Raw genomic sequence first — 144,179 nt, forward strand, 5'->3', positions numbered from 1 at the left:
AATCTATCTCGCTTCTAGTCCTTTCTTGGGTCCCGCCGCTTCCCGGAGCTGGCGCGGACCCGTTACGTTCTTTTCAATGCCAAGCCTCTGTCAGGATCCCACCCCTGACAGAGACCCTACTGTCTCTTCCTCCACAACACCCTCTGCCACTAGGTGTTGCTTCGTCCAATCCAGTCAGCTTTCTGATCTAACTTCCTGCCTGACCCCCAGTTTACCCACTATGGTGGGGAGTGGCCTAATGAATAGAACCCTTAGCTCCCCCCGGAGGCCCGGCTGTGAAATGTATTGGTGTCTGTGATACCTGATCAGATGAACTCCTTCAGTGCCATCGGACGCACCATAGCTCCCCATAGTGGCGGAGCCACAGTACTGCAACGACCAGGACTCTGGGGCGCTGCATATGTACCAGGGGACTTCACCAATTATCTAATGTTACCCAATAATTACTTACAGGCTGTATACTCCTGATCATAGACCTGCCTGTTTGAACATAGACATTGTCATTTCTGAAAGGACTCCATACTCAGTCATGTTGCCAGGCTCATTAAAAAATTGGACATTTAGGTATAATGCACGTTCCTCCACTAGATGGCAGTAGCAAGATAAGATGGTTTTCTTTCCTTCCAGCAGAGAGTTAATTTACATGTTTCCCCATAGAGCATTGCCAGTAAAGCTCCATACTCAGCTTGTCTCCTTAGGGAAATAAAGGCTTCTGCCCAAAGCTATAGAATTCATAAAAAATATGTAAACTTACCCTGTACTGGATCTTCGGTTGGTAAATGGCTCAAGGATTCATCTGTCCTTACGACAGCATAAACAACAGCAGCATCTGTGATATAAAATAATAGATAATAGTTATGACAACATAATTATTTTATAATTTGTGGGCTACATAGGATCATGTGGGGTACTATAAGAGAAAACACCATCTTTCCATTAAAGGGGTTCTCAAAGAATGTAAAAAAATGGCCCATGTAATGTAATTCTAATGGTAGCCTGTCCTTGTTACCTATCAGGATGGGCTGTGGTCTGAAGAAACACAGATCCCGAGACCTGTGTCTCAACTGACAGAATATCTATATCACAAGGATACATACCAGAGCTGCTGGAGAAGGGCTGTGATATAAAACGGAATAAATGTTCTTTTTAGCATGAAGGACTAAAGCTGGTAAAAAAAATATTTTGAGCGCAGTCAGCCGAAGAGAATAATTAGTACGTGTGCTTTCGATGCTAGTCTTCTGTCATTGAGACACAGGTCTCAGGAGCTGTGTTTTTTTCAGACTGCTCCATTCTGACACGTGACTAGGATGGGCTGCTGTTTTATTTATGTGACAGGGTCCATTTTATTACATTCTTGAAGAACCCTTTTAAGAAAATGTCCCTATTTTTTACAGAGTGATTTGGCCTTAAGAACTATTATCATACTGTTTGGGATTTGAGAAATATTCTATATCTTGGGTTTAGAAAATTGGGGTTAGCTGCTGTCAGCTGTGTCATTAATCTTTTTTACATTTCTTACATCTCACCAGAATGTAGCTTGGGTGAAGGTCTTGGACTTTTCTGGAAGTATAGTTGGGAATATGTAACCTGCTCCATATTTTTCACAAGTCAAATGTGCACAGTATAGACAGACACTAAGTGAAAGTATGATCTCCTAAAAAGCAAAACAAATAGTATTAATTATAATAAATTATAATGGGAGTAAGCAAATGTGTGAAGCTAGAGAATAGAAACATATCTAAGCATTGATAAACATCTTCATTTCAATCTTTTGTTCTCTTGGTTAACAAGGTTCTGCAGCTTTTGATATATTATGGGGCACATAGGACAGACTTCCGGCCTACTGAAATATGAACTGGAGTATAATATTGCAAATTTACTAAGAGGTACAGGCCTATTAAATTCATTGCATCTTTGCTTGCCTAAAATTTACGACCGTAATGTGCTGTAGTAGACTTGTATAATAAGCCATGCATGTGAATCTGTCCGGCAGCGGGAATCCAATGGTAGTACCTTCAGGTACATATAACTAAATTCCGCAAGATCTGCCATTTCTTTTTTTTTTTTTTGGGGGGGGCGGCGGGGGGTGTTCTTACACTATTTACCAAAATATATATTACTGCCAAAAAGTATATTTCTCTACTTTACTGCTAAATTATAAGTAGGTTTTTAAAAAGGCTTTATACTACCACTGCGGGCTGAAATTCACAGGCAGCTTTGGTTTATATATAGGCTCCAGTTACAGAGGAAAATCAGGAAAAAATGTATTGATCCTTTTAAATGCCCCCATAATACCCCATGGTCTTTTAAGTCCTTATGCGTGACAATGTGCAAAATAAATGAAAATAAATAAATAAATAAAACTGGCAAATAAAAATAGAAAAAAAAAAAAAATTAACCCCTTTCCGACATCGGGCATAATACGCCGATGTCAGACTCCCTCCCTATTAACCTGTTAAATGCCGCTGTCAAACTCTGACAGCGGCATTTAACAAGCGCTTCCGGCAATCGCGCTGGAAATCCGCCCACCGGTGACCCCCGTCACGTGATCGCGGGTCACCGTTGGGTTGGTATGACAACCAAATGTCTCCTGGAGACCTCTATGGTTGTCACTGCTGGCTTCTGTGAGTGCTGCCCAGTGGTCGGTGCTCATAGCAAGTGAGTAATTCAGCTACATATAGGCGATCTGCTCATTGCCTATATCTAGCTGAGCCGATCGGGTTATGGCAGCTTCTATAGTCCGGAGAATATTGAAGCATGCCAAAAGTAAAAAAAAGTTTATAAAAATATAAGAAAAATTAAAAAAAATTAAAGTTTAATTCACCCCCCTTTCGCCCCATTCAAAATAAAACAATAAAAAAACAAACATACACATAAATGGTATCACCGCGTTCAGAATCGCCCGATCTATCAATAAAAAAGGAATAGCGGCATAGCGAGAAAACAAGTAAAAACGCCAGAATTATGTTTTTTTGCACACCACAACATTGCATTAAAATGCAATAATGGGCAATCAAAAGAACGTATCTGCACAAAGATGGTATCATTAAAAATGTCAGCAAGGCACGCAAAAAATAAGCCTTCACCCAACCCAAGATCACGAAAAATGGAGATGCTATGGGTATCGGAATATAGCGCAATTTTTTTATTTTTTTTTAGCAAAGTTTGGAATTTTTTTCACCACTTAGATGAAAAAGAACCTAGATATGTTTAATTTCTATGAACTCGGAATGACCTGGAGAATCATAATGGCAGGTCAGTTGTAGCATTTAGTGAACCTAGTAAAAAAGCCAAACAAAAAACAAGTGTGGGATTGCACTTTTTTTGCAATTTTACTGCACTTGGAATTTTTTCCCGTTTTCTAGTACGCGACATGGTAAAACCAATGATGGCGTTCAAAAGTACAACTCGTCCCGAAAATATCAAGCCCTTACATGGCAATTTTGACCAAAAATAAAAAAGGTTTGGCTCTGAGAAGAAGGGGAGCAAAAAATAAAATTGGAAAACCAAAAATACCTGTGGTCATTAAGGGGTTAAAAAGAAAATGTACTGAAAAGGAGACATTACCAGTTTAAATTACCGTTTCTATCCCTAGTCAAAAAAATATGCCCAATGTATAAAAATATTTCTTATAGAAAAAGGAACACAATTTTAAATGTTAGTTTTTTATGGTCGCAAAAAAAATAAAAGTAAAAAATAAAGGCATATTTATTGTTTTTCTTTACATTTCCACCCAATATCAGCAAAAAAAAGACACATGAAAATAGCATACAAATTCAGCCCCAATTTGTATTTGTATACTATTTTTTTTATATGTCTTTTTTTTGCTGATATTGGGTGGCAAAAATTATTTGTATATCCGTATAAGAAAAATGTATAGAGCCATTAATAGCACATTTACGATAAAACCCCAAAATGTCCTTTGTTAGGAAGCGGGGTAAATGGTCTGGTCATAAATTTGTTAAAAATTCTTTTAGAAAATTGTTGGTGGCACTGTTCAGGACTCACTTCTAATAACCAAAGCGGAGAACAGCTAGAAATGAAAGCTTTAGAAAGCCCAACAGTTATCTGTCATTTTCACCAAAAAGTCGGCAAACTTTAATATGTGAATGTAACTTTTATATAATTCACATATAATGTATTTTGATAATAAAATTTCCTTCTAATACATCATACTGCAAAAAAACACATTTGTTCACATATAAAATGTAGGGCAGACAGGATGACTTTCCACTTACATACACTGCACAGTATTCGTGTGTTATTCCTGTCTAAAGGTCGAGATTACAGGCAGCTTTAATTGTATTTAAATTGTTAAATTCAATAGTCAATGCTTATCAGGAAATCTAAGTAGCACAGAGAAAAGGGGATTCCTTAATTAATGCCCCTAGGGTGCCAACTATTTGCGATAGGAAAAGTTTTGCAGTGTATTATTAAAGCGGTCTGAGGATTGAGGGATTGAAGTCTTCCTTAGAAACAAAAAAAATGTAAAAAGTTCATTAAAGATTATAGAAGATAAAAAAATAAATCAGTTATCAATTGAAGAAAAAAAAACTGAAAAAAAAATCCCATTCAGATTTGTGTATTATAACAAAATTATGTATCATGTAGTTAACACATTAATTAGGACATGCAACAAAACCATATTTACCACCAATATCAAATCCCTGGTTCATCAGATTTCTGGGTATATGGCAGCTGATCTATACAGCTGACATGTGCCCGCAACAGCTGCGGGTGGAATCGCGATTCACCCGCCGCTGTTAACTAGTTAAATGCCATTTTCAATATCTGACAGCGGCATTTAACTCGGGCTTACAAGAAGAACGTCGCTAATTCCACCCATCGGTGAACCCGTCACATCATCGCGGGTCACATGCGTTAACTAAGCGGATCAATGCACTTGAACCAATGTTTTATTAGCTTAACCCCTTAATGACCTGGCCAATTTTCACAATTCTGACCACTGTCACTTTATGAAGTTGTAGCTCTGGAACGCTTCAACGGATCCCACTGATTTTGAGATTGTTTTCTCGTGACATATTGTACTTCCTGACGGTGGTAAAATTTCTTCGATATAACTTGTTTTTATTTATGAAAAAATGGAAATTTGTCAAAAATTTTGAAAATTGTGCAATTTTCAAACTTTTAATTTTTGTACCCTTAAATCAGAGTTAACACAAAATAGTTAATAAACAACATTTCCCACACGTCAACTTTAAATCAGCACAATTTTGGAAACATAATTTTTAAGGGTTAAAAGTTGACCAGCGATTTCTCTTTTTTCCAACAAAATTTACAAAATCTTTTTTTTAGGGACCACCTCACATTTGAAGCAAGTTTGGGGGGTCAATATAACAGAAAATACACAAAAGTGACACCTTTCTAAAACTGCACCCCTCAAGGTGCCAAAACCAAATTCAAGAAGTTTATTAACCCTTCAGGTGCTTCACTAGAACTGAACGTTCTAGTGAAAGGAAAAAAAATAACATTTACTTTTTTCACAAAAAATGTTACTTTGAAACCAAATTTTTTTATTTTCACAAGAGTATCAGGAGAATATGAACCACAAAATTTACGGTGCAATTTCTCCTGAGTACATCAAAAAACCCCACCCGTATGTGGGGGAAAGCCACTGTTTGGGCACATGGCATGCCTCAGAAGGGAGGGAGCACATTTAACTTTTTTAATGTATAATTGGTTGGAATCAATGGTGGGTGTCTTTTCGTGTTTGGAGACCCACTGATGTACCTAACAGTGGAAACCTCCCAATTCTAACTCAAACCGTAACCATAACACACTTCTAACCCTAATCCCAACCCTAACCATAAGCCTAACCACAACCCTAACCCTAACACACCCCTAACCAGAACCATAATCCAACCATAACCACATTCCAACCCTAACCCTAGCTCTAGCTCAACCCTAACCCTAGCCCATCCCTAACCCTAACCCTAGCCCAACCCTAACCCTAATAGAGAAATAGAAATAAATACATTTTTTAAAATTTCATTATTTCACCTATCTAAGGGGGTGATAAAGGGGGGATTGATTTACAATTTTTTTATTTTGATCACTGTGATAGGGTCAAGACCGGGTGACAAGACCAGGTGATACAGGAAGGTTCAGGGATGCCAGAGGCATCAGGGGGGCTCAGGGGACCCCATTTCTCTCTCCCCTGATGTGCTAGATCACATCAGAGGAGAGATAAATTAAATGGGAAATTGGACTTTTTTTTGCGGTCGCTGTTATTCCGTGAATTAAGGTGATCACAACACTGGGGTCTGTAAAATCCTACCCCAATCATGATTTCTGGGGTCTAAGCTACACCTGGTAGCTGAGACACCGGAGAATTTCTGATGCTGGGGGCGCTATGCACTTATTTCTCAGCGACGTTAAAAAGCGATGCTGAGGAATAAGTAGCCTTAACTGCTGCCTTTAAAAGGTGTATCAGCAGTTGTTAAGGGGTTAATAATGACTGCATAGGTCTACAAAACAAAATTCAGGTGCCAAGATTTTTTTAATGGATTTAGAGTATTTTCAGGGTGCTAAATACAAAAATCCCATTACTTTAGCTGAGGTCTAGTTTTTGAGATACTTCATACTTGGAAATAATGCATTCCCCCCAATCCGACTTGTGTGTGTTAACAAATGCAATAGCTTTTGGTCTTCTGACTCTTTCACAGTGTCTTAGGTAATGAAATATCCCATACAATTATTTTGTATTTCAGTTTGTAGTGCTACAATTCTATAAAGCGACATTTTGAAGGCAGAATTCTATCTTAATTAATTAACTATTACATATTTCAGAAACTAGAGCCAAATCTGGCAAAACCAAAGTCATATTTTTAATCAGCACCATAAACTGTATAAAACCGACACAAAGTGATTCCAGCAGTAATAGTAAAAAACTTGATTTTTATTAGTATATCATTAAAAACTAAAATAAGAAACACAGGGTGGGAATAAACCTCCAATTGGGGGATGTGCAAAAATACAAGGCTAGGGCAGCTGAAGGTCACAAAAGAGACTGTCATGTATTGAAAACAGATTGCACATAAAAGTAAAATGGTTATATGACCATATATGATAATTAATGTTATAGACTCTGTCTCAAAGGGGATCAGGCTGTTATGATTTCAACATAAACTGCTCAGTTCTAGGATAAAGAAATCAGTTAGGACAGACACCACTGGTAGATAGAGCTGCGGTGGAGGTACACCGGCAGCATGTGATCCCTCAAAGTGCTACGAACACAGAAAATAGTCCTATATGTAAAGACACAATGCTACAAAATCATAAAGTCACGTGAACCAAAGAGGTGTACATCACTTGAGGAGATCACTAATGTCAAGACCTTAGGGGGACCAAGTCAGCCGCACTTCCCAAACCGTTGGTCCCCTTGAAGGTCCTGACATTAACGAAAGCTTCAGGTGATGTACAATATGTGACATTCCGTCTGTGACCTTCATCTGACCCAGCATTGTATTTTTGCACATCCCCCCATTGGAAGTTTATTCCCACCCTTTGTTTCTTATTGTTGTTTTTTAATGATACACTAATAAAAATCATGGTTTTTACTATTACTGCTGGAATCACGTTGCGTCCTTTGGAAGCAATTTCCAGTTGTCAAGGATAGTGTATTTTTTTATACTTCTATAAATGCTCTCCTGTGTAAGGTGTACAGTTTTAGGATTTCTTAGCTCAGTTTCTTAGCATATTGACATATTTCTATTTTTTTTCTGATATGCCTTGATCTTGCATTAACAAAGCGGATAGTTTTTTGCTATATATGCGTAGAAGTCACTTTTGTGTCACAAAGGCAAAACTTGACTACCACGATTAAGCAAGCCTGCAATCTGTATTTTGGATGCAGAATACTCGGTAAGCGCTATAGCTATTCAGATAAGGAGTTATCCGAAGTTATTTGCTCATCATTAATAATAATGTTTCAAAATACTGAAATGTTTATGCATTAATGATATGTAGAAGTAAAAGCAAAACTATTTGATATCACAGAAACGAGAGAAAACTAGAAATTTTTAATTCTCAGATTTCAATTCATGAGGTCAAATTCATTGAGAAATGGCACATTTCATAACTGAACCTGACAACTTTTGGAAATATGTAGAACACTGTAAATAGTGAAAGCAAGGTCGGAGAAAATTCAGGCAATGATAATCAATTACTATTTTATTGTGCAGTTGGATTTGTATAGTTTTGTACAATTGTGTAAAAATATATAATTTGGGTACTGAATACAAATTTTTCTCAAGTTGTCCACAACAACTTTCACTCAACTCATTCAAAAGCTTTAGAAGCCTCTAAAGAAAATGTGAAGCGTCTTCTTTCTCTCCCACTACCCGCAAATTCACAACCACTCTAAGATTATGCTGATCTCTGGGGAATACAAACCACATCACTTAAAATATTTGAGTTCATGGTTTTTATAGCCTTTAAAAGTCTTTTAGCTATAACCTAAGAGAAGACATTAGTATTTAAAATTTAGAATTTAAATTAGCCAAAAAAAAAGTCATTTTAACTTCTAAAATCTAAATTTTTGGCAGGGAAACTAAAGAAAAATTCAAAGGATTTCAATTAGTTCATTTAAAACTAAATTGTTGACATAGATTTTTCGATTTTTCGCTTTCCCTGTAGGTAATTGTTCATATAGATAATGATGAAGTAACCAGTAAGAGTTCTGTTTTTACCACTGCCTACCCAGAAATATATAAACTTTACACCACAATAAGGGTTTGGAAACAGATTTTCAAAAACATTTAGATTTTGCTATTTGTATACTTCTTATAGTTGCAAGTAATGTTGCCTTACTTTAAATACTTAATTTTTTCTATTTTTCCATTTTTTTAAGTTTTCCATGTTTTATGCCAAAGTACAATAAAAAGTGTAAAATACTATATACAACTAACATAGAATACCTTGATGTGATGATGGTTGCTGAAATGCTTCTTATGACAGAGTATTTATGTCACCAGGTAAAATGTAAATGCTGCCCAAGAGTGTCTGCAGATTAGAAAAAAATAAGTCTATAAGACTAAAACTGTGACATATATACCTGCTTGTGCGCAATTTGTTTTGTCATGATATCACTAGACTACTTCCTATGTGGTTTTTAACATTAGAAATAGAGGTGGACTCATTGTTGCTCTGCTGTTGCAAACAGCCATTAATGTTTCTTTAACCCCTTAGTGACAGAGCCAATTTGGTACTTAATGACCGAGCCAATTTTTACAATTCTGACCACTGTCACTTTATGAGGTTATAACTCTGGAACGCTTTATCGGATCCCGCTGATTCTGAGATTGTTTTTTCGTGACATATTGTACTTCAAGTTAGTGGTAACATTTCTTCGATATTACTTGCGATTATTTATGAAAAAAACGGAAATATGGCGAAAATTTTTAAAATTTTGCAATTTTCAAACTTTGTATTTTTATGCTTTTAAATCAGAGAGATATGTCACGAAAAATAGTTAATAAATAACATTTCCCACATGTCCACTTTACATCAGCACAATTTTTAAAAAAAATTTTTTTTTTTGTTAGGAAGTTATAAGGGTTAAAAGTTGACCAGCAATTTCTCATTTTTACAACACCATGTTTTTTTTAGGGACCACATCACCTTTGAAGTCATTTTGAGGGGTCTATATGATAGAAAATAACCAAGTATGACACCATTCTAAAAACTGCACCCCTCAAGCTGCTCAAAACCACATTCAAGAAGTTTATTAACCCTTTACGTACTTCACAGGAACTGAAACAATGTGGAAGAAAAAAATGAACATTTAACTTTTTTTTGCAAACATTTTACTTCAGAACCATTTTTTTAATTTTCACAAGTGTAAAAACAGAAATTTAACCACAAATTTTGTTGTGCAATTTCTCCTGAGTACGCCGATACCCCATATGTGGAGGTAAACCACTGTTTGGGCACACCGCAGAGCTTGGAAGTGAAGGAGCGCCGTTTGACTGTTTCAATGCAGAATTGGCTGGAATTGAGATCGGACGCCATGTCGCGTTTGGAGAGCCCTTAATGTGCCTAAACAGTGGAAACCCCCACAAGTGACACCATTTTGGAAACTAGACCCCTTAAGGAACTTATCTAGATATGTGGTGAGCACTTTAAACCCCCAGGTGCTTCACAGAAGTTTATAACGTAGAGCCGTGAAAATAAAAAAATCGCATTTTTTCTACAAAAATGATCTTTTAGCCACCAAATTTTTATTTTACCAAGGGTAACAGGAGAAAATGGACCCCAGAAGTTGTTGTACAATTTGTCCTGAGTACGCCGACACCCCATATGTGGGGGTAAACCACTGTTTGGGCGCATGGCTGAGCTCAGAAGCAAAGGAGCGCCATTTGACTTTTCAATGCAAAATTGACTGGAATTGAGATCGGACGCCATGTCGCGTTTGGAGAGCCCCTGATGTGCCTAAACAGTAGAAACCCCCCAAAAGTGACCCCATTTTGGAAACTAGACCCCCCATGGAACTTATCTAGATGTGTAGTGAGAACTTTGAATGCCCAAGTGCATCACAGAAGTTTATAATGCAGAGTCGTGAAAATAAAAAATATTTTTTTTTTAACAAAAAAGATTTTTTAGCCACCAAGTTTTTATTTTCACAAGGGTAACAAGAGAAACTGGACCCCAAACGTTGTTGTCCAATTTGTCCTGAGTATGCTGGTACCCCATATGTGGGGGTAAACCACTGTTTGGGCGCATGGCTGAGCTCGGAAGGGAAGGAGCGCCGTTTTGGAATGCAGACTTTGATAGAATTGTCTGCTGGCGTTATGTTGCGTTTGCAGAGACACTGATGTACCTAAACAGTAGAAACCCCCCACAAGTGACCCCATTTTGGAAACTAGACCCCCCAAGGAACTTTTCTAGATATGTGGTGAGAACTTTGAATGCCCAAGTGCTTCACAGAAGTTTATAATGCAGAGTAGTGAAAATAGAAAATATTTTTTTTTCCACAAAAAAGATATTTAGCCCCCAAGTTTTTATTTTCACAAGGGTAACAAGAGAAATTGGACACCAATATTTGTTCTCCAATTTGTCCTGAGTATGCTGGTACCCCATATGTGGGGGTAAACCACTGTTTGGGCACACGGCAGAGCTCGGAAGAGAAGGAGCGCCATTTTGGAATTCAGACTTTGATAGAATTGTCTGTGGGTGTTATGTTGCGTTTGCAGAGCCCCTGATGTACCTAAACAGTAGAAACTCCCCACAAGTGACCAAATTTTGGAAAATAGACCCCCTAAGGAACTTATCTAGATATGTGGTGAGAACTTTGAATGCTCAAGTGCTTCACAGAAGTTTATAATGCAGAGTAGTGAAAATAAAAAATATTTTTCTTCCCACAAAAAAGATTTTTAGCCCCCAAGTTTTTATTTTCACAAGGGTAACAGGAGAAATTGGACCCCAAAAGTTGTCCAATTTATCCCGAGTACGCTGATGCCCCATATGTGGGGGTAAACCACTGTTTGGGCACACGGCAGAGCTCAGAAGGGAGGGAGCACCATTTGACTTTTTTAACGCAAAATTGTCTGTCGTGTTTGGAGACCCCCTGATGTACCTAAACAGTGGAAACCCCCCAATTCTAACTCCAACCCTAACTCCAACACACCCCTAACCCTAATCTCAATCTGGTCCATAATCCTAATCACAACCCTAACAATAATCACAACCCTAACCCCAAAACAGCCCTAATCTCAACTCTAACCATAACCCTAATCAAAACCCTAAATCCAACACACCCCTAACCCTAATCTCAACCCTAACCTCAAACCTAACCCTAATCCCAATACACCCCTAACCCTAATCCCAACCCTAACCTTAACCCTAATCCCAACCCTAACCCTAATCCCAAGCCTAATCCAAACCCTAACCCTAATCCCAACTCTATCCCTAACTTTAGCCCCAACCCTAACCCTAACCCTAATTTTAGCCCCAACCCTAGCCCTAACCCTAACTTTAGCCCCAATCCTAACCCTAAATTTAACCCTAACCCTAACTTTAGCCCCAACCCTAACCCTAAGGCTACTTTCACACTTGCGTTGTGTGGCATCCGTCACAATCCGTCATTTTGGACAAAAAAGGATCCTGCAAATGTGCCCACAGGATGCCTTTTTTGCCCATAGACTTGTATTACCGACGGATGGCCACACGTCGCGTCCATCGTGCACTGGATCCGTTGTGTTTTGGCGGACCGTCGTCACAAAAAAAGTTCAATGTAACCTTTTTTCGTACGTCGCGTCTGCCATTTCCGCGCATGCGTGGCCGTAACTCTGCCCCCTCCTCCCCAAGACATAGACTGGGCAGCGGATGCGTTGAAAAACTGCATCCACTGCCCACGTTGTGCACAATTTTCACAACATGCGTCGGTACGTCGGGCTGACACATTGCGACCGCCCCGTACCGACGCAAGTGTGAAGGAAGCCTAAGGCTACTTTCACACTAGCGTCGTACTCGGCCCATCGCAGTGTGTCGGGGCGACGTACCGACGCTAGCGTTGTAAGTGCCGCACAACGGGTGCAGAGGATGCTGTTTTTTCAATGCATCCGCTGCCCCATTGTGAGGTGCGGGGAGGCGGGGGCGGAGTTCCGGCCGCGCATGCGCGGTCGGAAATGGCGGACACGTCGCACAAAAAAGTTACATGTAGCGTTTTTTTGAGCCGACGGTCCGCCAAAGCACGAAGCATCCGTCGCACGACGGATGCGACGTGTGGCAATCCATCGCAATGTGTCGCTAATGCAAGTCAATGGAGAAAAAACGCATCCTGCAAGCACTTTTGCAGGATGCGTTTTTTCTCCAACGACGCATTGCGACGGAAGCCAATAAACGCTAGTGTGAAAGTAGCCTAACCCTAACCCTAACCCTAAATTTAGCCCCAACCCTAGCCCTAACCCTAGCCCTAACCCTAACCCTAACCCTAACCCTAACCCTAGCCCTAACCCTAACCCTAACCCTAACCCTAGCCCTAACCCTAGCCCTAACCCTAACCCTAATTTTAGCCCCAACTCGTCTCTCCTGCCGGCCGGTAGATGGCAGCTGATGGCGGGCGCACTGCGCATGCGCCCGCCATTTTCTTTGCAGAGGAAGAAGCCGGCCAGCAAGAGGAGACGCAGGAGGACTCGGGGACACCGGGTGAGTATGATAGGGTCCCTGAATCCCCCTATTTCTCTGTCCTCTGATGTGCGATCACATCAGAGGACAGAGAATTACAGATCGTTTTTTTTTTTTTTTTTTTGCGGTCGCTGGTAAACAGTTAATTACCGGCGATCGCAAAACAGGGGTCTGTAAAAACCGACCCTGATCATGTTCTTTGGGGTCTCGGCTACCCCCGGCAGCCGAGACCCCAAAGATCTTCCGGGTGCCGGGCGGCGGGCGCACTGCGCATGCGCCCGCGATTTTTTCCCGGAAAAAAGATGGCGGCGCCCATCGGGAGCCACGAGGAGCACTGGGGGAGATAGGTGAGTATTGGGGGGCTATTGGGGGCCATCGGGGACCCTATTTCTCTGTCCTCCGATGTGCGATCACATCGGAGGACAGAGAAATTAAATGGCAAATCGCGTTTTGTTTTTTTTTGTTGCGACCGCTGGTAAACGGTTAATTACCGGCGATCGCAACTCGGGGGTCGGTAAAAACCCCCCAAATCATGTTCTCTGGGGTCTCGGCTACCCTCGGCAACCGAGACCCCAGAGAAAATCCGACTCTGGGGGGGGCGCTATTCACTTTTTCCACAGCGCCGTTAATTAACGGCGCTGTGGTTTAAGTACCCTTAGCGGCCGCCGTTAAAAGGCGTATCGGCGGTCGTTAAGGGGTTAAAAAAAAAATTTAAATAATTGCAGTGGAACTATGTAAAGCTTTACCTTTAGAAGTAGGAAAAATAAACCTTAGTGAGAAACCGTCGCTTTAATTTTATAAATCAATAATACGCATGAAAATAAGGAATTTTATAATATATCTTATCAGAGAAATCAATTTTTTCTCCTCCAGGGCTTTACCCATATTTTTTAATTTGTCATTTCACAGGTAAAATCTGTATTCAGTGAAGACAGATTTTTACATTACTGCGGAATGAGATGATGGTTGTTGCTACTGATAAGATCCTATGTAGACGTGAGGGCAAAAGGTGAGAAAGGCTCTGCTATGTAATCCCATCAGCACCAACTATCATCTCCTAACACAGTAATGTAACAATCTATCCTCACTGAATATGAATTTTAGCCATGAATTGAACATTTTGAAAACAAAGGATCAGTCCAGAAAGATAAAGAAGCTTTCTCTCATAAAATATTTTAGTCATGTTCTTATTTTCACGTGTAGTTTTGATTTACAAACTAGAAATTAAAATGACGGTTACTCTTTAAATCCTTGCCGACTTTGGACGTACTCAATGCATTCTAGTTAGGAAGTACTTCCCGACCTTGGACGTACTGAGTACTGAGTAGGTGATTTTGTGCGCACAGAGGCTGTGCGCGTGCCATCGCCGCCGGGTGTCAGCTAATTCTGAAAGCTGACACCCGGCACTCTGCCAAGAGTGGTGCCCGCACCGCTCCCGGCACTTTAACCTCCTAAATGATGTGAACACTAGTGATCTCAGGTTTTATAAGGCAGGCAGAGGGAGGGAGCCCCTTCTGCCTTCTGATCGGTCCCCCGCAATGTCATCGCGGGGGCTTGATCTTTGCCATGGTGGCTCGATGTCGTCACCAGGCTCTAGGCTTTGTGTAGGCTTTGTGTGAGAGCAGACTGTCAGTTCTAATGCACTGCAATTCTGATGCAGTGCAAAGCATTAGAACTGGGATCAGACTGCTGAAAGTGAAAGTCCCATAGTGGTACTAAGTAAAAAAAAGTTAAAAAAAAGAAAATTGTAACAATATATTTTTAAATCAAAAGCAAAAAAAGTATACATATTTGGGATCACCGAGTCCGGAATGATGTCCCGAACTATAACTGTCCCACCAGTTAACCCCTTTAGTGGACACCTAAAAAAAATAAAAAACAAGGCAAAAACCCGAGCTTCTTCATCATACTGCCAAACAAAAAGCGTCAACTTGTCAAGCAAAAAAAAAGCTGCCATAAAGCTCTGTCAGCTGAAATATAAAATAGTTGTAACTTTCAGAATAAAGCAATGCTAAAAATTTTATTTCTGTAAAATAGTTTTTATTTCGTAAAAGCAGCAAAACACCTAAAAACTATATAAATGTGGTATCGGTGTAATCGTACTGACCCGAATAATAAAGCTGCCTTATCAATTTTACCACACGAGGATTGGCATCAAAAATCATAAAAAACAATTCCTGAATTATTGTTTTTTGTTCCTTCTGCCTCCCAAAAATCGGAATAGAAAGAGATCAAACTATGTCATGTGCCCCAAAAAGGTACCAATAAACACGTCATCTAGTCCCATAAAAATCAAGTCCTCACGTGACTGTTTGCAGAAGGATGAAAAAATTATAGTTCTCAAAATATGGAGATGCAAAAACTAGTTTTTGCAAAAAAGCATATTTTAGTGTGTGACCGCAGCCAAACAAAGAACCCGATATAAATCTGGTATTGCTGTAATCGCACCAAGATGAAGGATAAAGTCACTTATGCCGCACGAGGAACGACATAAAAAGTAAATAGAACCAATTCTTCACCTGCTGTTGAATGTTGACTTTTTTATTCTGCCTCCCAAAAATCGCAGTAAGGCTTGGCTCACATTTATCCTGCGCTGAGCACTTACATCGGAGATTTACATGTAAATCTCTGAAACACGTGATTCAGGTTCTGGAAACGAAAAATGGCCTCTCGCTCCCCAAAAGAAATTCAGCAAAGTCTGTGCTCCCAAATTCAAATGTCTCTCTCCCTTCTGCGCCCCAGTATGCCTAAACCACTTTTAGTGTCCACATGTTTGGCATTTCTGCAGAGATGATAGCCCGCCTAATTTATGGATGCTTGTCTCCAGAAGCATGAGCTGGGCACAATGTACGGCCACTACAATGTACTGGTCACTGTAACATACTGGTCACTGTAACATACTGGTCACTACCAGGGCCGTTTCTTCAACAGGGCGGGCAGGGCGGCCACACGGGGCGCCGTGGGGCCGGGGGGCGCAGGAGAGGCCTCGGGCCCCGGTGGTCCCCTGCCCGCTGCTGCTGCTGTTTAAGGGCTGTCAGGGGCGCGGATGCCGCGCTCAGTGCTGAGCGCGGGCGCGCCCTGCCCGAACTCAGCTGCAAATCTGACAGCTGAGCGGTCAGATCATCGCCTCGCGTCGCCGCGCCCCCCCCCCCGCACCGCACATAATGGTTGCGGCCACCTCGGCGCCGCCACTCACCTCCGCTCCGCGCTGGATGAACAGCGAGAATGAACAGCCAGGATGAGGCAGCTCGGCCACTCCCACACTGATAGCAGGGGCGCCGCGCTCTCGGCTGAGCACGGGCGCTCCCTGAGACAGTGATCAAAGAGCTAAGCACACACACTATCACTGTCAGACTAGGCTGCCTGGCTGTTGCCAATTTCAATGCTGGACAGGACAGGCTGCAGTCTAGTCTGACAGTGGTAGCAGTATAGCAAAAATGCCCACCCCCTGCCTATGGATTAGTCCTTCCCTTCCCAGCAGCCCCATTTAGCAGTCTGAGCGCGCTCAGACTCAGAGGGCAGAGGGCACTGACACACTGAACAGGTGAGGGGGTCTGAGGGATGGGATGGGTTGGGCTAGCCTTTTTTTTTGGATGGGGACCCCCACACCTGCCCCCCCCCCAACCACCCTTGGGGCATGCTGATTTGGCATGCCCCACAGCATGAAACCCGGGAGGGGGCCCAGCTGACTTACCTCATCTTTGGCAGTCTGGTGGCATCCTCACCCAGCGCACTCTTTGCACCAGACAAACATTTCAACATTCTGCTTGTATGATTGCATAACATAAAATGATATCTTTTACTGTCAAATTTTTGTCTTTTCTTTTTAAAGACCAGTTATAATGCCACCTCCTAAGCCTTCAGGAGCACAATTTCGAAAAAGAAAGCAAAAAAAGAAGAGTGAAGATGCAAAAGGTGCAAAATTAATGGCAATGTACTTGCAGACAGAAAGTGCAGTACCACACCCAGGATATGTTTCTTCAGAAACGGAACCACAAGGTTCAGGCTCTCAAAGTCTGAGCTACTTTTCACATGAAGAACGTGATCCCAAATCTGGAGATGAACATCACAAATCAAGAATGATGTCTTCAACACTGGAGTCTGAAACATCTTGTTCAATAAATACATCTGAAAATGAGCAGACTGCACCTAAACCTGCAGAGGCTGTTACAGCTGTGTCATCGCATGAGTCTGGAAGTACAAATGATGTTCTTTCTACAGACATTTCCGAAGATAACTCAGAGTGTTCAAATAAGGATGTCTTTACCTATAAAGATATAGCATTGTGGCCAAAACCAATCAAGGGTCAAGTAAAAGACCATATTGTCCTCCAAGGACCACAACCTCTGCCTGCCTCTGATTTCATATACCCCAGGGACAATGAAAAGCGTCATTTTTCCTCATTTTATGGATTCCTTGTGCTGCCAAATCGAGAGAAGGTACCCAGACGATGGCTACAATATTCTGTTTCTGCAGACAGAGTGTACTGCTTCTGCTGTAAGTTGTTTGATCACAATCCAAAATCCAAGCTTGGGACTATAGGCATCAGCAACTGGGCACATATTGGGGAATACCTATCTACACATGAATTGTCTGCTGCACATGTAAATTCACGTCATGCATGGATTGATGCACAGAATAATCTTAAAAAAAATACAGGAATTGATAAAGATTTGCAAACCCAGATTACACAGGAACATAACCGCTGGCGAGAAGTGTTGGAAAGAGTTATGGCAGTAACTGTATACCTGGCAACCAATAATTTAGCTTTTCGAGGATCGTCAAATACATTGTTTACACCAAATAATGGACATTTCCTTGGGCTTATAGAGCTTCTTGGAAAATTTGAACCAGTAATGAGAGATCATTTAAAACGAATTACTTCCCAGGAAATCCATACACATTACTGTGGAAATTTAATTCAAAATGAAATTATCTGCTTGATGGCCTCTCAGGTGAAGAAATGTATTCTAGAAAAAGCCAAAAGATCTAAGTATTTTTCAATAATGTTGGACTGCACACAAGATGCAGGTCACACTGAACAGTTGTCATACACCTTAAGATTTGTTGATATAGATGATGATCACGTAGCAATAAAGGAACATTTTATTGGCTATCGTCCTGCTACTGATACATCTGGGGAAAGTCTCGCCAATCTCCTTTTAGAAGAGATTAGTAAATGTGACCTGGACATGAACAATTGTCGAGGACAAGGATATGACAATGGTGCCAACATGATAGGCATGCAAAAAGGAGTTCAGGCTAGAATCTTAAAAAAATATCCTCGGGCATTTTTTAACCCCTGTGGATGCCATAGTTTAAACTTGGTTATAGGTGACGCTTCCAAATCATCGGTAAAATCTGTAAATCTGTTCGGTGTGTTACAAAGGCTTTATAACCTGTTTGCATCATCTTCTAAACGATGGTGTATAATAAGTGAACATGTGAAGCATCTTACGCTGAAGAAGGTATGTGCTACTCGTTGGGAATGCCGTGTTGAAAGCTTAAAGGCAGTACGCTATCAATATCCGGAAATTCACGAGGCTCTCCTAGATTTGGAGCAAAAGGTTGATGATCCCACTCTTGCTTCTGAAGCAAAGTCACTGTCAGTGATGTTGGAAGACTTTGCCTTTCTAATCACACTGGTAGTATGGTATGACCTTTTATTTCAGGTACAAATCGTAAGTAAATCTATGCAGTCAAAAAATATGGAGATGACTCGATGCAACGATTTGTTGAAGAAGTGTACCATATTTGTAAAAGAATATCGTGATTCTGGCTATGAATCTGCAAAGACCGTGGCCACTGAAATGGCTACAGACTTGGGCATCGAAGCTAAATTTACAATAAATAAAAGGCCCAGTAAAAAAAAAAAATTGTTTGACTATGAAAGTCAGGATGAGTTAATTACAGATGCAGAGCAACATTTTAAGATTTCTGTTTTCTACCCTCTTGTAGATAACATGGTTGCATCACTGGAGAGGCGTTTCTCACAACTGTCTGAGCATAATAAATGTTGGGGCTTTCTATACAACATTAAAGATTTGCCAGAAAAAGAACAACTTAAAAATATGTGCAAATCGTTGGAAAATATGCTAAGCCATACTGCAGAGGTAGACAAACTACAATGTGACATTGACGGCAATGAATTGCTGGAAGAATTAAAACATATTCAGCCAATGATTTCAAATTCTTCTATAACACCACTGGAGGTTTTGAAGCACATAAATTACACGCACTCTCATGACCTGTTTAAAAACATATGGATTGCCATGAGGATATTACTAACTATTCCGATTACAGTTGCAAGCAGTGAGAGAAGCTTTAGCAAACTGAAGCTGATAAAAACATATCTTCGTACCACAATGACAGATGAGAGGTTATCATCTCTTGCTATTTTATCAATAGAAAATGAACTGGCAGAAAAGCTGAATTATTCGGAAGCTATTAATGCTTTTGCAGCGGCTAAATCTAGAAGAGTCAGTTTCTCATAAATCTGCAACCTACAATTTTTAGGATCTGTTTCCAAAATAATTAATAGATATTATTTACCTACAACTTTGTTCTCACCGTTAATAATTAGCATACTTGTCCCTTTTCCCCAAGTTCTATATAAGTTAAAGGCAAATTATAATTTATTAAAAAAAGGGAAGATACAAGCCTGCTCTCTATTTATTACTCAAGCCCACAAAAATAATGTTTATTATTTTCGGTGCCGGGGGGGGGGGGGGGGGGGGGGAGAAATTTCCTACTCTCGCCCTGTGTCATTTTTGGGCTAGAAACTGCCCTGGTCACTACAAAGGCAGTTTGCAATTCTCACTCAGCAACATCCAGGAGCATATCAATAAATTATGGTTTCATATTTGTCACATAGAAAACTGTTTCCAATTTTGGCCATAGCTGGTGGTCCTTTGTTTCCATGTTATACTCACCTGAAACCAGAGTCAGGATATCACCATGAACCTCACCCTGCATGTGGAGCGCCCCCAGATGCAGGGCCGCGGGGCACTCGGTACCGGGCCTCTCAGTCTCAGTCTTGGGGTTGTCACGGTGGCCTGACCCGGTCCGTGACCCTGCTAAGGGGCGTCCAATTAAAGGTGGTGGTGCGTGGTGCGAGGAAATAACGAGGACACAGGGTTGCAGTCTCTTTACCTCTTTACTGTAGGCTTCAGGATCCGCAATCCGGAGCACTGCTAACAGGGCTGGCTGAGACCTGAGGCACATCCAGAGTTCCCTTCACAGGTGGAAATCAGTGCCTCCCTACTAGCGCCTGTGTTTTGTAGTACTTCCCTGCTGAGCACCATGGAATATTCCTCACAACTGTTGTGTCTGCTCTGATGTTCTTTCTCACAACTCTCGTTTCTATTCTGATGTTCTTCTCCGTCCCCCAGATGATATGGCTAGGACGCACCCGTATGACGGGTAGGCCTGGAGTTCTTCCGGGACCCTAGTGTCGCCCCTCTCCCACAATTGCCCCCTATGTTTGCTTAGGTGATTTAGGTGAGACAGCCAACCTATAATTAACTGTCCTGCCTCTGTTTGAAGTAATGCTTGGAGCCCAATACTTCCTCGGCGTTCTGGCCACTGGCGACGCACCTCAGTAGGATGTTGCCGATCTTGGGGCACGACTCCTACTAGTGTTATCTCCTTTCTGCTGCGATCTCGTTTCTCACTTCTCCACAATAAACCTCGCTTCTTGTCCTTTCTTAAGATGCCGCCGCAAATCAGTGCAGGCGCGGTTCCGTAACGTTCTGTTCTGTTCGCTAGGCCTCTGTCAGGATCCCACCCCTGACAGGGACCCCCCCTGAATCTTCTCAAGCAACCCCTTCTCTCACTAGGTGTTGCCTGGGCAAAACCCAGTCAGCTTCTCTCTTACTTTCTATCCAACCCCCAGTTTTACCAGATTGTGAGGAGTGGCCTAATGCATAGTGCCCTTAGCTCCCCCTGGAGGCCAGACGGTGAAGTGTATTGGTGCCTGTGATACCTGGTCAGGTGAACTCCTTTGGTGCCATCAGACATACCATCACTCCCCTTAGTGGCAGAGCGATGTTACTGCAATAACCAGGTCTCTGGGGCGCTGCACATGGATCATTGGCCACACCGAAAAGGTGATTTTTCTTTTCCTTTAGTTATTTTAAATCAGATCAAGCTTTTGGGATATTATATTATGAAAGAAGGCAACCTATTTAACTAGAAGGTTTATGCGTTTTGGAAACATAAGTGTCATAGGAAATGCTCATTTCAGGTCAAGTGGAATCTTTAGGTGACCACAGGAACATTTCTCAAGTTTCCATACCATATCTGTATCAACTGAAAAGAGTCACACATGCTGTAAAATGGCTTTCAGAAAGAGAACCTTTCACTAAACTTTTCATGTTGAGTTGTACTCACTATTTGCTTTTGGTGCATTTTTGAATCTGCATATTTTTGATGAGTCACAAACGCCACATCTTTCAGTTCTAGCAAAGTGGATAGGATTTATAGAAATCTCATGCCCACTGTACTTCTTTTTAACGCTGCATAAACTGGCCTGAGATGCATTTTTCAAATCCACAGCATGTTAATTTTTCTTGCAAAGACGCTGAGTTTTCTGTGCGGGTGTTTCCCGTAGACTTAAATGCAAAAAATCTGCAGCAAAAAAACTGCACATGAGTATTTAGTGCGTTTCTGGGAAAAGAATAGCACTGAAGTTTTGTCAAAGCAAAAAAACAAAAAGTATCAAAAACAAAATAGCTTTACTTAAAGGATAACACACCAGACAAAAAATTCGATAAAAACGCATGTTAAAAAAAAACACACAAAATTGCAATAAGAAATGCAAGTAACCTAATTTTAATAGGTGCAGAAATGGTGCAGAAATTCTGCAACATAAATAACGAGCCAATCGCTCATCGTGGGAATGTAGCCTAAAAGCCATAATGTAACGGCTTTGGCAGCATAGGACACACAAAATCGCCAGGTGAAGACTGCATCGGGGACCAGACCGAAAAAGATAACTGGGCTGGAATGCTGTTGTGTGGCGGGCCTGGTGGGTATAATTTTCTTTTTAGTTTAACCCCTTTTTAGCCTTTAATTACCCAGTAAAATGGCAGATGGTCATTGACGAATTTGCCCAAAGCAAATCCTCGAAAAGTTGGAATCTGGATTTATTTTTTGTAAAATTCAAGACCAATTTGATAGGCCTTGAATTCATTTGCACATCTCTACATTGTAGTAATGTCCAGTGCTCATTTCAGAATTCTGGAATAAATTACTTTGAAAAGTCGCAAAATTTGTGTGTAATGCAACATCGCACAAAATGTTGTGACGTCTGCCGTTTTCACAACAGTTTTTGCCCAGCTTCATCAAACTGGATGGAGTTGGGGTGGGTCGGAGGTACGACGGTGGATTGACGCCACAGCTCAGATAACAAATTGTGGTGTATTTTAATTCAGAAATCTTACTTCCAGTCCCCAACTAAATGGTGCTGTAGTATTCTATGTGTGTGCGATATAATAGCTTAGTATTTTGACCATGTTTTGTTGTCAGTTCATGTTCGGTAGAGTAGTGTTCGATGTACAGAATTGTGTTATTGTCATGTTTAGTAGTCAGTTCATGTTGTTTATTGTGGTCTTCTATGTTATGTATTGGGTATAATAGAGTTCTACCGCAATTAAGTCCAGTAGTTCATATTGGGGATTGTATGCTTTTATACATAGAGTAACTTTATAGAACTGAATTTAGGGTCAAGACCAATGGTTGGTATATTATGGAGCTTCTAGTGTTCTGTTTATGTAGTATAATAGAGTTGTATCATAGTCATGTCCAGTGGTCGTGTCATGTTGGAAGGTAGAGTGTTTGGTTATCGGGTTCAGTTTCAAGTCTTGTTTAAATTTTAGCTTTACTTTCTCTAGAGTAACTGCTATGGTTGGAAAGCCTTGTGGCATACAGGACGTATATATACAAGCATATATTATTCTGACCACATAATACTAAGGAGATAAGCTTCATTTCAAAAAACATAGAGGTAAGAAAACCACTTCAAAAATGTGTGACCTGAAAGTGAGGTAAAAATAGAACATAGGCAAACGAAAATATATTCAAGATAGGTAAGTTTTCCGGAGATGGCAAAAACATTGTTACCTTCTGTGAAAGCTATAAATTATGTTTCAGACTTTGTCCATAATCTTTGGGTTTCATCTACAGTGTAGTCCTCATTAACTCCCTGCTCTAAGGTGACCTGCAGTCTTGATCTTTGTCTTTGACCTGATTGTCCTGTATTATCCTCGGTGCATTCTTTATTTGCTACGTAAGGTTTGTTGTAGGATAGTCCTGATTAAATTGCTGTGGTGGAGAGTAAAATGTTGTCTTTGCATCTAGGTAGCAGAATTGCAAATTCCAAATATAGTGAGGGGCTACAAATTCCCAGTGAGTTGACCCTGCTTATCTCTGTCAGCTTTGTTTAGGTGTTTCTGGTACCAGTAAAGAAATGATGGTTCATCAACCTCTACCTATTTCCCAGGAAAGGTGCCAAGTCATTGACCATCAGTTTTCTCATCTGCCTCAACGTAAACAAGAAGGTTTGTCATCTGTAGTTTCCTTTCCAAGAATGAAGCATCAACGTTTTTCACTGTTGAACCCATGCAAATCATTGGGTCATGTGCACATGTTGAGTATTTGGTAAGCCAAAACCAGGAGCGGAACAATCAGAGGAAAAGTATAATAGAAACATATCACCACTTCTGCATTTTTTCCCCAATCCTGGTTTTGACTTACAAATACTGATGTAAAAATCTCACCAAAATACTGAATGTGTGGAAGTGACATTGTAGCCCAGTCCCCTCTACATCTACTGAGAGACTACAATCCACAATGAGCTTTTGGTGAGTATTTAGGGTATGTGCACACGTTGCGGATTTTGCTGTGGATCCACAGCGGATTGGGCGCTGCGGATTCGCATGCAGTTTTCTCTGAGTTTACAGTACCATGTAAACTTATGGAAAACAAAATCCGCAGTGCACATGCTGCGGAAAAAAACGTGCGGAAACGTAGCGTTGTTTATTCCTCAGCATGTCAACTCTTTGTGCGGATTCTGCAGCGGTTTACACCTGCTCCATAATAGGAATCCGCAGGGGTAAAACAGCAGGTGGAATCCGCACAAGATCCGCAAAAAAATTGTGGTAAATCCGAGGTAATTCCGCAGGAAATCCGCAGTGCAGTTTACCTGCAGATTTACCAAAATCAGTCCGGAAAAATCTGCAGAGTAATCCGCAGCGTGTGCACATACCCTTAATGTTGCAGATTTTCTGCACCATTTCTGCACCCGTTAAGTAAAATAGGTAACTTGCATTTTTTTTTTAAATATGCAGCTTTAAAAACTCACCATAAACTCACAGTAGGAAAGTAGCTGCAAGGTCACGTGCACACGTTAAGTATTTGGTGAGTTTTTATGTATTTGTAAGCCAAAATCAGGAGTGGAACAATGAGAGGAAAAGTATAATAGAAACAGAACACCCACTCCTGGTTTGGATGGTACAACAATAAATAAATTAGGCACGTTTCTTATGCATTTTTTTTGTTGCAAATTTTTCCCCACTCATTAGTATGAGTGAAATGTGCAGCAAAATGCTGAAAGAATTGATGTGCGGCAGATTTAAATCTGCACCAAGTCTGCAAGTCAAAAGTAAGCAAGGTGTGGCTGAGACTTCAGGAATCTCATTCGCTTTGCTGGTGCTTAGTGTTGAGCATTCTGATACCGCAAGTATCGGGTATCGGCCGATACTTGCGGTATCGGAATTCCGATACCGAGATCCGATACTTTTGTGGTATCGGGAATCTGTATCGGGATTAATATCAATGTGTAAAATAAAGAATTAAAATAAAAAATAGGGATATACTCACCTCTCCGGCGGCTCCTGGACTTTACTGCCGTAACCGGGAGCCGTTGTACCTAAGAATGCGCGCTTGAAGGGCCTTAGATGAGGTCACTGCGCTCTGATTGGTCCGTAGCGGTCGCGTGACCGCTACGCGACCAATCACAAAGCAGTGACGTCACCTAAGGTCTTTCAAGCGCTTGAAATACCTTAGAAGACGTCACTGCTTTGTGATTGGTCGCGTAGCGGTCACGCGACCGCTACGCGACCAATCAGAAGCTGCGGACGTCTTCTAAGGTATTTCAAGCGCTTGAAGGACCTTAGGTGACGTCACTGCTTTGTGATTGGTCGCCTAGCGGTCACGCGACCGCTACGGACCAATCAGAGTGCAGTGACCTCATCTAAGGCCCTTCAAGCGCGCATTCTTAGGTACAACGGCTCCCGGTTACGGCGGTAAAGTCCAGGCTGCGTCGGAGGGTGAGTATATCCCTATTTTTTATTTTAATTCTTTCTTTTACACATTGATATGGATCCCAGGGCCTGAAGGAGAGTTTCCTCTCCTTCAGACCCTGGGAACCATACAGGATACCGTCCGATACTTCGTGTCCCATTGACTTGTATTGGTATCGGGTATCGGATTAGATCCGATACTTTGCCGGTATCGGCCGATACTTTCCGATACCGATACTTTCAAGTATCGGACAGTATCGCTCAACACTACTGGTGCTATGAAATCCTTCAGGTTTTCTGACCAATCTGCGCAGAAAAAACATGACAAAAACGCAACAAAATCTGCCACATTTACACAAATCCCAAGAGGTCTAGATCTTTAGTCTTTGAAAACAGTCGCTGCCAGAAAACTCCAGTTCCATGTTCTCACATAGACACACAAACAATTCCCTTTGATTCTTCTAATTTCTTTTCGTTGTTGCGGAATTTTAGACTGTTTAGTCCAAGTTTGAAACATCTAGAAATTAGACTTTATTGGCATATATGTCCCACTGTATAAATTCTAAAAAAATATAGTTACAGTACATTGAAAAATGTGCAACGGATCTAAGACACCAGTATCCAGAAGCAAACTGGTCAAATGTATTTAAAAGGACAATTATCGGCGACATATTAAGAGAATAAAAGTCTATGTGCCCATTAGATGGAAGCCCAGGGATATTTTCTTGGCTTATATGCTGAACAGGAGGTTTGTTTAAAGGGTTGTTATATTTTTCATCATAAATTATGTATTACAATCAGGAAATCATGCAATTTTTGCCACACTTTTATTGAAATGTGATTCACATACCTGTCTTATTGGGTAGCCATCCCGGCTCTGCCCAATGCAATGGTGTGGACCCCTCACATTCAGTTAGTACCAAGGTTAGATGACATAGTACATTAGTCTGTAGGACTAAGGTTAAAATTATTACTATTAGTACAATTGTGATTACAGTAACAAGTACTTTACCATATGTTTCCTCTGTTTTCTTCCATAACCTAGCTCATTGTGTCGATGCGATGGCTGCCTCCCTCTAGGTGATAGCTACAAAATGGCTGCCCGAGTTATGTAAAATGGCTGGTAGTCTTTAGGTAATATCACCTAGATATATATCTATAAAATAGCTGCCCTGCTCTGCATAATGTATAAAATGGCTGCCTATTTCTAAATGATATATAAAATGGCTGCCTGTCTTTAAGTTATATATAAAATGGCTGCCATCTTATCACTATCACGATTATATTTATAAGATAATTTCTTGTCTAGGGGTAAGTTCACACTTGGTGTTTTTTTCAGTGTTTTTGATGCGTTTTTTATACAGATTTTCTGCTGCATTTTACAGTACCAGCTATGTTTAGGAGATTTCAGAATACTCTTGCACACACCTTGGCTTTTTTGTTATCAATATTTTGTACTTTGCATGTTTTTTTTTCACAATAGAGAACTTCACTTCTTTCATGTTTTTTAAGCATTTTTCACCGATTGACATGAATGAGTGGTGAAAAAAAAGATGAAAATCTGCCGAAAAAACACGTGCATCAGGTCTTGCTGAATTTCTTGTGCCAAACCTGATTCTGTAGAATAGGACTTTTTTTTGCACTACACTTTATCAGCTTGCACAAGAGACAAACCTAGCATGCCAAAAGAACAACAAAAAACGCAAAAAAAAGCAAGAAAACCAAGCAAAACCTGCTTTTTTCTGCAGCTTCTTTCCTGCCAAGACACAAGGTTTCGCTGCAGAAAAAAATGCTGAAAAAATATAGTGAACCTATATATATATATATATATATATATATATATATATATTTATATATATATATATATATATATATATATATATATATATATATATATATATACTGTATATATATATACACACAGGGTGGTCCAAAAGTAGGTGGACAGTATGTGTAATAGGGTTATGAAGGGGGAGATTTATCAAACATGGTGTAAAGTGAAACTGACTCAGTTGCCCTCAGCAACCAATCAGATTCTACCTTTCATTTTCCAAAGAGTCTGTGAAGAATGAAAAGTGGAATCTGATTGGTTGCTAAGGACAACTGAGTCAGTTTCACTTTACACCATGTTTGATAAATCTCCCCCTTCATAGCCCTATTACACATACTCTCCTTTGGACCACCCTGTATATATATATATATATATATATATATATATATATATATATATATATATATATATATATATACAGTTAGGTCCATATATATTTGGACAGAGACAACATTTTTCTAGTTTTGGTTATAGACAATACCACAATGAATTTTAAACAAAACAATTCAGATGCAGTTGAAGTTCAGACTTTCAGCTTTCATTTGAGGGTATCCACATTAAAATCGGATGAAGGGTTTAAGAGTTTCAGCTCCTTAACATGTGCCACCCTGTTTTTAAAAGGACCAAAAGTAATTGGACAGATTCAATAATTTTAAATAAAATGTTCATTTTTAGTACTTGGTTGAAAACCCTTGGCTGGCAATGACTGCCTGAAGTCTTGAACTCATGGACATCACCAGACGCTGTGTTTCCTCCTTTTTGATGCTCTGCCAGGCCTTCACTGCGGTGGTTTTCAGTTGCTGTTTGTTTGTGGGCCTTTCTGTCTGAAGTTTAGTCTTTAACAAGTGAAATGCATGCTCAATTGGGTTGAGATCAGGTGACTGACTTGGCTATTCAAGAATATTCCACTTCTTTGATTTAATTAACTCCTGGGTTGCTTTGGCTTCATGTTTTGGGTCATTGTCTATCTGTAGGATGAAACGACGACCAATCAGTTTGGCTGCATTTGGCTGGATCTGAGCACACAGTATGGCTCTGAAGACCTCAGAATTCATTGGGCTGCTTCTGTCCTGTGTCACATCATCAATAAACACTAGTGACCTAGTGCCACTGGCAGCCATGCATGCCCAAGCCATCACACCGCCTCCGCCGTGTTTTACAGATGATGTGGTATGCTTTGGATCATGAGCTGTACCACGCCTTCGCCATACTTTTCTCTTTCCATCATTCTAGTAGAGGTTGATCATGGTTTCATCTGTCCAAAGAATGTTCTTCCAGAACTGTGCTGGCTTTTTTAGATGTTTTATAGCAAAGTCCAGTCTGGCCTTTTTATTCTTGAGGCTTATGAGTGGCTGCACCGTGCAGTGAACCCTCTGTATTTACTTTCATGCAGTCTTCTCTTTATGGTAGATTTGGATATTGATACGCCGACCTCCTGGAGAGTGTTGGTCACTTGGTTGGCTGTTGTGAAGGGGTTTCTCTTCACCATGGAGATTATTCTGCGATCATCCACCACTGTTGTCTTCCGTGGGCGCCCAGGTCTTTTTGCATTGATGAGTTCACCAGTGCTTTCTTTCTTTCTCAGGATGTACCAAACTGTAGATTTTGCCACTCCTAATATTGTAGCAATTTCTCGGCTTGTTTTTTTCTGTTTTCGCAGCTTAAGTATGGCTTGTTTCACTTGCATGGAGAGCTCCTTTGACCGCATGTTTACTTCACAGCAAAACCTTCCAAATGCAAGCACCACATCTCAAATCAACTCCAGGCCTTTTATCTGCTTAATTGAGAATGACATAACGAAGGGATTGCCCACACCTGTTCATGAAATAGCCTTGGAGTCAATTGTCCAATTACTTTTGGTCCCTTTAAAAACAGGGTCACACATGTTAAGGAGCTGAAACTCCTAAACCCTTCATCCAATTTTAATGTGGATACCCTCAAATGAAAGCTGAAAGTCTGAACTTCAACTGCATCTGAATTGTTTTGTTTAAAATTCATTGTGGTAATGTCTATAACCAAAATTAGAAAAATGTTGTCTCTGTCCAAATATATATGGACCTAACTGTATCTGCCTGGCTACCAAAGTCCCATGTGATCTACTGCTTATAATCTCACACTACATGCTGTGTACACTCCACTACAGCTCCCTTCAGTCCGCAAAACCTCTCAGGCCGCCACATAAGGCCCTTGTAGATACTTGCATCAGGCAAGGAGCAGCTGGAGTGTTAGGCTATGTTCTTTTTATGCTTTTTTTATCCAAAATTTTCAGCTGCATTTTACAGTACCAGCGAAGTCTATAAGATGTCAGAAATCTCATGCACACAGCTTGTTTTTTTTTTGTCCTCAGTATTTTGCGCCAAACCTTGGCTTTTGCCAAATGCATCATGTCACTTCTTTTATGTTTTTTTCAGTGTTTTTCAACCATTGAAAACAATGGATGGTGCAAAAAAGCTGAAAAGATGCTGCAAAAACACCGGTATCATTTTTTTCTGCATTTTTGGTGCCAAAACCTGATAAAGCATGCACAAGAGACAAATGTACCTTGACAACAACACCAAAAATGCAGCAAAAAAGCACAACAAAAACTAAGCAAAACCTGCTTTTTGACAGCAAGTTTCTTACTGCTAAGAGATCAGATTTTGCATGCAGAAAAAACGCTGAAAAAACGCAACATGTTAACATATGTAGCCTTACATGATCCATTGCTCCATGTCCATCCATGGGAGATGTTAGAGTGCATTGGCTTAAAGGAAATGACAAGACTGAGCTGATAGTAAATGTGTATACCACGACTGCAGCTCTACTGAGAGAAAAGAAGCCACGGGAAGAGGATGGTGAACAGCCAAATATGTGTGATGGGAGGTGAGAGGGGACAGAGAAACAGAAGAGGGTATAGGGGCAATGTGTGAGGGAAAGGGGGCATGGAGGAAAGTCTGTGAGGAAAAAGCTAATCTTTGAGGTTGAGAAGCATATGGAAGGCAGTCTGGGAGGTAGAGACGGACATATAGGACAGTCTGTGTGAGAGAGAAACACATGGTGGACAGTTTGTGAGGGAGACAAGCGTTTGGACAAAAATCTGTGAAGGAGAGAAGAATATATAGGACAGTCTGTGAGGGAGAGAATAACATGGCGGACAATCTGAGGATAAGAATGACATGGCGGATAGTCTGTGACGGAGAGAATAACATGGAGGACAGTGTGTGAAGGAGAGAATAACATGGAGGACAGTCTGAGAGGGAGAGAATAACATGGAGGACTGTGTGTGAGGGAGATAATAACATGGAGGACAGTCTGTGAGGGAGAGAATAACATGGTGGACAGTTTGTGAGGAAGACAAGTGTGTGGACAAAAATCTGTGAAGGAAAGAAGAATATGTAGGACAGCCTGTGAGGGAGAGAATAACATGGCAGTCTGTGAGGGAGAGAATAACATGAAGGACAGTGTGTGAGGGAGAGAATAACATGGAGGTCAGTCTCTTCATGGAGAGAATAACATGGAGGACAGTCTGTGAGGGAGAGAATAACATGGAGGACAGTGTGTGAGGGAGAGAATAACATGGAGGACAGTCTGTGAGGGAGAGAATAACATGACGGACAGTCTGTGAGGGAGAGAATAACATGGAGGACAGTGTGTGAGGGAGAGAATAACATGGAGGACAGTGTGTGAGGGAGAGAATAACATGGAGGACAATGTGAGGGAGAGAATAACATGGAGGATAGTCTGTGAGGGAGAGAATAACATGGAGGACAGTGTGTGAGGGAGAGAATAACATGGAGGATAGTCTGTGAGGGGGAGAATAACATGGAGGACAGTGTGTGAGGGAGAGAATAACATGGAGGACAGTCTGTGAGAGAGAGAATAACAGGGAGGACAGTGTGTGAGGGAGAGAATAACACGGAGGACAGTCTGTGAGGGAGAGAGTAACATGGAGGATAGTCTGGGAGGGAGAGAATAACATGGTGGATGGTCTGTGTCGGAGAGAATAACACGGAAGACAGTGTGAGGGAGAGAATAACATGGAGGACAGTGTGTGAGGGAGACAATAACATGGAGGACAGTGTGAGGGAGAGAATAACATGGAGGACAGTGTGTGAGGGAGAGAATAACAAGGAGGACAGTGTGTGAGGGAGATAATAACATAGAGGATAGTCTGTGATGGAGAGAATAACATGGCAGACAGTCTGTGAGGGAGAGAATAACATGGAGGACAGTGTGTGAGGGAGAGAATAACATGGAGGATAGTCTGTGAGGGAGAGAATAACATGGCGGACAGTCTGTGAGGGAGAGAATAACATGGAGGACAGTCTGTGAGGGAGAGAATAACATGGAGGACAGTGTGTGAGGGAGACAATAACATGGAAGACAGTCTGTGAGGCAGAGAATAACTTGGAGGACATTGTGTGATGGAAAGAATAACATTTTTTCCCCATTTTTCAGTTTATCATATGGTAAAATAAATGGTGTCTTTGAAAGCTGCAAGTCATCCTGCAGAAAACAAGCTGTCATATGGCGATAGATGGCTAATAAAGTTATGACTCTTAAAATAAAGGGAGGAGAAAAAAATGGCAGTGTATCCAATGGGTTAACACATAAATGTAAGCAGCACCAATGCTTATATAAATATATTTATTAGGAGAGGTGATCAGTATTTAATTGGTGGAGGAGACCTCAACATCCTCTCAGCTGACGCCTGGAGCCATGGCCGCTGGAGGTTCACAGAGTAGAGTCAGTATTTCACAGCTCGACGCCCTGTGTAGTGGCCATTCTGGGAGCTGCAGCTCACATCACTTCTCTTCAATGACATTTCTTTATCTCTGCTGTAAACCCTTCTGCAGATTCTAAGCATTTCACAGACATACAGTAATGCATCTCATTTTATGTTGCAGGGCACAGAACAAATTGTCAATCCCAGGAGAGGACGGTATTACAAATGTGTCCTGAATAGGTAAGTGTATGAATAATAATTACTTTTTGTGAATTAAGCTGCTCATACATGTAGTGCTAGCATTCTGAAACAGAACAACAGAACAACAATGGAAAACTATATATTTTTTGTTTTGTTTTTGCTACACGTCGCTTCTTTACGCCTACATCATCCTAGCATGTGTAGAGACCGCAGATAAAGAAGGATGCAGGGACAAATGGGAGCCAGAAAGCAAACAGCGTTTTTAACTTTTCTTTTAACTTCCAAACAAAAAGATAACAACAGTTTTCCACGCAGGGAACTTAAGTACAAGTCTACAATATCACAGTAAATCCTATCTACTATATAGGAGGCCTGAACTATACCCGAAGAACGCGGCAGCGCCTTACTAGTACCTCCCCTACTAAGGTAAAGTCAACAACGTTCACTTATCAGTGCTGTTTCAGCGATGTAGTCCCGGTGGTGAGGCTCCGTCAGCGACGTAGTCCTAGTGGTGAGGGAAGGCGGTGTCCTCCGACGTCGAGCCCAGGTGTAGATTCGAGTCCAGAATGTCTTTTGCGGTGCTGCGTTACCTCCCGCAGGCGGACGTTGATCCGGGATAACAGTTTCCACGTCCAGAGAGAAGTCTTTTTGAGGAGAATTAGCAAAATTCTCAGTATCAGTCACAGCTAAGAAAAACCCAGGAGGGCCCGGAGCACTCGGTGGCAAGATGCTCCCGGGGAGCGCGGTAATACCGTCCCTGAGCTGATCAGCACTACCCCTCTGCCTGGGGGGTCGCTGACGACGAATGCGCCTCTTTTTGGGGGCTCTGGTAATTGCCCGCAGTGTCTGTTGCACGTTTTCCCCCTGCTTCCAGCGAGTCTCACTGCGGCCTGCACACACACAACAACTGCGCTGCAGTTTCCTCTCCTCAGAGATTTCCCGCGCTTCTCTGCCCCTGCTTTCGCGCGTTTTGCTTTTTATCCTCTCCTCTCCCTGCGTCACTCTGCCTCCTGTCACATGAGCCTGGCTTCCCATGCGCCCCTCAAATCTGTCCCCCGGAACCCCGACTCCCGGCAACAATGGTTCCACCCCTCTGCACAGCTCACCAGGTCCCTGTCCCCTACATTCCCCCACCCTGTATGCTCGCCAGTCCCCGGGCGAGGCCTTCGCACTGACAGGTCGCCCACCTGACGGGTTGTTCCACACTTGGGTCTGTCTAGTGTGTAAGTCAGGACTGTAGCGAGTTGGGGGTCTACCGGCAGTAGAACGTTCAGAACGTCGTGGCTCGGGTCCTTGTGTAGGGTGTTGGGGGAATGTCGTCAGCGGAAGGGTGACTGGTCAGGGGTAGTGTAGTAGTCGAGATAGGGGGAGTATTTTGACGCCGTTCTTCTTCTTCATCATCTTCTTCATCCCACCAATGGTTGTTGGGGGACTCAGTCGTAGGTGGCTCTTCCCTGATTGCGGATTCCGGGGTGTCCGAGCCAACAGAGCGACACAACCGGAGCATGTTGCGATGAAGAATGCGAGTACCTGTACTTCCGGGGGCCTCAGACTGCACTTCATATACAGGTCCATGCGGGTCTATACGGCGAAGCACCCGATAGGGTGTTTTTTCCCAACGATGGTCTAACTTGTTTTGCGGTCTTTGCTCTCGAACGAGTACTCGATCACCTGGCCGGAACTCTGGGGGTTTTGCTGTAGGGGTGCTCCGATGCTCCACTTCCCGAATTCGAGTGTGTACCAGTCGGTGTAAGGTCTGCAGCCGATGCCGATGATCACGCACCCACGAAGCCATCCCTGTTCGGGGGCCTTCTTCCTCCGAAGACAGTTCCAGATCTGTCATGCCTTTTCCTGGGCGCCCAAAGACCACTTCATACGGGGTGCGTCCTGTGACTTGATGAACTCTATTGTTGTAGACCCACACTAGGTCAGACACATACTCCGGCCAGCGGGCCTTCTGATCTTGTTCTAGCGCACGCAGCATTTGAAGCAAAGTCCGGTTAAACCGCTCACAAGCCCCATTTCCCTGGGGGTGATACGGTGTGGTGCGTGACTTATCAATGCCATAGAGGCGATGCAGCTCTTCCATGACTTTGCCCAAGAAACAGGCACCTTGATCCGAATGTATTCGCCTCGGACAGCCGTAAACTTGAATAAAGTTCTTACAGATAGCGCTCGCCGCCGACTCAGCTGTCTGATCACGGGTAGGGGTGACTACCGCGAATTTTGAAAAATGATCTACCATAACGAGGCAGTGTTCGTAGCCTTGATGCGCTGCTCCAATGGTAATGTAGTCTATCATTAATACTTCAAAAGGGGCAGACGTCGTGATGCTCTGCACAGGCGCCCTTTCCTCCGGTGACTTGGTTAGCTCACATTGTCGACATTGTCTACAGGCAGTTTGTACTTCCGCAAGCAGCCGAGGATGATAGAACCGAGTTTGCAGCCACTTAAACGTCCTCTTCACTCCGAAGTGTGCCCCGGACTCATGAGCTTCTTTAGCAACTGCGGCCACCACGGGCCCTGGTAAGACCATCTGCCAGGTCGGCTCGGAATCCGCCTGAGCCATGGTTAAGTGGCATAAGAGCCCGTCCTGAAGAGTTAGGCGCTCCCACTGCCGCAGAAGAAGGTTCAGGTCTGACGGGAGAGTTTGTCCAGGGGTTCCCACGGGCAATAGACCATTCGTTATCCACTGTCGCAATGGAGTTAGTTCCTGGTCTTCCTGTTGCAGCCGTATCCATTCGTCCCGACTCTGAACCAACAGTCCTGTAGCCGTTCCGTTCCCGGTCTGTTCCCGGCTCACAGCCGTCCGAGTAGCGCCCCCGATGGCGTAGGGGATTTCTTCTCCCTCCAGCTCCTCATCTCGGTTAGTTCTTGGGGGGTTCTTCCGCAGACGAGATAACGCGTCAGCATGAACATTCTCCGCTCCTCGCTTGTAGAGGATACGGTATCTGTACTTGGCCATCCGGGCTACCCAGCGCTGTTCCAGGGCACCCAATTTCGCATTTTCCAGATGTGCCAATGGGTTGTTATCCGTGCGTATCAGCACCTCGGAACCGGCCAGGTACTCAGCGAACCGCTCCATCATAGCCCACACCACGGCCAGCAGCTCCACCTTGAAAGAACTGTAATTGTCCGGGTTCAACTCAGAGTCATGAAGAGACCGACTCGCATAGGCGATCACTCTCTCCCGCCCATCCTGAACCTGAGACAACACAGCCCCCAATCCCTGAAAGCTGCCGTCGGTGTGTAGGATGAACGGTTGCGAAAAGTCCGCATAAGCCAACACCGGCGGCTCCATGAGAGCTGTCTTCAAGTCCCGGAACGCTGCTTCTTGTGGCTCCTGCCATTGTATCTTCTTTCCCCGTTCCTTGGGGGAGCTTCCTTTCAGCAGGACTTGTAGATTGTGAGAACGGCAAGCAAAGTTCTTCACGAAGCGCCGGTAGTACCCAGCGAGGCCCAAGAACGCCCGTACATCCTTGGCGGTCTCCGGTGTGGGCCACTCCTGGATTGCGGCAATCTTCTCCTGCGATGGCCGGACTCCTTCGGCGGACACCACATGCCCCAGGTACTCGATCTGTTCCCGGAACAAGTGACACTTCTGGGGCTTCACCTTAAGCCCGTATTTCAGCAACCGGTCTAGTACCTGCTCCAGTCGGCACAGATGTTCCTCGAATGTTGGAGCATAGATGATGATGTCATCCAGATAAATGAGAGTGGCCTCGAAGTTCAAATCCCCCAGACACCGCTCCATTAATCGTTGGAAGGTGCCTGGAGCGTTGGCCAGCCCAAACGGCATTCGATTGAACTCGAATAGTCCCATGGGAAGGATAAACGCTGTCTTAGGACGATCTGCTTCTGTCATCGGGACCTGCCAGTATCCGCTGGCTAGGTCTAAGGTGGAAAAATATTTGGCCCGACCCAGCACGGAGAGAGACTCCTCGATACGGGGAAGTGGATAAGAGTCTCGGACGGTGCATGCATTTAGCTTACGATAGTCCACACAGAACCGGAGCGTGCCGTCCTTTTTCCGCACCAGCACGATCGGGGCAGCCCACGGGCTCTGACTCTCGCGGATCACTCCCTTTTGTAGCATCTGGCCTAACAACGTCTTTACTTCCTGGTACATCTGCGGGGGAATCTGTCTGTACCGCTCCCTGATGGGCACTGTATCTCCGGTCGGAATTCCATGTTCGATGGCCGTGGTACAGCCAAAATCATCTTCATGTTGTGCGAACACTTTAGCATAATGTCCAAGGAGTCGCTGCACTTGTGAGATCTGTGATGGATCCAGGCCCGACAATTCCGTCCGCATGTGCTCCAGAATAGTTTGACCCTTTCGAAACGCTATTGGTTCAGGATCCTGCGTAGACCGGACACTGACCATCCAGGGATCAGGGGAATCCACCGTTAACTGCAAAGTATCTGGAGGGGGCATCACTTCTAAAGGTCGTAACACTTTGGCCATCTCACTTCGGACCCGTAGCACGACATCGTGTTCGTCCACATTCACACATCGCACTGGTACGGCCCCATTTTTAACAGTAGCCAGGGATCGGGCCACCAGCAGTCCTGTGGGCAAAGGGGATGTAAAGGTGGGCTCAATCTGTACTTGTACTCCTTCTAGAGGGATGCGAGCTCGTATGGGCAGGGATATAACAGTCTGTCCTGGGGGGAACGTCACCTTTGCTGTCAGGGAAGTAATTACTCTCCCTAGTATGTCTCCCTCCTGACAGGTCTCTTTTACCCGGACTTCCCTCACTAACTGTCTGAACACGGAGCCCTGAGGTGTACTGGTCCCCCACTGATTGAGTGTCTCTTGCGTAGTCTCCCCTAACAGAAAACTGCCAAAATCTTTCAATACGTTCATCCCCAAGGTCACAGTATGTTGTGGGCCGGGATCTCCCCGTGTTAACACAACCCCCCGGCGGCCCAGGTCCTTCCCACATAAAGATATTTGCATCCAGGTGACCCCTTCCACTGGGATGGGCAGCTGATTGGCGGCCTGTAACCGAATTACGGGACCCCATTGGGGTCTGACTGTCAAAGGAAAGTGTTTTCTAAAATAAGCCTCGGGCATAGTCGTGACTTGGGACCCGGTGTCCACCAGACAACGGACAGCCCGCTCTTCAAACTCTGCCCAAACCAGGGGGCAGCTGGCAACCAAATTTCCGGGACTTTCACCACCCATCCGCGGGGACTCTGGCTCCGAGCGTCGTCCCCTTAGCTCGGAGCCCTCTAGTTTAACGCCTGACGGGACGAGGCCCTCCCTCTCCGGGGGCACTCCCGTGCGAAATGTCCTGCCTCCCCGCAACCATAGCAAGCACCGGGGACCGGATAATATCCTGGACGAGCGCCACGAGCTGGACTCCCAGACCCTTGCCCCCGGGGTAGCTCCCTTGAGCTTCGCGCATTCTTTTTAACTTCAGCCAGTTCGTCTCTGATTTGTTTGAGCTCCTGCCGCATCTCCTGAACCCACGACGGCTCACCCCCTCCTGGTGCCGCGGTCTGGATAACCCGAGTCTCTCCTGTCAGGACCGTCACCCCCCTCTCTTGCTCCCGGGTGCGGGCCTCATTGCCTATGTCGGAGAAAGTCAGGCGCGGGTCGACCCGCACTCGTTCACGTAGAGCCTGTTTGGTCAACTCATCTCGCAGTCCCGTCACCAGTTGGTCGCGCAGGGTCACGTCAACATGTCCCATCCCCATACCATCTTTCCGCACGATTGCAATGTTTAACTCTTGCAGAGCATTCATGTACTGAGTGACAGTCTCGCCTTCTTTTTGTCGCCGTCCAAACAACCGGGCCCGCAGCTCTCCCACGTCGGTGGGATCCCCGTGCGTCCCCTCTAACACATTTAACACCCCGGTAAAAGTATTCCGCTCTGTGGGGGGTCTCAACATCACTGAATCTCGGGCCTCTCCGTCTAAGGCCATAATGGCCACCTCTGCTTCCAGGGCCGGGGTCATAGGATGCATCCTCAGCAGCCCCCGCATCCTTTCAGTCCAACTCCACAACAACATGTTGCTCCCATTAAACTTGGGCAGGTTATTCAACATGGCCCCCAATGAGAGAGACGCTCTCGGCCCAGCCCCATCCTCCGTATCTTCTGGCTCCCTCTTTGGATCCTGCATCCTGCCGACTACGCCAAATGTAGAGACCGCAGATAAAGAAGGATGCAGGGACAAATGGGAGCCAGAAAGCAAACAGCGTTTTTAACTTTTCTTTTAACTTCCAAACAAAAAGATAACAACAGTTTTCCACGCAGGGAACTTAAGTACAAGTCTACAATATCACAGTAAATCCTATCTACTATATAGGAGGCCTGAACTATACCCGAAGAACGCGGCAGCGCCTTACTAGTACCTCCCCTACTAAGGTAAAGTCAACAACGTTCACTTATCAGTGCTGTTTCAGCGATGTAGTCCCGGTGGTGAGGCTCCGTCAGCGACGTAGTCCTAGTGGTGAGGGAAGGCGGTGTCCTCCGACGTCGAGCCCAGGTGTAGATTCGAGTCCAGAATGTCTTTTGCGGTGCTGCGTTACCTCCCGCAGGCGGACGTTGATCCGGGATAACAGTTTCCACGTCCAGAGAGGAGTCTTTTTGAGGAGAATTAGCAAAATTCTCAGTATCAGTCACAGCTAAGAAAAACCCAGGAGGGCCCGGAGCACTCGGTGGCAAGATGCTCCCGGGGAGCGCGGTAATACCGTCCCTGAGCTGATCAGCACTACCCCTCTGCCTGAGGGGTCACTGACGACGAATGCGCCTCTTTTTGGGGGCTCTGGTAATTGCCCGCAGTGTCTGTTGCACGTTTTCCCCCTGCTTCCAGCGAGTCTCACTGCGGCCTGCACACACACAACAACTGCGCTGCAGTTTCCTCTCCTCAGAGATTTCCCGCGCTTCTCTGCCCCTGCTTTCGCGCGTTTTGCTTTTTATCCTCTCCTCTCCCTGCGTCACTCTGCCTCCTGTCACATGAGCCTGGCTTCCCATGCGCCCCTCAAATCCGTCCCCCGGAACCCCGACTCCCGGCAACAATGGTTCCACCCGTCTGCACAGCTCACCAGGTCCCTGTCCCCTACACATGTTTACACCAATTTACTGCAAACTTTTTCACAATCTCACTCTGGTTAGGGGTGGCTTAGAAAGTTGCAAAAATTTCTCTAAGTTTATAGGGGTTGTCCGGTCTAATACTAGAAATCTGCAGTCGCTCTATGTGACTGCAGACTTGTGTATCTTCACATTTGGCAAACTTGAAGCTCTAAGGATTTTCCAGTGTCAGCCTCTGGTGTAACAGGCCATAGTATACCCCAGACTATACCCTGGGTTAAAGCAATGTAGGCTTGATTATACCCCGGGTATATTATGGCCTAGGCCAATTTAGTCTGCAGTATATTGAGCGAGGCCGAAACAGTGTAGGCAGATTGTGGCCAGGATCATGCATATTGTATACTTGTGGTCACATGACCGCCGTTCCTGGGGCTGACACCGTAGAATACTTACAGTGTGCAGTGTGGTGTGCGCTCAATGTGAGGATTCACGATTCTGTATTCACATAGAGTGACTGCAGACTTGCAGTTTTAGACTGGACAACCCCTTTAAAGAGTAACTAAACCATCAGCAGTTTTTTTTTACATGTTGCAGGCACTTCAGTTGCTCTGATAATATCACAGAGAGGAGACTCAAGACCGCACTGCTCTCTTGTGTACTGGCTTCAGCTAGTAGGGGAAAGCTGTAGTGGCCTCTTTCAGATATAAGAGCATTAATAGCTCGATGACTTTTGCAAAAAGAGAGACTATTCATAAGGTGAACAATGTCCTTGTTTATTGTACTGTGAGGGGTGGCAGGGCCGTAGTTGTGACCCGCAATGACAGCTGATGGAGCACAAAACCCGACACATGAAAACAATGTCCCTTTGTCAGCGTACCTGTCTCTCCATTCCAAACCATCAGGGTCACCTCTTATCTGTGGCAGGTTCACCCCCAACGATTTCATACATGTACGGGCAGCACGGTGGCGCAGTGGTTAGCACTTGCAGCGCTGAAGTCCTGGGTTCAAACCCCACCAAGGACAACATCTGCAAAGTATCATCTGAGTTTGTATGCTCTCTCCGTGTTTGCGTGGGTTTCCTCCGGGTTCTCTGGTTTCCTCCCACATTCCAAAGACATACTGATAGGGAATTTAGATTGTGAGCCCCGTTGGGGACAGCGATGATAATGTGTGCAAACTGTAAAGCGCTGCGGAATATGTTAGCGCTATATAAAAATAAAGATTATTATTATTATTTATTAGACAGAGTCCAGTTCCAACTTTAAACAGGTAACTTTATTGGTTTCTTTTCTCATCATATCCAAATCCATTGCAGCATCAACATAGGGTTCCACAAAGTTCATATCCTTCACTTTCCCTGTGCTCTTCCTCATGTCCTTCTGCATGTTCTCGGATCATACCGTCTTGTCCGGTACCGCAGGGTCCTCCCTGTCCAGCTTCACTACTCTTAGGAGTCCCTCTGTCCGCTTCACCCCAGACAAATAGGCATCTGCCCACATAGTAAGTTGCCACATGATAGAGCCACCTGCATTCCTGTGCTGCTGCAATTTCTGGTCTCCCAGACTCTAAGGCCATGCTGAGCTGTCTGGGCTCCCTGGCTCTACTGAACTCAAATCAGGAAATATTCCCATCTTACCCACAGCTGGCCCCTCCTACGTTAACTATTTTCTATTAATATGTCCCCATCTAGGGGACTTACTTATCTACTGCACTTTCCTTAGCTAAACATACATTATACATATTACACTATACAGTATCAGCATTACAAAACATACATGATATAACACAAACATGGGCAAGGGCAGTGGGGTACATCATGTAGCCTTGGCAGACCCGTTAGGGTAAATTCACACAGGGCATTTTTGCTGCTTTTTTTTCTGCAGCAAAACCTGATCTTCTTGGCAGGAAAGAAGCTGCGTCAAAAACGCAGGTTTAGGTGTGTTTTTGGTGCGTTTTTTGTTGCGTATTCGGTGCTTTTTTTGGTGCATTTTTTTTTCTCTTTGTCCTTTCTAATGTCCTTGAATTTTCAGCAGCAAAAACGCAGCAAATAACGATACCTGCATTGTTGCTGCATTTTTTTCAATATCCATTCAAAAACGCAGAACGAAGTGACATTTTCTATGTCCAAAAAACGCAGCAAAGCCAAAATACTGATGAAACAAAAAACCAATGTGTGTGCATGAGATTTCTGAAATTTCATAGGCTTTGCTGGTATTGTATGGTATGGTAAAAGCAGCTGAAAATTAGCATAAACGCAGCAAAAACGCCCTGTGTGAACTTACCCTTACAGTACTAGATTGGAACGCTAGCTGCCGGGATCATCGCGAGCATCGGTAATGCTGCGCGGGACGCCGGAAGGTGAGAATATTGCGATTTTTTAATTCTTTTTAACCTGTGTTGTGTATGTGTTTTCGCAGCGGAAAAAGGGCCGCGAATACGCATACACAACAGGTGCACATAGTGTCGACGGGTCCGTCAGAAAAATGGGCCCAATGCACCCATTTTTTACAATCTGCACAGGATCCGTCATTTCAACATTTTGACGGAAAGAAGCCTTACACATTTCTATAAGTATCCCTGAAAGTGCACTATAATCACTGCACCATGATGCTCTATGACCAGAGAACAGTCAACATGGTATACAAGGAGAATGAGAAGCTGATGGCACTCAACAACTCAACAATACTTAAAATCATTTTCTTTATTAATGCATCATTTCAAAAAGAAAATGACCAGTGGGCTCTGGGAGCATGCAGGTAGTGTGTCCAGCAATAGATGAATAAACCTGTTTCTACGGGCAGAAAGACCCACAACATAGCATCACATGTCTCATTTGTGGAATGTTATTTTCACGCTGACATGGTAAAAACACTTAAACACTTCATGACTGATAATAAATCACATCTTACAGTAAAATAAACATTAAAAAACCATGAAGAGTTACTTACAAGAAAATCATCAAGTAAATTTTGTCATTAAACCCAATCTCCTCCATTGCTCCTTTCATGTCGCCTCTTTTTGATGAAGTAGTTTATATCTACTGCCACCTTATGGTGGAGGACAAATATGCTCAAGACCTATGAACCTCATTACTGATTGATCTCTGGAGTGAAACTCGCAACTGTGGAACCTGATCCTGATTGAATGGAACAACTGTGTTTCCTAATAATCCTTTTCGTATACACATATAATAGTTTGTGCTATATAATAACCCTGATAAGGACAAAACATGGCAAACTACAAATCGTGTCTTCCATTAAATGAACTGTTGAAACTTATGTGCTACTGAACCCATTTGTATTATATTCATAGTTAAATAGACTCAAAAGAACGAACATATACTTATCCATTATGCAATACCATTGGGCAGGCGATTGATTGGTTCCAAATTTATTTGGTCAATGACCCCAAACATCTGGCCAACGTCATTAATAACGAGGAGTCCAGGAAGTGATGACCTGGCCGCCACAGAGACCTGATCTTACATCATCCAGTCTGTCTGGGATCACATGAAGAGGCAGAACCTTTTGCACAAGCCTCATACACAGAAGATCTGAGGGTAGTTCTCAAAGATGTTTGGAACAATCTCCTGCTGAGATCCTTTAAAGACTGTGTGCAAGTCACAAATACCTAGAAGACCTGATGAAGGTGACAGGCGATCAACAAATATTGATGGGATTTCCATTTCCCTCTTACTCGTTCACTTTAATAAAAATAAAGTAATTAGGTTGGATGCCCACAAGCCAGCACTAGCAGCACTTTGGACGCTGGGTATGTTCACTGCATCCATAGCGCTGCCTTCTATTGAATGCAGGTAAATCCACATGTGTTCACTGAACCGTGCGGATTCACCCCATCCAATACATTTGATTGATGTAATTTCAGGATCAGACACTGGCGTCTCTGTTATGGACCTGGTGGTTAGGAGCACTAGGAATGACCTGATAGTTAAACTGTAGAACAGGACAAGCTCTGGGAAGTGGGAGCTCTGCTGACCGCAAACCCTAATCCTATCACACACACTAGAAATAGCCGTGGAGCGTACCTAACTCTGCCTAGACGCCTCTTCACAGCCTAAGAACTAACTACCCCTAAAGATAGGAAATAAAGCCTTACCTTGCCTCAGAGAAATTCCCCAAAGGAAAAGGCAGCCCCCCACAAATATTGACTGTGAGTTAAGATGGAAGTCACAAACACAGGAATGAAACAGGTTTCAGCAAAGGAGGCCAGACTTCACTAAACAGACAGAGGATAGAAAAGGTATCTTTGAGGTCAGCACAAAAAACTACAAAATACCACGCAGAGTGTGCAAAAAGACCCCCGCACCGACTCACGGTGCGGAGGTGCCACTCTGCATCCCAGTGCTTCCAGCTAGCAAGGCAATATCATGATAGCAAGCTGGACAAGAAAATAATAAACAACAAATTAACTAGCAGGGACTTAGCTTCTGCTGGAGTAGACAGGTCATCAGAAAGATCCAGGAGAGATCTGAACCAGTGCTAAGACAATGACAGCTGGCATGAAGTAACGATCTGAGTGGAGTTAAATAGAGAAGCCAGCCTAGCACTAAACGAGGGCAGCTGAGGAAGGAATCTCAGAACCAGCAGCTCCACTCACAGCCACCAGAGGGAGTCCACGGACAGAACTCGCCGAAGTACCATTCATGACCACAGGAGGGAGTTCGAGAACGGAGTTCACAACACGTCTCCGCAAGAGAGACTGACGTGCTGCGGTCTTGAAAGATGTGCCACAAGTCAGTCTCCACGGGTCATCCGCAGGCGACTATGGACGCATAGTAAACATGAGATTTCTAGCAGTCCCATCCACTATGCTGTTGCAGCTGGCCGCTGCGGGTTTTACGCAGCATAGATACGCAGCATCAAACCCTCAGCAATTACTGATCGTGGGCACATACTCTAACACTTTTGAGCATTTTTCTCAAGCCTGCTTAAACATTTGCACAATACTGTGTATAAAATATATATATACTGTATATGAACAGTCATGGTCAAAAGTGTTAAAGGGAACCTGTCACCTGAATTTGGCAGGCCCTTTTTTCGGTCCTATGGGCGGTGTTTTCGGGTGTTTTATTCACCCCTTCCTTTCCCGCTGGCTGCACGTTGGCCGCAATATTGTCTTCAAGTTAATTAGGTTTCCTTCGTAGAACACGCCTGCGCAAGGCAATCTTGCCTTGCGCACGCGCAGTATGCTTTGCCCCACTGCCAGCAAAGCCAAAAAGCAATAGTGCGCATGCGCCGGCGCACTATGTCCCGGACCACAACGAAATACTTCTGGGACATAGTGCTCCGGCACATGCGCACTTTTGCTTTTCGGCTTTGCCCGCAGTTGGGCAAAGCATACTGCGCGTGCTCAAGGCAAGATTGCCTTGCGCAGGCGTGTTCTACAAAGGAAACCTAATCAACTTGAAGACGATATTGCGGCCAGCGGGAAAGGAAGGGGTGAATAAAACACCCGAAAACACCGCCCATCGGATCGAAAAAAAGGACCGGCAAATTCAGATGACTGGTTCCCTTTAACACCCTTGAAATTGTCCCAGAAAGTAAAGTATTTCTCCCTAAACATTTTTGCAATTACATACTTTTTATTATACACATGTTTATTTCTTTGTGTGTATTGGAACAACTCAAATAAAAAAGAGGGAAGGGAAATAAGGCAAATTGGACATCATTTTACATAAAACTCAAAAAATTATGCAGTCAAAATTATTGGCACCCTCAACTCAAGATTTGGTTGCCCATCTTTTGGAATAAATAACTGCAATCAATCACTTCCTATAACCATCAACAAGCTTCTTACACTTCTCAACTGGAATTTTGGGCCACTCTTCTTTTGCAGACTACTCCAGGTCTCTCATATTTGAAGGCGCCTTCTCCCAACAGAAATTTATATATCTCTACATAGGTGTTTAATGGGATTTAGATCCAGACTCATTGCTTCCGCTTCAGAACTCTCCAGCGCTTTGTTTCCATCCATTTCTGGGGGCTTCCTGAAGTATGTTTGGGGTCATTGTCCTGCTGGAAGACCCATGACCTATACTGCACACCCAGCTTTCTGACACTGGACATTACATTGTGATCCAAAAACCTTTGGTAATCTTCAGATTTCATGATGCATTGTACATTGCAGTCAAGGCAGCCAGTACCGGATGCAACAAAACAACCCCCTTAGAAAAAGCCGGTACACCGGCGAAACGCGCGTCAGGGACACATGTCCAATGGTAGAATCTATGTGAGGCAACCAGGAATCAATAAATTAATAACTAGGCAGATCATAGTAATGAACATTGGTGCAGCCTGCTCTGCAGTCTATCATAGACTGCCACATCGGTGATCACAGGTGGAATCCAGTGGGTGATCTATCCTGCTGAGACCAGCTGGTGCGTGCCACTCTATATGTAGATGTATATGTAGCATATACTGTAGATATCATCACTGCCACTACATAACAATACGGGCAGCAGCTTATAAACCCAGCTTACCATAGCGTGTGCTTTATTTGGTGTACAATGACAGGGACCGCGCGTGTATGTGTGAGCGGCATGTGATCGCTATCGCCTGTAGGAAGTACTCACTGCCGATTTATTATAGGCAGCGTCCATTCTACCTGGCATTGCATGACAATATATAGGCAGCCTGATTTCCCTCATGGGATAATATTTATCAATCCCAAATTTTAGGGTGGGTTTGTCTAATATGGCTTAGGTGCAAGATTGCATTTAATCCTATGTGGTTATATATCTGCAAACCATAGGATATTAGCCATTCATGCAAGTGTATTACAGGTATATTATATGCTCTTTCTGCCTTTATTATCCTGACTATATTACAGGGGGTATATTTGACTAGTAATTTATGGGGACAATGGTCAGAATCCCTTCTGATTAGTAATATATTTCCCACATAGATTCACAGATTGGAATCACTGGGTCACCCTATTTATCATCTGTGACCCAATATACATCCTCATTGGATGTATGGAAATCAATTTTCATAATAATAATTTTTAGATATTGGAATAAAAGTTAAATTTTAGTTACACGTCTTTTCTCTTTTTCTATATTGTATTCATAGAATAAAAAAACAGAAAAGCCATATTTGGTATACATGGAATCAGAAGAAAATCATAAATAAATCTAAAGGCATACAGGCTTTATTTATTTAAAAACTGGTACATTTGAAATGGGAAAAAAATGCATTTTTCAGTCTGTTTGCAAAACTAATAGAAAAAAACATGAACAAATACCTAGAGCTAGGGTTGAGCGACCTTAGCTTTTTTAGGATCGAGGTGGGTTTTGTGAAACCCGACCTTCTCGGATGTCGGATCGTATGGAATCGGCCGATTCTACTGTAAAGTCGGGTTCCGGACCCAGAACACGAAACCCAATGTATGTCAATGAAATTATTTTTTTTATTCTCTCTCTCTCTCTCTCTCTCTCTCTCTCTCTCTCTCTCTCTCTCTCTCTCTCTCTCTCTCTCTCTCTCTCTCTCTCTCTCTCTCTCTCTCTCTCTCTCTCTCTCTCTCTCTCTCTCTCTCTCTCTCTCTCTCTCTCTCTCTCTCTCTCTCTCTCTCTCTCTCTCTCTCTCTCTCTCTTGCTCCCGGGTGCGGGCCTCATTGCCTATGTCGGAGAAAGTCAGGCGCGGGTCGACCCGCACTCGTTCACGTAGAGCCTGTTTGGTCAACTCATCTCGCAGTCCCGTCACCAGTTGGTCGCGCAGGGTCACGTCAACATGTCCCATCCCCATACCATCTTTCCGCACGATTGCAATGTTTAACTCTTGCAGAGCATTCATGTACTGAGTGACAGTCTCGCCTTCTTTTTGTCGCCGTCCAAACAACCGGGCCCGCAGCTCTCCCACGTCGGTGGGATCCCCGTGCGTCCCCTCTAACACATTTAACACCCCGGTAAAAGTATTCCGCTCTGTGGGGGGTCTCAACATCACTGAATCTCGGGCCTCTCCGTCTAAGGCCATAATGGCCACCTCTGCTTCCAGGGCCGGGGTCATAGGATGCATCCTCAGCAGCCCCCGCATCCTTTCAGTCCAACTCCACAACAACATGTTGCTCCCATTAAACTTGGGCAGGTTATTCAACATGGCCCCCAATGAGAGAGACGCTCTCGGCCCAGCCCCATCCTCCGTATCTTCTGGCTCCCTCTTTGGATCCTGCATCCTGCCGACTACGCCAAATGTAGAGACCGCAGATAAAGAAGGATGCAGGGACAAATGGGAGCCAGAAAGCAAACAGCGTTTTTAACTTTTCTTTTAACTTCCAAACAAAAAGATAACAACAGTTTTCCACGCAGGGAACTTAAGTACAAGTCTACAATATCACAGTAAATCCTATCTACTATATAGGAGGCCTGAACTATACCCGAAGAACGCGGCAGCGCCTTACTAGTACCTCCCCTACTAAGGTAAAGTCAACAACGTTCACTTATCAGTGCTGTTTCAGCGATGTAGTCCCGGTGGTGAGGCTCCGTCAGCGACGTAGTCCTAGTGGTGAGGGAAGGCGGTGTCCTCCGACGTCGAGCCCAGGTGTAGATTCGAGTCCAGAATGTCTTTTGCGGTGCTGCGTTACCTCCCGCAGGCGGACGTTGATCCGGGATAACAGTTTCCACGTCCAGAGAGGAGTCTTTTTGAGGAGAATTAGCAAAATTCTCAGTATCAGTCACAGCTAAGAAAAACCCAGGAGGGCCCGGAGCACTCGGTGGCAAGATGCTCCCGGGGAGCGCGGTAATACCGTCCCTGAGCTGATCAGCACTACCCCTCTGCCTGAGGGGTCACTGACGACGAATGCGCCTCTTTTTGGGGGCTCTGGTAATTGCCCGCAGTGTCTGTTGCACGTTTTCCCCCTGCTTCCAGCGAGTCTCACTGCGGCCTGCACACACACAACAACTGCGCTGCAGTTTCCTCTCCTCAGAGATTTCCCGCGCTTCTCTGCCCCTGCTTTCGCGCGTTTTGCTTTTTATCCTCTCCTCTCCCTGCGTCACTCTGCCTCCTGTCACATGAGCCTGGCTTCCCATGCGCCCCTCAAATCCGTCCCCCGGAACCCCGACTCCCGGCAACAATGGTTCCACCCGTCTGCACAGCTCACCAGGTCCCTGTCCCCTACACATGTTTACACCAATTTACTGCAAACTTTTTCACAATCTCACTCTGGTTAGGGGTGGCTTAGAAAGTTGCAAAAATTTCTCTAAGTTTATAGGGGTTGTCCGGTCTAATACTAGAAATCTGCAGTCGCTCTATGTGACTGCAGACTTGTGTATCTTCACATTTGGCAAACTTGAAGCTCTAAGGATTTTCCAGTGTCAGCCTCTGGTGTAACAGGCCATAGTATACCCCAGACTATACCCTGGGTTAAAGCAATGTAGGCTTGATTATACCCCGGGTATATTATGGCCTAGGCCAATTTAGTCTGCAGTATATTGAGCGAGGCCGAAACAGTGTAGGCAGATTGTGGCCAGGATCATGCATATTGTATACTTGTGGTCACATGACCGCCGTTCCTGGGGCTGACACCGTAGAATACTTACAGTGTGCAGTGTGGTGTGCGCTCAATGTGAGGATTCACGATTCTGTATTCACATAGAGTGACTGCAGACTTGCAGTTTTAGACTGGACAACCCCTTTAAAGAGTAACTAAACCATCAGCAGTTTTTTTTTACATGTTGCAGGCACTTCAGTTGCTCTGATAATATCACAGAGAGGAGACTCAAGACCGCACTGCTCTCTTGTGTACTGGCTTCAGCTAGTAGGGGAAAGCTGTAGTGGCCTCTTTCAGATATAAGAGCATTAATAGCTCGATGACTTTTGCAAAAAGAGAGACTATTCATAAGGTGAACAATGTCCTTGTTTATTGTACTGTGAGGGGTGGCAGGGCCGTAGTTGTGACCCGCAATGACAGCTGATGGAGCACAAAACCCGACACATGAAAACAATGTCCCTTTGTCAGCGTACCTGTCTCTCCATTCCAAACCATCAGGGTCACCTCTTATCTGTGGCAGGTTCACCCCCAACGATTTCATACATGTACGGGCAGCACGGTGGCGCAGTGGTTAGCACTTGCAGCGCTGAAGTCCTGGGTTCAAACCCCACCAAGGACAACATCTGCAAAGTATCATCTGAGTTTGTATGCTCTCTCCGTGTTTGCGTGGGTTTCCTCCGGGTTCTCTGGTTTCCTCCCACATTCCAAAGACATACTGATAGGGAATTTAGATTGTGAGCCCCGTTGGGGACAGCGATGATAATGTGTGCAAACTGTAAAGCGCTGCGGAATATGTTAGCGCTATATAAAAATAAAGATTATTATTATTATTTATTAGACAGAGTCCAGTTCCAACTTTAAACAGGTAACTTTATTGGTTTCTTTTCTCATCATATCCAAATCCATTGCAGCATCAACATAGGGTTCCACAAAGTTCATATCCTTCACTTTCCCTGTGCTCTTCCTCATGTCCTTCTGCATGTTCTCGGATCATACCGTCTTGTCCGGTACCGCAGGGTCCTCCCTGTCCAGCTTCACTACTCTTAGGAGTCCCTCTGTCCGCTTCACCCCAGACAAATAGGCATCTGCCCACATAGTAAGTTGCCACATGATAGAGCCACCTGCATTCCTGTGCTGCTGCAATTTCTGGTCTCCCAGACTCTAAGGCCATGCTGAGCTGTCTGGGCTCCCTGGCTCTACTGAACTCAAATCAGGAAATATTCCCATCTTACCCACAGCTGGCCCCTCCTACGTTAACTATTTTCTATTAATATGTCCCCATCTAGGGGACTTACTTATCTACTGCACTTTCCTTAGCTAAACATACATTATACATATTACACTATACAGTATCAGCATTACAAAACATACATGATATAACACAAACATGGGCAAGGGCAGTGGGGTACATCATGTAGCCTTGGCAGACCCGTTAGGGTAAATTCACACAGGGCATTTTTGCTGCTTTTTTTTCTGCAGCAAAACCTGATCTTCTTGGCAGGAAAGAAGCTGCGTCAAAAACGCAGGTTTAGGTGTGTTTTTGGTGCGTTTTTTGTTGCGTATTCGGTGCTTTTTTTGGTGCATTTTTTTTTCTCTTTGTCCTTTCTAATGTCCTTGAATTTTCAGCAGCAAAAACGCAGCAAATAACGATACCTGCATTGTTGCTGCATTTTTTTCAATATCCATTCAAAAACGCAGAACGAAGTGACATTTTCTATGTCCAAAAAACGCAGCAAAGCCAAAATACTGATGAAACAAAAAACCAATGTGTGTGCATGAGATTTCTGAAATTTCATAGGCTTTGCTGGTATTGTATGGTATGGTAAAAGCAGCTGAAAATTAGCATAAACGCAGCAAAAACGCCCTGTGTGAACTTACCCTTACAGTACTAGATTGGAACGCTAGCTGCCGGGATCATCGCGAGCATCGGTAATGCTGCGCGGGACGCCGGAAGGTGAGAATATTGCGATTTTTTAATTCTTTTTAACCTGTGTTGTGTATGTGTTTTCGCAGCGGAAAAAGGGCCGCGAATACGCATACACAACAGGTGCACATAGTGTCGACGGGTCCGTCAGAAAAATGGGCCCAATGCACCCATTTTTTACAATCTGCACAGGATCCGTCATTTCAACATTTTGACGGAAAGAAGCCTTACACATTTCTATAAGTATCCCTGAAAGTGCACTATAATCACTGCACCATGATGCTCTATGACCAGAGAACAGTCAACATGGTATACAAGGAGAATGAGAAGCTGATGGCACTCAACAACTCAACAATACTTAAAATCATTTTCTTTATTAATGCATCATTTCAAAAAGAAAATGACCAGTGGGCTCTGGGAGCATGCAGGTAGTGTGTCCAGCAATAGATGAATAAACCTGTTTCTACGGGCAGAAAGACCCACAACATAGCATCACATGTCTCATTTGTGGAATGTTATTTTCACGCTGACATGGTAAAAACACTTAAACACTTCATGACTGATAATAAATCACATCTTACAGTAAAATAAACATTAAAAAACCATGAAGAGTTACTTACAAGAAAATCATCAAGTAAATTTTGTCATTAAACCCAATCTCCTCCATTGCTCCTTTCATGTCGCCTCTTTTTGATGAAGTAGTTTATATCTACTGCCACCTTATGGTGGAGGACAAATATGCTCAAGACCTATGAACCTCATTACTGATTGATCTCTGGAGTGAAACTCGCAACTGTGGAACCTGATCCTGATTGAATGGAACAACTGTGTTTCCTAATAATCCTTTTCGTATACACATATAATAGTTTGTGCTATATAATAACCCTGATAAGGACAAAACATGGCAAACTACAAATCGTGTCTTCCATTAAATGAACTGTTGAAACTTATGTGCTACTGAACCCATTTGTATTATATTCATAGTTAAATAGACTCAAAAGAACGAACATATACTTATCCATTATGCAATACCATTGGGCAGGCGATTGATTGGTTCCAAATTTATTTGGTCAATGACCCCAAACATCTGGCCAACGTCATTAATAACGAGGAGTCCAGGAAGTGATGACCTGGCCGCCACAGAGACCTGATCTTACATCATCCAGTCTGTCTGGGATCACATGAAGAGGCAGAACCTTTTGCACAAGCCTCATACACAGAAGATCTGAGGGTAGTTCTCAAAGATGTTTGGAACAATCTCCTGCTGAGATCCTTTAAAGACTGTGTGCAAGTCACAAATACCTAGAAGACCTGATGAAGGTGACAGGCGATCAACAAATATTGATGGGATTTCCATTTCCCTCTTACTCGTTCACTTTAATAAAAATAAAGTAATTAGGTTGGATGCCCACAAGCCAGCACTAGCAGCACTTTGGACGCTGGGTATGTTCACTGCATCCATAGCGCTGCCTTCTATTGAATGCAGGTAAATCCACATGTGTTCACTGAACCGTGCGGATTCACCCCATCCAATACATTTGATTGATGTAATTTCAGGATCAGACACTGGCGTCTCTGTTATGGACCTGGTGGTTAGGAGCACTAGGAATGACCTGATAGTTAAACTGTAGAACAGGACAAGCTCTGGGAAGTGGGAGCTCTGCTGACCGCAAACCCTAATCCTATCACACACACTAGAAATAGCCGTGGAGCGTACCTAACTCTGCCTAGACGCCTCTTCACAGCCTAAGAACTAACTACCCCTAAAGATAGGAAATAAAGCCTTACCTTGCCTCAGAGAAATTCCCCAAAGGAAAAGGCAGCCCCCCACAAATATTGACTGTGAGTTAAGATGGAAGTCACAAACACAGGAATGAAACAGGTTTCAGCAAAGGAGGCCAGACTTCACTAAACAGACAGAGGATAGAAAAGGTATCTTTGAGGTCAGCACAAAAAACTACAAAATACCACGCAGAGTGTGCAAAAAGACCCCCGCACCGACTCACGGTGCGGAGGTGCCACTCTGCATCCCAGTGCTTCCAGCTAGCAAGGCAATATCATGATAGCAAGCTGGACAAGAAAATAATAAACAACAAATTAACTAGCAGGGACTTAGCTTCTGCTGGAGTAGACAGGTCATCAGAAAGATCCAGGAGAGATCTGAACCAGTGCTAAGACAATGACAGCTGGCATGAAGTAACGATCTGAGTGGAGTTAAATAGAGAAGCCAGCCTAGCACTAAACGAGGGCAGCTGAGGAAGGAATCTCAGAACCAGCAGCTCCACTCACAGCCACCAGAGGGAGTCCACGGACAGAACTCGCCGAAGTACCATTCATGACCACAGGAGGGAGTTCGAGAACGGAGTTCACAACACGTCTCCGCAAGAGAGACTGACGTGCTGCGGTCTTGAAAGATGTGCCACAAGTCAGTCTCCACGGGTCATCCGCAGGCGACTATGGACGCATAGTAAACATGAGATTTCTAGCAGTCCCATCCACTATGCTGTTGCAGCTGGCCGCTGCGGGTTTTACGCAGCATAGATACGCAGCATCAAACCCTCAGCAATTACTGATCGTGGGCACATACTCTAACACTTTTGAGCATTTTTCTCAAGCCTGCTTAAACATTTGCACAATACTGTGTATAAAATATATATATACTGTATATGAACAGTCATGGTCAAAAGTGTTAAAGGGAACCTGTCACCTGAATTTGGCAGGCCCTTTTTTCGGTCCTATGGGCGGTGTTTTCGGGTGTTTTATTCACCCCTTCCTTTCCCGCTGGCTGCACGTTGGCCGCAATATTGTCTTCAAGTTAATTAGGTTTCCTTCGTAGAACACGCCTGCGCAAGGCAATCTTGCCTTGCGCACGCGCAGTATGCTTTGCCCCACTGCCAGCAAAGCCAAAAAGCAATAGTGCGCATGCGCCGGCGCACTATGTCCCGGACCACAACGAAATACTTCTGGGACATAGTGCTCCGGCACATGCGCACTTTTGCTTTTCGGCTTTGCCCGCAGTTGGGCAAAGCATACTGCGCGTGCTCAAGGCAAGATTGCCTTGCGCAGGCGTGTTCTACAAAGGAAACCTAATCAACTTGAAGACGATATTGCGGCCAGCGGGAAAGGAAGGGGTGAATAAAACACCCGAAAACACCGCCCATCGGATCGAAAAAAAGGACCGGCAAATTCAGATGACTGGTTCCCTTTAACACCCTTGAAATTGTCCCAGAAAGTAAAGTATTTCTCCCTAAACATTTTTGCAATTACATACTTTTTATTATACACATGTTTATTTCTTTGTGTGTATTGGAACAACTCAAATAAAAAAGAGGGAAGGGAAATAAGGCAAATTGGACATCATTTTACATAAAACTCAAAAAATTATGCAGTCAAAATTATTGGCACCCTCAACTCAAGATTTGGTTGCCCATCTTTTGGAATAAATAACTGCAATCAATCACTTCCTATAACCATCAACAAGCTTCTTACACTTCTCAACTGGAATTTTGGGCCACTCTTCTTTTGCAGACTACTCCAGGTCTCTCATATTTGAAGGCGCCTTCTCCCAACAGAAATTTATATATCTCTACATAGGTGTTTAATGGGATTTAGATCCAGACTCATTGCTTCCGCTTCAGAACTCTCCAGCGCTTTGTTTCCATCCATTTCTGGGGGCTTCCTGAAGTATGTTTGGGGTCATTGTCCTGCTGGAAGACCCATGACCTATACTGCACACCCAGCTTTCTGACACTGGACATTACATTGTGATCCAAAAACCTTTGGTAATCTTCAGATTTCATGATGCATTGTACATTGCAGTCAAGGCAGCCAGTACCGGATGCAACAAAACAACCCCCTTAGAAAAAGCCGGTACACCGGCGAAACGCGCGTCAGGGACACATGTCCAATGGTAGAATCTATGTGAGGCAACCAGGAATCAATAAATTAATAACTAGGCAGATCATAGTAATGAACATTGGTGCAGCCTGCTCTGCAGTCTATCATAGACTGCCACATCGGTGATCACAGGTGGAATCCAGTGGGTGATCTATCCTGCTGAGACCAGCTGGTGCGTGCCACTCTATATGTAGATGTATATGTAGCATATACTGTAGATATCATCACTGCCACTACATAACAATACGGGCAGCAGCTTATAAACCCAGCTTACCATAGCGTGTGCTTTATTTGGTGTACAATGACAGGGACCGCGCGTGTATGTGTGAGCGGCATGTGATCGCTATCGCCTGTAGGAAGTACTCACTGCCGATTTATTATAGGCAGCGTCCATTCTACCTGGCATTGCATGACAATATATAGGCAGCCTGATTTCCCTCATGGGATAATATTTATCAATCCCAAATTTTAGGGTGGGTTTGTCTAATATGGCTTAGGTGCAAGATTGCATTTAATCCTATGTGGTTATATATCTGCAAACCATAGGATATTAGCCATTCATGCAAGTGTATTACAGGTATATTATATGCTCTTTCTGCCTTTATTATCCTGACTATATTACAGGGGGTATATTTGACTAGTAATTTATGGGGACAATGGTCAGAATCCCTTCTGATTAGTAATATATTTCCCACATAGATTCACAGATTGGAATCACTGGGTCACCCTATTTATCATCTGTGACCCAATATACATCCTCATTGGATGTATGGAAATCAATTTTCATAATAATAATTTTTAGATATTGGAATAAAAGTTAAATTTTAGTTACACGTCTTTTCTCTTTTTCTATATTGTATTCATAGAATAAAAAAACAGAAAAGCCATATTTGGTATACATGGAATCAGAAGAAAATCATAAATAAATCTAAAGGCATACAGGCTTTATTTATTTAAAAACTGGTACATTTGAAATGGGAAAAAAATGCATTTTTCAGTCTGTTTGCAAAACTAATAGAAAAAAACATGAACAAATACCTAGAGCTAGGGTTGAGCGACCTTAGCTTTTTTAGGATCGAGGTGGGTTTTGTGAAACCCGACCTTCTCGGATGTCGGATCGTATGGAATCGGCCGATTCTACTGTAAAGTCGGGTTCCGGACCCAGAACACGAAACCCAATGTATGTCAATGAAATTATTTTTTTTATTCTCTCTCTCTCTCTCTCTCTCTCTCTCTCTCTCTCTCTCTCTCTCTCTCTCTCTCTCTCTCTCTCTCTCTCTCTCTCTCTCTCTCTCTCTCTCTCTTTGGCGCCAAGTTCGCGTTCCACGTGGCCGACCCACACTGGGATCGGATCGGGTTTCATGAGACGCCGACTTTGCCAAAAGTCGGCGACTTATGAAAATGAACGACCCGTTTCGCTCAACCCTACCTAGAGCATTTATTACCAAAAGAAGAAACAACTTCAAATTCATATTAATACATGATATTTTTTTAAAGTCATAGCCTGGTAAAATAAAGGCATAGCAATTAGTGATGAGCTAGTATACTTGTTGCTTGGGGTTTCCAGAGCACGCTCGGGTGATCTCCGAGTATTTGTGACTGCTCGGAGATTTAGTTTTCCTTGCCTGAGTTGCATGATTTACAGCTAGCAGCCAGCCTGAGTACATGTGGGTGTTGCTTGGTTGCTAGGGAATCCCCACATGTAATCAAGCTGTCTAGCAGCCGCAAATCATGCAGTCACAAATACTCGGAGATCACCTGAGCGTGCCCGGGAAAACGCGAGCAATTAGTATACTCACTCATCACTAATAGCAATATTGCTAAATTTGCTTTGGGCAACAAAGGGGATATCCCACAAACAAAGCACATTTTAATCAATAGCTCTTGGAATAATAATATGTTCCAAAATGTCATGTGTTAAAAAGAAAATATTCCTGTGCTGAGATAATCTTAGAAATGTGCCCCTCCTATGGCTATGTACTGTGTAATGGTTGTGTCCAACCATGTAGAGGTGCTGCAGCTCATGGTAGAGCATACACAGTTCCTACCCAGAGGGGGAACAAAAGTAAATTATGAGATGTGAGTATACAGATGAAACATCAGGGTCTAATAGCTGCTGCTATCTGAGGTAACCCATTTCTCTGCCTGTTTTATCACAGTAGTGAGTGTTTCTGCTACATCTCTAGCCCTCTGAACTTATCATAACTCAAGTCAGTGAAGTAGGAGCTCCAGCAGCCGCTAAGTTTATATGTCACTTACCAGATTTATGATGAGGTCATAGGACTGGTGATACTGCAGAAACACTTGCTCCTGTGATAAACGGGTAAGGAAATGTGTTACCTCAGAAAGCAGCAGTTGCTGTGTTGTCTGTATACACAGTTATCACTAGGGTTGAGCGACCTTAGCTTTTTTAGGATCGAGGTGGGTTTTGTGAAACCCGACCTTCTCGGATGTCGGATCGTATGGAATCGGCCGATTCTACTGTAAAGTCGGGTTCCGGACCCGGAACACGAAACCCAATGTATGTCAATGAAATTATTTTTTTAATCTCTCTCTCTCTCTCTCTCTCTCTCTCTCTCTCTCTCTCTCTCTCTCTCTCTCTCTCTCTCTCTCTCTCTCTCCTCCGTGCAAGGCATATGTTATTTTTTGACTCCGGAAATTACTACGTCCGAAAACGTAACATAGCACTATGATGCCGCAGGAGCCGGAACCTATGTCATCACGCTGCCCACAATTAATTGGCTCAAAAAAATGGCGGGGAAGGCGTCATTCGAAACGCGACTTTGGCGCCAAGTTCGCGTTCCACGTGGCCGACCCACACTGGGATCGGATCGGGTTTCATGAGACGCCGACTTTGCCAAAAGTCGGCGACTTATGAAAATGAACGACCCGTTTCGCTCAACCCTAGTTATCACAAGTCACTTATGCAATCTCACCTAGCTAAGAGCTGTGGTATTTGCCATCATGAGCTGGAGCAGATCTGCATAGTTGGACACAGCAAATAAAATGTGACATAGGAGGAACACATTTATCTGATTATCGCAGCACAGGAACATTTTTTAACAGATCCAATTATGGAGCATATTATTATTCGAATATAAGAGTACATCAGGGACAAGCATGCTCTTCGTCCCTTCCTAATAAAACGGGTACACTTTTTTTTTTAGTAAAGTGAATAATGCTGTAGAATCTACTATATAATTGTCTAAGGGTCACTTCCGTCTTTCTGTCTGTCCTTCTGTCTGTCTGTCTTTCTGTCTTTCTGTCTGTCACGGATATTCATTGGTCGCGGCCTCTGGCTGTCATGGAATCCAAGTCGCTGATTGGTCTCGCCAGCTGCCTGTCATGGCTGCCGCGACCAATCAGCGACGGCCACAGTCCGATTAGTTCCTCCCTACTCCCTGCACTCAGTGCCTGGCGCCCGCTCCATACTCCCCGCAGTCACGGCTCACACAGGGTTAATGCCAGCGGTAACGGACCGCGTTATGCCGCGGGTAACTCACTCCGTTACCGCCGCTATTGACCCTGTGTGACCAAGTTTTTACTATTGAGGCTGCCTATGCAGCCTCAATAGTAAAAACATCTAATGTTAAAAAAAATAAAAAAATAAAAAATCATTATATACTCACCATCCACCACCTTTTCTGCTCCTCGCGACGGTCCGGTGACCGCTCCATGCAAGCGGCAGGTTCCGGTGCTAAGGATGGTATGCGACAAGGACCTGCCATGACGTCACGGTCATGTGACTGCGACGTCATCACAGGTCCTGCGCGCCTGCGCGAGAAGGACCTCCCATGACGTCACGGTCATGTGACCGTGACGTCATCACACCCTGAGACCGGAAGCTGCCGCCTGCACCGCACACAGGCGACAGAACTACAAGGGTACCCTCGGAAGGTGAGTATATGTTTATTTTTTATTTTTTAACCTGTGACATACGTGGCTGGGCAATATACTACGTAGCTGGGCAATATACTACGTGGCTGGGCAATATACTACGTGGCTGGGCAATATACTACGTGATTGGGCAATATACTATGTGGACTGTGCAATATACTACGTGGCTGTGCAATATACTACGTGGCTCTGTGCTGTATACTATGTCACTGGGCAATATACTGCGTCACTGGGCAATATACTACATAACTGGGCAATATACTACTTCACTGGCCAATATACTACGTGGCTGGGCAATATACTACGTGGCTCTGTGCTGTATACTACGTCGCTGTGCAATATACTACGTGGCTCTGTGCTGTATACTACGTAACTGGGCAATATACTACATCACTGGGCAATATACTACTTCACTGGGCAATATACTACGTCACTGGGCAATATACTACGTGGCTGGGCAATATACTACGTAACTGGGCAATATACTACGTAACTGGGCAATATACTACGTAGCTGGGCAATATACTACGTGGCTGGGCAATATACTACGTGGACTTTCATATTCTAGAGTACCCGATGCGTTAGAATCGGGCCACCATCTAGTTCTTATATATTTTGGTAATGGTTTTATTGTGGATGACTCATGTTTATTATTCAAATGTGTTATGATATGCTTATAGGATAGGGAAAGTTGTTGTGAATTCTGCTCTTGGGCTCCCTCCGGTGGTTATAAGTGGTAGCGCTGCTGTCTTTGGATCGCTGCATTCATCAGGTGTGTCCACTTGCAATTCTGACTGGGCTATTTAGTCTTGCTTGACCCTTTAGTCAGTGCCAGTTGTCCATTGTTCCTGGAGGATTCACATCCCTGCCTGGTCTCTCCTGCTTTGCTGTTCATTTCAACAAAGATAAGTTCTGGCTTTGTTTTTTGCAGTCCACATGCTGTGGGCCTATTGTTCAGTTCTTTTCCATGTTTTGTCTTGTCCAGCTTGGTCTGTATAAGGATTTGTTCAGCCAAGCTGGTATCTCTGGAGATGCAGATATACCCTCCATATCTTTAGTTAGATGTGGAGATTTTGTATTTTCTGTGGTGGATATTTTCTAGTGTTTTAATACTGACCGCATAGTACTCAGTCCTATCCTTTCTATTTAGCTAGAGCGGCCTCCTTTGCTAAATCCTGATTTCAGTCTGCGTATGTTATTTCCCTCTCCTCTCACAGTCAATATTTGTGGGGGGCTGTCTATCCTTTGGGGATTTTCTCTGAGGCAAGATAGTTTTCCCTTTTCTATCTCTAGGGGTATTTAGTCCTCCGGCTGTGTCGAGATGTCTAGGGAGTGTTAGGTACATTCCACGGCTACTTCTAGTTGCGGTGTTAAGTTCAGGGTCTGCGGTCAGTACAGGTACCACCTTCTCCAGAGTACGTCTCATGCTGCTCCTAGGCCACCAGATCATAACCGAAAGTATTAGGGTTAGAAATTTGGACATAGATATAAGAATAGGATTGGGAACTTCAGTGGAGGGCACAGTAGAATCAGGAAATAGTTAGGTACAGCAAGGTAATAGCCCCAGTTAGGGGGGATCATGGGTAATATAAAGGGAAGTATTTCCTGGTTTTAGATAGAGTGAGAGATAGTGTTGATGTTATCACTTGAGAGTTATAGAAGCAGTGGTTCAGGGCTAGAGGGCTAAAGCTCATGTGGATACTGAGAAAACAGAGGGGAAAGCAGCATGAGAACGGCTGCGACAAATTTCTATGAATGATCCCGTAACGTCAACCGCCTGACAAAGGTATTGCAGGATTCAGCCATGCTCTCATCTCCGAAGGGGAAAACAGACAGGATTCACAGACAGGAATTGGGTCGGAAATCTGGGAAGCTGCAGTGCCGGATGGAACATCCCAGGGGCAACACTGCCAGGAAAGGAAGGAACAGAGCAGGCTGAAGGAACTGTTACTAATCTAACATACTGTGCTGCATCTGAGACTAAGACTGAACTGCTGAGTAAATTTGAACTGTTAAAACCGGTTAAAGAGTCTGTCATAGACTGTGTGGTTGCATCCAGATTCGGGATCGCGGAACAAACGAAGTCTTCAGGAGTGATACACTTTACACAAACCACACGACAGACAGGACATTATTTGCTCATAGGATGCCAGGGTGTGGGAGAACAAGAGCCCCTCGCCCATGACTACCGCCCCTCGCCCCTTGCACCAAGATGAAAAAATGTGCTTTGTTCATGGGACAACCCCTTCAAGTCAACTCCCAGAAAGCTTTCATTGGGAAGGGGTTATTAGGAGATATTATCGTTTTCCCAGCTTGAGCTTACATTCATACATTCGTGTAACACGGGCCACATATGACCATGCTACACAGACTGGCCATGAGTCAGAAATATGGGAATATATTAGGATATCAAGTTCAGGTCAGGAGACCCATGGCCAGTCTTCTGAAGGAAGATATAATCTGGGATCTATTAATTTTACAGACATTTATTACCTGAAGCAATTCTCTTATATATTGTAAAAATAACGACGATCAGATCCGCACAGCTTTCTTTAGACACGTCCATCTGGTTTTTGAACTGCAACTGATCTGATAATAACCCGATTTAGTCATTGATACACAGCCTCCTGATTCTTGTGTCTTTATCTGGAACCTAAGTAACAAGAGAATAAAACAAGAGTAAATCAGTAATTATAAGGGAGGTCCAGACCCCGGTGATCGGATGTATCACAGTCACAGTAATGACCGGTGTGTGCTGGTGTCAGGAGTCACTTACAAGATGCCGGAATAATGTTCTCCATCCACCCATCTCCAGACGTCTCCATCACGGTACAGTCCTATCCAATATACATCTGTTAGCTTTTGTTTGAGAGTTCTCTCTATAAACTCCTAGAATTAAAATATTTTTTTAATTGACTTTTTTCTGCAACTATTTTTAAAAACATCACATACTGATGACAGAACATTACAACAATCGGCCTGAGCAGCAGCACATTGATGCTACTTATCTTTTCTTTCCAAAGCTGTTTCTTTTGCAGTTACGTCTTTGTTTTTCTAATATGAAGTGTGTATTATATATTATTGTGTTCCAGATGCTACAGAACAGCAATATAAAGGGGCAGACAACCGCGCATACAGATATAACCTTTCTTAAACTAGCACACAAGAAAGGTATCATGATGTATAGTAGAAAGTAAAGAGGGAATATGCATTAGCTGAATTAAAATCTAACTTTTATTAGGATTATGATAAAAAGAACCAATACCTAAAGCTGCTCTCACATTGCTTTTATGGACATGTGTGGCGCCCCAGGAGTTCGGGTACCACAGTAGTGTTGCATTCCTCTCGGGGAGGGTAGTGCTATGCCTGGAAACAAGAGGAATTCCTTTGGCAGGTAAATCTTACACACAACACCTTCCAACTCCAGGCCAGAAGAGGGAGCTCAAAACCCTGTTTTAGGGCAGCTTCCCTATTTCCATCCTGGTCTGAAGGAGGAGCTAGATAGTTGGTCCCAGGAGACCAGAGATAGTAGACATCTAAGAGAGACAAGTGCAGTCTGAAGCAGACAATAACAAGTGAGGAGCAGAGGAGAGATTGAGGGCTCAAGGAGGCTGAGAGTGGGCCTCCTAGAAGCCAGTGTGCAGAAGCCGGGGACCGGGAGTCCGAGGCTGTGGGGAGCTGTAAGACCCATAGCAGAACCAGAGGGCATAGAACTACACGCAAACTGCCCGTATAACACCTGAGGTACAGCAGCAGAACGGCTCAAGCTGCCTACTGTGCAGGTACTGTCCCAGGACAGGAGACAAAGGAGTACCTTGCCAGCAAACCTTAGGGAGCAAGGGACCAGAAAAGCAGCACATAGTAGAAGGCTCCAAACTTGACCTGCCAAGGGGATTTCCACTTGTTTCCGGACTGCCTGGACTCCTTCTGTACCTGTTGCTGGTACCCTGGACTGAGGACTGCTGCTACCATCAGTAAACCAGGTAAAAGACTGCAAACTCTGTGTCCTCCACTTATTCGTCGGCATGCACCACCTTTGCCACAGCCCTGGGGACATACTTCACCTGTGGGAAGTTATACCATCTTGCTGCCATACCATCACCCCAGAGGACCCCTTTAAGCAGCATCGGTCCCACAACTACCCATTAAAGACCTTTCCCCATCAGTTTGAGTCCCAGGGCACGGACCGGGTCACAGCCACCGTGACATCCCCTTTAAGGCCGGACCCGGTACCAAGTACCCCAAGCCCTGGTGGGCGACTCACATGCTTGGTTGCCCTGTTGGGCATACATCCAAATCCCCCGCAAAATGGGATTTGGATGTATGCAGGGCAAAAGATTGTAATAGTGCCGGAAGAGCAAAAATGCGATCTGATGTGCATCATTTTTGGGAGACACGCTTACTGGAAGCGAACGCTCAGATGTAGTATATTGCTTTGTAGTGTCTGACTCCAGTAGGCGTACACTTCCGAAAATGATGCATGTAAGAGCGCATGTTCGCTCTTCCGGCACCATTACAGTCTATGACCTTGTCGGCGAATATGTCCGAATCCTGTTCTTCAGGGGTTTCGGACATATGCCCCAACGGGAACACCAAGCATGTCCCTAAAAGCAATGTGAAAGCACCTTAAGTGAAATCAATAAAACCAGTCAAGACACTTAATGCACATTCTACCACTGGAGAAGTCTCATGTGTTAGCCAAATGATATGCAAGGTACAACCATAGGCATCAACAAAAATAACGGTCTATCAGTTCCCAAATGTACCAGTGCTGATGGAAAAAATGGATGATTCTCATCCAATTCGAGGAAGGATGTTTCACCGTCTAGATAACTGAATGGAGACCAACAGTACTTGCTAGTTAGGACTGTCATGCCCCTTTTGATAGCTTCCACACTAACAAGGGCAGTACCCAAGTGTTGGTCTGCCACTTACAGGAATGGGACCCCTCAATCCCTTCAAAAGTATTTCATCCTTGGTCCTGAGGGATCATCAGGGGGTATACCTGTAAGGGATTTACAAATGGGACCTAAAGTGACAGGAACGTGTAGTTAGGTATTCCGAGTACCTCATACCTTCAACAGATTTAGGCTGCACACTCTGCACATCTACCTAAGGGTTCTTATCACTATTGGTCTCCTTTGTGAACCCCCCACACATACACCTCCCTGATGATTCCCCGTCAAATTAAGGATTAATAGAAAGAGTAGAATTGAAATACCATGCACTGCACTCACCAGGGACCACAATATGCCTGCACTTACCTGCTGTTCCTGGTCCTTTATGACCAGTAGATCGGCTCCTTTCATCTTGCAATCATCCCGACTCTGGTTCCATGTTCTGTTTGGTACATCTGAGTAGTAATAACAGTGATCTCCATGTAGCTGCCATTCAAAAGGACACAAAAGACAACCTGGAATACAACAATCAAAGTGTACAAAAAATATCCAAACTTGTATTTTTTTAAATGCAGCAGAAAATCAATTGGACCACAGTTACTGTCAGTGATAGGCGGGAGGTACAGTATGTCTGCAAGGGGTTTTTGCATGCTGATGTGCCCCTTCACATATAGAATATGAGACCCTAAGGTTTCCCAAGTCATGTATGTGTAAGATTATGTCCGGGATAAATGTGCTCTTCTTCCCTTACTAAAACTAGAGCATTTTGTGTGTTTTAAGTACATTGAGCTGTTTGTGTAAAATAATGTAAATAACATAATGTGTATGGTTTTATGACCATTTTATACGTGAACGTTTTATGACTAGTGATGGCGAACCCATGGGTCCGGCTGAACATCTAAAAAAAAAGTTTGGTTCAGGTGCACAAACCTGGACCCCATGAATGGGCGCCTGAATATCCATTGTTTGCCACGTTCTCATTTGTGTGACAGCGCGGCAAACATGGGTTCATTGGTTCACATGCTGTCAGATAATAGCATGAGCCAGCAGCTGTGACCGGCTTTGGGTGATGAGAGAGTTGTAAGAGGGTGGTGCTGTTATGGACAGTAAGGAACATGCTATCACTTTAAGAGACTGCACCCCCTTGTCTGGTGTGATGGAATGTTCTGCTTCTCCCCTGCAATAGATTGTGTAAATGAGCTGGACTGTGCAGATGGCAGGGGTGGAGCCTGAACAGCGTGTGTGAGCTGAAGCTGCTGCAGAGAGAACTGTGTGCTGTTTTCTGCAAGAGAGGACCCACAGCCTGTAACGGAGTGAACTTGTGAGATTTGACAGACTTTTCCGGGTGCAGCGAGGGTGGCTGTTCTGTGTGAGTTTGAGAAGCCATGGAGATACCGAGAAAGGGATTTACAGTTTCCAGGAGCACCTCCAGGACCCAGAAGCAAGGGGAAGACCACGTTTCACGGAGCTGGCAGAAAGCCGTGCGCACCGCTGTACTAGACTGCTGGGGGCCCCCCGGAACAGGATCTAAGTCCACAACCTCACCGTGAGTTTGTTCCTGTTTTGTGCACATGTTAGGGCCTAGTGTAGGCTTCAGTAGTCAGTACACGGGAGCCGTGTGGCCTGCTTAGTAAAGGCCAGGGAGGTTATACGTTCAGTAGCATCATTATTTGTTTGTTGTTTGCATTTACTTGTGTGACGTATGTTGATTCTGTAACAGTTGGGGCACCGTGCTATTTTATGGACAAGCTAAAGAATATAACTCTTGTAAATTATCTTTTGCCATTGCATACCCCTGTTTGCATCTTCCTCATCCACTTCATTCCTTGCCTTCCAATGATTCTACCCTTTGTTGCTTGCACCTCATTTTGTGTATGGTAGTCTTCCTGCACCATGGTAGTCCCCCAACCATCGCTTCAGAGTACTACTCTCATCAGTGTATACCTGCTGTTGCTGATAACGGCGAGAGCAGGCACTGCTGATGGGAGAATTCATCAGCCGGCACCTGTCCTATAATTAAATAAATAAAATGACATAAGGTCTCTTTTATTTTTGATAACCAGTGCAGGCAAAACCGAAAGCTGCGGGTAGCAAAGCACAGCTGTCAACTTTTTCATGGCTGACTATCAAGAATAGAGTAGTCCCACGCCATTTTTTAAATTTATTTTAATAAATCATTTTAAAAACCGCATCGCCTCCCGCATTTTTGACCACTAGCCAAGCTAAGGCAGATAGCTGGGGGCTGGTATTCTCAGACTTATAAGGGGCCATGGATATTGGCCCCCCAGCCTAAAAATAGCAGTCTGGTGCGGCTGTGTGCTGATATTTTTAGGCTGGGTGGCCGATATCCATGGTGCCTTTCCAGTCTGAGAATATCAGACCCCAGCTGTCTGCTTTAGCTTGGTTGGTTGTCAAAAATGGGGGAGATATAATGGGAAGGGGAAGTTGGAGATAGATGCGGAGTTAAGATAGTGAGAATTTAGATGACAAGCATATTAGGCCAGTGGGATGATTAGCATGAAAGAGTACAAAAATGTTGGGAGCAGCTTGCCGACGGCCGACACTAATTTCAGTGGTCCTTCCCAGGATATCCGGGGCCTGTGGCCTGATTTAAGTATGGAAACAAGCGCCTTATTCACCTTCCAAAAAGGGAATTCGGATGGGAAACATGTCAGAGAAGTGGGCCAGGTAGCATGTGAGTTGTGGAGCTGGATAAAGCATCTCAGGGGCCAGTGGTGCCATTAAACGGACAGAGTGGAAACGTACTGTACTGTAACTGCGATTGAATACCAGATGTTAAGCAAAGTTGAACTGCTAAAAAAGGACAAAGAGTCTGTTGCTGACTATGTGGCTGTTTTTATCAGCTCTAAAAAACGTTCATGTTGGGAAATTCAAATGGTTTTTGCTTTTTTTCACAATACATGTAGCTTAATTTTTATATTCCTTTTTTGCTGATCTTGGGGTAAAATGTAAAGAAAAATAGGAAATATGTGTCTATTTTTCACACAGAACAATAGCAATAGAATGACACCTTGCCACACAAAAAACAAGCCTTTGCCAATGTCTATTGATGGGAATTAAATAAAGTTTGGTATATTTGACAATGGCGATACAAACCTTTTTTTAATCTTTTTTTAAATTTCCTAATTTGTGTCTACCTAAAAAAACATATTAAAGTTTCCTATAACCATAATCATACCGACCTGCAAAATCAAATCACCAGGTCATTTTTGCTGCATGATGAAGATCGTAAGTATGAAACTAAAAAAAAACGATGGAGGAATTTTGTTTTTTTTTTGTCAACATGTCACGATTTCACCACATTTGGAATTCTTTACCATTTCACAGTACACCATATGGTAAAAGGTATGGTGTCATTCTAAATTACATCTTGTCTCACAAAAAAAGTGAAATAGGTGGTCTTGTACTTAAAATGTATTTTCTAAATACCTATCCTTATTCCCTGATTGCTCTTGTAAAAAGTTTTATTATAGAAATCCCTCCACTTTTCCCTATCTATTTAATGCCTAAATGTATTTTTTTCAGTGCACTTTATGTGATATTTCACTTGAGGGGAGTCTCAAACATGATGTCACAGGAGGCTGGGGCTGCACTCACTTCCCAGCACCTTCTATCACCCCTCCAGGAGCAGGACGTCATCAGGAAGCAGTGCTGCAGTTACTTACGTCAGTTTTTTGCATAGCTGCCCTGTGAAGGTCATTGTGATGCCCATTTCATTCATCTTTAGTTACCTTGTGCATGCGCCACCCTACTGGCCTGGCTTACCTCTAGCTTTCCACTTCCTGTTCCTTTCCCTACCATCTTCTTGCCGCACACCTGTGCTCACTTACTACCGGATGGATTTATATAAAAGGACGACGCTATTGTTGGTAAGTCACTTCCTCTGACGAAGCGGTCTTCGATACCGCGATACGCGTTGGGTCCTTCCACCCACCGGTCTTGCTCTTCCCACCGGCTGCTTAGGTCATTCACCTTATTGTAGGTTTATCTTGGGCAATTTTTGCATGTGCTTGGGCTGTGACTCGGCCAGGATTTTTAGTACTGCCACATTTGTGAGTATTGGTTTATATCGATGGCTACTGCACATTGCTACTGGGGCCTTTGATTGGATTTGGGTCAATATCCACGCAGGTGCAGTGTGTATTGTGCTATCCGGTTTATGGTAGCAGACCCATAGGGCTTATATTCCTCCTGACAGTTAGCATTTGCGTGTTCACTATACCCAGCATCATATTGCATCATTTCTTGTATTATTTTCTTGTGCCAGGTGGTATCTTGTGATTACATATATATATATATATATATATATATATATATATATATATATATATATATATACATATTGTGTACTATGAGCAGACCTGAGGGTGGGTGTTTGAGTTTGTATTGGTTTTATACTGTTTTTAACATTCTGTATCAATAAAGCTGTTCCTTTTTTCACATATTTTATTGGTGGTGTGCAGACTTTATGGGTGGCTGCTTTTCTTCCTGAGGTAGTCATTACGTTTAGCCACTCTTTTGCACCCCCCTCTTTGCTATTTTACAACATGGTAGTGCGCCAGCAACATTGGTTTCTCAGTTGTTCCGTTTAAGTTCTTGTGGTGTTTTTTTCAGCTTGGCGGCACACGGTTTATTAGAACCTTGCTTTATTTATTTATTCTTATATTTACGGTTTTTAGGTGGGCATTGGTGTGCGGTGTTCATGGATTGGGACACTAGGGAGGCCGCATGGAGGGCCTCATCGTCTGCTGCCTTTTTGGACACTACTCAGAACTGTCCAAATTCGGATTTTTCACGGTTGACTACAGAACTCATGACAGCCCAGAAGCAGGGCATTAAATTGTTATGGAACATTCGCTTTTTAGAGGAGTACATCAAATTGAAGTTGGTACCAAGGGGATTGAGAATCTCTATTTTTCCGGCATGGGAGCCCTCTGATACCTTCCGTACTGTATGGGAGGAGGGATTATTGCAGTGTTCTCATATCTTAATCAATCTATTAATTACACACGATAGAGAGCTTCTGGCCCAGGTTAAAACTGAAATTAAGGGCCTAGAAAATGGCCTCAAGAAATTCGATGAGACCTCGCAGATTCAACCTTTTAAAGTCAAACTTAAGGAGGTTCTCGATAGATATGATAAGGAAATCATGGATAAAAAGCGATCAAAATTTCTGAGAGATAAATCAGATTTTGACCGAAAAATGGCTTTTAACGGTTACCAAGGTAACCAACGTCAGGTTCGGCACAATAGACTTAATTCCAGTGAAGTGGCGTATAACGGTTCAAATACGGATGGACATGTTTCCGGTGATTTTTTATCATCCGCGGAAAGCGAACCAGAAACAGGGGCAGGACTAGGCGTGGGCGCAAGAAGCACAAGCCCCTTTACTCGGGTCACCAGGAACAGGACTTACAAGCCAAGGTATTACAACCAACGGAAGAAGGACCGCAAGTGATTTCATCATCCATTAACAGCACTTGTGAGTAGGGTTGAGCGACCTTGACTTTTTTAGGGTCGAGTCATGTTTCGCGAAACCCGACTTTTGGAAAAGTCGAGTCGGCCGAAATCGGCCGATTACTGTGCAAAGTCGAGGATTGGCCGGAACCCGAAACCCTATGCACGTCAATGCGGTTGTTTTTTTTTTTTGTTTTTTTTTTCCTTCTCTCTCTCTCTCTCTCTCCCCCTCCGTCCCAGAACCAAAAATTTCGTATTACACATTCCAAATCGCTACTGCGCACAAGCGATAGAATGATGATAGGCGTGCACACCCCTAACCCCTATGTCATCACTCTGCCCACGCTCCTTCATTGGCTGTAAAAATGGCGCTAAACGCGTCATACGAAACGCGACTTTGGCGCCAAGATCGCGTACCGCATGGCCGACCCCACACAGGGATCGGGTCGGGTTTCATGAGACGCCGACTTTTCGCTCATCCCTACTTGTGAGTATGATAACACTAACGATAATGACAATCTACAAATCATTAACCTGTCACAACATCGATTAACTACTGCTGGGACGTCTGTACTTAAAAGAGGGTTGACCTTTTCATCATCTCAACAGATGGACAAATTTACTTTAATTAAAGATCTTTTTCTTTTCTGCAGAAAAATCACTCTACAGGTTTTACATAATCACCCACAGTCTATGGCATCTTTGGATCAAACTGAACAGAGAACGTTCCAGGATTTGATGGATCTTTTACGGGAGGCAGATTCTCCAGCAAGTAGGCCACAATTCCCACATCAGAATAAATCCACGGTATGTCCTCCTCTTTCTACTGTTCCAGCTAAAAAAATATTTTTTGAGATGGTAAAGCAAGACATAGAAGCACTACCCATGAGGACCGGCTTTATTGCCAACCTCACTTCTCAGGAACGAGGTGCTCTTCTTAGTCTTAAAAACAATAAGGAATTTCTGGTTAGAGAGGCTGACAAAGGCGGCAATGTGGTTCTATGGCCGCATGACCTATACCTAGAAGAAGCCTATAGACAACTTAATGATCCACGTTTCTATCGTAGACTTCCCTCTAACCCCACTGGGGTATTTGCTGCGAAACTGAGAGCACTCATTGACAAGGCCTTTGAACTGGGTATTATTAATATCAAGGAGCGGGACTTTATTTGGGTAGAACAGCCGATCATATCGACTTTCTACATGCTACCTAAAGTCCACAAAAATATTGAAAAGCCTCCTGGTCGCCCAATCGTATCTAGTATTGGCAGTCTGTGCGAGAGGGCATGTACTTATATTGACTTTTTCCTGCAGCCAATGGTCATCACACTGCCCTCCCATCCTAGGGACTCCTCACATTTCATCAGGACTTACAAAGGGGTGATGTTATCTTCGAATGAATTTATGGTCACCTGCGATGTAGAATCTTTGTATTCAAACATCAACCATGATGAGGGCATGCGGGCTATTCTATTCTTTCTGGATCAACAGGTAAACTCAGACAGAATGCATGATTCTTTTATTATTGATCTACTTGATTTCATTTTGAGACACAATTTTTTTCTGTTTGATAACACCTTTTTTTTTTTACAAACATCGGGCGTGGCCATGGGGGCACGTTGTGCCCCGGCCTTCGCAAATCTTTTTTTTAGGGTGGTGGGAGTCTACTGTCGTCTATACATCGGAGCTTTTTGTCAACAAAGTGCAAAATTGGTAGCGCTATATAGATGACATATTTTTCATTTGGTCTGGCTCATCGGAGGAATGTTTGGATTTTCTGGACTACCTCAACAATAATCCATTTCACATTTTTTTGACTCACCATTTCTCTTCCGTTACAGTCAATTTTTTGGATCTCGAGGTGAAATGTCAAGACGGCATTCTGACCACTTGCCTGTACCGGAAGCCCACAGCCGTCAATAGTTTGTTGGAGTATCGCAGCTTCCACCCTAAACATACTAAAGATGGGGTTCCGATTGGCCAATTTCTCAGGGCCAGGCGGAACTGCACTCAGGATTTTGACTTCAGGAGAGAAGCCCAGGACCTTACAATGAGGTTCAGAAACAGGAATTATCCCAGAAAATGTATTTCTTCCGCTTTTCAGAGGGCCAATGCACAGGAACAAGACTCTTTGCTTACTTCTATCAAGAAAAGACCAGACAACTATGCACGTTTTATTACAGGTTATCATACCCAATGGTCCCAGGTAAGGCGGATTATGAGTGAACATTGGAGGATGTTAACCACGGATGCACAGACGTCCCAGGTGGTCAGTGCCCAACCATTGATGACAGTTAGGAGGGCGCCTAACTTTAGAGATATACTCACCAACAGTCATTACACCAGACCCACATATAGATTGAATCGTGGATTCTGTCTGCGAGGTTCCTTCCCTTGCGGTGATTGCAGTATTTGCCCATATATGCATCCCACCCGTGACATTTTTTCTAATCCGACGAATCAAATACAGCACAAGTTAAAGGCATATATTAACTGTAAAACCTCTTATGTGATATATGCTTTGATTTGTCCCTGCCCTTGCATTTACGTAGGTCAGACCTCACAGGAACTACGACGGAGAATACAAGGTCATTTTTCAACTATCAACACAGCTGCAGCAGATAGCCGTAAGGGTAAGGCTGGTTTCACACTTGCGTTTTTGTCTGCAGCGTTTTTTGCACAAAAAACGCATGCGTTTTTTTCCCTATATTTAACATTGAAAACGTATGCGTTTTTTGTACGCGTTTGGTCGCGTTTTCAAACGCATGCGTTTTTATTCTGCATGCGTTCATTTTCAAAAATGCTACCTGTAGTATTTTTTTTCGCGTTTTTTTTGCCGCGAAAAAACGCATGCGTTTTTTCGCGGCAAAAAAATGCATTGCTGTCTATGTAAACGCATGCGTTTTTAAGCATATGCGTTTGTTTGCGTTAAAAACGCATGCGTTTTTAACGCAAAAAAACAGAAAACACACTGAAAAGCCACCCACCACCATCAAGGTGATAAAGGGATCCAAACCCTAACCCTAACTCTATCCTTAACCTCACCCCTAACCGTTTAATGAACATTTTCTGACAGTCATAGTGCCACGTATTTAAGTGCCACGTATTTCAGTGCCACGTATTTCAGTGCCACGTATCACGTATTTCAGTGCCACATATTTAAGTGCCACGTATTTAAGTGCCACGTATTTAAGTGCCACGTATCACGTATTTCCGTGCCACGTATTTAAGTGCCACGTATTTAAGTGCCACGTATCACGTATTTAAGTGCCACGTGTTTCAGTGCCACGTATTTAAGTGCCACGTATCACGTATTTAAGTGCCACGTGTTTCAGTGCCACGTATTTAAGTGCCACGTATTTAAGTACCACGTATTTCAGTTGCACGTATTTCAGTGCCACGTATTTCAGTGCCACATATTTTAGTAACGTTTAGGGTTAGGGGTAGGGGTAGGGTTAGGGTTAGGGTTTTCTTGTGTTTTCTTGTGTTTTCTTGTGTTTTTCTATAAAAACGCATGCGTCTAAAAAACGCATGCGTTTTACCGCGTTTATATGCGTTTTTTCACACATGCGTTTTTTAAAAAAACGCATGCAGATAAAAACGCAAGTGTGAAACCAGCCTAAGACGCTGACTACAGTTGCTTCACATTTTTTATTACATCATGCGGGCAGCTATACAAAGACCAAGATAGTTGGTTTGGAGCACGTCAAGAGCGCTGGCAGGGGAGGCTCTTTACAAAAATGATTATTACAGACTGAGTCTCGGTGGATTTACTTAAGGCCCCGTCTCACATAGCGAGATCGCTAGCGAGATCGCTGCTGAGTCACAAGTTTTGTGACGCAACAGCGACCTCAGTAGCGATCTCGCTATGTGTGACACGTACCAGCGATCAGGCCCCTGCTGCGAGATCGCTGGTCGTGTCGGAATGGCCTGGACCTTTTTTTGGTTGTTGAGGTCCCGCTGACATCGCTGAATTGGCGTGTGTGACACCGATCCAGCGATGTCTTCACTGGTAACCAGGGTAAACATCGGGTTACTAAGCGCAGGGCCGCGCTTAGTAACCCGATGTTTAACCTGGTTACCAGCGTAAAATGTAAAAAAAACAAACACTACATACTCACCATCTGATGTCCGTCAGGTCCCTTGCCGTCTGCTTCCTGCTCTGACTGAGATCCGGCCGTACAGTGAGAGCACAGCAGTGACGTCACCGCTGCGCTCTGCTCTCACTGTACGGCGGCACTCAGTCAGAGCGGGAAGCAGACGGCAAGGGACCTGACGGACATCAGAAGGCGAGTATGTACTGTTTGTTTTTTTTGGTAACCAGGGTAAACATCGGGTTACTAAGCGCGGCCCTGCGCTTAGTAACCCGATGTTTACCCTGGTTACCCGGGTGCTGCAGGGGGACTTCGGCATAGATGAAGACAGTTTCAATGATACCGAAGTCGTTCCCCTGATCGTTGGTCGCTGGAGAGAGCGGTCTGTGTGACAGCTCCCCAGCGACCACACAACGACTTACCAACGATCACGGCCAGGTCGTATCGCTGGTCGTGATCGTTGGTAAATCGCTATGTGAGACGGGGCCTTTACTCCACTCTATCACACCCCATGGGATTAATGAGGATCTCCTCTTTACAGGTTTCTTGGGTTGATCTCTCCTGGACAGCCCTCATTGTGCATTTGGGATCGACGACACTTGGGACGCAAGGATGCTGATGGATATCCATTATCAAGGATCGTGTCTCATTAAAGTACATTACTAAGGACTTCTTGGGGATCTCCTCTTGTGCAATCCATTTCGGATAGGCAATCACTGGAACATAAATCTGGGGCCATATATCCATCAGTGGGGACATTGTGCCACACAAGGACACTATTGTGCATTTTTGGAACATAAATCCGTGGCCATATATCCATCAGTGAGGACATTGTGCCACACAAAGACATATTATTGTGGATTTTTTGGAAGTACTTTTTTCACTGAATCTGAATGATTTTTGGGGATTATGCCTCATTTGGGGGAATATTTTCATACATTGTGTTTAATATTTTCATATGTAATGTATAGTTTATTTATTTAATTTGCTTTATTCAGTATTTATTTTTTATTTGATATATGCTGTTCTGTCTTATCTAATTACATGCTTCTCTTTTCAGCAGTCAGTGGTCTTTGTGGGTTATTACCTCCATATCGCCCTTTCTTCCTTGGTTAGACCCTCTCCTATATGTGGCTGCTTTGTGTCATTGGGCCCCACGTTCAGCGTATTCCTTTCCGGAACTTGCCATCTCCATTCCTGTGTCCCTATTTTTGGTTCCTTTGTGGACCGCCGTCTTTTTTGACCGGCGCGTGCGCAATGGAACACTATGGGCATAGACGTGTGCCCATTTCATTCATCTTTAGTTACCTTGCGCATGCGCCACCCTACTGGCCTGGCTTACCTCTAGCTTTCCACTTCCTGTTCCTTTCCCTACCATCTTCTTGCCGCACACCTGTGCTCACTTACTACCGGATGGATTTATATAAAAGGACGACGCTATTGTTGGTAAGTCACTTCCCCTGACGAAGCGGTCTTCGATACCGCGATACGCGTTGGGTCCTTCCACCCACCGGTCTTGCTCTTCCCACCGGCTACTTAGGTTATTCACCTTATTGTAGGTTCATCTTGGGCAATTTTTGCATGTGCTTGGGCTGTGACTCGGCCAGGATTTTTAGTACTGCCACATTTGTGAGTATTGGTTTATATCGATGGCTACTGCACATTGCTACTGGGGCCTTTGATTGGATTTGGGTCAATATCCACGCAGGTGCAGTGTGTATTGTGCTATCCGGTTTATGGTAGCAGACCCATAGGGCTTATATTCCTCGTGACAGTTAGCATTTGCGTGTTCACTATACCCAGCATCATATTGCATCATTTCTTGTATTATTTTCTTGTGCCAGGTGGTATCTTGTGATTATATAAATATATATATATATATACATATTGTGTACTATGAGCAGGCCTGAGGGTGGGTGTTTGAGTTTGTATTGGTTTTATACTGTTTTTAACATTCTGTATCAATAAAGCTGTTCCTTTTTTCACATATTTTATTGGTGGTGTGCAGACTTTATGGGTGGCTGCTTTTCTTCCTGAGGTAGTCATTACGTTTAGCCACTCTTTTGCACCCCCCTCTTTGCTATTTTACAACATGGTAGTGCGCCAGCAACATTGGTTTCTCGGTCATTGTGATAGACGCTGCTTGTGTCACCCACTGCTTCTATCTTCGCACCCTGATGACATCTTGTCTCACAGTTAGACGCAGCAGCAGCGTGGATAAAAGCAAAGTGCGGGCGCTGCACTCACCTGTCCTACACCAATTATCACCATGGATCCAGAGGGCGACGATGCAAGATACTGTAGTAAGTAACTGCAGCACCACCCCTGATGACATCCTGAATGCAGTGCCTATAGAAGGATGGAAGAGGTATGGATTTCTGTAAATCCCATTTATTTCTATGGGAGTTGTAAAAACAGTTTGTGAGGCAGTCTCAACCATTTCCATATCTCCACCTAGAGTGGTCAGAGCCTGCTTTTTTATGTTTCTCTAGCATTGTGCTACAACTGTGCTATACTGTATAACAGCACTATAGAAATACTCTCTTACCTATCAGTAACCTAAAATACAAGCTCATTTGTTAATAATATGAACACATATGAGCTCCTACAGAGATAATTATTTTCTTACCTGTAGAATTGTCGCTCTTGTTCGGACACAGCTCCTTCGATAATTCATTTCTATATTTCTCTATGTCTGTGTGTTGACAAACTGAAAGAAACAAAGTAAGGGTGCTATCACTGCACTCAGGCTCCTGTTCAGTGGCTCCATTTGGGCTGACGTCCAAACTCCCAGCAAAACGGGATTTCGAGATATGTGCTGATTGGGCCATAGCCTATGATGGTGCCGACAGAGCGAACCTGCATTCTGAGTGCATAATTTTTGGGCATATATGACTACTGAAGGCGGACACTCAGACATAGTAGACTGCATCTGTATGTCCATCTCCAGTAGGTGTCCATCCCCAAAAGTGATGCATGATAGAGCACATGTTCTCTCTGTCGGCACCATCATAGTGTGTGGCCCCGCCAGCATACACACCCAAATCCTTTTTGCAGGGTATAAGCTCTGACGGAGTCACTGAACGGGTGCCTGAACGCAATGTGAAAACACCCTTAGCCTTGAACATTATAGAATTTTAAAAAAATGCCTCTCCAGCACATTTAAGGGTTCACCAAACACTTTTAGACTTGCAAAGTAGCAAAATGAGCTGGTAATAACCATTCCTAGATCCAGCACTTTTGGGAATACACTGCTCCGATTTCTGTGTTTTGACTGAAGCGGGAACATCAATCACACTGACAGCGCGCATCACTGCTGCAGCCAATCGTTGAGCTGAGCTCGTAGACAACACGAGCCATGGAGCTCAGTGATGTGACGTCACCTCTGTAACCAAAATCCTCTGAGACCCGAGCAGCATCGAGAGCCAGTGCAGAACATGAAGGTGAGTAAGTACCTGCTCTTTTAGTTATTTTCCAAGTATAACAGTGTCTGGGGGCTACTTTTCTTAAAGGGCAAAATAAAGTTGCATTTAATCTTGACCTGGACCCATCATTATATACATTTATATATACTGTACAAACAGTACAATAGCAAAAGCTTTAGGCAGGTGTGGAAAAAATGCTGAAAATTAAGATTGCTTTCAAAATAGAAAAGTTAATGGTTTAGTTTTATCAATAAACAAAATGCAAATTAAATGAAAAATAGAAAAATCAATATTTGGTGACCGTTCTTTACCATGAAAACAGCATAGTTTCTTCTAGGTACATTCAGCAATGATGTTGTTTCAATCATATTGAGGAACCCACCACAGATATTCATAGAGATAATTATTTACTTACCAGAAGAACTGTCTGTATTGTTCAAATGGATCTCCTGGTATAATTCGTTTCTATGTTTCTCTATCTGATGATAAACTTAAAATAAATGAATAAATAAAGTTAATCTAAATATGAAAGACTGAAAAAAAGACCTGAAGCTTTTTAACAACTTTAAGGGTTTGTTCTATGAAAACAAGTTATCACTTTTTATATAGGACAAGTGATACCTTGCTGATCCGTGTGGGTCTGCCCACTGGGACCTGCATCAATCGGCCCGCTAGAACCGAGTGCCAGTGTGCATTCTTTAACGCCGTTCCATTCATTGTATATTGGGTTGCTGTCTGCCGCAGCCCCATAGGGAACTAATTTAGTGGCGCTCAGACAACCAACTTACCTTTTGGGGATAAAAATGAATAAAAATTCAAGAATAAAAATTCCCAATTCTGCCAACCGGTGCAAGATCCAGTGTTCGGACCCCCAGTGATTTATAAGCTATCTGTGGACAGGTGATAACTTGTTTTTACTGGACAATCCCTTTAAGCTGTTACTATGAATCTTGAAGTATAGCTATCATTAGGTATTAATATAACTCATCAGTACATAAGATTACAAGAAATGTTGTAATATAGCTTATTAGGGGAGAGCAGCATCTTCCTGTAGCTTGTAGTTCCTCTTTCCCTGTGTAAAGACTCTCTTTAACCCCTTTCCAAAATCTGCCATATATTTTAGGTAATAAAGTCCGTCCGTAACACTTATTGCTCACAACAAGCAGTGTAACAGAAATAGCACACAATTCTCACATTTACTATGTGAGGTTAAACTAGTAGCCTGTAGGTCCCTTATGTCTGAGGTACTTAGGGAAAAGTTTGTTATTGTTATAAGTGTATAATTTTAATTGGTTTAATAAAATATTATTTTATACTATGTGAGAATTGTGTGGTATTTCTGTTACACTGCTTGTTGTGAGCAATAAGTGTTACGGACGGACTTTATTGCTGTTGACAGCACATTTATTATGATGGATCAGTAGGCTGGTTTCATATATTTAAGGTGCAGGACAGGTATGGGAGCAGGGGACAAGATGTGCGCTTCATGTAAGAAATAGGGAAACCTAAAAACATATAAATTCACCTCTTCTTCCCCAATTAAAGTGAACCTGACAGTTGATACATGCCGCCCGATCCCCAGGCAGCATGTACCAGGCTGTAGGATCTTAGCCAGGTATATTTGACTATGAAAGGCAGCGGCGTTTCAGAGAAAAACTAACTTCAAAAGTATGCATTGGACCGAACAGTGCTGGAGACTAGTCAGACAGGCGGGTCCCTGGACGATTCTCCCCGCCCACTGCCCTGGATTGACAGGTCTCTCCTCACATGCACAAGAAGTCATAGACCTGTCCATCCAGGGCGGTTCGGTCCCCTGCGGCTTGTAAAGAGTGGTTTTTCTCTAAAACCTCTCAGCATTTGAGTAAAACATTCCTGGCTGAAAACATACAAGCAGTGCCTGATGTATGCTGACCATGAATCATCAGCATGTATCAGCTGTCAGGACTTTAACAAATAAATACTTTAAAACAATAAAAAATAAATAGATTTGGTGTCGCTGTGACTGTAAAACTCTGATCTTTAAAACTATCATATTATTTAATTCAAAATGTTTCCAGAAAAAAAAATCTAAATTCCAGAATTGGTGTTTTTTTATGATTGCACCTTCCACAAAAAGCAATAAAAAGTGATGAAAACATAATGTCTACCCCGAAATCTATATATATATAATTGTCTAAGGGGTACTTCCGTCTTTCTGTCTGTCTGTCTTTCTAACGGCAACTTCCGTCACGGAAATCCCGCATCGCTGATTGGTCTCGCTAGCTACCTGTCATGGCTGCCGCGACCAATCAGCGACGGGCACAGTCCGATTAGTCCCTCCCCCTACTCCCCTGCAGTCAGTGCCCGGCGCCCGCTCCCTACTCCCCGCAGTCAGTGCCCGCTCCATACTCCCCTCCACTCACCGCTCACACAGGGTTAATGCCAGCGGTAACTGACCGCGCTATGCTGCGGGTAACGTTACCGCTGCTATTAACCCTGTGTGTCCCCAACTTTTTACTATTGACCCTGCCTATGCAGCATCAATAGTAAAAAGATGTAATGTTAAAAATAATAAAAAAACAAAAAACCTGCTATACTCACCCTCCGTAGTCCGATGATGCGCTCGCGTCGGCTGCCATCTTCCGTTACCAGAAATGCTTTGCAAAATTACCCAGAAGACTTAGCGGTCTTGCGAGACTGCTAAGTCATCTGGGTAATTTCGCAATGCATCCTGGGAACGGGAGATGGCGGCAGCCGCGCACATAGGGACAGCTTCGCTGGATCCCGGTGGGTGAGTATATAACAATTTTTTGTTTTAATTATCTTTTTTTAACACAGATATGTGCCCACACTGCTATATACTACGTGGGCAGTGTTATATAGCGCGTGGGCTGCGTTATATTCAGCGTGGCTGCTACATACTACTTGGCCAGTGTTATATACCGCGTGGGCAGCGTTATATACCGCATGGGCTGCGTTATATACCCCATGGGCTGCATTATATACCGCGTGGGCTGCTATATACTACTTGGCCAGTGTTATATACTGCATGGACAGTGTTATATACCGCGTGGGCTGCGTTATATACCACGTGGGCTGCTATATACTACTTGGCCAGTGTTATATACCACGTGGACAGTGTTATATACCACGTGGGCAGCGTTATATACCACGTGGGCTGCGTTATATACCGCGTGGCTGCTATATACTACGTGGCCAGTGTTAGTACTATGTACTATGTGGGCTGTGTTATGTACTGCATGGCCTGTGCTATATATTACGTGGCCACTGTTATATACTGCATGCCCTGTGTTATATACTACGTCGCCTGTGTTATATACTGCGTGTCTGCTATATACTGCGTGGGCTGTGTTATATACTGCGTGGGCTGTGTTATATACTACTTGGGCTGTGTTGTATACTGCGTGGCCACTGTTATATATTGCATGGCCTGTATTAACGCATCGGGCATTCTACAATATGTATGTATGTATATAGCAGCCACATAGTATATAGCACAGGCCACGTACTATTTGTCTGCTATATACTACATGGCTCCTATATACTACGTGGCCTATGCTATATACTATGTGGCTGCTATATGCATACATATTCTAGAATACCCGATGCGTTAGAATCGGGCCACCATCTAGTAGTATGAATAAAAGCGTAATCATCATGCCATCCAAAAAAATATCCTGGTTCGAGTTCTTTATTTGCTGAAACACTCCAATTTTGAAAATAAGGGTTCAGAAACATGATAATGTCCTTTACTATAAACTGAAAAAACATACAGTAGAAGCCTGTGCCAAGTTCTTGTGTAAAAATAGTCTGTGTGTATTCGTAGGTGTACAGGACGTAGCGGTGATGTCTGGGATAATGATGACCAGGTCCTGGCCGCCTAGAGGAGTTGTCAGACTTACCAAGTGCTGCAATAATGCGGATGAGAGTAATATTGACTCCTAAGAGCACAGTAATAATCACACCTTTCCAGGAAGGCGTCCAGCTCCTCCGCTTATCTGGGGAATTATGAATAAGTCACAATCATTATGAAATATGTGGCACATATTCAATGTTTTACATTTCAATGGAGCTGAGATTTGAGGGATGGGACTGTGACCAACAAGGTAATAAGAGTCATGGGTCTCTTTAACTAAGAACTGACCTTTTTAGGGCTTTCAGATTCGCATGATTTATATGATTGTTTTATTAGCGCATTCCAAGAAATATAATTGTTATTATTTTTCTGTTGACAATGTTGTAGGAGTACATTTTTGGCATGACAAATTGTACTTTTTTTGCCACAACATATAAAGTGTAGATTAGCTTTTTATTAATGTTATATGAGAGTTGGCATGGGTGTAACGATCGTGGTTGCAGTGGGCGGTGCGGACACCCTGGGTGAGAAGTATCGATGATTTTTTTTATGTGTTAGAGAAAAGCAGCAGAATAGGGAGCTTTATTACACGATGGACCTAGGAGCTGAGATATTATAACAGGAAAGGGCTCAGGATAGAGGACATATATTACTGGAAGGGGTCAGGACAGGGCATTAAACCAGGATGGGGCACATTATTACTGCAAGGGGTCCAGGGTGTTGGACATTTTACCTTGAAAGGGCCCAGGACGGTGGACATATATTACTTGAGCGGCCCAGATTGGAGAACATATATTGCTGGATGGGGACATTACACCAGGATGGGATACATACAGTTTATATGAAAAAAACCCTCCCTTCCTGAATTCCTAATCTTTTGCATGTTTGTTACACTTAAATTCAGTAGACAGCAGAATTCATAGCTTCATTTACCACAGCAAGTCTTCACACAGGGCCCTGTAGGTTTGGATTTCTTTTTCCATTAATAATGAAGACCTTCATTTAAAAACTGCATTTTGTGTTTTACTTCTGTTATCTTTGTCTAATATTTCAATTTGTTGGGTGATCTGAAACATTTAAGTGTGACAAACATGCAAAAGAATAGGAGATCAGGAAGGGGGCAAAAACATTTCTACACAACGGTATATTACTGGAAGGGGCCAGGATGGGGGACATATATTATTGGAAGGGGCCAGTGTGGGGGCACTACTCCAAGATGGGGGACATATAATACTGAAATGGGCCAGGGAGGGGGACATTATACCACAAAGGGGCCAGGATATTGACATTATTACAGGAAAGGGTTTAGGATGGGGGACATTACAGTAAGACGGGGATCAGGATGGGGATATTATTGCAGGAAGGAGCCAGAATTGGGGACATTATACCAGGAAGGGGGCAAGATGGGGACTTTATTACTGGAAGAGGCTCAGGATGTTGGACATTATTTCTGGAATGGGCCCAGTATGGGAAACATTCTTACTGTGAGGGGTACAGGATGTTGGACAATATCAGTGCAAGGGGCTCAGGATGTGAGACGTGAGAACAGTATTACATTATGGTGGAGGGGAGGACACGCATGTCTTTATAGCATTTAGAATGCTACAAGTGCTAATACATCTGACCAATATGTAAGTGGGGGCCCAGATCCAAATTATGACAGGGCCCAATGGACTCTAGTTACACCACTGGGAGCCGGCGTGGTGGTAGAGTGGTTATAGTGAATCTGTCCGTATCATCACCCTCCTAAGCCATCTATATGGGCATGTAGATCATGGAATTTGAATAAAATTATACTTTGATATCTGCGATACGATGTATTATTCCAGATAAATCCATGTTTTTCTTAATAAGTAAATGAGCTGTTCAAATCTATTGGCCGGATTTGCATGTTAATCTGCCTCCAAAGATCATTTTAAATGAGATGGGGCGTTACCAGTTACATCTCTTGGGCAGGAGAGAAAGCAAAAGAGTATACAGACAGGACAGCAGAGGATCACAACTAAGTTTTTCTATGAGATAAAACATTTCCCTGTTTTTAACAATGTTTTAATTAAAAGGAAAAATCAGCTGTTGTCCCCTCCCGTGCTATATGTATACTCTTTTGTTTATTTGTGGGAAAACCCTTTTAAATAATTACCTTCTTGAATTGCACATTTTGAGACCCATAGCTTTTACATTTTCCCATTAAGTTTGCAGAGAGAGTGTTTTTGGGGGAATATTTTATGAGACAGTCATTATGTATTGCGAAGCGTTGTTCCAGAGAACTGTGCAGGTGCATCTTATCCATTATCTCCGAAAATTTAGGTATTTCTGGTCTCTTCCAAAAGAAGGCCAGAGAATTTTTGATTACCAGGAAGAGATGATGAATAAGTACATGTCTAATCGAGAAGTTAAAGGGAACCTGTCACCCCGTTTTTTCGGTATGAGATAAAAATACTGTTAAATAGGGCCTGAGCTGTGCATTACAATAGTGTATTTTGTGGACCCCGATTCCCCACCTATGCTGCCGAAATACGTTACCGAAGTAGCCTTTTTCGCCTGTCAATGAGGCTGGTCAGGTCAAAAGGGTGTGGTGTCCTCCCCCAGATCTTGCGTAGTTTTCCGTTGGTGGCGTAGTGGTGTGCGCATGTCCAAGGTCCCGAATCCTCTGCCAGGGGTGTGAAAACAACAGCGATGTCCGTTATTCCATTGGTGGTCGGTGGGCGCGGCCATCTTGCTTTGGCCGCAGAAGCGGCGCTCTGCTGGCCGCGGCTTCAGGAAAATGGCCGCGGGCATCCGCGCGTGCGCAGATGGCTATCGCGGCGGCCATTTTCGTGAAGCAGAATTCGCATCTCGGCTTCACGAAAATGGCCGCCGCGATAGCCATCTGCGCACGCGCGGATGCCCGCGGCCATTTTCCTGAAGCCGCGGCCAGCAGAGCGCCGCTTCTGCGGCCAAAGCAAGATGGCCGCGCCCACCGACCACCAATGGAATAACGGACATCGCTGTTGTTTTCACACCCCTGGCAGAGGATTCGGGACCTTGGACATGCGCACACCACTACGCCACCAACGGAAAACTACGCAAGATCTGGGGGAGGACACCACACCCATCTGACCAGACCAGCCTGATTGACAGGCGAAAACGACTACTTCGGTAACGTATTTCGGCAGCATAGGTGGGGAATCGGGGTCCACAAAATACACTATTGTAATGCACAGCTCAGGCCCTATTTAACGGTATTTTTATCTCATACCGAAAAAACGGGGTGACAGGTTCCCTTTAAGTTCTTCTAGACTGATTGAGAGTAAAGCCATCTAAGGGGGAATCAGTAAATTATTTTTAAGAAGTAAATTTATGTTACGGGAGGCTTGTGTCCATAGTTGCTTGATTTTTGGGCAACTCCGGAAAATATGGAAAAGATTTCCTGAATTGCCACAATCTCTCCATCATTGTGGAGAGTAGTTCTAATGTATATGAGACAGTCTAACCGGCGTATAACACCATCTAGTCAGGATCTTAAGGTACCTTCACACGAAGCGACGCTGCAGCGATAGCGACAACGATGCCGATCGCTGCAGCGTCGCTGTTTGATCGCTGGAGAGCTGTCACACAGACCGCTCTCCAGCGACCAACGATGCCAAGGTCCCCGGGTAACCAGGGTAAACATCGGGTTGCTAAGCGCAGGGCCGCGCTTAGTAACCCGATGTTTACCCTGGTTACCAGCGTAAAAGTAAAAAAAACAAACAGTACATGCTCACCTGCGTCCCCCGGCGTCTGCTTCCTGACACTGAGCTCCGGCCCTAACAGCAGAGCGGTGACGTCACCGCTGTGCTTTCACTTTCACTTTAGGGCCGGCGCTCAGTAAGTGTCAGGAAGCAGACGCTGGGGGACGCGCAGGTGAGTATGTACTGTTTGTTTTTTTTACTTTTACGCTGGTAACCAGGGTAAACATCGGGTTACTAAGCGCGGCCCTGCGCTTGGTAACCCGATGTTTACCCTGGTTACCAGTGTAAAATATCGCTGGTATCGTTGCTTTTGGTGTCAAACACAACGATACACGGCGATCGGACGACCAAATAAAGTTCTGGACTTTATTCAGCGACCAGCGACATCACAGCAGGATCCTGATCGCTGCTGCGTGTCAAACACAACGATATCGCTAGCGAGGACGCTGCAACGTCACGGATCGCTAGCGATATTGTTACAAAGTCGTTTCGTGTGAAGGTACCTTTAGTGTGACTCATGTAGTGTCATTGAAATGTTATAATCGTAGGGGGATTTAATAGCGTTTTCCCACTGTTCGATACTGAAAAAAGTATTTAGGTCAGACTCTCATCGTGACATATAACCGTTTTTGGAGAATATTGCATCCTTATTTAAGTGCTTGTATACGTTTTTTGTTCTCCATAAGAATTTATGGTTAGGGTTATTCAAGAGTGTATAAAACTATTTCTGCCTTAGAGATTTTATTGTTAATGAGGTTGTGTATATGATTTTTTAGTATAAGAAAAAGCATAAAGTCTAAGAAGGAAAGATTCTATTTAGTTCTAATTTCTTTAAAAGATAAAAATTTAGTTCCATCATATCTTTTCTTTATTTGTTTAATACCAGATTGGATCCGATTATCTGGAATGTCAATTTTATAAATATCCGTTAAGAGTTAGGACGTTTTTAATGGTTTGCTCTATTATATCCTCTACGTGGTTTAGAAGATAGCAACATTTGTGACACACATCTCCCTTCAAATACACTAGTGATCCTGTCACAATATATATACATACACAAACAATCCATAAAAATGGAGAAACACGCATTTACTAAATGTAAATAATATAAGTATTTATTATGTAACAGACACAAAAAGCTACACATGACAACGAAAATCATTTAAACATATGCTCATTGCGCCAGAACCTGTTTCCTAGGCCAAAAACTGGCACTGGGATGCCACCCATATTACTGGTATGATAACTAATGGAGCCATGTAATTATAATCAATATATAATTTAGGTATAAATAGATACTTCCTCTAAAGTGATGTGAAATAGTATTCAATGAATAAAAAGGTGCAATGCACAAATACAGACGATGCATAAATTATGCCGCCTCCTGTGGAGGTACATAGAGCCCTCATCGCCATATTTGTACATAAATATATATATATATATATACTTGTTTTTCCAGTAATAAAAGACAAAAAGTGAGCAGAATTCCAAAAGAAATCAAAATGGAAAAACACATTAAATTTTGTCTTATAAAATGATTTTTACTTTTAAAAAATAAAACCTAAAAATGTACACATTGTAGAGTTGTCATGATACTATGTGTGATGACCTGTAATATAATAGTTAATAATAACCCTTCACAGGAAGCTGATAGTATATGTAGGTATTGCCATAATAGTTAGTTTATCATTTATATCCAGAATTAAAGCTACAAATCACAGTACTTCAATAAAAAAACAAAAAATGTAAAATTTGCGATACATTATATAATTTTTAAATATTTTGTCTGATTAATACATCCTATACTTTGTGTTGGTCATATTAAGAAAAATTAGCTTCCTATGCTCTAATAAAATATTACATTTCATGGTTTTGTTTCAGACCTTGTTAACTATTTATCTCATTATTAACACCCATAATTTTTTAAAAATGTCTTACTTGGTGTCTCCATGTGTTTTGCTGTAAGTAATCTTCTCATGCTGTAAATAGTCTGGTCCTTTTCGGAGTCTGGTGACTGAGGTCTATTGGTCAGTGCGCAGAGTGTCTGCTCTTCCTGTCTCAGAAAAACATGTTGCTTCGAAATCAGGAAATTAGTGGTCAGGAAACCATTGTACGGCCTTTTATAGCAGTGTGGCTCGCAAACTGTATTGGGGCAGGTTTACTAATCTTGAATTATATGAGAGTTTAAGATTGTGCCAAATTTAGGCAAAAGGACAGAAATAAATATAAAGGGTAATGATGCAGTGTGGCCACTAGATGGCACTCCTTAACAAGCCCCCCAGGAAGCCCATGTGAAACGCGCGTTGGGGCCTTTGACACACACAGGCACAGAGCACTTTATGGGTAAGCAGCACGTATCACTTTACATCTTATGCTGTCATTCTCCTTATATTAGTCTATTTACGAGTACCTTTACGAGTATTAGTACCTTACTTCATTCCACTGGTGCCTGTATTATTCAACTTCCTTGAACAATGGAGACCCGAACTTTGGATGTGAAAAATCACTCTCTCACGGACTTCCCCCTCAACTCCGAACTTTGGTTGTGGAAAATCTCTCTGTCATGGACTTCCCCTAGAACTCCGAGCATTCCGGGAGAAGTCCATATTTGGTGTTTAGCACCGGACACTAACTGTCAGGTTAGGCCTCTTTCACACTTCCATCTTTGAGCTCCCGTCGAAATCCGTTGATTTTTGAAAAAACAGGATCCAGCTAATTTTTCTGCTGGATCCTGTTTTTCCCATAGACTTGTATTAGTGATGGATTGTGACGGATGGCCTTCCGTTTCATCTGTCGTGCACTGGATCCGTCAGAAAATCGCTGTCCGTCGGGCAGAGAAAACGTTCAGAGGAACGTTTTTTCTGCACGTCGGAAAATCGCTCAGTGACGGATCCTGCGCTGCCTGTTATTGGCTATAATGGAAGCCTATGGACGCAGGATCCGTCACTGACTGTCAAAAGCAGGAATCCAACGACGGGTTCCGTCTTTTGAAACTGAGCATGTGCGGAAGAATTTCCAGTCAGGGAAATTTTCTCTCTCTATCTTTTTACAATTGATGCTCCCTATGCAGCATCAATAGTAACAAGATATAATGTTAAAAATAAAAAAAATAAAACCGCAATATTCTCACCTTCCGGCGTCCCGCGCAGCGTTACCAATGTTCGCGATGCTCCCGGCAGCTCCCGTTCCCAGTAATGCATTGCGAAATGACCCGATGATGTCGCAGTCTCATCAGAGGTCATTGCACGCAAGGCATCACTGGGAACGCCAGCTGCCGGGAGCATCGCGAACATCAGTAACGCTGCGCGGGATGCCGGAAGGTGAGAATATTGTGATTTTTTATTTTTGTATTATTTTTAACCTGGGTTTTGTTGTGTATGCGTTTTCACAGCGGAAAACCGCTGCGAAGACGCATATACAACAGGTGCACATAGCCTCGACGGGTCCGTCAGAAAAACGGGCCCAGTGCACCCGTTTTTTACAATCTGCACAGGATCCGTCATTTAAACATTTTGACGGATCCTGTGCAGATTGAAGAAACGGAAGTGTGAAAGAAGCTTAAGAATCACAAACGTTTACGTTCAGGTTCCTCATCTCTATTAACATGTTCTGTATGTACAATTACACAGAAGTGCTATCTACTGGCCACACTGCATCATTACCCTGAGGTTTATTATTTATATTTATTTCTGACCTTTTGCATTTTGGATTATTACTAACATTTGTATGTACATTTTACTTATGTGCAATAATTTTGCTACTCATTTACTGTATGACTTTACGGTGCCTGTAGTGCTGTTGCATTGTTTGTGTCTTTACCATTTGACTTACTACTATTGTCCATATACTTTATTGTATTGTCATCTATTCAATTTTTTGACTTTTTTCAATAAAAAAAAAATACTTTTTAATCAAATAGTTTTTTGTTTTACTATTTCCTACTCATGTTGAGGTCCATTTACTCCATTTTCTTCTTGGTTTGTTGGACTTAGTGTGACAGTAGAAGAGATGATTTGAAGTCTTTCAATTTAAAAATTGGACAAGTTGTTTTCAGGTTGAAAGCAGACGTGCGTCTTTGCTGCTAATACAAAATGGGACTGCATGTTATTAAACAACACTTTCTACTGTTAAAGGTAATCTGTCAGTAGGTTTTTGCTATGAAATCTGAAGACAGCAGGAGATAGAGGCTAAGCCACAGATTTCAGGGATGTGCCACTTGTCAATGTGCCTGCTGTTCTTTACGCATATCATTCATGCCTGGTTCATTTCCAGGAATGTTAGCTTGCCCATGTTGGCTGTGGATATGCCGATGCGCCTGTCTGTGACCACACCCCCTGCCGTGCCAAACACACGTTCCAACATGATACTTTCCTCAGGGCAGGCCAGCACCTCCAAGGCATAAACGGCAAGCTCAGGCCATGTGTCCAATTTGGAGACCCAGAAGTTAGTATGTGGAGACGTGTGGCCATGTACTCTTCCACCATGTTGCTGAAACGCTGCATCCTGCTAATACGGACTGTATCGGATTGTAGTACCAGATGTTGTGGTGTGCTGAGGAAGTTTTTCAACCATGCGATCCCTGGTGGTGGCGGTGTCCCAGCTATGTTGGCGACTTCCTTCTCGTCCTCTGCCTTGTTATTCTATTGAGCCCCTGCTGTCAGGTGGGAACGCCGCCAGTAGTGCCTCTACCAGCGTGCGCTTGTAATCCACCAGACCGGTACGAACCCCGAACTTTACTTTTCAAGTCTGCTCATCGCGATTCAAAACTGCTGTCAGGTAGTTTATTTATCCTTCCGGTGCTTTTCAAGAACTAATGCAAAGTGGAATGACAAGAATGACAAATTGTATTTTTACCACTAAAATCTTGCTAACATTTCTCTCACTGGACCATCCCCTATAGCCGGCAGACTCTAAGGCCAGTACTTGTCCGTGGACTGCCATTGCAACCATCAGGACCACAGAATCACGAGCTGAGGGAGCCAATGGGGTTAAAGAGAAAGCCCCCACGCTGTTAACCATCTAGATGCTGTTATCCCTAGTGACAGAAGCATCCATGGCTAAATGGCCATGCTTGGTGCCAACGCCGATTGTGGCTGATGCAGCAGGGTGTCAGCTATACTGGTCAGCTGACAGCAGCATTTTCACCCATAGATGCTATACTCTTATATGCCAGGTCAGTAAACAGATGTATTGATGGTTACTAAAGGGTTAAAATAACAAAGAATAATATTTTTAATAAATACAAACTACGAATTCTTTTTTAATTAAGGTTAATTTTTATGGTAACAATCTTTGTTTTGTACACATAAAGCACTGCCTCCTCATTAACAACATAAATGCATCTTAAAGGGAACCTGTCATCAGATTTCCGAGTTATAAACTGCTTCCACCACATCACGTGTACTTAATCGGAATCCGTCAGCAGCTTTTTTTCTATGAAATCTGGCAGGATTCTGTAGGGGCTGAGACCTTGATTCCAGCGATTTTCACAACTGCTGCACCCAGTAAACTAAGTGATACAAGTCACAGTTTTCTCTGCTGAAGATCTAGCAGAGCTTGATATGTTGAGCTGCTTATAACCCCACCCCCACACCACTGATTGGCAGCTTTTTGTGCATGTTATAGTGCAGCGCCCCAGAGTCCTGGTCGTTGCAGTAATGTCATTCTTCCACCAGGGGGAGTGATATTACAGCTGAAGGTAATAAAGGAGTTCATCCTTCCAGGTATCACAAACCATACACCACACTTCACACTCCAATCCACCAGGGGGAGCTATGCTCCTATCTAGTAGGGCACTCCTCACAGAGGTGTAAAACTGGTGGTTTGGATAGGAAGTTAGTCAGATGCTGCCTGGGTTTGACCCAGTGAGCTCCTGTCAGGCAGACAGGGGGAAAAGGAGGAACATCTGAGCTGCAGACAGAGGTCCCTGTCAGGGGTGGGATCCTGACAGAGGCCTAGTGGGATAGAAAGCTACAGAGCTGCGCCTGCCCCACGTGCAGCAGCATCCTAAGAAAGGACACGAGGAGAAGTGTATTGTAGAGAGTGAGAAACGAAGTCACAGCACAAGTAGATAACACCAGGAGGAGTTCTGCCCTGAAATAGGCTGCCTCCTTCTGAGGTGTGTAGCCGGTGGCCGGAACACCGAGGGAGTAATTGACTCTACGCTTTACTTCAGAGACCAGCATGACAGTCAATTCCAAGTTGGCTGCCCGACCTTAATACCTAAGAAGACACAGTGGCAAATTGTGGGGGTCGGGGCGTCTCTAGGGTCCCTATAAACAAGCCTCAGGCCATCAGTCAAACGGGTTTGTCCTATCCATACTATCTGGGGGACAGAGAGGAAGACATCTAGAACATCTACGAAAGTTGTGAGGACCTTACCGAGTTGTTCAGCAGGGAGGTACTACAACACACAGGCGCTAGTAGGAAGGCTACTGATTTCCACCTGGATAAGGGGACTCTGGATTTGCCTTCAGACCGGCCGGACTCTGCCTACCCTGTGGTCTGTACCCTGGACTGTGGATGCTGAAGCCTTCAGTAAAGGTAAAGAGACTGCAACCTGGTGTCCTCGTTATTCACTGCCCCTTACATCATCCATAGTGTTGAGCATTCCGATACCGCAAGTATCGGGTATCGGCCGATATTTGCGGTATCGGAATTCCGATACCCAGTTCCGATATTTTTGCGATATCGGGAATCGGGATCGAGATCCATATTCATGTAAAAATTAAAGAATGAAAATAAAAAATATGGATATACTCACCCACCGACGGCCCCTGGCTCGCAGCGGTGCAACCGGCAGCCTCCGTTCCTAAGAATGCAGTGAGTGTAGGACCTGCGATGACGTTGCGGTCTTGTGATTGGTCGTGTGACCGCTCACGTGACCGACGTCATCGAAGGTCGTTCACTCTCTGCATTCTTAGGAACGGAGGCAGATTCTTGCAGAGGTGACAGCCAGGGCTCGTCCGAGGGTGAGTATATCCATATTTTTTAATTTTATTCTTTATTTTTTACATGACTATGGATCCCAGGGCCTGAAGGAGAGTTTCCTCTCCTTCAGACCCTGGGAACCATCCAGGATCACTTCCGATATTTGTGTCCCATTGACTTGTATTGGTATCGGGTATCGGTATCGGCGATATCTGATATTTTTTGGATATCGGCCGATCCAATCCGATACCGATACTTTCAAATATCGGAAGGTATCGCTCAACACTAATCATCCACCATCACCATCTACACTTCTGGGAAGCCTTGGGGAAACACCACCTGTGGGAAGGTATACCATCTAGCTGCCATAACATCACCCCAGGGGACCCCTAAGCAGCGTCGGTCACCCTGACCGAATACCACAGGTGGCGTTACGAACTTTCCCCTTTAAAGACCTTTCCCATCTGTCTAACGAACGTCCCCTAGGGCCACAGACCGGGTCAGCCACCGTGACATCCCCCGAACCGCAGGACCCGGTACCGAGTACCCCATTGCCCTACTCTGGGGGCGATCCAACTTTGACGTCACGAACAGGATCTACTTAAGCCTGAAAAATCGGGTCATGTGTGCCTAATAACTGTGCCAGAATTGTGATTGGAACTGTGATTTGCTTAAAGACTGTGTATTGTAAAAGACCGCCAAAATTCCTGCCAAAACTGCCTCCATTACAGCGCCACGAGGAGCGCAGGAGAAGAAGAGCATGCCATGGGAGGAGACCACCACAGCGGCGCCAAAAGTGACGACTGCCCCCTCCGACTACTTCTGCGAGATGACGACGTGCCCAGGAGCCAAAAAGGAGCTCCACCCCCAGAAAATGGAGGAGCAGCGTGCGTGTGCTACCGAAGGTCCAGAAGCAGGGATGGTGACCAGCGGGTACCTGAACGACGACGAAGTGACCCAGGGCCATCTCAGCCAACCGGAGGCGAGCCTGAACTTGCTACTGCTGGAGAAGTCGAACCTCTTGGATCCGCAGGAGGAGGAGCCGAGTCCCCAGCTCCCAGACGCGGGGCCGACAACGGTGAGGAAATGGAAGCCGAAGCTGTGCAAGAAGATCGCATCGGAAGAACCGTGGTCCGAGCCGCCGCCGATTCCAGTGTCCTCATTAATGGAACGGATCGACATCGGTGTAATCACATCAGACGCAGGTATGGAAAGCACCCCTGCCTCACCGACCGATCCTGCTCCGGTGGCCGCTCTCCACCCCGCTTGTGACCAACCACCCGCTGCCGAGCTAGTCGTGACCGCTCTCGGTACAATGGAAGGGATACTGCCCCCGTTACCGACATCTATAGGTGAACTGTTGGATGTGAGCTCTGAGGGGGGTGATTTTCTAATGGGATGCCCCAAAGACCAAATCGGACGGATCCAAACAGGAGGGGACCTATATTGCAGTGCTCACCTGGGAGCAGTATGAACAATGCCTAATTTCACACTGGAAACATCGAAAGGAAACAGAACAAAATGATCAACCTAAAGTACAGAGGCCTAAGACCAAACGCGGTAATAAGAACTCGGCGAAGCAAGGAACAGTATTGGCCTTTCACCCGAAAAGGGGTTGGGGCTTTATACAGGAGCCGGGATTACCGACCGAAGTCTTCGTTACCAGCTACCACGTGGAAGCCCAGCTCCGCGACGGACACTACAACCGAAATTTGAACAGAGGAGATCATGTGACTTACACCCGCCATCGGAGTGAGCAAGGTTGGTACGCTAATAATGTTAAGCGATGTGAATTTACAGTAGTGCCACCTGCTGTCCTGACTAAGACTAACTCTGAACTGACAAATCCTAACACTACCACCACTGTGTGCGTCATTTCTACTACTGAACCTGCCACTAAAACTGACAATCGAACCCAGACTCCTAGTGACTTGACCGCATCTGAAAGACGAACCAACAACATTGACACCGCATCAGACGAGGACATGGAACCAAAGCTTTCCCGGTCAGGAAGTGTTCATTACCGACTGATGTCTTCCAATCTACTATGAGAATAAACCTCGGAAACCTGAAAATGTAAATAGTTAACTGTTTGTTTCCTGCTGCTTAATCCATTTGTTTACCCGGGATCCCTGTTGTTTCAAGTTTTGCACAAGTTTATCACTGTTTTACCAAAGAACTACCGAATCATGGACTGTGAATGATTCACAAACAGCTTGTACATAGTTTGCACCTTCTTAAAGGTGCTCTCTACTGGTTTTACATAGGAGGCTTTTACGGAGACTGCCTCTTAACAGAAACTGCTGTTAATTATGCTGTGAAAATAACTGCTTTGCCTTACAGACCTGAAGAAAAATCCGTTGGTGCGGCAGAATTCCGGGTCAGGATTACACGTCTTGTAGCCCACCCAAATCAACGTTCGGGGGTTCGTAACGGGTCCCTCATATCATATTGCATCACGTCACCTTTGAACTGACTTGCATATTGCTGATGTGATTATTTTGCGCTACCTCAAAGAGACTGGAGATTTCTCTCTGAAAGGGAATGTTTGTTTGTTGCACTTTCCTTAAAAGTGATAATGTTGCCTAAAGAAGTTAAATAGTGATAATGTTTATACATAGCTGATAGTATGTAGCTAGGAATAAGAAATGTTAATGAATAAAATTGAAGTAAACTGAAGAAAAATGCAGTGAGCCCGTAGGGGTTGATAGATGGTCCTGCATATGTAGAAGAAGTAAGAATAAGAAAAATGTTAATTTGCACTTTGAGGTTTCATAGTACACCCTTAGAGGGTATTTAACCCCTTTACCCCCAAGGGTGGTTTGCACGTTAATGACCAGGCCAATTTTTACAATTCTGACCACTGTCCATTTATGAGGTTATAACTCTGGAATGCTTCAACGGATCTTGGCGATTCTGACACTGTTTTCTCGTGACATATTGTACTTCATGATAGTGGTAAAATTTCTTCGATATAGCATTTGTTTGTGAAAAAAACGGAACTTTGGCAAAAAATTTTAAAATTTCGCAATTTTCCAAATTTGAATTTTTATGCCCTTAAATCACAGAGATATGTCACACAAAATACTTAATAGGTAACATTTCCCACATGTCTACTTTACATCAGCACAATTTAGGAACCAAAATTTTTTTTTGTTAGGGAGTTATAAGGGTTAAAAGTTGACCAGCAATTTCTAACTTTTGCAACACCATTTTTTTTTTTAGGGACCACATCTCATTTGAAGTCATTTTGAGGGGTCTATATGATAGAAAATACCCAAGTGTGACACCATTCTAAAACCTGCACCCCTCAAGGTGCTCAAAACCACATTCAAGAAATTTATTAACCCTTCAGGTGTTTCACAGGAATTTTTGGAATGTTTAAATAAAAATTAACATTTAAATTTTTTTTTACACAAAATTTATTTCAGCTCCAATTTGTTTTATTTTACCAAGGGTAACAGGAGAAAATGGACCCCAAAAGTTGTTGTACAATTTCTGCTTAGTACGCTGATACCCCATATGTGGGGGTAAACCACTGTTTGGGCGCACCGCAGAGCGCCATTTGACTTTTCAATGCAAAATTGACTGGAATTGAGATGGAACACCATGTTGCGTTTGGAGAGCCCCTGATGTGCCTAAACATTGAAACCCCCCACAAGTGACACCATTTTGGAAAGTAGACCCCCTAAGGAACTTATCTAGATGTGTGGTGAGCACTTTGACCCACCAAGTGCTTCACAGCAGTTTATAATGCAGAGCCGTAAAAATAAAAAATCATATTTTGTCACAAAAATTATCTTTTCGCCCCCAATTTTTTATTTTCCCAAGGGTAAGAGAAGAAATTGGACCCCAAAAGTAGTTGTGCAATTTGTCCTGAGTACGTCGATACCCTATATGTGGGGGTAAACCACTGTTTGGGCGCATAGCAGAGCTCGGAAGGGAAGGAGCGCCATTTGACTTTTCAATGCAAAATTGACTGGAATTAAGATGGGACGCCACGTCGTGTTTGGAGAGCCCCTGATGTGCCTAAACATTAAACACCCCCACAAGTGACACCATTTTGGAAAGTAGACCCCCTAAGGAACTTATCTAGATGTGTTGTGAGAGCTTTGAACCCCCAAGTGTTTCACTACAGTTTATAACGCAGAGCCGTGAAAATAAAAAGTATTTTTTTTTCCACAAAAATTATTTTTTAGCCCCCAGTTTTGTATTTTCTCAAGGGTAACAGGAGAAATTGGACCACAAAAGTTGTTGTCCAATTTGTCCTGAGTATGCTGATACCCCATATGTGGGAGGGAACCACTGTTTGGGCACATGGCAGAGCTCGGAAGAGAAGGAGCGCCATTTGGAATGCAGACTTAGATGGATTGGTCTGCAGGCATCACGTTGCATTTGCAGAGCCCCTGATGTACCCAAACAGTAGAAACCCAAAAAAATGACCCCATATTGGAAACTAGACCTCCCAAGAAACTTATCTAGATGTGTTGTGAGAACTTTGAACCCCCAAGTGTTTCACTACAGTTTACAACGCAGAGCCGTGAAAATAAAAAATCCTTTTTATTCCCACAAAAATGATTTTTAGCCCCCCAAATTTATATTTTCCCAAGGGTAACAAGAGAAATTGGACCCCAAAAGTTGTTGTCCAATTTGTCCCGAGTATGCTGATGCCCCACATGTTGGGGTAAACCCCTGTTTGGGCCCACGGGAAAGCTCGGAAGGGAAGGAGCACTGTTTTACTTTATCAATGCAGAATTGGCTGGAATTGAGATCGGATGCCATGTCGCGTTTGGAGAGCCCCTGATGTGCCTAAAGAGTGGAAACTCCCCAATTCTAACTGAAACCCTAATCCAAACACACCCCTAACCCTAATCCCAACGGTAACCCTAACCACACCCCTAACCCTGACACACCCCTAACTCTAATCCCAACCCTAATCCCAACCGTAAATGTAATCCAAACCCTAACTTTAGCCCCAACCCTAACCCTAACTTTAGCCCCAACCCTAACCCTAACTTTAGCCCCAACCCTAGCCCTAACCCTAGCCCTAACCCTAGCCCTAACCCTAGCCCTAACCCTAGCTCTAACGGGAAAATGGAAATAAATACATTTTTTTAATTTTATTATTTTTCCCTAACTAAGGGGGTGATGAAGGGGGGTTTGATTTACTTTTATAGCATTTTTTATAGCGGATTTTTATGATTGGCAGCCGTCACACACTAAAAGCTCACAGAAATTATACCCTTCTCTTAAAAAGTTAAACCTTTATTATATAATAGTTAAAAACCTTAATACATACAATACTTATACATCACACCAACACCACAAAAAGAAAGGAAAAATAACCAGGGGGCGGTGCCTACCCCTGAACTGGCCTACCTCAACCTACCTATTTGCGGAGGTTGGCACCCTAAAAACCTGTGTAGTGGCGCCCCGCTCCTCGATGGCTGACCCTACTATCCCTATTGGGCCCTGTGATGGCAGGGGGTGAGGAAGATGATGAATAGGCAGGTGAGAAAGAAAGATGTGTGTGCAGTGATATAATTTTTCTAAGACAGTTCTCTTTAGCTGCTTGTTTTGACTAGATAGGTGCTCTAATGATGCTAGTAGAGAGCTATAGTTCACTATGTCTATCCGCCACTGTTCTTAATTGTGTTGAGTCTACATTTAACTGTTTCCACTAGATATGATAGTATAATGATATCTTTCACTTGATCAAATTTTGGCTAAATATACTAGTGTAATAGATGCTCTCTTTCAATTTAGTCAAATATTCATACTCTCCTCAATCTAGGTATAAACCATGTGTATATAGTCTATAGCATAAAGAAAATACTGCACACTAACCTATGTCTCTATATCCTAAAATAAAGAGAAATATAACCCCCTCTTGTTATAATAGATATAAGAACACATATAAAATGATGCTGAAAATATTAAGTGTCCTGAATTTTTTTATAATTTACCCACAGTACGTTAATTATAGTATATATGCCAGAAAATAATTTCAAGCTACAAGAGGACTGTTACCCGTATCTAGGCCAGAAGAAAAAATCAAATAAAAAATAACACAACTCAAAACCAACACCTAAAAGCAACAAAATATCACAGGGGTCAGATAGCGACTCCTAGTGTATATAGCCATTTGTGTTGTGAAATTGGATTTTGGGCTCCCCCGGTGGCCACTGGTGGAATTGAACTTGTGTGCATCATCCCCCCTGTTCACCTGTTCCTATCAGGATGTGGGAGTCGCTATTTAGCCTTGCTCCTCTGTCACTTCCTTGCCGGTCAACATTGTAATCAGAAGCCTTTCTGTGCATGTTCCTGCTGCTAGACAACTCCCAGCTAAGTTGGACTTTTGTCCTTGTTTGTTTTTGCATTTTGTTCCAGTTCACAGCTGTTGTTTCGTTTCTGTGTCTGGAAAGCTCTTGTGATCTGAAATTGCCACTCTGATGTTATGAGTTAATACTAGAGTCTTAAAGTAATTTCAGGATGGTGTTTTGATAGGGTTTTCAGCTGACCATGAAAGTGCCCTTTCTGTCTTTCTGCTATCTAGTAAGCGGACCTCGATTTTGCTAAACCTATTTTCATACTACGTTTGTCATTTCATCTAAAATCACCGCCAATATATGTGGGGGCCTCTGTCTGCCTTTCGGGGAAATTTCTCTAGAGGTGAGCCAGGACTGTATTTTCCTCTGCCAGGATTAGTTAGTCCTCCGGCTGGCGCTGGGCGTCTAGGGATAAAACGTAGGCAACGCTACCCAGCTACTGTTAGTTGTTGCGGCAGGTTTAGTTCATGGTCAGTTTAGTTTCCATCCTTCCAAGAGCTAGTTCTTATGTTGCTGGGCTATGTTCTCTTGCCATTGAGAACCATAACAGTTTGACCGGCCCGCAAAGGGTTAAATTAATTGGCAGAGAAAGGAGAGAAAAGAGAAGTCTGCTGAAGATTTTTTTTTTTTTTTTTTCCCTTCAGTTCTGAGTGTGCTTATAATTGAATCTCTTGCAAGTCTGCCTATATTGCAGCCTATCTCTCTCTCTCTCCTTCTAATCCTGGAATGGCTCTGTGTTCACCTGTTTAAGATGGATATTCAGAGTTTAGCTGCAGGTTTGAATAATCTCACCACGAAAGTTCAAAATTTACAAGATTTTGTTGTTCATGTTCCTATATCTGAACCTAAAATTCCTTTGCCTGAATTTTTCTCGGGGAATAGATCTTGCTTTCAAAATTTCAAAAATAATTGCAAGTTGTTTTTGTCCCTGAAATCTCGCTCTGCCGGAGATCCTGCACAGCAGGTCAGGATTGTGATTTCCTTGCTCCGGGGCGACCCTCAAGATTGGGCTTTTGCATTGGCTCCAGGGGATCCTGCGTTGCTCAATGTGGATGCGTTTTTTCTGGCCTTGGGGTTGCTTTATGAGGAACCTCATTTAGAGCTTCAGGCAGAAAAGGCCTTGATGTCCCTATCTCAGGGGCAAGATGAAGCTGAAATATACTGCCAAAAATTCCGTAAATAGGCTGTGCTTACTCAGTGGAATGAGTGCGCCCTGGCGGCGAATTTCAGAGAGGGTCTCTCTGATGCCATTAAGGATGTTATGGTGGGGTTCCCTGTGCCTGCGGGTCTGAATGAGTCCATGACAATGGCTATCCAGATCGATAGACGTCTGCGGGAGCGCAAACCGGTGCACCATTTGGCGGTGTCTACTGAGAAGACGCCAGAGAATATGCAATGTGATAGAATTCTGTCCAGAAGCGAACGGCAGAATTTTAGACAAAAAAATGGGTTATGCTTCTATTACGGTGATTCAACTCATGTTATATCAGCATGCTCTAAGCGTACTAAGAAGCCTGATAAGTCTGTTTCAATTGGCACTTTACAGTCTAAGTTTATTCTATCTGTGACCCTGATTTGTTCTTTATCATCTATTACCGCGGACGCCTATGTCGACTCTGGCGCCGCTTTGAGTCTTATGGATTGGTCCTTTGCCAAACGCTGTGGGTATGATTTAGAGCCTCTTGAAACTCCTATACCTCTGAAGGGGATTGACTCCACCCCATTGGCTAGTAATAAACCACAGTACTGGACACAAGTAACTATGCGGATTAATCCGGATCATCAGGAGATTATTCGCTTTCTTGTGCTGTATAACCTACATGATGTGTTGGTGCTTGGATTGCCATGGCTGCAATCTCATAACCCAGTCCTCGACTGGAAAGCTATGTCTGTGTTAAGCTGGGGATGTAAGGGGACGCATGGGGACGTACCTTTGGTTTCCATTTCATCATCTATTCCCTCTGAGATTCCTGAATTCTTGTCTGACTATTGTGACCTTTTTGAAGAACCTAAGCTTGGTTCACTACCTCCGCACCGGGAGTGCGATTGTGCCATAGATTTGATTCCGGGTAGTAAATACCCTAAGGGTCGTTTATTTAATCTGTCTGTGCCTGAACATGCTGCTATGCGAGAATATATAAAGGAGTCCTTGGAAAAGGGACATATTCGTCCTTCGTCATCTCCCTTAGGAGCCGTTTTTTTCTTTGTGGCTAAGAAAGATGGCTCTTTGAGGCCGTGTATTGATTATCGGCTTTTGAATAAAATCACGGTTAAATATCAATATCCGTTGCCACTGCTGACTGATTTGTTTGCTCGCATAAAGGGGGCCAAGTGGTTCTCTAAGATAGATCTCCGTGGGGCGTATAATTTGGTGCGAATTAAGCAGGGGGATGAGTGGAAAACTGCATTTAATACGCCCGAGGGCCACTTTGAGTATTTGGTGATGCCTTTTGGTCTTTCAAATGCCCCTTCAGTCTTTCAGTCCTTTATGCATGACATTTTCCGTGATTATTTGGATAAATTTATGATTGTGTATCTGGATGATATTTTGATTTTTTCGGATGACTGGGACTCTCATGTCCAGCAGGTCAGGAGGGTTTTTCAGGTTTTGCGGTCTAATTCCTTGTGTGTGAAGGGTTCTAAGTGCGTTTTTGGGGTTCAAAAGATTTCCTTCTTGGGATATATTTTTTCCCCCTCTTCCATCGAGATGGATCCTGTCAAGGTTCAGGCTATTTGTGATTGGACGCAACCCTCTTCTCTTAAGAGTCTTCAGAAATTTTTGGGCTTTGCTAACTTTTATCGTCGATTTATTGCTGTTTTTTCTGATGTTGTTAAACCATTGACTGATTTGACTAAGAAGGGTGCTGATGTTGCTGATTGGTCCCCTGCTGCTGTGGAGGCCTTTCGGGAGCTTAAGCGCCGCTTTTCTTCCGCCCCTGTGTTGCGTCAGCCTGATGTTGCTCTTCCTTTTCAGGTTGAGGTCGACGCTTCTGAAATCGGAGCTGGGGCGGTTTTGTCGCAGAAAAGTTCCGATTGCTCCGTGATGAGACCTTGTGCTTTTTTTTCTCGTAAATTTTCGCCCGCCGAGCGGAATTATGATATTGGGAATCGGGAGCTTTTGGCCATGAAGTGGGCTTTTGAGGAGTGGCGTCATTGGCTTGAGGGGGCTAGACATCAGGTGGTGGTATTGACTGACCACAAAAATCTAATTTATCTTGAGTCCGCCAGACGCCTGAATCCTAGACAGGCGCGCTGGTCGTTGTTTTTCTCTCGGTTTAATTTTGTGGTGTCCTACCTGCCGGGTTCTAAGAATGTTAAGGCGGATGCCCTTTCTAGGAGTTTTGAGCCTGACTCCCCTGGCAATTCTGAACCTACAGGTATCCTTAAGGATGGAGTGATATTGTCTGCCGTTTCTCCAGACCTGCGGCGGGCCTTGCAGGAGTTTCAGGCGGATAGACCTGATCGTTGCCCACCTGGTAGACTGTTTGTTCCTGAGGATTGGACCAGTAAAGTCATTTCTGAGGTTCATTCTTCTGCGTTGGCAGGTCATCCTGGAATCTTTGGTACCAGGGATTTGGTGGCAAGGTCCTTCTGGTGGCCTTCCCTGTCACGAGATGTGCGAGGCTTTGTGCAGTCTTGTGACGTTTGTGCTCGGGCCAAGCCTTGTTGTTCTCGGGCTAGTGGATTATTGTTGCCCTTGCCTATCCCGAAGAGGCCTTGGACGCACATCTCGATGGATTTTATTTCGGATCTTCCTGTTTCTCAGAAGATGTCTGTCATCTGGGTGGTGTGTGACCGTTTCTCTAAGATGGTCCATTTGGTTCCCCTGCCTAAGTTGCCTTCTTCTTCCGAGTTGGTTCCTCTGTTTTTTCAAAATGTGGTCCGTTTGCATGGTATTCCGGAGAATATCGTTTCTGACAGAGGAACCCAATTCGTGTCTAGATTTTGGCGAGCATTCTGTGCTAGGATGGGCATAGATTTGTCTTTCTCGTCTGCTTTCCATCCTCAGACTAATGGCCAGACCGAGCGGACGAATCAGACCTTGGAGACATATTTGAGGTGTTTTGTGTCTGCAGATCAGGATGATTGGGTTGCTTTTTTGCCTTTAGCGGAGTTTGCCCTCAATAATCGGGCCAGCTCTGCCACCTTGGTGTCTCCTTTTTTCTGTAATTCGGGGTTTCATCCTCGATTTTCTTCCGGTCAGGTGGAATCTTCGGATTGTCCTGGAGTGGATGCTGTGGTGGAGAGGTTGCATCAGATTTGGTGGCAGGTGGTGGACAATTTGAAGTTGTCCCAGGAGAAGACTCAGCTTTTTGCCAACCGCCGGCGTCGGGTTGGTCCTCGGCTTTGTGTTGGGGACTTGGTGTGGTTGTCTTCTCGTTTTGTCCCTATGAGGGTTTCTTCTCCTAAGTTTAAGCCTCGGTTCATCGGCCCGTACAAGATATTGGAGATTCTTAACCCTGTGTCCTTCCGTTTGGATCTCCCTGCATCTTTTTCTATTCATAACGTTTTTCATCGGTCATTATTGCGCAGGTATGAGGTACCGGTTGTGCCTTCTGTTGAGCCTCCTGCTCCGGTGTTGGTTGAGGGCGAGTTGGAGTACGTTGTGGAAAAAATCTTGGACTCCCGTGTTTCCAGACGGAAGCTCCAGTATCTGGTCAAATGGAAGGGATACTGTTATGGTTACCCCAATGACCAGGGGAATAAAAATACAAAACGGACTAGCTCTCGGGTGATGGAAACTAAGGTCGACCGTGACCTGAACCTGACCCAACACTTACAGTAGCCGGGGGATGTACCTACGATGCCCTAGACACCACGCGCCAGCCGGAGATCTAACTACCCCTATAAGAGGAATATACAGGCCTGCCTTACCTCCAGTGAGGAACCCCAAAAGATGATAGTAGGCCCCCACAGATATTGACGGTGAGTTCAGAGGAAATGACATACGTAGGATGAACAGCAGATTTAGCACAGTGAGGTCCGCTTACTAGATAGCAGAAGAACAGGAAAGTGTTACTTCACGGTCAACCTAAAAACACTATTCAAAAACACCATCCAGAAACTACTTTAAACTCCAGTGACAACTCATGCCACTGGAGTAGTAATTTTCTGTCCACAAGAGCTTCCAGCACTGAAAGGTCACATTGCAGATAGCTGGACAAAAATAGCAAAACAAGAAACAAAATTCAACTTAGCTGAACTGGGACTTGAAGCAGGTGAATGCAACAGAATGCTACTAGCACATTGATGACCGGCATATGACTAACAGCCAAGCAGCCTTAAATAGGAAACTCCCCTAGAGGGTGGCGACAGGTAATCAGAGATGGAAGAAGGCACATAAGAGACACTACCATAACAAACCACCGGGGGAGCCCACAAACCGAATTCACAACAGTACCCCCCCCTTAAGGAGGGGGCACCGAACCCTCACCAGAACCACCAGGGCGATCTGGATGAGCACTATGAAATGCACGAACCAAATCGGGAGCATGAACATCGGATGCTGTCACCCAAGAATTATCCTCCTGGCCATAACCTTTCCACTTAACCAGATACTGAAGTTTCCGTCTGGAAACACGGGAGTCCAAGATCTTTTCCACCACATACTCCAATTCACCCTCAACCAACACAGGAGCAGGTGGATCAGCAGAAGGAACAACCGGTACCTCATACCTCCGCAATAATGACCGATGGAAAACATTATGGATATTAAAAGATGCTGGGAGGTCCAAACGAAAGGACACAGGATTAAGAACCTCCAGAATCCTATAAGGGCCGATAAACCGAGGCTTAAACTTAGGAGACGAGACCTTCATAGGAACAAATCGAGAAGACAGCCACACCAGGTCCCCAACACAAAGACGAGGACCAATACGCCGATGACGATTAGTGAACTGTTGAGTCTTCTCCTGGGACAACTTTAGATTGTCCACAACCTGTCCCCAAATCCGATGCATCCTATCAACCACAGCATCCACTCCAGGACAATCCGAAGACTCCAATTGACCGGACGAAAACCGAGGGTGAAACCCTGAATTACAAAAAAATGGAGAAACCAAAGTGGCAGAACTGGCCCGATTGTTAAGGGCAAACTCTGCCAACGGCAAAAAGTCAAGCCAATCATCCTGATCAGCGGACACAAAACACCTCAAGTAAGTCTCCAAGGTCTGATTAGTACGCTCAGTCTGGCCATTAGTCTGAGGATGGAATGCAGACGAAAAAGACAAATCGATACCCATCCTGGCACAGAACGTCCGCCAAAATCTAGACACAAACTGAGTACCCCTGTCAGACACTATATTCTCAGGAATACCATGCAAACGCACCACATTCTGAAAAAATAGAGGAACCAACTCAGAGGAGGAGGGCAATTTGGGTAAAGGTACCAAATGAACCATCTTAGAAAAACGGTCACAAATCACCCAGATGACAGACATCCTACGAGAAACCGGAAGGTCAGAAATAAAGTCCATAGAGATGTGCGTCCAAGGCCTCTTAGGAATAGGCAAGGGCAACAACAACCCACTGGCCCTAGAACAGCAGGGCTTGGCCCGAGCACAAACATCACAAGACTGCACAAACATGCGCACATCTCGAGACAAAGAAGGCCACCAGAAGGACCTAGACACCAAATCCCTGGTGCCAAAAATTCCAGGATGACCTGTCAACGCGGAAGAATGAACCTCCGAGATAACTCTACTGGTCCAATCATCAGGGACAAACAGTCTACCAGGCGGACAGCGATCAGGCCTATCCACCTGAAACTCCTGCAAAGAACGCCGCAGGTCTGGGGAGACAGCTGACAATATCACCCCATCCTTCAGGATGCCGGTAGGTTCGGAATCACCAGGCGAGTCAGGCTCAAAACTCCTAGAGAGGGCATCCGCCTTCACATTCTTGGACCCAGGCAGATATGACACCACAAAGTTAAATCGGGAGAAAAACAACGACCAGCGCGCCTGTCTAGGATTCAGACGCCTGGCCGACTCAAGATAAATTAGATTCTTGTGGTCAGTGAGGACCACCACCTGGTGTCTAGCACCCTCAAGCCAATGACGCCACTCCTCAAACGCCCACTTCATGGCCAGAAGTTCCCGATTTCCCACATCATAATTTCGCTCAGCGGGCGAAAACTTTCGGGAGAAAAACGCACATGGTCTCATTACTGAGCAGTCAGGATCTTTCTGCGACAAAACTGCACCTGCTCCGATCTCCGAAGCATCCACCTCAACCTGGAACGGAAGTAACACATCAGGTTGGCGCAACACAGGAGCGGAAGAAAAGCGGCGCTTAAGCTCTTGAAAGGCCTCCACAGCCGCAGAGGACCAATTAGCAACATCAGCACCCTTTTTGGTCAAATCAGTCAAAGGTTTAGCAATGGCAGAAAAACCCGCTATAAATCGGCGATAGAAATTAGCAAAACCCAAGAACTTTTGCAGACTCTTCAAAGAAGTAGGTTGCATCCAATCACAAATAGCCTGGACCTTGACAGGGTCCATCTCCATAGATGAAGGGGAAAAAATATATCCCAAAAAGGAAATTCTCTGAACTCCAAAACTACACTTTGAGCCCTTTACAAAAAGAGAATTAGCTCGCAAAACCTGAAAAACTCTCCTGACCTGTTGAACGTGAGATTCCCAGTCCTCCGAAAAAACAAGAATATCATCCAAATACACAATCATAAACTTATCCAGATATTCACGGAAAATATCGTGCATAAAGGACTGAAAAACGGAAGGGGCATTTGCGAGACCGAAAGGCATTACCAAATACTCAAAATGGCCTTCAGGCGTATTAAATGCGGTCTTCCACTCATCCCCCTGCTTAATCCGCACCAAATTATACGCACCACGTAGATCGATCTTAGTGAACCACTTAGCCCCCTTTATGCGAGCAAACAGATCAGTCAGTAAAGGTAACGGGTACTGGTATTTAACTGTAATCTTATTCAAAAGTCGATAGTCGATACAAGGTCTCAATGAACCATCCTTTTTACCTACAAAGAAAAATCCTGCCCCTAGTGGAGACAACGAGGGGCGAATATGACCCTTTTCCAAGGATTCTCTGATATACTCCCGCATAGCAGTATGTTCGGGCACAGACAAATTAAACAAGCGACCCTTAGGAAACTTACTACCGGGGATCAATTCAATAGCGCAGTCACACTCTCTGTGGGGAGGGAGAGAATCAACTTTAGGCTCTTGAAAGACATCATAAAAATCTGACAGAAATGCTGGGATCTCAGAGGGAGTAGATGAAGAAATAGGAACCAAAGGTGCATCCCCATGAATACCCCGACATCCCCAGCTCAACACAGACATAGATTTCCAGTCCAAGACGGGATTATGAATCTGTAACCATGGTAATCCAAGCACTAAGACATCATGTAGGTTATATAATACAAGGAAACGAATAATCTCCTGATGGTCTGGGGTAAGACGCATAGTCACTTGTGTCCAATATTGTGGTTTATTGCTAGCCAAAGGTGTAGAATCAATACCCTTCAGGGGAATAGAAACTTCCAACGGCTCCAAATCAAACCCACAACGCTTGGCAAAGGACCAATCCATGAGACTCAGAGCGGCGCCAGAATCCACATAAGCATTCACAGTAACAGATGATAAGGTACAAATTAATGTCACGGACAAAAGAAATTTTGACTGCAAGGTACCTGTAGAAAAAGATTTATCAACCTTTTTATCAACCTTATTTATACGTTTAGAGCATGCTGATATAACATGAGCTGGATCACCACAGTAGAAGCACAATCCATTTTTGCGCCTGTAATTTTGACGTTCGCCTCTAGACAAAACACGATCGCATTGCATATGCTCTAATGCCTTTTCAGAGGTCACCGCCAAATGGTGCACAGGTCTTTGCTCAGAAGACACCGCCATATGGTGCACAGGTTTTTGCTCAGAAGATACCGCCATATGGTGCACAGATTTTTCCTCAGAAGACCCCGCCATATGGTGCACAGATTTGCGCTCCCGCAAACGCCGATCAATCTGGATAGCCAATTTCATGGCATCATTCAGACCTGTAGGCACAGGGAACCCCACCATGACATCCTTCACGGCATCAGAGAGACCTTCTCTGAAATTAGCTGCTAAAGCGCACTCATTCCATCTAGTAAGCACCGACCATTTACGGAATTTCTGGCAGTATATCTCAGCTTCATCTTGCCCTTGGGAAAGAGCTATCAAGGCTTTCTCAGCCAAAATCTCCAAATTAGGTTCTTCATAAAGCAACCCCAAAGCCTGAAAAAACGCATCTACATTTAACAACGCAGGATCCCCTGGCGATAATGCAAATGCCCAACTTTGTGGGTCGCCGCGCAGTAGAGAGATAACAATTTTAACTTGTTGAGTATGATCACCAGCAGAGTGAGATCTCAGAGACAAAAACAATTTGCAATTTTCCCTGAAACTCAAAAACCGGGATCTGTCTCCGGTAAAGTATTCAGGCAGAGGAATCTTAGGTTCAGACATTGGAGCACGTATAACAAAATCTTGTAGGTTCTGTACTTTTGTCGCAAGGTTATTCAAACCTGCAACTAAACTCTGTGAATCCATGGTTCAAATGGGTGTAACCCAAGCATTCAGAGGTTAAGAGGAGAGGAGAAAAAAAAAAGGCTGAAGACTGCAGTTTAAGCAAGGAATACAAATGAGCAAACTAAGGTGCACTTTCAAACACAGAAAAAAAAAAAAAACCTTTTCTCCTCCTTCCTGCTTTAGTGCATATTTTAACACATAGATTTTTTACAGGCCGGCCAAACTGTTATGGTTACCCCAATGACCAGGGGAATAAAAATACAAAACGGACTAGCTCTCGGGTGATGGAAACTAAGGTCGACCGTGACCTGAACCTGACCCAACACTTACAGTAGCCGGGGGATGTACCTACGATGCCCTAGACACCACGCGCCAGCCGGAGATCTAACTACCCCTATAAGAGGAATATACAGGCCTGCCTTACCTCCAGTGAGGAACCCCAAAAGATGATAGTAGGCCCCCACAGATATTGACGGTGAGTTCAGAGGAAATGACATACGTAGGATGAACAGCAGATTTAGCACAGTGAGGTCCGCTTACTAGATAGCAGAAGAACAGGAAAGTGTTACTTCACGGTCAACCTAAAAACACTATTCAAAAACACCATCCAGAAACTACTTTAAACTCCAGTGACAACTCATGCCACTGGAGTAGTAATTTTCTGTCCACAAGAGCTTCCAGCACTGAAAGGTCACATTGCAGATAGCTGGACAAAAATAGCAAAACAAGAAACAAAATTCAACTTAGCTGAACTGGGACTTGAAGCAGGTGAATGCAACAGAATGCTACTAGCACATTGATGACCGGCATATGACTAACAGCCAAGCAGCCTTAAATAGGAAACTCCCCTAGAGGGTGGCGACAGGTAATCAGAGATGGAAGAAGGCACATAAGAGACACTACCATAACAAACCACCGGGGGAGCCCACAAACCGAATTCACAACAGGATACGGTCAGGAGGATAATTCTTGGGTGACTGCCTCTGATGTTCACGCCTCCGATCTGGTCCGTGCCTTTCATAGGGCTCATCCTGATCGCCCTGGTGGTTCTGGTGAGGGTTCGGTGCCCCCTCCTTGAGGGGGGGGTACTGTTGTGAAATTGGATTTTGGGCTCCCCCGGTGGCCACTGGTGGAATTGAACTTGTGTGCATCATCCCCCCTGTTCACCTGTTCCTATCAGGATGTGGGAGTCGCTATTTAGCCTTGCTCCTCTGTCACTTCCTTGCCCGTCAACATTGTAATCAGAAGCCTTTCTGTGCATGTTCCTGCTGCTAGACAACTCCCAGCTAAGTTGGACTTTTGTCCTTGTTTGCTTTTGCATTTTGTTCCAGTTCACAGCTGTTGTTTCGTTTCTGTGTCTGGAAAGCTCTTGTGATCTGAAATTGCCACTCTGATGTTATGAGTTAATACTAGAGTCTTAAAGTAATTTCAGGATGGTGTTTTGATAGGGTTTTCAGCTGACCATGAAAGTGCCCTTTCTGTCTTTCTGCTATCTAGTAAGCGGACCTCGATTTTGCTAAACCTATTTTCATACTACGTTTGTCATTTCATCTAAAATCACCGCCAATATATGTGGGGGCCTCTGTCTGCCTTTCGGGGAAATTTCTCTAGAGGTGAGCCAGGACTGTATTTTCCTCTGCCAGGATTAGTTAGTCCTCCGGCTGGCGCTGGGCGTCTAGGGATAAAACGTAGGCAACGCTACCCGGCTACTGTTAGTTGTGCGGCAGGTTTAGTTCATGGTCAGTTTAGTTTCCATCCTTCCAAGAGCTAGTTCTTATGTTGCTGGGCTATGTTCTCTTGCCATTGAGAACCATAACACATTTGGCCATGCATCAGATTAGATTATTTGAGTCTAATACTGACTCCCAAATCATGCAGCCCAGAAATGCTTGTACCAGGTTACAATAGTCTCGACGCGTTTCCCCTCTGCCGAGGTTCATCAGGAGGAAGATATAAAGCAAAGTACTTATCTCATTACAGCATGTAAACGCCAAAGGTGAGTGGATTCTATGAGATCAAGTGGTCGGGACAATCCCCCATTTCAATGTGATGCCATGGAGCTCATTCACCCACCGCTGCCTCTTATATGCATATGCTTTTGGCGGATTCCAATCTGTCATGCCGCAGCACTTCCGGTTACCGGTATCGCTGCCCATGTGGTGTAACCATGTGGTCCGGCGTGCGTGTCACCTTATCATGTCATGAAGACGTTGCTGGTATGTATGCGATACAGGCCTCGCTATGGTATCCTGTGCACGTCCCCCAGTCACATGGGTAGACGTCCCTTTGTTGTTTCTCATGGCGCATCCAGATCTTAATATTGCCGCCCCCATAGATGACGTAGAGCTAAGCCACGCCCATCAGTGGCGCGGATATACGCCCCCTGGTAACCAATGCACAGCGGGGGGCTGGTACTGCTATCACCATAATGCCCTAATAGCCGTGATGTCCTAATAGCGCCTATCATGGCGCAAATATATGTATCCTATCACTAATGCATAGCAGGAGGTTTGTATATAGGTAACTCTTAAATAAAAGGGGGGAGGGAATACGGCCACAAGTGCTATAATACCAGAGCATAAATATCATAAAGTTGAGCCGTATATTCTTAAGGTATACACAGAACTATCTTGCTGACACGCCTACGTGATCCATCTAGAGGTGTAAATTTTTAACATCAAATAAAGTGCAAAAGAGATCATGCATTCCAAATCATTATCTCATGTATTATGCTCAGGTCCTTTTTATCAATATACTTTATTCGCTACCGGCGATAGAATAGTGTGAGAAAGGCTCCATTTAAGCAGATTTATCCTCACTCTTATGGTAGGAGGAAAACAAAACCAATATAAATTCTCTATGATAAGAGTAGATGTATAAATATTTTAGGCCAATTCTGACCGATATAGAGACTGGGCTATGAATATAACGAGGCACTATTGTAGACACACGGAAAATAGACCCTAGAGATAGGGATATTACAGAAAACAGCCAAATTGTATCTGCTCATTAAGTCCCCTTGGGGAGGTGGTATCCAATCTATGTATCCACCTCAACTCCTTTTGTAGGATTTTCTTATTCCAATCACCACGACGTATTGATGGTGTTATAACTTCAATTACACAGAAGGATATAGCCCCAAGGTCCCCATCATGTAACTCTCTCACATGTCTGGAGACTGGCATATCCCTGGCATGACGGCTATCTCCTATATGGTCCCCAATCCGTCCCCTCAGTTCTCTCTTAGTTTTTCCCACGTGGCTCATTGGACATGAGCACTGGAAAAGATATACCACTCCATTGGTTTTACAATTGGCGAAGTGTCTATTGTGGTACAGCCTCCCTGTCGTGGTATTTGAGAAACTTTTGCCAACCTTAATGTACTTACAGAATGAACAATGTCCACATTTAAACGTACCGACCTCCCTTCTGCAGACAGGGGGAGGGAAATGAATCCAAAAAGGATAACCTTATGTCTTTTTAATAAAACTGCTTTATTAATAGTGCAAGGCAGGAGGGCAGTGGTAACAACATAGTCGCCCAACAATAATTAAAAACAAATATTGCACTCAGAACACCGGGAAAACGCCTGCTGACCCATGTCAAGAAATATATTAATTGCAACCATACACATTTAGGATCAAAATAACAATGCAATAATAGGGGAACTCAGCTTGTACATTTAAAGTCCATTAAAGGAGTCACACTGTTCAATATTTAATACTGCCACATTGGCATGTACCCTGATACAACATAGTGCACAAGAGAAGAAAGCGGTAAAGAAAGCGGTAATTAAGAGATTAATACATCACCCTAAAATTGTAGTATTTCGGCAGGTGCAGTGTCCCGGTGTCCGCCCCAACGCGCGTTTCGGCACACCTTTGTCAGGGGGCGCTTAATACAGAGTAAGAGATGTGCGATATAAATAGACCGAAAACCGGAAGTAAAGGTGAGACGTGAACCGGAAGTAGCCGCGCGTAACCCAGCAACCGCCTGTGCAACAAAGGGAGACGGCAAGATTCAGGATGTGCGGACCGATACACGTGGGGCCCCACATGATCTGCCCACAGTAAACACTGAATCGCCATTCACCAAAGGATCCACATGCGGGCGCATGCGCGGTAAACAACCGGTATATTGTAGCGTCATGAAAGGTACAGGGGGAAAGAAAAGGAAAAACAGAAACAAACCACAGCGCTATATAGTAAATATTATTAGCAAACTGACAGCACCCCTAATTATTCATATTTATATGCTCAGCTTTAAAATAGCAAGTAAGTACTATTTAGTAACAGTGCCAGCATAAATACACAACATGTTGTTATTACAAAATATGAGTAGCTTTTTTAACAAAATACATGTATCAATAATAGATAAAAAGGAGAGGTCACCCTATAGTAACAAAGGGATTCAGATTGATTTAGATTTTGATATAAATGCAGTACAAATAATGTCCACTGGGTGGTAGTATAGAGACGTATCATTGCTTATATTCAAAGTCTTTTTTTCTTTTTTCTCTTTTTACTTTTTTTCTCTTTTTCTTTTCCTTTTTCTCTTTCCCATTTCTCTCTTCATTCAGCTTCGCAGGTAATTCTCACCAAAATATGCGACAGAATGGAAAAGACCTCACGAGCATGGCCAAGAAAACATCCACAATACTCTATAACTAAAAAACAGGTAAAAAGCATTAAAAATAGCTGGGTACAAAGATCAACACGAGAGCTCAACAGTCTGATGATCACAGGAAAGGAGCGAAACTTAAAGTTTCATTAAGACCAAGGGGATGAGTCGTCTGTAAGGTCCAGATCCATTTCGCCTCAAGGCGTGCAAGTTTGGAGGTTATTTGACCACCCCTAATACCAATATCCAAGCTGTTGATCCCCCTAAACCTAATCAATTTTCCATCACACCCATGATGTTCCCTAAAATGTCTAGGGAGTGTTTTTAGTTTAGTGGGATCTAATGTAGGATCAGCAGCCGCCTCGATTCCGCGTACGTGCTCACGTACACGGATCTTAAAGTGACGTGATGTGAGCCCTACATATATTAAGCCACAAGGGCATGTGGCATAATAAATAACACAGCGTGACCTCCCTTCTGTCTAGCCAGGTGCCCGTCTTTAATGGTGGGGTATACATACTGTGAACCAATTGATCGCCAATCGATCTACCCCTTCTGTAAGTGATCGCCGGGGTATCACCCAGGAGTTCACTGATCTCACTATCTGCTTTTAGAATTCCCCAATATTTGGAGATAATGTCTCGGACCTCCCTTGAACGGTTATCAAAATTTCCAATAATACGTGTCTGTTTATCATCTTTTACTTCTCTCGGCATCAGGAGACTATTCCTATCACAGGACTCCGCATTTTTGAAAGCTTCTTGAAGGACCCTCATGGGATAACCCCTGTTGAGAAATCTATTTCTAGATCCTTTGCTTCCCCATAGAAAGTAGTCGTATTTGAACAATTTCTTTTGACCTTTAGGTACTGGCCTTTGGGGATCCCTCTACGCAAACTGTGTGGATGGTTGCTGTCCCAGTCCAACAAGTTATTAATTGCGGTCGGTTTTCTGAACAATGTACTTTCCAAGAGGCCCCCTGTACCCTTCTTGATATTAATATCCAAAAAGTTAATGGATTGTCGATCGACCTCTGAGGTAAATCTGAGGCCTAGAACATTTTTGTTCAAATCACAGACAAATGCGTTGAAAGACAATGTATCACCTGCCCAAAAGACAATGTATCACCTGCCCAAAAGATATCATCTATGTAGCGCCCCCAGAAAATAATCTGGGGGCGCCACCAGGCCCGGCTGTCCTCCGGAAACACAACGGTCTCCTCCCACCAGCCCAGGAGCAAATTCACGTAGGTGGGCGCACAAGGGCTACCCATCGCGGTGCCCCTGAGCTGGTGGTAGTAGGTCCCGTTGAAGAGAAAGTAGTTGTTTGTAAGTACAAATCCCAGTAATGAGCAAATGAAATCACTATGTGAACCAAGATGCACCCCTCTAGATTTTAGAAAAAATTCCACCGCCTCTAATCCCTTGTTGTGTGGAATGCTACTATATAATGCTTCTACGTCTATCGAAGCCAAGAGCACATTGTCATCAAGTGTAACCCCGTCAACCTTTCTCAGCAAATCTGAGGTGTCCCTTACATAAGAAGGCAATGCCGTGACAAATTGGCGCAATACCCTGTCAATATAGACACTGCAAGTTTGGGAGATGGAATCATTTCCTGATACAATGGGGCCTTAAGTGGGGACAACCCCTTATGCACTTACGGTAATGCATAAAAAATTGGAACCGTCGGGGTTTTCTGAAACATAAAGTCTTTTTCATTTTTTGAGATTACACCAGATTCTAATGCCTCTATAAGTATGGCTTCAAGTTTTCCATTAAAGATGTCTGTAGGATCATCCCTTAAAATACCATATGTAGATCTATCACTCAAGATTCTAGCACACATTTCTTTATACTTATCATGGTTTAGGATCACTATATTGCCCCCCTTATCGGAAGATTTAAAAATCAGCTCATTATTTTTGGACAAGTCCTCTAGTGCTTTTCTCTCCACATATGATAAATTATTGTGAGTCTTACGCTCATCCTTCTCCTGCAGTGCCTTCAATTCAGCAGTCACAAGTTTGGAAAATATGTCTATGCTGTTATTGTCCGACAGAGGGGGCATTCTTGTACTCCTTGGTTTCAGATCTGTGAAGGGGCCTAGACCCTCCGGTCTTTGGCCCTCCTCCAACAGATCAGCAAGGATCCTAACATCAGCTAGATCCTCAGTATCTATACCCTGTTGTGAATTCTGCTTTTGGGCTCCTTCCGGTGGTTGTAGGTGGTAATGCAGTTGTCTCTGGGTTGCAGCCCTGGTCAGATGTATCTGCTGATTGCAGCTCTGACTGGGGTATTTAGGTGTGCAGGATTCATTAGTCCTTGCCAGTTGTCCATTGTTTTGGGAGGTTTTGTCCTTGCCTGGTTCCTTCTGCCTTGCTGCCAAATCTGCAAAGATAAGTGTCTGGTTTTTGGTGACACACATGCTGTGTGCTTAATAATTTAGTGCTATTCATTGTTTTTTGTCCAGCTTAGATTGTATCAGTATTTTTTCAGTCTTGTTTGTTATGGTTCTCAATGGCAAGAGAACATAGCCCAGCAACATAAGAACTAGCTCTTGGAAGGATGGAAACTAAACTGACCATGAACTAAACCTGCCGCACAACTAACAGTAGCCGGGTAGCGTTGCCTACGTTTTATCCCTAGACGCCCAGCGCCAGCTGGAGGACTAACTAATCCTGGCAGAGGAAAATACAGTCCTGGCTCACCTCTAGAGAAATTTCCCCGAAAGGCAGACAGAGGCCCCCACATATATTGGCGGTGATTTTAGATGAAATGACAAACGTAGTATGAAAATAGGTTTAGCAAAATCGAGGTCCGCTTACTAGATAGCAGAAAGACAGAAAGGGCACTTTCATGGTCAGCTGAAAACCCTATCAAAACACCATCCTGAAATTACTTTAAGACTCTAGTATTAACTCATAACATCAGAGTGGCAATTTCAGATCACAAGAGCTTTCCAGACACAGAAACGAAACAACAGCTGTGAACTGGAACAAAATGCAAAAACAAACAAGGACAAAAGTCCAACTTAGCTGGGAGTTGTCTAGCAGCAGGAACATGCACAGAAAGGCTTCTGATTACAATGTTGACCGGCAAGGAAGTGACAGAGGAGCAAGGCTAAATAGCGACTCCCACATCCTGATAGGAACAGGTGAACAGGGGGGATGATGCACACAAGTTCAATTCCACCAGTGGCCACCGGGGGAGCCCAAAATCCAATTTCACAACAGTACCCCCCCCTCAAGGAGGGGGCACCGAACCCTCACCAGAACCACCAGGGCGATCAGGATGAGCCCTATGAAAGGCACGGACCAGACCGGAGGCGTGAACATCAGAGGCAGTCACCCAAGAATTATCCTCCTGACCGTATCCCTTCCATTTGACCAGATACTGGAGCTTCCGTCTGGAAACACGGGAGTCCAAGATTTTTTCCACAACGTACTCCAACTCGCCCTCAACCAACACCGGAGCAGGAGGCTCAACAGAAGGCACAACCGGTACCTCATACCTGCGCAATAATGACCGATGAAAAACGTTATGAATAGAAAAAGATGCAGGGAGATCCAAACGGAAGGACACAGGGTTAAGAATCTCCAATATCTTGTACGGGCCGATGAACCGAGGCTTAAACTTAGGAGAAGAAACCCTCATAGGGACAAAACGAGAAGACAACCACACCAAGTCCCCAACACAAAGCCGAGGACCAACCCGACGCCGGCGGTTGGCAAAAAGCTGAGTCTTCTCCTGGGACAACTTCAAATTGTCCACCACCTGCCCCCAAATCTGATGCAACCTCTCCACCACAGCATCCACTCCAGGACAATCCGAAGATTCCACCTGACCGGAAGAAAATCGAGGATGAAACCCCGAATTACAGAAAAAAGGAGACACCAAGGTGGCAGAGCTGGCCCGATTATTGAGGGCAAACTCCGCTAAAGGCAAAAAAGCAACCCAATCATCCTGATCTGCAGACACAAAACACCTCAAATATGTCTCCAAGGTCTGATTCGTCCGCTCGGTCTGGCCATTAGTCTGAGGATGGAAAGCAGACGAGAAAGACAAATCTATGCCCATCCTAGCACAGAATGCTCGCCAAAATCTAGACACGAATTGGGTTCCTCTGTCAGAAACGATATTCTCCGGAATACCATGCAAACGGACCACATTTTGAAAAAACAGAGGAACCAACTCGGAAGAAGAAGGCAACTTAGGCAGGGGAACCAAATGGACCATCTTAGAGAAACGGTCACACACCACCCAGATGACAGACATCTTCTGAGAAACAGGAAGATCCGAAATAAAATCCATCGAGATGTGCGTCCAAGGCCTCTTCGGGATAGGCAAGGGCAACAATAATCCACTAGCCCGAGAACAACAAGGCTTGGCCCGAGCACAAACGTCACAAGACTGCACAAAGCCTCGCACATCTCGTGACAGGGAAGGCCACCAGAAGGACCTTGCCACCAAATCCCTGGTACCAAAGATTCCAGGATGACCTGCCAACGCAGAAGAATGAACCTCAGAAATGACTTTACTGGTCCAATCCTCAGGAACAAACAGTCTACCAGGTGGGCAACGATCAGGTCTATCCGCCTGAAACTCCTGCAAGGCCCGCCGCAGGTCTGGAGAAACGGCAGACAATATCACTCCATCCTTAAGGATACCTGTAGGTTCAGAATTGCCAGGGGAGTCAGGCTCAAAACTCCTAGAAAGGGCATCCGCCTTAACATTCTTAGAACCCGGCAGGTAGGACACCACAAAATTAAACCGAGAGAAAAACAACGACCAGCGCGCCTGTCTAGGACTCAGGCGTCTGGCGGACTCAAGATAAATTAGATTTTTGTGGTCAGTCAATACCACCACCTGATGTCTAGCCCCCTCAAGCCAATGACGCCACTCCTCAAAAGCCCACTTCATGGCCAAAAGCTCCCGATTCCCAATATCATAATTCCGCTCGGCGGGCGAAAATTTACGAGAAAAAAAAGCACAAGGTCTCATCACGGAGCAATCGGAACTTTTCTGCGACAAAACCGCCCCAGCTCCGATTTCAGAAGCGTCGACCTCAACCTGAAAAGGAAGAGCAACATCAGGCTGACGCAACACAGGGGCGGAAGAAAAGCGGCGCTTAAGCTCCCGAAAGGCCTCCACAGCAGCAGGGGACCAATCAGCAACATCAGCACCCTTCTTAGTCAAATCAGTCAATGGTTTAACAACATCAGAAAAACCAGCAATAAATCGACGATAAAAGTTAGCAAAGCCCAAAAATTTCTGAAGACTCTTAAGAGAAGAGGGTTGCGTCCAATCACAAATAGCCTGAACCTTGACAGGATCCATCTCGATGGAAGAGGGGGAAAAAATATATCCCAAGAAGGAAATCTTTTGAACCCCAAAAACGCACTTAGAACCCTTCACACACAAGGAATTAGACCGCAAAACCTGAAAAACCCTCCTGACCTGCTGGACATGAGAGTCCCAGTCATCCGAAAAAATCAAAATATCATCCAGATACACAATCATAAATTTATCCAAATAATCACGGAAAATGTCATGCTGTTATGACCCCAATGGCGAGGGTCTCAGAGGAACGTGGAAGTCTGCAGAATACAAAAATCCAGCTCATAGGGCAGTGGTAACTGGGTTGACCATATATCTACTCCTAACGCCAACACTAGAAGTAGCCGGGGATCATTCCTACGTTGATTCTAGATGACACGCGCCAGCCGGAGAATCTAACTACCCCTAGTAGAGGAAAACAAAGACCTCTCTTGCCTCCAGAGAAGGGACCCCAAAGCAGGATAGAAGCCCCCCACAAATAATAACGGTGAGGTAAGAGGAAATGACAAACACAGAAATGAACCAGGTTTAGCACAGAGAGGCCCGCTTACTGATAGCAGAATAAAGAAAGGTAACTTATATGGTCAACAAAAACCCTGTCAAAATCCACACTAGAAATTCAAGAACCCCCGAACCGTCTAACGGTCCGGGGGGAGAACACCAGCCCCCTAGAGCTTCCAGCAAAGGTCAGGATACAGATTAGGAACAAGCTGGACAAAAAATACAAAACCAAAACAAATAGCAAAAAGCAAAAAGCAGACTTAGCTGATATAACCGGAACCAGGATCAGTAGACAAGAGCACAGCAGATTAGCTCTGATAACTACGTTGCCAGGCATTGAACTGAAGGTCCAGGGAGCTTATATAGCAACACCCCTAACTAACGACCCAGGTGCGGATAAAAGGAATGACAGAAAAACCAGAGTCAAAAAAACTAGTAACCACTAGAGGGAGCAAAAAGCAAATTCACAACAGTACCCCCCCCTTAGTGAGGGGTCACCGAACCCTCACCACGACCACCAGGGCGATCAGGATGAGCGGCATGAAAGGCACGAACTAAATCGGCCGCATGAACATCGGAGGCGACCACCCAGGAATTATCCTCCTGACCATAGCCCTTCCACTTGACCAGGTACTGAAGCCTCCGCCTGGAGAGGCGAGAATCCAAGATCTTCTCCACCACGTACTCCAACTCGCCCTCAACCAACACCGGAGCAGGAGGCTCAGCAGAAGGAACTACAGGCACAATGTACCGCCGCAACAAGGACCTATGAAATACATTGTGAATAGGAAACGACACAGGAAGATCCAGACGAAAAGATACAGGATTAAGGATTTCCAATATCTTGTAAGGACCAATAAAACGAGGTTTAAATTTGGGAGAGGAGACCTTCATAGGAACAAAGCGGGAAGAAAGCCATACCAAATCCCCAACGCGTAGTCGGGGACCCACACCGCGGCGGCGGTTGGCAAAGCGCTGAGCCCTCTCCTGTGACAACTTCAAGTTGTCCACCACATGATTCCAGATCCGCTGCAACCTATCCACCACAGAATCCACCCCAGGACAGTCAGAAGGCTCCACATGACCCGAAGAAAAGCGAGGATGGAAACCAGAGTTGCAGAAAAAAGGCGAAACCAAGGTGGCGGAACTAGCCCGATTATTAAGGGCAAACTCAGCCAACGGCAAGAATGTCACCCAATCGTCCTGATCAGCAGAGACAAAACACCTCAAATAAGCCTCCAAAGTCTGATTGGTTCGCTCCGTCTGTCCATTAGTCTGAGGATGGAAAGCAGACGAAAACGACAAATCAATGCCCATCCTACTACAAAAGGATCGCCAGAACCTGGAAACGAACTGGGATCCTCTGTCTGACACAATATTCTCAGGGATGCCGTGCAAACGAACCACGTTCTGGAAAAACACAGGAACCAGATCGGAAGAGGAAGGCAGCTTAGGCAAAGGAACCAAATGGACCATCTTGGAGAAGCGATCACATATCACCCAGATAACAGACATGCCCTGAGATAGCGGAAGATCAGAAATGAAATCCATGGAGATATGTGTCCAAGGTCTCTTCGGGACAGGCAAGGGCAAGAGCAAACCGCTGGCACGAGAACAGCAAGGCTTAGCTCGAGCACAAGTCCCACAGGACTGCACAAATGACCGCACATCCCTTGACAAGGAAGGCCACCAAAAGGACCTGGCCACCAGATCTCTGGTGCCAAAAATTCCCGGGTGACCTGCCAACACCGAGGAATGAACCTCGGAAATGACTCTGCTGGTCCACTTATCAGGCACAAACAATCTGTCAGGTGGACAAGACTCAGGCCTATCAGCCTGAAATCTCTGCAACACACGTCGCAGATCCGGAGAAATAGCTGACAAGATAACTCCATCCTTAAGAATACCAACAGGATCAGCGACTCCAGGAGCATCAGGCACAAAGCTCCTAGAAAGAGCATCGGCCTTCACATTCTTTGAACCTGGTAAATACGAGACAACAAAATCAAAGCGGGAGAAAAACAATGACCAGCGGGCCTGTCTCGGATTAAGGCGTTTAGCAGACTCGAGATACATCAAATTTTTGTGATCAGTCAAGACCACCACACGATGCTTAGCACCCTCGAGCCAATGACGCCACTCCTCAAAAGCCCATTTCATGGCCAACAACTCCCGATTGCCCACATCATAATTTCGCTCGGCAGGCGAAAACTTCCTAGAGAAAAAGGCACAAGGTTTCATAACAGAGCAACCAGGGCCTCTCTGCGACAAAACGGCCCCTGCTCCAATCTCTGAAGCATCCACCTCAACCTGAAAGGGAAGTGAGACATCGGGCTGGCACAAAACAGGCGCCGAAGTAAACCGGCTTTTCAACTCCTGGAAAGCCTCCACGGCAGCAGGAGCCCAGTTAGCTACATCGGAGCCCTTCTTGGTCATATCCGTCAAAGGTTTCACAATGCTAGAAAAATTAGCGATAAAACGACGGTAGAAGTTAGCGAAACCCAAGAACTTCTGAAGACTCTTAACTGACGAGGGCTGAGTCCAATCAAGAATAGCTCGGACCTTGACTGGGTCCATCTCCACAGCAGAAGGGGAAAAAATGAACCCCAAAAAGGGAACCTTCTGTACACCAAAGAGACACTTTGAGCCCTTGACAAACAAAGAATTTTCACGCAGAATTTTAAAGACCAACCTGACCTGCTCCACATGCGAGTCCCAATTATCAGAAAAAACCAAAATATCATCCAGATAAACAATCAAAAATTTATCCAGATACTTCCGGAAAATGTCATGCATAAAGGACTGAAAAACTGAAGGCGCATTGGAGAGCCCAAAAGGCATCACCAAGTACTCAAAATGACCTTCGGGCGTATTGAATGCGGTTTTCCATTCATCACCTTGCTTAATGCGCACAAGGTTGTACGCACCACGAAGGTCTATCTTGGTGAACCACTTGGCACCTTTAATCCGGGCAAACAAGTCAGACAACAGCGGCAAAGGATACTGAAATTTGACAGTGATCTTATTTAAAAGCCGATAATCAATACAAGGTCTCAAAGATCCGTCCTTTTTTGCCACAAAAAAGAATCCCGCACCAAGAGGGGAAGAAGACGGACGAATATGTCCTGCACACGAGTAGCCAGCTGGTCCACACTTGTAATCAAAGTCTGGACATTCATGTCTGCAGCAAGCATAGCCACTCTGAGGTAAAGGGGAAGGAGAAAGAGAAAAAAAAAAAAAAAAACTCAGAATCTTCTTTCTTATAATCCCTCTTCTGCAATGCATTTAACATTTAATACTGGCCTGGCAAACTGTTATGACCCCAATGGCGAGGGTCTCAGAGGAACGTGGAAGTCTGCAGAATACAAAAATCCAGCTCATAGGGCAGTGGTAACTGGGTTGACCATATATCTACTCCTAACGCCAACACTAGAAGTAGCCGGGGATCATTCCTACGTTGATTCTAGATGACACGCGCCAGCCGGAGAATCTAACTACCCCTAGTAGAGGAAAACAAAGACCTCTCTTGCCTCCAGAGAAGGGACCCCAAAGCAGGATAGAAGCCCCCCACAAATAATAACGGTGAGGTAAGAGGAAATGACAAACACAGAAATGAACCAGGTTTAGCACAGAGAGGCCCGCTTACTGATAGCAGAATAAAGAAAGGTAACTTATATGGTCAACAAAAACCCTGTCAAAATCCACACTGGAAATTCAAGAACCCCCGAACCGTCTAACGGTCCGGGGGGAGAACACCAGCCCCCTAGAGCTTCCAGCAAAGGTCAGGATACAGATTAGGAACAAGCTGGACAAAAAATACAAAACCAAAACAAATAGCAAAAAGCAAAAAGCAGACTTAGCTGATATAACCGGAACCAGGATCAGTAGACAAGAGCACAGCAGATTAGCTCTGATAACTACGTTGCCAGGCATTGAACTGAAGGTCCAGGGAGCTTATATAGCAACACCCCTAACTAACGACCCAGGTGCGGATAAAAGGAATGACAGAAAAACCAGAGTCAAAAACTAGTAACCACTAGAGGGAGCAAAAAGCAAATTCACAACACATGCATAAAGGACTGAAAGACTGAAGGGGCATTTGAAAGACCAAAAGGCATCACCAAATACTCAAAGTGGCCCTCGGGCGTATTAAATGCGGTTTTCCACTCATCCCCCTGCTTAATTCGCACCAAATTATACGCCCCACGGAGATCTATCTTAGAGAACCACTTGGCCCCCTTTATGCGAGCAAACAAATCAGTCAGCAGTGGCAACGGATATTGATATTTAACCGTGATTTTATTCAAAAGCCGATAATCAATACACGGCCTCAAAGAGCCATCTTTCTTAGCCACAAAGAAAAAACCGGCTCCTAAGGGAGATGACGAAGGACGAATATGTCCCTTTTCCAAGGACTCCTTTATATATTCTCGCATAGCAGCATGTTCAGGCACAGACAGATTAAATAAACGACCCTTAGGGTATTTACTACCCGGAATCAAATCTATGGCACAATCGCACTCCCGATGCGGAGGTAGTGAACCAAGCTTAGGTTCTTCAAAAAGGTCACAATAGTCAGACAAGAATTCAGGAATCTCAGAGGGAATAGATGATGAAATGGAAACCAAAGGTACGTCCCCATGCGTCCCCTTACATCCCCAGCTTAACACAGACATAGCTTTCCAGTCGAGGACTGGGTTATGAGATTGCAGCCATGGCAATCCAAGCACCAACACATCATGTAGGTTATACAGCACAAGAAAGCGAATAATCTCCTGATGACCCGGATTAATCCGCATAGTTACTTGTGTCCAGTACTGTGGTTTATTACTAGCCAATGGGGTGGAGTCAATCCCCTTCAGAGGTATAGGAGTTTCAAGAGGCTCTAAATCATACCCACAGCGTTTGGCAAAGGACCAATCCATAAGACTCAAAGCGGCGCCAGAGTCGACATAGGCGTCCGCGGTAATAGATGATAAAGAACAAATCAGGGTCACAGATAGAATAAACTTAGACTGTAAAGTGCCAATTGAAACAGACTTATCAGGCTTCTTAGTACGCTTAGAGCATGCTGATATAACATGAGTTGAATCACCGCAATAGAAGCATAACCCATTTTTTCGTCTAAAATTCTGCCGTTCGCTTCTGGACAGAATTCTATCACATTGCATATTCTCTGGCGTCTTCTCAGTAGACACCGCCAAATGGTGCACCGGTTTGCGCTCCCGCAGACGTCTATCGATCTGGATAGCCATTGTCATGGACTCATTCAGACCCGCAGGCACAGGGAACCCCACCATAACATCCTTAATGGCATCAGAGAGACCCTCTCTGAAATTCGCCGCCAGGGCGCACTCATTCCACTGAGTAAGCACAGCCCATTTACGGAATTTTTGGCAGTATATTTCAGCTTCATCTTGCCCCTGAGATAGGGACATCAAGGCCTTTTCTGCCTGAAGCTCTAAATGAGGTTCCTCATAAAGCAACCCCAAGGCCAGAAAAAACGCATCCACATTGAGCAACGCAGGATCCCCTGGAGCCAATGCAAAAGCCCAATCTTGAGGGTCGCCCCGGAGCAAGGAAATCACAATCCTGACCTGCTGTGCAGGATCTCCGGCAGAGCGAGATTTCAGGGACAAAAACAACTTGCAATTATTTTTGAAATTTTGAAAGCAAGATCTATTCCCTGAGAAAAATTCAGGCAAAGGAATTTTAGGTTCAGATATAGGAACATGAACAACAAAATCTTGTAAATTTTGAACTTTCGTGGTGAGATTATTCAAACCTGCAGCTAAACTCTGAATATCCATCTTAAACAGGTGAACACAGAGCCATTCCAGGATTAGAAGGAGAGAGAGAGAGATAGGCTGCAATATAGGCAGACTTGCAAGAGATTCAATTATAAGCACACTCAGAACTGAAGGGAAAAAAAAAAAAAAAAAAAAATCTTCAGCAGACTTCTCTTTTCTCTCCTTTCTCTGCCAATTAATTTAACCCTTTGCGGGCCGGTCAAACTGTTATGGTTCTCAATGGCAAGAGAACATAGCCCAGCAACATAAGAACTAGCTCTTGGAAGGATGGAAACTAAACTGACCATGAACTAAACCTGCCGCACAACTAACAGTAGCCGGGTAGCGTTGCCTACGTTTTATCCCTAGACGCCCAGCGCCAGCCGGAGGACTAACTAATCCTGGCAGAGGAAAATACAGTCCTGGCTCACCTCTAGAGAAATTTCCCCGAAAGGCAGACAGAGGCCCCCACATATATTGGCGGTGATTTTAGATGAAATGACAAACGTAGTATGAAAATAGGTTTAGCAAAATCGAGGTCCGCTTACTAGATAGCAGAAAGACAGAAAGGGCACTTTCATGGTCAGCTGAAAACCCTATCAAAACACCATCCTGAAATTACTTTAAGACTCTAGTATTAACTCATAACATCAGAGTGGCAATTTCAGATCACAAGAGCTTTCCAGACACAGAAACGAAACAACAGCTGTGAACTGGAACAAAATGCAAAAACAAACAAGGACAAAAGTCCAACTTAGCTGGGAGTTGTCTAGCAGCAGGAACATGCACAGAAAGGCTTCTGATTACAATGTTGACCGGCAAGGAAGTGACAGAGGAGCAAGGCTAAATAGCGACTCCCACATCCTGATAGGAACAGGTGAACAGGGGGGATGATGCACACAAGTTCAATTCCACCAGTGGCCACCGGGGGAGCCCAAAATCCAATTTCACAACACTTGTTGGATTCTCAGGAGTTGCAGATATACATTCCATGTCTTTAGTTAGATGGTGGAACTTTTTGTACTATCTGCTGTGGATATTTTTAGAGTTTTAATACTGACCGCTTAGTATTCTGTCCTATCTTTCCCTATTTAGCTAGAGTGGCCTCTTTTGCTGAAATCTGTTTTCTGCCTGTGTGTGTTTTTCCTCTCCTATTCACAGTCAATATTTGTGGGGGGCTGCCTATCCTTTGGGGTTCTGCTCTGAGGCAAGTTAGTATTCCTATTTCCATCTATAGGGGTATTTAGTCCTCCGGCTGTGTCGAGGTGTCTAGGGTTTTGTTAGGCACACCCCACGGCTACTTCTAGTTGCGGTGTTAGTTCAGGGTTTGCGGTCAGTACAGATTCCACTTCTCCTGAGAAAGTTTCATGCAGCTCCAAAGTCACCGGATCATAACAGTACAACTGGCCAACAATGAGTTAAATGCATCTCAGAAGAAGGGAGGAAAGGTGTTGAGTCATTTTTTTTTCTGTAGTTTGTTTTGCCTGTTCCTCCCTCTTTTCCCCTGGGTGGCTGAGGAGTCTTGTGTTAGCATGGATGTTCATGAATTAGCTTTTCGTGTAGACCAGCTTGCTGCTAGGGTGCAGGGAATTTCTGATTATATTGTTCAGACTCCTGTTTTGGAGTCGAAGATTCCTACTCCTGATTTGTTTTTTGGTGACAGGTCTAAATTTCTGAGTTTTAAAAACAACTGTAAACTGTTTTTTGCTTTGAGACCTCGATCCTCTGGTGATTCCATTCAGCAGGTTAAAATCGTTATTCCCCTGCTGCGTGGCGATCCACAGGATTGGGCATTTTCCCTGGAATCTGGGAGTCCTGCTTTGCTTAATGTAGATTCCTTTTTGCAGGCTTTAGGACTATTGTATGATGAACCTAATTCTGTGGATCAAGCGGAGAAGACCTTGTTGGTTCTGTCTCAGGGTCAAGAGGCGGCAGAATTGTATTGTCAGAAATTTAGAAAATGGTCTGTGTTGACTAAATGGAATGATGATGCTTTGGCGACAATTTTCAGAAAGGGTCCTTCTGAATCCGTTAAAGATGTTATGGTGGGGTTTCCCATGCCTGTCGGTCTGAGTGATTCTATGTCTTTGGCCATTCAGATTGATCGGCGTTTGCGGGAGCGCAGAACTATGCGCGCTGTGGCGTTGTCCTCAGAGCAGAGTCCTGAGCCAATGCAGTGTGATAGGATTCTGTCTAGAACAGAACGACAAGGATTCAGACAGCAGAATAAGATGTGTTATTGTTGTGGCGACGCTTCTCATGTCATTTCAGTTTGCCCTAAGCGGACAAAGAAGATCGCTAGTTCATTTACCATCAGTACTGTACAACCTAAATTTCTGTTATCTGTGTCCTTGATCTGCTCATTGTCATCATTTTCTGTCATGGCATTTGTGGATTCAGGCGCCGCTTTGAACTTAATGGACTTTGAGTTTGCCAGGCGTTGTGGTTTTCCCTTGCAGCCTTTGCAGAACCTTATTCCTTTAAGGGGCATTGATGCTACACCTTTGGCTAAAAATGAGCCCCAGTTTTGGACTCAGGTGACCATGCGCATGGCACCAGCCCATCAGGAAGATTGTCGATTTCTGGTGTTGCATAATTTACATGATGCTATCGTGCTGGGTTTTCCGTGGTTGCAGGTACATAATCCTGTGTTGGATTGGAAGTCTATGTCTGTGACTAGTTGGGGTTGTCAGGGGGTTCATGATGAGGTTCCTTTAATGTCCATCTCCTCTTCTTCCTCTTCCAAATTTCCAGAGTTTTTGTCTGATTTTCAGGATGTATTCGATGAGCTCAAGTCCAGTTGTCTTCCACCGCACAGGGACTGTGATTGTGCGATTGATTTGATTCCAGGCTGTAAGTTTCCTAAGGGCTGACTCTTCAACCTGTCTGTGCCTGAACATACCGCTATGCGGAGTTATGTTAAGGAGTCTTTGGAGAAAGGGCATATTCGGCCATCTTCTTCACCGATGGGAGCAGGGTTTTTTTTTGTTGCTAAGAAGGATGGCTCCTTGAGACCCTGTATTGATTATCGCCTCTTGAATAAGATCGCAGTCAAGTTTCAATACCCTTTACCTTCGCTTTCCGATTTGTTTGCTAGGATTAAGGGGGCTAGTTGGTTTACAAAGATTGACGTTCGGGGGGCGTATAATCTTGTTCGTATTAAGCAGGGTGATGAATGGAAAACTGCGTTCAATACGCCCGAAGACCATTTTGAATACCTTGTGATGCTGTTCAGGCTCACTAATGCTCCATCTGTTTTTCAATCTTTCATGCATGATATCTTCCGGAAGTATATTGATAAATTCTTGATTGTATATCTGGACGATATTTTGATTTTTTCTGATGATTGGGAGTCTCATGTGGATCAGGTCAGGATGGTATTTCAGATCCTTCGTGACAATGCTTTGTTTGTGAAGGGGTCTAAGTGTCTCTTTGGGGTGCAGAAGGTTTCTTTTTTGGGTTTTATTTTTTCTCCTTCATCTATTGAGATGGACCCGGTTAAGGTTCAGGCCATTCATGATTGGATTCAACCCACGTCCATAAAGAGCCTTCAGAAATTTTGGGGTTTTGCAAATTTTTATCACCGTTTCATTACTAACTTTTCCAGCGTGGTTAAACCCTTGACCAATTTGATGAAGAAAGGCGCTGATGTGGCGAATTGGTCCTCTGCGGCTGTTTCTGCCTTTCAGGAGCTTAAACGTCGATTTACTTCTGCTCCGGTGTTGCGTCAACCGGATGTTTCTCTTCCGTTTCAGGTTGAGATTGACGCTTCTGAGATTGGGGCAGGGGCCGTTTTGTCTCAGAGGGATCCTGTTGGTTCCTTGATGAAACCATGTGCCTTCTTTTCCCATAAATTTTCGCCTGCTGAACGCAATTATGATGTCGGCAATCGGGAGTTGTTGGCTATGAAGTGGGCGTTTGAGGAGTGGCGACATTGGCTTGAGGGAGCTAAGCACCAAATTGTGGTCTTAACCGATCATAAGAATCTGATTTGCCTCGAGTCTGCCAAACGGCTGAATCCTAGACAGGCTCGATGGTCTTTGTTTTTTTCCCGTTTTGATTTTGTGGTCTCGTATCTTCCGGGTTCTAAGAATATTAAGGCTGATGCCCTTTCTATGAGTTTTTTGCCTTATTCTCCTGAGGTCCTGGAACCGGTCGGCATTCTGAAAGAAGGGGTGGTTCTTTCTGCCATTTCCCCTGATTTACGACGGGTTCTTCAGGAATTTCAGGCTGACAGACCTGACCGCTGTCCAGTGGGGAAACTGTTTGTTCCTGACAGATGGACTAGTAGAGTGATTTCTGATGTTCACTGTTCTGTGTTGGCAGGTCATTCTGGTATTTTTGGTACCAGAGACTTGGTTGGTAGGTCCTTTTGGTGGCCTTCTTTATCACGTGATGTGCGTTCTTTTGTGCAGTCCTGTGGGACTTGTGCGCGGGCCAAGCCTTGTTGTTCCCGTGCTTATGGGTTGCTTTTGCCATTGCCGGTCCCTGAGAGGCCCTGGACGCATATTTCTATGGATTTTATTTCTGATCTTCCGGTTTCCCAGAGGATGTCGGTTATCTGGGTTGTTTGTGACTGATTCTCTAAGATGGTTCATTTGGTGCCTTTGCCTAAATTGCCTTCCTCTTCAGATTTGGTTTCGTTGTTTTTTCAGCATGTGGTTCGTTTGCATGGTATTACGGAGAATATTGTGTCTGACAGAGGTTCCCAGTTTGTTTCTAGGTTTTGGCGGGCCTTTTGTGCTAGGCTGGGCATTGATTTATCTTTTTCCTCTGCATTTTATCCTCAGACAAATGGCCAAACCGAGTGAACTAATCAGACCTTGGAGACTTATTTGAGATGCTTTGTGTCTGCTGATCAGGATGATTGGGTGGCCTTTTTGCCATTGGCCGAGTTTGCCCTTAATAATCGGGCTAGTTCAGCTACTTTGGTTTCGCCTTTTTTTTTTAATTTTGGTTTTCATCCTCGTTTTTCTTCTGGGCAGGTTGAGCCTTCTGACTGTCCTGGTGTAGATTCTGTGGTTGACAGGTTGCAGCAGATTTGGGCTCGTGTGGTAGACAATTTGGTGTTGTCTAAGGAGGAGGCTCAATGTTTTGCTAACCGTCGTCGGTGTGTTGGTTCCCGGCTTCAGGTTGGGGATCTGGTCTGGTTGTCTTCCCGTCATGTTCCTATGAAGGTTTCTTCTCCTAAGTTTAAGCCTCGGTTTATTGGTCCTTAAAGGATTTCTGGGATTATTAATCCGGTGTCTTTTCGATTGGCGCTTCCGGCCTCTTTTGCTATCCATAATGTCTTCCATAGATCTTTATTGCAGAAATATGTGGTACCCGTTGTTCCCTCTGTTGATCCTCCAGCCCCTGTGTTGTTGATGGGGAGTTGGAGTATGTGGTGGAGAAGATTTTGGATTCTCGTTTTTCGAGGCGGAGGCTTCAGTATCTTGTCAAATGGAAGGGTTATGGCCAGGAGGATAATTCTTGGGTTTTTGCCTCTGATGTCCATGCTGCTGATTTGGTTCATGCTTTTCATCTGGCTCGTCCTGATCGGCCTGGGGGCTCTGGTGAGGGTTCGGTGACCCCTCCTCAGGGGGGGTACTGTTGTGAATTCTGCTTTTGGGCTCCCTCCGGTGGTTGTAGGTGGTAATGCAGTTGTCCCTGGGTTGCAGTCCTGGTCAGGTGTATCTGCTGATTGCAGCTCTGACTGGGGTATTTAGGCGTGCAGGATTCATTAGTCCTTGCCAGTTGTCCATGGTTTTGGGAAGTGTTGTCCTTGCTTGGTTCCTTCTGCCTTGCTGCCAAATCAGCTAAGATAAGTGTCTGGTTTTGTTTTTGTGGCACACATGCTGTGTGCTTAATAATTCAGTGCTGTGCTATTCATTGTTTTTTTGTCCAGCTTAGATTGTGTCAGTATTTTCTCAGTTTTGTTGGATTCTCTGGAGTTGCAGATATACATTCCATGTCTTTAGTTAGATTGTGGAACTTTTTGTATTATCTGCTGTGGATATTTTTGGAAGGGTTTTAATACTGACCGCTTAGTATTCTGTCCTATCTTTCCCTATTTAGCTAGAGTGGCCTCTTTTGCTGAATTCTGTTTTCTGCCTGCGTGTGTCTTTCCTCTCCTACTCACAGTCAATATTTGTGGGGGGCTGCCTATCCTTTGGGGTTCTGCTCTGAGGCAAGATAGTATTCCTATTTCTATCTATAGGGGTATTTAGTCCTCCGGCTGTGTCGAGGTGTCTAGGGTTTGTTAGGCACACCCCACGACTACTTCTAGTTGCGGTGTTAGTTCAGGGTTTGCGGTCAGTACAGTTTCCACCTACTCCAGAGAAAGTTTCATGCGGCTCCAAAGTCACCGGATCATAACAGGTATCAGGTGCAGTAATAGGGACACATACGGCAGCAGCGGCTTAGTATTGGGATATCAGGGGCAGTAATAGGGACACATACGGCAGCAGTGGCTCAGTATTGGGGTATCAGGTGCAGTAATACAGACACATATGGCAGCAGTGGCTCAGTACTGGGGCATCAGGTGCAGTAATAGGGACACATACGGCAGCAGCGGCTCAGTATTGGGGCATCAGGTTCAGTAATAGGGACACATACGGCAGCAGCAGCTCAGTATTGGGGTATCGGGGGCAGTAATAGGGACACATATGGCAGCAGAGGCTCAGTATTGGGGTATCAGGTGCAGTAATACAGACACATACGGCAGCAGAGGCTCAGTATTGGGGTATCAGGGGCAGTAATAAGGACACATACGGCAGCAGAGGCTTAGTATTGGGCTATCAGGTGCAGTAATAGGGACACCTACGGCAGCAGCGGCTCAGTATTGGGGTATCAGGTGCAGTAATAGGGTCACCTACGGCAGCAGCGGCTCAGTATTGGGGTATCAGGGGCAGTAATAGGGACACATACGGCAGCAGCGGCTCAGTATTGGGGTATCAGGTGCAGTAATAGGGACACATATGGCAGCAGCGGCTCAGTATTGGGGTATCAGGGGCAGTAATAGGGACACATACGGCAGCAGCGGCTCAGTATTTGGGGTATCAGCAGGATGAGGAGTTTGTGCAGGTTGGGAATAGATGGTGATGGGGTTGGAATGTGAGAAGTGAAACGTGTCTTTGATGTAATCTCTGCAGACGAGTCCTGGCTGGAAGAAGTTGTCATGACGGTCTGGGCCAGATGGAAAAGACGGGAAAAGTGAACAACTCCATCAGAAAGAGCATCAGCAGTACGTCACCATCTGTAACTGTAATATCTATGTTGGTCGGTTTATAGAGATTATCTTCAGTAACAGCGTGGTCATCTGCTGAGGTCCTCCTCCAGTATTAGGGCACGTCATCCAGCTGTAAAGAGTTACACATATTCTGATATATTTCACACGTTTCTGCTTTAAGTCGGAATATACAATGTGCACATTCCAATGATAACAAGGAAGACTATTGCAACAACTGGTGTGTCCAAACTTTTGCCTGGTACTGCATTTACTGCAGACCTCCAGCAGTAAAAGGTCCCTGTAATTATACCTACAGAAGTATTTACCACTGCAGATCTCACAGTGGAAAAGGTAAAGGGAAGCCACACATTTGACCTTATAGAGAGTGAGACTCGCATCTATGTTAGAGATGAGTGAGCACGAAAATGCTCGGGTGCTTGTTGCTCGAATTCCTAATACTCAAATGCTTGTTTCAAGTAACAACTATAATGGGAGTCAATGGGAAAGCCAAGCTTTTTTTCCAGTAGGCCCTACAAAGAGGTCTGGGGGGCAGTGCAAATGTTCAAATGGATGGGAAAAGTGCTGAATGGAAAGAGAACAGCATGGGGAAGACCCCTGGAAGCATCTCTGACTCCGAGATCGCTGCTGAGAACAATGGTGTCACACTTTTACTCCACTTTAAGGAGTGACAATAAGACATTCCAAACCGATGAGAATAATTTTTTCCTGTATAATGACTTGAATATAAGGCAAAATTTAAAAAAAACAAAGATGTAAAAAATACATATAATTTAAGTAAACCAAAATTATTTTTTAAATAAAAAAAATAGCAAATGTCAGCTTAATTTATGAACAAAGCAAGAACTGACAAAAATTAGGGATTCAAGAGGGACTCAGATACACACTGTATTAGGCTGGAGTCACACTTACCGTATAAAAAAATAGGTCTGAATTTGATGGCCGAGAATCGCACAAATGTTCCCGAACAGTGATCTGTATGCAATTTTGCAATATAAGGATGCGATTTCCTCCCATCTAGTAACAGTGTGACATCCGTATGGCATCCGTATGCAATGCGATTTTAACGTGAGCTTTTACATACAGCAGTTCTCTCTATGAAAAAGCTCATGTTAAAATCGCATTGTAAAACACAACTGTAAATCTCGTCTTAATACCAAATAGTCTTCAAAACATATATAGATAGATATAGATAGATTAAAAGCCGGCAAATGATCTGCCGCGTACAGTGTAGAATAGGTTAGAATAGAATAGATAGAATAGATATATACACGTTGAATAGGTGTGTATATACTGTATATACTGTATATATATATATATATATATATATATATATGTCAGTGACACACATATATATACCGTATATATCGTTATATTTCATAGACAGATAGATAGCAGAATAGCCGATAATTCATATCATTGCAGAAGCCGACAGGATAGGAGACATGGTTTCCATACAGTAAACCATTGCAGAAGTTAGATTTATAGATGTCAGTGACTCATTCTGTTAGTAGCATGTGTAAGGAGGAGAGGCAGCCTCGGTGTGCCTTGAGTTGTCTAGGACGAGTCCGGAACCACCGGTGCTGTCACCCGCGTTGCAAGGGGGAGAGTTTAGTTCTCCAGACAGACCTTTGAATTTGAGACCAGTCTAGGTGGGAAGCTGTAGGGTGCAGAGACTGAGGGCGAGCCTTCCGGCGATGCGCGGTCAGGACAAAGTAGGCCCAAGCCAGAGTGGCCTACTCAAGCTTATCAGAGACTACAGGTGGAGACGCTTCCAGAGATCGCTGACCGTGCTGACTCCCATAGTGCCACTGACCATGAGTGGTTCCTCCTTACAGCCAGACCGTAGAGGGCGCACTCCCAGATGGGACGACCAGGCCACAGACCGTGTGCGGCTGCCTGACATACCTTCTCCCATATACTCCCGTGCTGTGTCGGCGCTCAAAAGAAAGGACTGTTCCTCCTCCAGCGGATCTCCCCTTTGGACCCAGAACCTGCTACCGGACCTTCCAGGACCACCGATGACACTGAAATCTGAGGCCCATTCCGTACCAGAACGACACCTGATTCTTCAAGCGTTCAGGCCAGAATGCCACCGCTATCATCTCAGAGACTGCTCCTCATCAACGCCGGATCGATACCTGTCCAGTGTTCAGTCAGTACCATGCCGTAATCCATATCTGGGGAATCAGCTGGCATTTTCCCATGCTCAAGAGTTCATTTGAGTTCATGCTGTGAGGGAGCGCAGCTTCAGTGATGTAACTGCTAGTCACTGAAGCTCCGCTCTCAGCATTTCATTAATTCCCCAGTAGCTTACAACCGAGCTGGTTGCATTAGCACTGCTCCTGGTTGTAAACTTTATGTACCCCAGATATGGATTACAGCGTGGGACTGACTGTATGCCGGACAGGTATGGGTATATTGTTGGTTTTTTATTTTTAATTTTGAACAGGAGATCATGGGTTTCGCATGGATTACCAGTAACAATAAAATGGTCAAACTGTGTTTAATGTTTTAGTTCATTAAAATACTTTTTTCTGGCTGTGCCTTTTTTTTAACCCTTTACAAACTTTAGGATTAGTAATGGATAGCTGTCTTATTGACACCTCTCCATTACTAAGCTGGTTTAATGTCACCTTACAATACAAAGGTGACATTAACCCCTTATTACCCCATATGCCACCACTACAGGGCAGTAGAAAGAGAGGGCTAAGTGCCAGAATTGATGCATCTTTCTGGGGTGGCTGGGGGCAGATGTTTTTAGCCGGGGGGGGGGGGGGGGCAATAACCATGGACCCTCTCTAGGCTATTAATATCTGCCCTCAGTCACTGGCATTCCCTCTCTGGCGCAGAAAAATGCCACACCATTTTTTTCCGTGAATACATTCTTTTATTAAATACATACAGGTTTCAAATTTTACGCAAACATACTACTAACAATATTAGTCACTGACATCTATAAGTCTAACTGTTCTGCAATGTTTTATTGTATGTAAACCATGTCTCCTATCCTGTCGGCTTCTGCAATGATTGTACAGAAGCCGACAAATGAATTATTGTCTATTCTGCTATCTATCTGTCTATGAAATATAAAGATATATATATATGTATATATACACCTATACTATGTGTATATTTCTAGTCCATCTATTCTATTGGAACATAGCAATAGAAAAAGAAATGTGGCACTCACCCCAAGGTACTGCAAAATTAGAAACCTAGTGGACCCGTAGAAGCGCATCGGCGTGAAACGGCCGTCGTCCTTTTCCTCTCCTCCGCACACCTTCTCCCATACCCAGCCGCCTCTCCACATGACGTTCGTTTAAAGATGAATAAAGGTTTCTAATTTTGCAGTACCTTGGGGTGAGTGCCACATTTCTTTTTCTATTGCTATGGACATTGCTGCTTTTTTCCTATGTTGAGCACCCCCGCCGATGCCTGCACATCTGAGCACATGTGATAAATGAACTTCGGTGGCAACGAAAAAAAAAAGTTGTAATAATACAGCCTGGTGCCGTCCGCATACCTCATTAACTTGTATTCTATTGGAACCTGTCAGTGTAATTTTACTGTACACCGCACTGAATTGCCGGCTTTTCTATAGAACACCGCTGCGTATTTCTCGCAAGTCACACGCATGGTGCGTGTGGTGTGTGAGTTTTCTCGCACCCATAGACTTTCATTAGCGAGTCTCGGACGATATACGCTGCAAATCGCAGCATGCTGTGATTTCACTCGCACGTATAATAAGGCCGAGAAAAAAACGGATGATGGGAGCTGCCCCATAGATTAACATTGGTCTGAGTGCTATATGATTTTTTTTCTCACATAGCACTCATCCGTATTCCTCTCTAGTGTGACTCCGGCCTTAGCAATATAATAAAGATAAGATATTGGACAAGTTTTTTGAGAGTTATACTCCCAACGAAATGTACCCAAGAACACATTATACAAAGTGAATGAGCAATATGATACCAATAAATTTGTTACCAAGTTTTTGTAGGGTTATATACCAATGAACTGTTCTCCATACCATGGCATAGTCTATGGGTGATCAATATAATACCGATTAATTTTTTTAACAAGTTTTTGGGTCGTATATACCACCAAAATCTACCCAAAAATATGTTTAAGTCTATGGATGAGCAACATAATACCAATAAAAAATTTTTGAGGCTTGTATAACAATTAAATGTACCCAAGAAGATGTAATACCCAAGGATGAACAATATAATATCAATATATATTTAAACAATTTTTTTTAAAGTTATATACCAACTAAATGTACTCAAGACCACGGAATAGCCTATGAGTGATCAATATAACACAGATACATTTTTTAACCCCTTTCCGACATGTGCCGTAATAGTGCGCACATGTCGGATTCCCCCTGCTCCGCACCTTTACCACCTACAGCTGACATGTGCCAGCAACAGCCGCGGGTGGAATCGCGATTCACCTGCAGCTGTTAACGAGTTATATGCCGCTGTCAAACTCGAGCTTACAGAAAGCGTGTCACTAATCCGGCCCTTGGTTGACACCTTTACATGACCGCGGGTCACCGATGGGTCGGGATGACAGCTAGAGGTCTGCAGCAGACCTTTGTGGTTGTCATTGCCAAATTGCTATGAGTGCCGACCAGTGGTCGGATTTCATAGTAAGTGAGCATTTCTGCTAAACACAGGCGATCTGATCATCGCCTGTGTGTAGCAGGGGCGATCAAAGTACTGCAGCTTCTAGTCTCTCATAAAAATAATTGAAGCATGCAAAAAGTTAAAAAAAAACCCTGTTTTTAAAAATATAAAAAATAAGAAAAATATAAAAGTTGAAATCACCCCCATTTCACCCCATGCAAAATAAAACAAATAAAAAAACAAATATACTGTATAAATATTTTGTTTTGCCGATCTATCAATATAACAAAAAGAATTAACCAGACCACTAAACGGCGTAACGAGAAAAAAATTCAAAATGCTTTTTTTGGTCACCACTAGATTGAATAAAATGCAATGACGGGCGATCCAAAGATCATATCGCACCAAAATGTTATCAGTAAAAAACGTCAGCTCGGAGCACAAAAAAAATCCCTCAGCCAGCCCAAGATCACGAAAAATGGAGACGCTACAGGTCTCGGAAAATTACGCTTATTTATTTATTTTTAATCATAGTAACATTTATAGTTAGCAAGGTCGAAAAAAGACATTTGTCCATCCAGTTCAGCCTATATTCCATCAGAATAAATCCCCAGATCTACGTCCTTCTAAAGAACCTAATAACTGTAAGATACAATATTGCTACGTTCCAGGAAGACATCCAGGCCTCTCTTGAACCCCTCGGCTGAGTTCTCCATCACCACCTCCACAGGCGAGGAATTCCAGATTCTCTCTGCCAGGGCCGGACTGGCCATCTGGCAATTCTGGCAAATGCCAGAAGGGCCTGTCTGGTCTTGGGCTGCCTTGTCTGCTATGTTGTTAACAGAATTGGTGTTCTCAAGACACCCATACTGTAAAGAGTTGTGATGGAGCACAAAGTTGCTGACTCCATCACTTACCCCAGCAGGCCATGGGTATCATTACAAATATTGGTCTTATAGGAAATCTTCCTTTCCTCCATCCAGGGTAATATTAGTAATATATCCCATCTGGTTCATGGGGACAGGGATAACATGGGCCTGTGAGATTTCAAATGCCAGGGCAGAATTTCAGCCCCAATCCGTACCTGCTCTCTGCCCTAACAGTAAAGAATCCTCTTCTATGTTGATGGAAAAACCTTCTCTCCTCCACACGCAAAGAATGCCCCCTGGTGCCCGTCACCTTCTTTGGAAGAAACAGATCCTGGGAGAAATATTTGTATTGTCCCCTTATATACTTAATAGTAACATCAAGTACTAAATAGTATAACATTTTGGATTTTTCTTTCACCACTTAAATAAAAAAAGAACCTAGCCATGTTTGGTGTCTGTGAACTCGTAATGACATTTTTTTGCAGTTTCACTGCACTTGGAATTTTATTCCCGTTTTCGAGTACATGGCATGGTACAACTAATGATGTCGATCAAAAGTACAACTCGTCCCGCAAAAATCAAGCCCTCACATGGCATTTTGACAAAAAAAAAAATAAAAAAGTTACGGCTCTAGGAAGTGAAGGGAGCAAAAAAATGAGAATACAAAACCAAAAATACCTCTGGTCGTTAAGGGGTTGAAAAAATATACATATATACATATATATATATATATATATATATATATATATATATATATATATATATATAATATATGCTGTCTTTTTTTCCTTATATTCAAAGATATCCGCAACAATCTCAACATGCACACACCGCTACTTCCTGTTACATATCCAGTTGTGTGTGTAAACTCCTTCCTGACTCTTTACACCATCATGATTCAGAAAAGCATATTCATCTGTTCCAGATTTATCTGACAATCTTGTGATATTAAATCTGGAAAACAAAATATTCCGTTTAGAAAATCATCACAACAGCTGCTTTTTATGAAATCACGCAGAATGATATTGTGTTATTATGAACTGCTGTTGAAGAGTAACCGCTGATTAATGAAATAAAAATTAAAACAAGAGTACACAGGAAAATATGAATCTTTGTCATATATTTTATCAGATAAATCTGCTTCTTTTACCTCCTGGATTGATCTATTTTCAATTCAAGGGTAAAATGTGTATTCAGTGAAGACAGATTGTTACATTACAGGATAGGAGATCCTAAACTGTTACAGAGTCCCATATATCTGACTAACATAACTTTACTTACTCCCCTGCATACTGCATTCACTTTCCCATGACTTACAAGCTTCCATCATATGATGTTCCATTAGTCCACATCCAGCCTGTTCCAGCGTACGTACGTTTTATACCAATCCATTGATTTTCTGAACCCCTAAACCGTAACAGAAATTCCTGCCAATAAGAAAACCAGGTTACAGTTATTCTATATAATTCTGCGTGGATATATTATTATTATACATTTATTATATAATCCCATATGGATATTACACGTCTCTTCTATACATTTTCCGTTTCTCACCAGTTCCTCTTTATTTTCTATAATCGCCAGTGATGATTTATGTGTTTTACAGAATTTCTCGCTGTTTCTCCAGGTGTCACGTGCTGTAGAGAAGTAATAACACTTTCCCAGATACCAGATCCAATCATCATCACATGGAGCAGATTTCTGGTTCTTGATTTCTTTTCTATCATCTGTACAATGAACACATCATCATTTGTATCAATTCACCAATTTATAGGCAGGGTCACCGCTGCAGGAAGCTGGCAGCAGGAGTGGGTCGATGTGGGCCCCAGGCTGGGAGGAGAGGGTGCAGCCTTGCACCGCTGAACATCCCCTCCTCCCAGACCATTGCCCAACCCCTGCCAGCTTCCTGCAGCAGCGACCCTACCTCCTGGGGCCCCACTCCACTGCAGCGACTACCCCACCCCCCGGTAAGCTACATTCGAATTATAAGATGCACCCTCACCCTCAGCCACAGCAGCACAGAGGATGTCAAGAGAGGCCCAGCCACAGCAGCACAGAGAATGTCAGCAGAGGCCCAGCCACAGCAGAACTGAGGATGTGAGGTGAGGCCCTGCTACAGCAGAATAGAGGATGTGAGGTGAGATACTGCCACAGCAGAATAGAGGATGTGAGGTGAGGCACTGCCACAGCAGCACAGAGGATGTCAGACACCCTGCTACAGCAGAACTGAGGATGTAAGGAGAGGCCCTGCCACAGCAGAACTGAGGATGCGAGGTGAGGCCCTGCTACAGCAGAACTGAGGATGTCAGGAGAGGCCCTGTCACAGAAGCACAGATGATTTCAGGAGGCCCTGCCACAGCAGCACAGAGGATGTCAGGATAGGCCCTGCCACAGCAGCACAGAGGATGTCAGGAGAAGCCCTGCCACAGCAGAACTGAGGATGTATGGAGAGGCCTTGCCACAGCAGAACTAAGGATGTGAGGTGAGGCCCTGCTACAGCAGAACTGAGGATGTCAGGAGAGGCCCTGTCACAGCAGCACAGAAGATGTCAGGAGAGAGGCCCTGCTACAGCAGTACACAGAGGATGTCAGGGGAATCCCTGCCACAGCAGAACTGAGGATCTCAGGAGAGAGGCCCTGCCACAGCAGCACAGAGGATGTCAGGAGAGTCATCCACAGCAGCACAGATGATGTCTCTAGAGTTGCTCTGTGCTGCTGTGGCATGCTGCGCTTCCATCATATCTTTCTTTGTCTCTCTCATTATGCTCGGTACTCGTAGTTTGACGTGGTCGATTCGCGTAATGAGCACCCGAGCAGTTTACTGCTCACTCATCACTAATATTTAACTGTACAAATATATACAGACTAGATGCTGCTAAATCAATAGCATGTAAAAAGCCTCTTTACAAGCTAATGTAAAAACCTCAAACGATTACATCAATGACATTCTAAACTATTGACACTTACCCAAAGTCCTGGCAACTATGAGGGTATTTGTCAATTCGATTATTACTGTTGTCAATATGATTATCATCACTACCAATAGGATTATCAGCAATATCCAACCAGCAACGCTTTCTGCATGAAACAATATGTGAAGGTTGATCAATATTTATGGGAGACAGAAGACAATTATACAGATGTAGGAAAATCAATATAACATTTAACATCAGGGATTATTTTGTTTGCCTTGTAGTCGAATGTCACTTTTTCAGCCCTATCTTCTTATATATAAAGATTATTATGGTGCTTGAACCTCCTAGGTTCAAGCACCATATTGTAATCCGATTTCTTATATTTTCTTATTATGGTGCTTGAACCTCCTAGGTTCAAGCAACATATTGTAATCCGATTTCTTATATTTTATTATTATTATGGTGCTTGAACCTCCTAGGTTCAAGCAACATATTGTAATCCGATTTCTTATATTTTCTTATTATTATTATTATTCTTCTCCGCGTTTTCCGCAATTAATGCGGCCCGAACCGCTCGGCGCAGAGACCCCGTTCAGGCGGCGTTTCGAAGCCCTCGGTGGGGACAGGTGTGCTATGACTTTTATAGTCGATCCGATATGTAGATTTTATTTAAATCGCATTTAAAAAAAAAAAATTCCCATAGGAAATAATGGCGAACTTTCCATTACCCCAAACTTGACCTTCCAAAGATGGCAGCTATGCAAATGTACGGTATCAATTTTAGGACATGATCATTTATCACACGGCCCCGTGTGCAAAAGTAAGTGCGCCCCCGGCCCCGTGTGCAAAAGTAAGTGCGCCCCCGGCCCCGTGTGCAAAAGTAAGTGCGCCCCCGGCCCCGCGTGCAAAAGTAATGGCGCCCCCGGCCCCGCGTGCAAAAGTAATGGCGCCCCCGGCCCCGTGTGCAAAAGTAATGGCGCCCCCGGCCCCGTGTGCAAAAGTAATGGCGCCCCCGGCCCCGTGTGCAAAAGTAAGTGCGCCCCCGGCCCCGTGTGCAAAAGTAAGTGCGCCCCCGACCCCGTGTGCAAAAGTAAGTGCGCCCCCGGCCCCGTGTGCAAAAGTAAGTGCCCCCCCGGCCCCGTGTGCAAAAGTAAGTGCGCCCCCGTCCCCGTGTGCAAAAGTAAGTGCGCCCCCGACCCCGTGTGCAAAAGTAAGTGCGCCCCCGGCCCCGTGTGCAAAAGTAAGTGCGCCCCCGGCCCCGTGTGCAAAAGTAAGTGCGCCCCCGGCCCCGTGTGCAAAAGTAAGTGCGCCCCCGGCCCCGTGTGCAAAAGTAAGTGCGCCCCCGGCCCCGTGTGCAAAAGTAAGTGCGCCCCCGGGCCCGTGTGCAAAAGTAAGTGCGCCCCCGGCCCCGTGTGCAAAAGTAAGTGCGCCCCCGGCCCCGTGTGCAAAAGTAAGTGCGCCCCCGGCCCCGTGTGCAAAAGTAAGTGCGCCCCCGGCCCCGTGTGCAAAAGTAAGTGCGCCCCCGGCCCCGTGTGCAAAAGTAAGTGCGCCCCCGGCCCCGTGTGCAAAAGTAAGTGCGCCCCCGGCCCCGTGTGCAAAAGTAAGTGCGCCCCCGGCCCCGTGTGCAAAAGTAAGTGCGCCCCCGGCCCCGTGTGCAAAAGTAAGTGCGCCCCCGGCCCCGGGTGTGGAAAGTAAGTGCCCCCCGGCCCCGTGTGTAAAAAGTAAGTGCCCCCCCCGGCCCCGCCCACCAAATCGGAGGCCGAGGGTACCCGGCCACCGAATCGGAGGCCGAGGGTCCCCGGCCTCCAAATCAGAGGCCGAGGGTCCCCGGCCTCCAAATCGGAGGCCGATGGTCCCCGGCCTCCAAATCGGAGGCCGAGGGTCCCCGGACTCCAAATCGGAGGCCGAGGGTCCCCGGCCTCCAAATCGGAGGCCGAGGGACCCCGGCCTCCAAATCGGAGGCCGAGGGTCCCCGGCCACCAAATCGGAGGCCGAGGGTCCCCGGCCTCCAAATCGGAGGCCGAGGGTCCCCGGCCTCCAAATCGGAGGCCGAGGGTCCCCGGCCTCCAAATCGGAGGCCAAGGGTCCCCGGCCACCAAATCGGAGGCCGAGGGTCCCCGGCCTCCAAATCGGAGGCCGAGGGTCCCCGGCCTCCAAATCGGAGGCCGAGGGTCCCCGGACTCCAAATCGGAGGCCGAGGGTCCCCGGACTCCAAATCGGAGGCCGAGGGTCCCCGGCCTCCAAATCGGAGGCCGAGGGTCCCCGGCCACCAAATCGGAGGCCGAGGGTCCCCGGCCTCCAAATCGGAGGCCGAGGGTCCCCGGCCTCCAAATCGGAGGCCGAGGGTCCCCGGCCTCCAAATCGGAGGCCGAGGGTCCCCGGCCTCCAAATCGGAGGCCGAGGGACCCCGGCCTCCAAATCGGAGGCCGAGGGTCCCCGGCCACCAAATCGGAGGCCGAGGGTCCCCGGCCTCCAAATCGGAGGCCGAGGGTCCCCGGCCTCCAAATCGGAGGCCGAGGTTCCCCGGACTCCAAATCGGAGGCCGAGGGTCCCCGGACTCCAAATCGGAGGCCGAGGGTCCCCGGCCACCAAATCGGAGGCCGAGGGTCCCCGGACTCCAAATCGGAGGCCGAGGGTCCCCGGCCTCCAAATCGGAGGCCGAGGGTCCCCGGACTCCAAATCGGAGGCCGAGGGTCCCCGGACTCCAAATCGGAGGCCGAGGGACCCCGGCCTCCAAATCGGAGGCCGAGGGTCCCCGGCCACCAAATCGGAGGCCGAGGGTCCCCGGCCTCCAAATCGGAGGCCGAGGGTCCCCGGCCACCAAATCGGAGGCCGAGGGTCCCCGGCCTCCAAATCGGAGGCCGAGGGTCCCCGGCCACCAAATCGGAGGCCGAGGGTCCCCGGCCTCCAAATCGGAGGCCGAGGGTCCCCGGCCTCCAAATCGGAGGCCGAGGGTCCCCGGCCACCAAATCGGAGGCCGAGGGTCCCCGGCCTCCAAATCGGAGGCCGAGGGTCCCCGGCCTCCAAATCGGAGGCCGAGGGTCCCCGGCCTCCAAATCGGAGGCCGAGGGTCCTCGGCCTCCAAATCGGAGACCGAGGGTCCCCGGCCTCCAAATCGGAGGCCGAGGGTCCCCAGCCACCAAATCGGAGGTCCCCGGCCTCCAAATCAGAGGCCGAGGGTCCCCGGCCACAAAATCTGAGGTCCCCGGCCTCCAAATCGGAGGCCGAGGGTCCCCGGCCACCAAATCGGAGGCCGAGGGTTCCCGGCCTCCAAATCGGAGGCCGAGGGTCCCCGGCCACCAAATCGGAGGCCGAGGGTCCCCGGCCACCAAATCGGAGGCCGAGGGTCCCCGGCCTCCAAATCGGAGGCCGAGGGTCCCCGGCCTCCAAATCGGAGGACGAGGGTCCCCGGCCTCCAAATCGGAGGCTGAGGGTCCCCGGCCTCCAAATCGGAGGCCGAGTATCCGGCCTCCAAGTCGGAGGCCGAGGGTCCCCGGCCACCAAATCGGAGGCCGAGGGTCCCCGGCCTCCAAATCGGAGGCCGAGGGTCCCCGGCCTCCAAATCGGAGGCCGAGGGTCCCCGGCCACCAAATCGGAGGCCGAGGGTCCCCGGCCTCCAAATCGGAGGTAGAGGGTCCCCGGCCACCAAATCGGAGGCCGAGGGTCCCCGGCCACCAAATCGGAGGCCGAGGGTCCCCGGCCTCCAAATCGGAGGCCGAGGGTCCACGGCCTCCAAATCGGAGGCCGAGGGTCCCCGGCCTCCAAATCGGAGGCCGAGGGTCCCCGGCCTCCAAATCGGAGGCCGAGGGTCCCCGGCCACCAAATCTGAGGTCCCCGGCCTCCAAATCGGAGGCCGAGGGTCCCCGGCCACGAAATCTGAGGTCCCCGGCCTCCAAATCAAAGGCCGAGGGTTCCCGGCCTCCAAATCGAAGGCCGAGGGTCCCCGGCCTCCAAATCGGAGGCCGAGGGTCCCCGGCCTCCAAATCGGAGGCCGAGGGTCCCCGGCCACCAAATCGGAGGCCGAGGGTCCCCGGCCTCCAAATCGGAGGCCGAGGGTCCCCGGCCACCAAATCGGAGGCCGAGGGTCCCCGGCCTCCGATTAAAGTGGCTACCAAGGATTCCTAAATGCCAAAATGGCTACCAAGGATTCCTAAATGCCAAAATGGCTACCAAGGATTCCTAAATGCCAAAATGGCTACCAAGGGGCCAAAGTTGCTAACAAGGGGCCCCGCACATCAAAGTTTCTACCAAGGGGCAAAAGTTGCTAACAAGGGGCCCCGCACATCAAAGTGGCTACCAAGGGGCCAAATTGGATACCCAGGGGCAGGGCCCTGCATGCCAGACTTGCTCCTGAGGTTCATTGGCAGCTGGCAGCGCTGTTCAAGCACCATGTATTTCCTTCAGGAAATGCCCATCTAGTTATTATTATTATTATTCTTCTTCTTCTCCGCGTTTTCCGCAATTAATGCGGCCCGAACCGCTCGGCGCAGAGACCCCGTTCAGGCGGCGTTTCGAAGCCCTCGGTAAGGACAGGTGTGCTATGACTTTTATAGTCGATCCGATATGTAGATTTTATTTAAATCGCATTTAAAAAGAAAAATTTCCCATAGGAAATAATGGCGAACTTTCCATTACCCCGAACTTGACCTTCCAAAGATGGCAGCTATGCAAATGTACGGTATCCATTTTAGGACATGATCATTTATCACACGGCCCCGTGTGCAAAAGTAAGTGCGCCCCCGGCCCCGTGTGCAAAAGTAAGTGCGCCCCCGGCTCCGTGTGCAAAAGTAAGTGCGCCCCCGGCCCCGTGTGCAAAAGTAAGTGCGCCCCCGGCCCCGTGTGCAAAAGTAAGTGCGCCCCCGGCCCCGTGTGCAAAAGTAAGTGCGCCCCCGGCCCCGTGTGCAAAAGTAAGTGCGCCCCCGGCCCCGTGTGCAAAAGTAATGGCGCCCCCGGCCCCGTGTGCAAAAGTAATGGCTCCCCCGGCCCCGTGTGCAAAAGTAATGGCTCCCCCGGCCCCGTGTGCAAAAGTAATGGCTCCCCCGGCCCCGTGTGCAAAAGTAATGGCGCCCCCGGCCCTGTGTGCAAAAGTAATGGCGCCCCCGGCCCCGTGTGCAAAAGTAAGTGCGCCCCCGGCCCCGTGTGCAAAAGTAAGTGCGCCCCCGGCCCCGTGTGCAAAAGTAAGTGCGCCCCCGGCCCCGTGTGCAAAAGTAATGGCGCCCCCGGCCCCGTGTGCAAAAGTAATGGCTCCCCCGGCCCCGTGTGCAAAAGTAATGGCTCCCCCGGCCCCGTGTGCAAAAGTAATGGCGCCCCCGGCCCCGTGTGCAAAAGTAATGGCGCCCCCGGCCCCGTGTGCAAAAGTAAGTGCGCCCCCGGCTCCGTGTGCAAAAGTAAGTGCGCCCCCGGCCCCGTGTGCAAAAGTAAGTGCGCCCCCGGCCCCGTGTGCAAAAGTAAGTGCGCCCCCGGCCCCGTGTGCAAAAGTAAGTGCGCCCCCGGCCCCATGTGCAAAAGTAAGTGCGCCCCCGGCCCCGTGTGCAAAAGTAATGGCGCCCCCGGCCCCGT

The 144,179-nt window shown here is 44.7% G+C and overlaps 2 protein-coding genes across 2 annotated transcripts in view; both read right to left on the minus strand.

The window, feature by feature from the left end:
• Positions 1-57,465: 57,465 nt before the first annotated feature.
• LOC143766415 (uncharacterized) lies at positions 57,466-112,123 on the minus strand. The gene is made up of 7 exons (XM_077254086.1): positions 111,928-112,123; positions 80,248-80,343; positions 76,761-76,835; positions 75,550-75,630; positions 63,715-63,863; positions 61,227-61,339; positions 57,466-61,103 (listed from the first exon to the last, which is right to left on the minus strand). Exons 1-7 carry the CDS (start codon positions 112,121-112,123, stop codon positions 60,983-60,985), a joined length of 831 nt encoding a protein of 276 aa, XP_077110201.1. The 3' UTR covers positions 57,466-60,982.
• Positions 112,124-136,440: 24,317 nt separating this feature from the next.
• Positions 136,441-144,179, minus strand: part of LOC143769573 (C-type lectin domain family 2 member A-like) — a 17,303-nt gene continuing 9,564 nt past the window's right edge. The window contains exons 3-6 of the mRNA XM_077258254.1: positions 138,673-138,783; positions 137,261-137,433; positions 137,024-137,133; positions 136,441-136,660 (exon numbers count right to left, since the gene is read on the minus strand). Of these exons, the coding sequence (XP_077114369.1) occupies positions 136,540-136,660; positions 137,024-137,133; positions 137,261-137,433; positions 138,673-138,783 (515 nt within the window). The 3' untranslated portion in view covers positions 136,441-136,539. The remainder of the gene's footprint in view (positions 136,661-137,023; positions 137,134-137,260; positions 137,434-138,672; positions 138,784-144,179) is intronic.

Source organism: Ranitomeya variabilis, chromosome 4 (genome assembly GCF_051348905.1).
Source record: "Ranitomeya variabilis isolate aRanVar5 chromosome 4, aRanVar5.hap1, whole genome shotgun sequence".
Classification (NCBI taxonomy): Eukaryota; Metazoa; Chordata; class Amphibia; order Anura; family Dendrobatidae; genus Ranitomeya; species Ranitomeya variabilis.

What these genes read in the sequence shown, in the direction of transcription:
- LOC143766415 (XM_077254086.1), bottom strand. Translation starts at nt 112,123, where the DNA reads ATGAGGGTCCTTCAAGAAGCTTTCAAAAATGCGGAGTCCTGTGATAGG. An exon ending in CAAGAGCGACAATTCTACAG is followed by an intron (nt 63,864 to 75,549) that starts GTAAGAAAATAA and finishes GTTGTATTCCAG; the next exon opens with GTTGTCTTTTGTGTCCTTTT. An exon ending in GAACATTATTCCGGCATCTT is followed by an intron (nt 61,104 to 61,226) that starts GTAAGTGACTCC and finishes CTTGTTACTTAG; the next exon opens with GTTCCAGATAAAGACACAAG.